The sequence below is a fragment of the Pelobates fuscus genome, chromosome 6 (assembly GCF_036172605.1).
Source record: "Pelobates fuscus isolate aPelFus1 chromosome 6, aPelFus1.pri, whole genome shotgun sequence".
NCBI lineage: Eukaryota > Metazoa > Chordata > Amphibia > Anura > Pelobatidae > Pelobates > Pelobates fuscus.
The window spans coordinates 263,411,681-263,555,859 of NC_086322.1; the positions used below are offsets into that span (position 1 = coordinate 263,411,681).

Consider the following 144,179-nt stretch of genomic DNA (forward strand, 5'->3'; position numbering starts at 1 on the left):
TCATATATAGCATTGCATGTCCCTGTTTCAAGGTGACCCTCTATGCTTAGACATAACAGAAACAGAAGCATGCACCTTTGTTCTGTAAACAAAACACTAATTGCTGATTGTCAGGACAGTACTGTATTTGCGCAGAGAAAACCCCTAATTGTAAATTAGGCAGTTATTTCTGGTTTTGTTTTACGTATTTGGGCTTATGAATGCTATTGAAATTGCTGCCATCAAACAGTAGTTTGAGTTTGAACGTAGGGCTGATTTCTGTGTATTGTTATTTAGTTACAGTGCAAACACCAAGGGCCAGATTAACATAGGGGCTAATGGAGCTGCAGCTCCAGAATCAAGCCCATGTAATAGGCCCATTGATCAAAATGAATTAAAATAAAAAATAAAAAAAAAAGAACATTAAATATATATAAAAAATAATAATAATATTAATATATATATAAATATTATTTTTACTATTATTCATTTATTTCACTTCTCATCACATGCTTTTGCTCTAAAATGTTGTGCAGATTAGTTGGAGAATGGGAAGTTTGGAGGGATACAGGAGAACAAACCTTTTGTGGACTGGCCAGCTAAAAAATAACTTAAAGTTGGCTTTGTGCATTCTATCTCTTACAGCCCATCATTGCCCTGTCATCACGTGGCATTGTGGCATGATTCCATTTTGCTGCATACCAGGAGCAAGATTCTGCTTGCTACCAAGAAGGAACGAAGAGGAGTGGACAAGTGAATCATGAGAAGAGAGTTTGTGATTAGTGACAGAGAGATGAGAGCTGTAGGGTTTACAACAGACCAGATAAACTGGATATAGAAATGGAAAAGAGAGATTAAAATCCATCAAGCAAGTGTCCTTCTAGCAGCACCTTCGTCAGGTAAAACACTTTGGAGGTATGGCTGTTTCATGGTTTCTGTCTAAAAATGTTCATCATAATAATCGGTACAAGGCCCATTAGCCTCTTCATCCAACACTGACACTTCCTATCTGGTGTACTTTATTAACGGTTAATATGTGAGTAGAAGTTAAACAAAATACCTCGTTCTGTATCATTACAGAGTTCGCCTTTTAGTTGAAAAGCAGCGAGGCGTATGATTGGTGTTGGACTCACCTAAGACGTTTGTCTTGATGTTAGTAAGTGAGATTACACTTCATTGACCATTGCAGTGGTACCAAAAACCCAAGCTGTTTAATTGTGCATAGGGATTGGGATAATACACTGATTATTTTTTTTTGTTTTGTTTTATGTATTTGGGTTGATGAATGCTATAGACACAGCAGCCGCCCGCGAGTAGTGGGAGTTTGAGCACAGGGCTTATTTCTGTGTGTATGAATAGGGATAGGTGACTTACTATTTGACTACGTAGGTAGTTGGATGGGTTGGACACTGATTAGTTGTGCCTACTAATGGCCATATCCATCAGAGAAAATGTGCTGTTCTGGAGCAAAGTGCTAATTAAAGAAGAAGGAGGATAGAAACGTATATGATGTCTCAATCAATTTGCACTCAATACTATTAGAAAAACTTTCAAAATGATTTATCTACAAAAATTCTCACAGACGTAAAATCTTCTAACAGTGTGGAATCATTTGAAGAACTTATGAAATAGAGGTCTATTTATGATACCGCCCTGAGAACTGGGAGGTTTTGTTTTTTTTAAATGCTACTTTGTGATCTCCTCATCTGTTTTTAAGATTTCTGAAGCAATGACAAACTAATCTCTGCTACTTCATTCCTCCCAAGTGGCCCTATTTAGGAGGGACAGTCCCTATTTTGGACCATAATTTCTCTGTCCCTCTTTTCTGTCCTTTTCTATGTCCCTCTCTTCTAGGAGTTCTGGATTGTTGGTGTGTGAGTGTATAATAGAGTTCCACAGCAATATGTCTTTAAACTACAATAACATAAATGTGTAAAAATGGTTCTTGTTCTAAATTGCATTTGTCATAAGCCATACTCCCAGTCCCACACTACAATTAAAGTGTCCCTATTTTTCCATTTGAAATTTTAAATGGTATGCCACCTGCCTCGACCACTGCTTCTTTTGCATGTAGATTGTCTCTCAAATTTTCAGTCTTGATTTCTGTGCAAGACTCCAAACATTTTACTGTCCATATGTGTCTTCTTGATCTTCTATGAAATGGAACACCACATCAACTGGAGTATTAGAGAATGACTATCCCTCAAAACTATGAAACATTCAATCCCTGAACAAGTTGTGCTTCTTTTATTCCGTGCAGTCAATTTAACAGGTTGGTCGGCAGTCAACCATTCAGGCCTGCAAATGCACTTCCTAACCTGGAAAATGTGATTCTATACCAATGCAGTGAATTACAAAATAAAATGCAAAGTTTACGCTTAAATGGCCAAAATGGCTGTAGTTGACAAACATTTAGAGGGTCAAGCATCCTGACTCCACTCAATACACTTTCTTTTCGCATGCCCATGGGACTTAGTCCTGCTTTGATTTGTTATTAGCCAAAGGCCACTTTATGCATATGGCAGAGTCTTCTGGAATTAATAACATAGCTGGTCAAGCCATGCCAACATCTAGGTGAGCATTTCCTGCCTCCACCCCATGGACATGGTGGCTTAACTCGGCCTTATTCTGGGATAAGCAGATTGTTGAGGAGTTGACCAAGTCATACAGCAGTACCTTGTAGATAACAGCAACCCTATAGCCTCTATAGCCACCATACGGGAGGCACATAAAGCAATTATACAGGGTCATCTAATCAAAGTGGTGCCCAATGGAAAATTAATCAACTAGCCTTAAGGTAAGTGGAACACAAACATAAATCAGACCCGGCCCCCTGCATGCTCCTACCCCTCCAAGCTATTTGTGAGGAGCTTAATGGCGTGGCTAAGCAGTTAACGTGGTCTAGGAAGATAAACTACCATAAAGCTAAGAAGATGGACTAACTCCTGGCTCACACTTTTAGTTGGTTTTATATGATGATGCTTTTTATATTTTATTATACTATCGAACCCCATGATGATCTCTATCACAGATTTGAGAAACATGTAGCAGTGCTAGCTATTGGTGAACTGTAACATCCTCGTATAGCCTTCAGGCAATAGGGTGAGAAACATTTTATTCTACAAAGTCAACAGTCAAAGAAATTTAATGAAACATCAGTGTTTTTATTTATTCACATAGAATTTCAAACAACGTAGATATGTACATTAAAACACTAAAATGCTGGTCTGAAGTTGCTGTTAACTTTTTGCTGTGATTCTAACGTTGCATGTTACCCTTGGTTATGCAAAGGACCGCAAAATGTCACTCACTTCGATTTGGTTACAAATAAATACGTGGCACAATGCGTAATCGAATTACATTGTCCTCTTTGACACTTACTTCGGGATAGGCGAGATCTAGCCTACAGCCACTGTAGATTGCAACTTGCTGTCGCAAGATGATGGGAGTTGTAATTCACTATAGATGAAAGGCTTTACCCAGCACCTACTATTCCCTTGAGTATGTCACGGTCGGAAAAGTTTGTGTATTAAAATTGCTCGCTTTGGCAATTTTTTATGTATTTGTGTATTAAGGAAAGCAGAATGTAATGTATCATTTTAATGGCATTTTAAGTCATAGCTATGCAAGCTTCCCACTGATTTCCCTGAAACGGTTTCCTGTAATGACTCCATATACGTAATGCAGAACATTTGCAATTTTAAACAATTAAGGCTATATTGTGTTCAATGTAAATTCACAGAATATTTTGTTTCAAAGCATCTTAGATTGAAGAGGAAGATAGGTTACATGATTAATAAAACCACGGCTTGTAGAACAAAATAGCTTTAAAATGCCTCCCATTCATTATTCACATATGTTAATCATGTGTCTTCCTCATTTACTAAATGTATCGGCCTCAAATATTTACTCACAGTTCATTAACACCCTCAATCATATTGTACAGTCCATACCTTTGACTACCCCTATTGTTTAATACAATTACACTGCAAAGCACCTTCTATTACCCTTTGTAATTTAGACCCTATTGCATCAACTCAAGTTGTTGCATGTATTTCTGCTCTGTTTTTTTTTTTTGTTTGTTTTTTACAGTGTAGCTCCATGATATAGCACCCCCTATTGGCAAAGCAATATAGCACTTTATAGCAACCCCTATTGTACTTTGCAATTCAATTCAATTTATAGCACGCCCTGCTGTACAAGCACTTAATAATCTTTAACATCACACACTGTATAAAATGTCATCCAGTAATTCTGATATATGCAATTTCACTGAAAATACGAGAAATGTAACCTTATAGCATACCTTATTTTATCATACAATCCCATTCTACAGCACCCAATATTGTACCATGCAATTCCATTCGAGGATCCCCCCTGGCTTCCAATTACATTAATGAGTAATACTAGCATCCCAGAGGTTTGTGAAACATATTCTCAGTCAAACCTAAGACACTAAGACTGAGCATCATTAGAAATATATAGCATCATGGTACATGTAGATCTCTAACAATTGAGATGCCAAGATTAGCCATCTTTGCCCTATTTTAGCATACAATACCTCTGTGCAACTTTGGTGGTACCATGCAATAATATTAGTTTGTAGCTACCAAGTTGCGACCCACTGTATTGTAGCACACAACACCATCGCTCTATAACGTCCTCTGTTCTACTGAATATCGCCTATTATCAAAAAGAAATGGACAGATTTTCTCACTCCATGCAAACTGACAACCACTTTCACTCAAAGCAAACAGAGCATTCAGTACACATCGACAGTAACGCCCAAATCCTGTCCTACTCAGCGCAAACAGACATTTTCACTCACCCAGTGCAAACCGACACTCACTCGTACTTATTGCAAATTGACACTCACCTACACTCAACGCAAGCTGATACACCCCATTACATTCTCTAAATCTGACTTACTAAAATGTACCATAGTGGGGGGTTTTTCCCCAGAAAGTTATCGCATTCCTACATGCCTTACATAAAATTAACTGTTAAATAAAAATTTTTTACAAAAAAAAAACCAAAAGTTTTTTCCACCCAACTTCCCCCCTTATCCCTCCAAGTGGTGTATTAACTCTTTCCTTTCCGTAGGTTCCTGTAACTCGTTGCTAGGGTACACTGCAAAGTGTTATAAGCCCCTTAGAAAGTGAAGAAGTTAAGTTTGCGGTGATGTCTTCTGAGGGGGTCATCAAACAAAGTTGGTCCCAAAAGTCTTTTGTGAGTTGGATCGCTGTATAAGTGTTTGGTGGAGGAGATTAATCAGGAACATCTTCTCCTGTGCGGTCCTTATTTTCAGACATTTTTAGAAGCCAGCTGACAATCTGGATCTTGAACTGGATCATAGGCCGTCTGTAGCTTGATACCTGTTTTCCAGTCCACGCACCAACATTTTCCGCGTTGCCCATCCAAAGCTGGGTGACACTGTGAGGACAAGGTGACAGGTAAAGTATTTCTAAGATAAAGCATCCATGTGTTTTTATACAACTAGAATTCCAGTCACTAAACTCTGACGTATAATCTAACAGACATCTTAACTTACTACTACACTACAACACGTGTATGTCCAATGACTATCAGAAATTTAATATACCACAATTCACATGGTGTATCCTCCCTTGTACACATTATCATATTGTAATATACAGAACCGCCAACTCATTATTATTATTATTTATAAAGCGCCAACAAGTTCCGTAGCGATGTACAATGGGTGGACTAACAGACAAGTATTTGTATCCAAATGACTTGGACACACAGGAACAGAGGGATTGAGGGCCCTGTTCAATGAGCTTACATTGTGACACAAAGGGTACGGGGAGGGTAGAAAAGTAGATTTATTGGATAGTGCACTATTATTTTAAAATATATAAAGTTTCCCCCATACACACTAGTGTACCATACTATCCACCATAATGATCCACCATCATTACACACTACTATATCATAATATATAACATTCCGCCCCATACACAATACTGAACCATAATATATTAAGCCCCCACTTCATACAAACCATCATATCACTTCATATGTACAAATATATGTTCATGCACACTGATATATTATAAACATTAAAATCTCCTCAGCATACTCACCACTATACTATAATATGTTAAGCCTGCTTATCATACGAGATAACATACAGTAAGTTGAACATCCTTCCCATCATACACTGCACTGTACTTCTTTAACTCATTACTATACTATAGCTTGTATAACTTCCCACTCAAACACAGCACTATACCGTACTATAAAACACAAAGCATATATTAGATAATGGGGATTGTATGTGGTTTGGTCATGCTCCACTTCAGACCCAATTAACATAGCGCCCATTGATAAAAAAATATATATATATATATATATTTCTTTTAACTTTTTTTTTTTTTTTTTTACACACTACTCTTCACATGCTCTTTCTTAAGTATGAAAACTAAAGAGTGATGTAGGGAAACAAATCTTGTGTGGACTGTCTGACAATGAAATTAGTTAAAGTAATGCTGACTTTGGTCTCTCTAACACTATGGCATGTCCCCTTTCTTCTACACTCACTACATCCACCTTTTCTCTGTCCCTCTGTCCCAGACTATATACCAGGAGCTTCTGCCTGTTAGTAAGAAGGTAAGGAGACAAGTGGACATGTGAGTGCTAGGGGACAGTCCTTAGAATGTGTGGAGTGAGCACATCATTAGACGCATTTATGCCAAGCTAAGGGTGCTGACTGGATAGTATGCCCCTAATTGGCCAGCCTGCATGATTGGCAGGTAGCCTGACATGCATACATTCATGCCAGGTAGGCCTTCCAATTCTTTGGGCAGACATGCCCCCTTTTTGGGCATGATCGCCCCTTTTTAGCAGTTCTTGTTACATGATTTGCGTCAGTGGCCCACCCTTTTACCCCACCCATTGATGTCCTGCTTCACTGGACACTGCTTTTAGGGGGCATGGATTACTTTAAAGATGAAAGCATAAATTAGAGAGAGATTAGAATGTACCTAGTCCATAGACTAGGTACACATGTGTGTTGCGGGGTTAATCAGGGGTCAGATTGTGGCGCGATTAGCCTTAAACACGAGGGCATTTAGCAACAGCTGTTGCAGTGCCCTCGTGCGCTTTTCAAACAGTTGTCCACGCGGACAGTGCTCTAATTGGACCACTTGTCCGCGAGGGTACTCTGGGGCGGGAAAATAGGGTATATAAGGCGCCCTGAGGTAAGTTTTTGGCGCCAAAAGAAAGAAGAAATACCTGAAGAAAGAAGTATTTACCCCTCTCTGGAGCTGTTTTCCCCGCCCTCCCTCCCTATTCATTGTCGTGGTCTTTTATTGGGGTTGAGGTCACCTGCCTAATTTAAAGGGGGGTGGACTAGCTGAGTTTATGATCATTTGGTTGAAGTTCTGGCTAATAGGGCGGAACTCTGGTGAGTTATGTTTTAATTCTCTGGGGGTTTAAAAACCGAAGATGGTTTGGTTATAAAGTTATTAAGTATTAGTTGTATTAATTTTCAAAACTAAATAAAAGACCACGGCCTTTTATGCAACAGTTTTGAGTCTGTGTTTTATTTATTATTATGTATCTATGTGATTGTAACGTTATTTACTATTATTGATGTCACTATGTATCAGTCTGATTTAACCCCTGATGAGCACAAGCATAGGGTATGTTTTTCCTCACAGCGTCATCCTATGAGTGTCCCTCCAGCACCGTCTCAGTCAGATTCATGACGCTTGGGAGGTATGACTGTTTTAGTGTTTTTGGTCGACAAGATTTTGTAATAAGGCCCATCATAAATGTCTGCACCAGGCCCACTGGGCTCTTAATCTGGCCCTGACTCCACTGATGGGCGGAGGGAGTAGTGGAAAAGATACTAAATAAAGCTTAAACTAGATCAGGATTCACCAGTCCTGTGTGAAAAAATAGCAAATGATAAAATCACTAAATATTAGTGGGATCTCCCGGAGCTAATATTTAGAGCTTGCGGTAAGATGTAATAAAACCTTAAAAGATAAACTAAAATGGTGGGTGCGAACCCTATAATGGGAAATTTAACAAAATACACAGACTAAGAACTGTTTATTATAACAAATAGGTAATAGAGAGAATATAAAATGTAAGTCTAGGTTCTTTCTTGTCAGTTTGTAAAACCACACAGTTCTTAATCTGTTTATTACGTGCGCTCTCCCATTATAGGGTTCACACCAGTGGCGGGTCCAGGGGGGGGGGGGGCAACGGGGCAATTGCCCACCCGAGAAAACCAAGGGTCTCCCTCTCCCCTGCCAGCACATGCAGGCGCCGGCCCTGCAATGTGCCTTCATGGACCGGAGGGAAGATCAGAGATCTCCCTCCCCGGGCTGCAGACACCGTGCGGGCAGCCGGCAGGGGAGGGAGAGAGGACCCGGGAGCTCAGCCTGCAGCTCCTCCGGGTCCTTCTCTCGCGAGCACAGAGCGTTGCCACGGTTACCATGGCAACGCTCCAGATCCCGCAAGAGTGAACTCTAGCCTTGGAGCTGTGGGCTAGAGTTCACTCTCACCGCTGGGACCACTAGGGACTCCCCACGGACCACCAGGGATTGAAAAATGTCCCCCCTCCTCCCAGTAAAGGTAAGAAGGGAGGGGGGCATAATGTATATTTATTTTTATTAAATTTAAAAAAAGCAACACATATAAGAAGGGTAGAAGGCCTTTTGTATAATATGTGTTGTTTTTTAAAATGTAATTAATATGTGTGTATGGAGGCAGTGTATGTGTGTGTGGGGGGGGGGCAATGTGTGTGTGTGTGTGTGATAAGAAGGGTAGGGGGGCTTTTTTATAATCACACACACACACATTGCCCCTCCCACACACACACATGCACTGCCCCCATACACACACTGCCCCCCATACAAACACACTGCCACACATACACTGTCCCCCATACACACACTGCCCCCATACACACATTGCCCCACACACACATACACTGTCCCCCATACACACACACACACATTGTCCCATACACACATTGCCCCACACACACATACACTGCCCCTATATACACATAGCCCTACACATACACATTGTCCCACACTCACACATACACTGCAATCCTCACACACACACACACACTGCAACTGTCACACACACATACTGACCCACAGATACACTGCCCCCCTAACACACTCACACACTGAAACCTGCACACACACACACACATACACACACTGCTCACACACTTTCTTCCTCACACACACACACACACAGACTGCACCCCTTACACATTGCACCACTCACACACCACTGCTCCTATGCCCTACTACAGCCCTATTTCCCAGCAGACCTCAGGTAAGTTTTCAAACTGTTTTTAAACGGTTTGACTACTTACTCTGGGAAGGGGTCCCGGCACTATTGACACCATAACCACTACACTGAGCTGTAGTGGTTATTGTATCTGGATTATTTCTTTAAATAATCTACAAGTGCCCCTCCTGAACTCAGGCTCTGGATCCGCCACTGGTTCACACCCACCATTTTATTTTATTCTATTTTATTTTGTCTTTTAATTTGTTATTACATCTTACTCCAAGTTCTAAATATTAGCCCCTGGATACCCCACTAATTTGTTGTTATCTTTTTATATACAATAACACATTAAAGCCATTACATACACACCACTATCCCATAACATACCACGTAGAGCCTCCTACTCATATACAATACTAACCCTCCATGGTAGGGTTTAGCTCATATGAGCTAACGGAAGCTCCATGCAAGAGCTTTTGAATATTATATATAGGAAGCAACCAGTGGCCAGCACTCTCCAGGTAAAAAATATTAAAGAAAATAGAGTTTGACAACCTACATTTGGAGTTGCTGGGACACTCCTGGTGCCATAACTACTACAACACGCTGCTGTGTTTATGGTACTTGTAGTATATTAATGCTAGTTCTGGACAGAAGGTACACCTGGCTCCTATTTTGGTTTTGGTAGCACAACCAAAACGACACTTTTTAAAAAGACTACAAGCTCCAGGGCCTGATTTTTACCTGCTTGGGGTTGAAGTTCCCACTACGTTCACAGTTTGGGATAGGGATGCTCAAGAAGTCCTCTTGTGTTTTGGTTTGATAAGATGACAGTCTTTCCAAGGCTCTATTTAACTCCTTATGGCAGGGACCCTGAAAGGGACAAAAAAAAAAAAAAACGTGTTTAATGAGTAACTCTCACAACAAGATATGTTAAAGGCATGGTTAATAAAAAAAAATCATCACTGGAACATGATATAATAGGCTGAAAGTAAATGAGTTATAAAAAAGAAAATCTCTATTGAATGAACCTGAAAGTCGAGTAAAATAGTTTAACAAAAGTGCCCGTTGGGGATTAAAGTGAGTTCCTTACCACGCGGATTTCTATGAAAGGTTGATTGCTGTTGGTGTTCTTCATAAACTTGGCATTATTAAACATCTGGTACTGAATACGTTTTGCCTGCTGTTTTTGAAGGCAGATTTTGTCTGTCATGCCACATGGGCTGAAATTATAATTCAGGCGTTCATCATCAGCTGTAAGAGAGAAATTCAATATTTATAGAGTTCTGCAGTTTGTGTTGGACCTACAAACCCTTTCTACAAACCCTTTCAATAATAATTGGAGTGTCTCAAACCCATCTTTTTGACTCTGTGGCATTGAATACTTAAAATCAACAGAGATTCCCTGTATTAACGTATTTACTTCTTCTCAAATATCGAAACAGGCTAAAACAGTCAATATGTTTACATATCAGTAAAATATTGGAAATTGAAAAATCTGCAGGTGAACTATAATGTTAACAGAGAGATAACACCTCCAACTGCAGATTTTCAGGACACTTGACGCTAACACAATTTGCTAAGATCAGACTCTGTGCTTTTAAGGAACCAAATTGGGGCTGCAACCCAGGTAAGCCCCTCACTAACGATTTTTTTCCAAACAAAGCATGTGAGCATGTTAGCATAAGTATGGAAGTAAATGTCCTTTATTAGCCACCAAACCCACCAAAAATGTATTAACCTGCTATGTACCAAAAAATAAACAAGTTCAAAACATTCTAAATAGTATTAGGTGTCTCAGTGAAAACAATTGTCTTTTTTCCATCTTGGTTTGGTAGTGACAGTGCTTGCTTTATTCATATTTATTTAGTTTTCTTATCTTGGTTCAGACTGTTAGATAAACATGCCACAGCTTCAAAGCCCTTCACTTTGGGTAAATATTCAAATTTGGGAATCACCTGACTAATGAGGGCTGCATGGGGAACACAAAAAGTCAACAAACATGGAAGTACAGATGATTAACGAATAAGATAAAATGTGCACCAAAGTGGAAAACCAGTTATAATTGGACCTCTAAATATACAAATTTAATATGAAGATCATATTGTTTTTTTTTTTTTAAGGTGGGGGCACGCAGAGGAACGCTGTCACAGGGGGCCCAGGAGGAGTGTCTGTGTGTCTGTCAGTGAGTAAGTGTGAGTGAGTGTCTATGTGTGTGTGTGTGTGTCTGTCAGTGAGTGTATGTTTGCCAGGGAGTATGTCTGTCAGTAAATATCTGTGTAAGTGAGTGTATGTCTGTCAGTGAGTTTGTGTGTGTGTGTATGTGTATGTGTGTCAGTGAGTGAGTGTGTGTCTGTCAGTAAGTGAGTGACATGAGGGGGCGGCAAAATGGATCTTTGCCTAGGGCGGCAGAAATCCTTGCACCCGCCCTGGAACTAGATGAAAGTTTACAGGATGATCTATTTTGAGGGTAGATAACAATAAGGTCAGTATAATGTAATATGCGCTGTGTAAAAGGAACACTATATTGTTATGAATACAAAGATGTATTTCTAACACTGTAGTGCCCCCACACCTTCCCGCCGCAGTGATAAAGGGGTTAAAAAATATATTTTTAATTTACCTTATTCCATCGCCAAAGTCATTTGGCGTTTTCTCCGTCTCTGACTCCTCCGATGTCATTGCGAGGGGGAACCTAACGCGCTTTTGGCCTTCCTCATAGGAAAGCATTGAACCAGTGCTTTCCTATGGGGGATTTTGAAGACACTGGATGTCCTTACGCACAGTGTGAGGACGTCCAGCGTTATTTCATAGAGTTAAACTCTGTGAAACAGCAGGATTCGCCTCTAGTTCTTGTCTGGAAGACCTAACACTGCAATGTAAACATTATGGTTTGTCTAAAACTGCAAAGTTTTACATTCTAAGGTTAAAGGGACAGAGACAGTTCACCCGGACCACTTCAATGAGGAAAAGTAGTCTTGGTCTACGCCTGACACCAGGTCACTGTTCCCTCACTAGAAATATTTCCTTACTGGACATCATGTCTGTTGCTTATGCAATCTAGTACACTGTATTAGACAATAATAAGTACGTGTTTACTAAAACATAACACGACACAGAATGTTCCAAACTCCTTCTTTCCCATGAAAAAGGCAAACAGGTGCAATTGTCATAAAAATGCAATAAACTTACAAAGAAAACCTGAATACAGTAATCTGATTCTCCACGGGTTTAAATCAGATTACTGTATATGAGTTTTTTTTACAGCCCTGTATGTTGCTCTGCAAGTGCTCAGATCAGATGCATTTTTATTTTAGTTATTTTTTTCGTAAAAATAGAGGGTAATGGTGTACTACTACTGGTGCTGTAGTAGCTTTTCAAAAAAAGTTACTGAGTACTTAAATAATGATTATAATTCCTTTGTTTTCAAAAGCATGTATGCAATCAGTATGGAAACCACTACATTATTATTATGTTATTATGTTATTATTCATATAGCGCCGACAAATTCCGCAGCGCTTTACAATGGGTGGACGACCAGACATGTAGTTGTAACCAGACAGGTTGGACACACAGAAACAGAGGGGTTGAGGGCCTTGTTCAATGAGCTTACATGCTAGAGGGAGTGGGGTAAAATGACACAAAAGGTAAGGATAGTATTAGACTAATGACAGTTGCAAGAGAGGAATCAGTCGGGAGCTATTAACAGTTTAATTGATACGCTTTTATGAAGAAGTGGGTTTTTAATGATTTTTTGAAGGAGTGGAGACTGGGTGAGCATCTAACGGAGGAGGGAAGCGAGTTCCACAGGAACGGTGCAGCCCTGGAGAAGTCTTGAAGGCGAGCGTCAGAGGTGGGAGTACGGACAGAAGATAGACGTAAGTCTTCAGCAGATCGTAAGGGCCTAGACGGGACATACTTGTGTATTAGTGAGGATAGATAGATGGGAGCATCATTATGTAGAGATTTGAAAGCGAGAACCAGAATTTTAAATTGAGCCATATATCTTACAGGAAGCCAATGTAGGGACTGAAAGAAAGGTGAGGCGTGGGAGGTGCGGGTGGACAGGAAGATGAGCCTCGCTGTAGCATTCATTATGGACTGTAATGGCGCAAGTTTCTGAACATCTAGAGTTTTGACACAGAATAGACCCTGTCCTGGCCGCACATTTTTTTCAGCCCTCATATACTGGTCAAAATTCTTTCCAAACTAGTGAATAAAGCTGCACTTATACTTTTTGACAGGGCTTTTGTCATTCCGACAGTAGTGTGGATGGTGCACGTATATATCTTACCTCCCAATGGTCCTTATTTAGGAGGGTCAATACTTACTTTGAGCCCAAATCCCTCTGTCTATCTTTCCTATCATAGTGTCCCTCTTTTCTAGGAGCTCCATATTGTTACTGTATCTGATTGTATAACAGAGCTCCACAGCAATAATAATGTTTATTTAAACTACAATAAATGTGTTTAGGAATCAGTATGTGCAAATAAGATACATTGTTCTTGGTCTGAATTACATTTTAGTTTCATAACTTGTTATTAATACATCACCTTAAATTTCTCAGAACAGCCCTGGCCTCACCCCCACTTACACCCCTACAAAATATATTTCTTTATCAATTGAAATGTTGGGGGGAGAGGGGGTATGATATCTAGTTGTTTGAAGCACATTGTCACAAATGTTCTGATGATTTTTTTAAACATTCTACCCCTTCCTTTCCTTTTCTCACTATCGCTGCTGTTCCTGAATATTATTGTAAATAATTTATCAGTGATATATGCATACCCTATGTTATGGCCATTGACTTATAACCCAAAACAGACTACATGACAACGCTGAAAAGCGGCAAAAACTCAATTAGTATTATCTTATCCTTTTCTCTTGGAAGAAGAAATTACAGGGTAAGAAGAAACCTTTAACTGTTCCAATGCGGTTTTAAAGATGAGTTTTCCTACAAGGTGGGTGCACAAGGGTGGTGAGTATCAGAGCTGAATTAACCATAACACAGCTCTAGGCAACTGCCAGGAACCCAGGGGTTAGACAGGAGACCTTGAAAACCATAAATTTGCTTGGCCCCATTAATCATTCCTATGTAACCTACGACCCCCTGAGATCTTAATTCTTCTAGTATATAAACCAGGGATAGGCAACGTTCGGCACTCCAGATGTTTTGGACTACATCCCCCATAATGCTCTTACACCCGTAATGCTGGGAAAGCATCATGGAAGGTGTAGTCCAACACATCTGGAGTGCCGAAGGTTGCCTATACCTGATTATAGACTGATAGAACATAAACATTCCACCTACACTTCCTTTATCTTTAGAAACCGTGTGTGAATTAGTTTTATATTGTTACAATGGTTACTTATTACATATTAAGTTCCTGCTTTTGCTGTATTTTCAGCTTTCACGTAGACTTCTGTCCAGACCGGGAAGTAACTCATCCAATCAAAAGGCCATCATTCTTTTCTGAGGAGACTTGATGTTTCCTATAAAGCCCAGCAAAGTTTTATGGCTTATTTAGATACAAACTTGGCAGCAACTCCATTCTTCACATGGGATAGGTGGATAAGACTCCTAAACTGATATCAGCTGTACAGTAGCTGCTATCAATTTACTGGCTGATTGTTTCACATTTTTTTTGCGAAAATGGAATTATAAGAATCTTGAATAAATCTTTTTAAACCAACCCAAATTGTTCTGCTGTGAAACCTTAAGTAATGGAAAACGGCACATTGAATGCATAACAGCAGATGAACAGCACCGGAGAAACTCACTAAGGGTATTTTAATGTTATGGTAGCATGCAATTTGAGGGCCCTGTAGCCAGATGCATTGTGGGAATGCTTCCCCTTGAGAAATACGTTGTCTGTTATATTATTAATAATCTTGCCTTGCGGCCAATATACATTGTCATAAGCGGGGATATAGTTACAATATACAGATGAACAACTCATGCTTTGCAGCGATTATACTCAAATATATGAAAGAATGTATATACTAAAGGGATTCTGCTCTAACTTGCTATGCGTCTTGTGTTTACACAGCTCTATTATATATCTCTTTATCCCTAGCCATCTCTATTCTCCCGTGGCCCCTTCTTCCATTGAAGTGGAATTTATAAAATCTGAGTCATCAAGCTACAGTCAGGCAACTGCTACATCAAAACAGAAATAAAAGCAGTATTTGTTCAATAGATCTACCATATACAAAGCACACATATCAAGCACTACATATCTATGTTTATGCATATGTCCGTGGGTGTCTTAATTCTAATACAGCCTTTATTTAGTCGACTTTTATAAACAATGTATAGTGTTAGAGTAGAGGTTGTAGGCGGTAGCAGTATTAGTCCAGTGATGCAGTTGTAAAATTACACATTCAATTTGTATCTTCTAATACTTTTTTTTTATTAGACTAACAGAATCTAACTTGTATTACAACATCCGAATTTCATTTTTTTTTTAATAAAAAATTACATATAGACCATGTTTCCAATATTTATTCGGGTTATAAGAATTATATGCAATTTATTTGAATGTTTCAACATGATTCCTTATTTTTTTCAATTATTTTTATGCATTTATTAAGAGGCAACAAATCAGTCAGCACTATATCATTTGAGATAATTTAGAAATACAGTAGATAAGTATATTTAGATATATCTTGGTTGAGATCCCTTGAGGTTGCCTTCCCACGCTTTTTTGTCGAACTGTTTTGGAACATTTTGACAATTATAGAGGCACTCATCAGCGCCCTTACTGCAAAATGCGTTGCTTTCAGCGAGGAATGACTATTCAACACCCCCTACTGATAACAAATAGAAGTGCATTGTACTTTTTATGTTGGTACTTCTTGGTTTCCTATGCCTACCCCCTACGAGCCAACCCCTCCCCTTGTATGCTTTCATTGTTAAAAATTGGAAGATGTAACTAAGCTCTCACGTTCTATCGTGATAAGTAATTTTGGATCTGACTGGTCTTGGCAGGGTTTGATTATGAACAGGTTAGCTGTGTTAGCTTAGTCTCCAGATGTTCCTTCAACTCCTCCATGTGTTCATCTAATGCCACAGCTAAATTATGCCAGGAAGCCAAAATTCTATTTACTAAAAGGGTTAGGATTTTCTACTTCACGAGTCTATTTAACGAGTCTACTTTACGGGTCCACTTGTGAAGAACGATTGCTGCAATCAGTATAACCCATCAAATAACTATCAAATAACTATAATAACTATAACTATCAAATAACTATAACTATCCTTACCTTTTTGTGTCATTTTACCCCACTCCCTCTAGCATGTACACTCATTGAGCAGGGTCCTCAAACCCTCTGTTCCTGTGTGTCCAACCTGTCTGGTTACAACTACATATCTGTTCGTCCACCCATTGTAAAGCGCTGCGGAATTTTACGGCGCTATATAAATATCATAATAATAATAATAATAATAAATGCTCCAAGGTCAGGCTATAAAAAAAATACTGAAATTGCTATCGTGGACTTCGCTTGAAATTTTGCTTGGTATATCTAGGAAGCATGTCAGCAAACTTAATCAAGCAACACATAATATGCAAGCTGTGACAGTTTGCGACTGCAGTCTGCGTGAATATTCTGACATCATGTAACCCCAGGCAGCTATAAATGAAATGCATGTGATTTGCAGCCCCCACACTGGCTTTTATAACAGCATCTGGACATATTTCGTTCATTTCCTAAATATATTTGTGTAATATGCACTTAATCCAGTACCAAAGTTAGGCTTCTTAGCAAGCAAATGTGAGATGACCTCTTCAAAGTCAATTAAAGTTCTAGCACACTATGGATCATACAAAAAAAATCCAGATGACCACCTGATTTATATGAGATTGCAAAACATCTGAGCTGTAAAGCTTGAGAAGCATATGGCATATAACAGTAAAAAAAATAAAAATAAAAAAATAAAAAAAACTATGGGACTTCAGCTCAACATAGACAGAACTTATGGAACATAGAATGTGTTTGTTCCATTCTACGACTCACATGTCTAGTCTATGGAGCATCCAAGTAGTCTATACACACTATACTAACACATAGTAGCCAAGCTATTGGACATATTATGTGTTTGGTGCAAACTACCATTTAACTAACTGATGTGTGGGACATCAAATGGATCTGTTCCACAGCAGAAAATGAAGATAGCTATGTTATATAGGACCCATGTGAACCGAGCTACTAGATGTGTAATTAGTTCTCACGTTTAGAGTGGAGGATGTTTAGGTCGGTCAGTAGAATTTGTGTGTTTGCCTGTGAACACAGACACAGTTTGTTTAAATAGAGTATATTTGCGTTTGTGAGTGTCAGTAGGTTTGTGTGTTTATAAGAGTGTCTCTGTGTACCAGAATGGCTTGTAAGTGTCTGTCTGTCTTGTGCATCACTAGGTTTGTGTATTTGGTCGTCAGCATTGATTGTGAATGCAATTACTGCGTTGCTTGTCAGAAAGCAACATAAAACAGAAAATGTACAATTTATACGTACATGTGAATATAGATTTTGATATATTTGTTACTGTTATTTTATTTTATGCATTTCAGCACAATGTTTGTGTCAGCAATCATGTGTATGTGCCACAGAGCTCCGTTTGCATCAGGAATGCGAGCGTTGCAGAGGCCAGTTCTGTAAGCAATGTGCGTGTGTTACGTCCCTGTGACAGAAACTGTCCTTTGTAGCAGCCTGGATGGATAATGAAGTGCTGTGTGAATGTCATTAGCGATGAATGGTTTTCTACTCAGTGCACGTGTGGGCCGGCATGTAGTTTTTTTGTATTATTTAGGCCTGTGTATAGTATTATGTCAATGGGGAGTCTGTGCCTGTTGTATGTATGTCTTGCAAGTTTGTTAACGAGGCCTGCATTTTTAGTCATTGAGCATAAAAAACGCCAGGTGAAATTAACTGGCGCCAAACACCAGCACTGGTAAAGACCTGACTAACCTGACTATTTACAAAGATACCAGAACATGCAAATCGGGTGTGGGAGAGCATTGCATAGGGGTGACTGGGTTAATAGATAGGTAGCCTGTCTGATAGGTACACCTGCCAGTCTCCTTACTAATACACAGAGTAAAAATATCTGGTTTACTTGTCCGCCATGGACAAATAGTCTCAGTATGCTCAGCCAAATGAAGTTTGCATTAAATCAACAGCCACCAGCCATACAGGGTTATTCACTAAGGTGAGAATTCAGAACGAATTTCAATTTTAAGGCCAAAATAGCCGAATTGGAAAACTTATTTTAGTCAGCCATGCTTCCAGTTCAGCTACTTTGGCCTAAAATTGGAAATTCACTTTAAATTCTCACTTGAGTGAATAACCCTGATATTGTGCTCTAGCCTAAAGTCATCAAAGTTAACGTGAGAGTGAACGAGCTATTCGGAAGGTAATATTTCTCAGTCAATGCGTTTATGATGATGTTTCTTTCTGGGAACATTTAATGTTTAGTCGTTTAGTCTAAGCACCACGGTCACTGCAGTGTTTTGAAGTGTTCATGGTGTAAAGAGATACTGCAGCTTGCTACTAAAGATGTAACTTCACCTTGCAGCTCGCATTAGCCAGCCTAAAAGTTCGGAGCTGGCTAATGTGAATTCTATGCATATTCTATGCACATGCGCTAATTCATTGCCTGAGATGCTCTTGACCTCTGCATTCTCTATTCATTGTAGATCTGTGCCCAGCGAGTCCTAGGTTAGTGGCAAACCGTTTGACCACTTAGCAGGGAAAGGTACCATGGTACCCATGGCATTATAACCATTACAGCGGGCTTCCCTTATGGATCATGACCTCGGTAAAATGGATCATCACCTCTGATGATGCTTGAACTCATAGCACCTTTGTAAATAATCATTTATGCCCACATCAATTTGACTGCATCGAATTTTAGATGAATGTTCTCAAACCTTCACTATGGCCAAATTGATGGAATACAGTTGTCATTCTGGTTTTTATGTCCTGGACCACAGTAAACTCAGTTTCCTTTTTGCAATTCTAGTAGTTTTAACATTTTTAGAATTTCTGGAACCCATACTTTATCTTTTATTATGCTCTGCCAATTCTTTACGCATACCCTCTTTAGGATCCTTAATATATCTCTCTCACCTAACATCCCAGCCCTTTCTATTCGGTTTAGGTTTAGGGTTTGGCACATAATTCCTTACAATCAGAGGGTGTACAGAAGCAAAGTTCAGTTGGTAGGCAAAATAGCTCCAATATAAAAAGTGAAAAACACCCACGATTGTTCCCCCCCTCCCCCTCCCAATAATGAATTTCTTTTAATTGTCAAATTTAAGACAGAATAAAAATATGACGTAAACAAGGTTTTCATTTCAAGATTTGGCGAAATCAAGAAGATAAACTCAAAATTACCTCTTCTCCTGACCATGACACTTTCATGTACTTCCAAGCTTAAGAGTCATAGTTGGCTCTTTACGTATATTTTTATGAACCTCTTGAACAAGATTCATACAAATAGCTGTGAGAGACAGATAAGAAGCCAAGGAGACAGAGTTGAGCTAGGTTACATACACTTAGTTCACTCCAGACCACAAAATATGTGAGTTTATTAAGTTGAGCAGGACTGCACACATCTAGCTGAAAAACCCAAAAAGCAGGGAAATTGAGTTGAGCTACAATACAAATCCTCAGGTGTTATCCTTAGGCGGTGAGAAACACCTTTTCAAGATTGAGATATTGCCATTATATACACCCAGATGCGAAACACACAGTGCCAGGCCATTTCCTGTGCTAAACTGGGCGTCCCTATATTGGCATCATGTTTTCAATGTTAAAGGATCTGGTAACAGTGCTCTCCTGCCAGAAAAGGGCTGGTAATGGGTGGGTAGGTGGGGTTAGAACAACTCCCCCACAAGCCACTAGCATACAGGACTTGTAGGATTCAGCCTCAGACAATTCTTATGTGGATAATAATAGCAGAAGGAATGAGTATTGGGAATAGTACTTCATATTCTCCAAGCCCACTACAATATTTCATGGTGGAACGAACCATACCACAATGTCCCTACAAGGTTTAAAAGTGACGTAAGTTCATATGCATTCGACATACATATAACATTCATAACACACACACCGGTTGTCATTGATAGGAATGACGTAAAAAACAGAGTTAGCACCTCACTGTACAGGTCATATCCATGAAGGATGCAGGGGTTTAAAATATCAAATGTAGCACCTCCAGCAGCCTCTATCTGCCAATCCCATATATATCAAGTCCTGTTTGAGAAGGAGCATACAAGGAGATCTGTACCTTTTTATACACAAAAAATTAATTCACTTGGACTTGCCACCTTGTCCAAAGTGTGCAAGTCCAAACCAGTCTACAGCCAATAGCTAGGCAGCTGCTTTGTTCAACCATCCTTAAAGGGACACTGTAACCACTCCATTTCATTGCTGTGGTTATAGTGTCTTGAGTTCCCCTTGCCGTCCTTCCAGTTTGCATGAAATGATTATGATCGTTTTAGTGCTAAGTGAGTCCTCAACATTCCATCCCCTCTGTGCTGCTTGTACTAATGTGGAATCATTAGCCTGAGCGGCAATTGTCAGCTGTGATTGGTTGAGAGTGTAATCTCTGCAGTGCTAAACTGCTAAAAAAAATGGGTTTACACTGAATTGAGCGACAGTGCCAGGGGATTCCAGGCACTATAGTCAATTTCAAATGGTTATAGTTCCTACAATGTTTCTATTTGGTTTATTTTGAGGTTTTTTTTTTGTGGGGGGGATGTTTTATGATCAGAAGAAATTTATTTGATATTTATATGGTATATTTTATAGTACGAGTACTCAGAAAATGAGCACAATGCTTCCAGGTGTGCATTATTACTTTTTAGAAATTCACATACATCATCCACATGCTCGTGTTCCTATGAGTAGATTTAGAGCATATAAATAGTTAAGAAGTTGAGTATGTGTTAAAAAATATGCAATTGCATGGAGAACCACCTTTCCTATGAAGAAGATATATGTTTGTTTTTGTAACCCTGTCTTAACAGCAAAAATAATGGTTTATTCACTTGAGATGGAACACTATTTCCCAGTGACGGGCACAGTAACAAATAGTGAAAGGAGATAAGGGATACAAACTCTGATATGTCTTTGTCAGCAAAACTGTTAACGTTGCAATAGGAGTTACAGCTTTTGGTGTAAATCCTCATAAAATTGCTCTAGAGCCAATGAGAAAACCCCAGCGCTGGTTCCAAGGTGTTAACGAGGTCACCTCTGGCCCCCGATGCCATCCCCCACCCGTCTCACTGCAACATAATTGTGATTTCTGCTGTTCTTTAGACCCAGCCTTTTTATGACCTCATGGAAAGTCTGACAGGTCCTCTAGAAGGTGCTGGCTGGTCCATGTATATTTTTTTTTTCTCTCGTGCTCTGCAGAGCTAGCGTGATTTCCATCCAAGATGGTAATCTCAGAAAGCACTGCTGGAGCTGAGCCAGATTGGCAAGTGATCTCCTTTCTTTATGGGCAACACAATGGATGTAAGGAATTTTAACCTCTTGGCTGTCGGAGTGTTCGTGTGTAAAGTATACACTGTGTCTAAGACATTGAGTTATCTGTTATAATGAGCGTAACAGCTTAAATATAGAATATTTTGTTGCTGACCTTGTGCCGTGTAATTCATTTCTACAGATGTCTCTGTTTTGTGTCACTGTGTCACGTTGTAGCATGAGGGACAATCTCCATATGACATCCCTGGTTGTTATCTGTCGTGTCTCAAATTTCCTTTAATGGAAGAGCGATGTGTATATAATGGTCTGTTTGCTATGTGTCATAAATAGAGTGACATGGGCAAACCACTTGAATGTGTTGAGGTTTTTCTGACATTCTAAAAGCACACATGTACTCGTTCTTTAGTCGCAGTAATTATCTATTTTCTATTCACTCCTCTCCGATATCTATCTACCTTGCTCTATTCAATGCTGGAGAATATTTCAGAGATAGCTTAATAAATAACATGATAAACCTCTCAGCTCAGATTGTTCCTTATGGTGTTAACTGGTTTACACCTTTATCTCTCCCCCATTTTCCCGCGTTTTTTCCCCCTGCCCCATCTGTCCTTCTGATGAATTATTTCATTCTTTTCTTTCCTGAAGTCTATTTCTCCTAATATTCTCACCGCACCTAGTAGGTTCACTCACTTTTACTGCCATCACTTATCAGTTAAATTAAATGTCTGTAGAGTATGGGGAAAAAGTGGTTATATTTAGGCTAGACCCCCTCTCACAAATTCTTGTTAATTTTGGGAAAGGAACACTTTGTCACATTCGCCGAAGGTACTCACCTTTCCCGTGGCACCTGCAACACCCTGCAGGTCAGTCCGAAGCCGTCATAGTGACAGTGGCTGCTGCACCCCATTTGGCATCCACTGAACATCGATTCAAGGCCAGGGAACTCGCAGTAATTGTTCCGGCATTCCAAGATGGCAGCGGCTGCATGAGGAGCGTGGTCTGCAGGTCAGAGGTTGGAGGAGGATTGGCTGTGGGGCGGAGTCAGGCAATGATGTATCCACGATGGTCCCACAGTCATCCATATTGACCTCAGGTAACCCCTCCCACAGGTGAGACCAGGTTATGTGATTGAGCTACTCCTTTATAAGCGGAGCACACCTTTCAGTCAGTGCTTGGTTGTTTTGTTGCCTGCCTCAGAACTCCTAGCGTTCGTTTCCCTATGTTTCCTGTCCTTGCTGGTTTCCTGACTTGCCTGTTCTCCACAATTTGGCTGATTGCCGCCTGCCCTGACCTTTGGACCATCTGCCTTGGATTTTCTGTTATTTTTATTAAAGCCCCCGTGCCATCACTGACCCCACAGAATCTTGTTCTCAATCTCAGGATCTCTGTAGATCGTGCTTGTAAGGGAGAGTTGGTACTGCACCTTAGTTCCAGTACTAAACACAACCCCAATGGGTTCTTACACACTTCAAGCTTCCTAACCACTAAAGTGAGCTGTATTATTATTATTATTATTGCCATTTATACAGCGCCAACAGATTCCGTTGCGCTTTACAATATTATGAGAGGGGATTTAACTATAAATAGGACAATTACAAATGAACTTACAGGAACAATAGGTTGAAGAGGACCCTGCTCAATCGAGCTTACATTCTATAGGAGGTGGGGTGTAAAACACATTAGGACAGGAATTTGCAATCAAATAAGGTGGGCTGCCCTTTAGGAGAGGGCAAGAGACAGGTATGTGAGGTAGTGGTTAGTCTTGGAGGCCATAAGCTTTCCTAAAGAGATGGGTTTTAAGGCACTTCTTAAAAAATGCAAGACTAGGGGCCATATTGTTAATTTCCCATTTTTCCCTTTTATTTCTATATCCAGTCCCTGATTTTTTTTCCTTCCTCAAACGTGCATCATTCCCGTCTCTACCCAGTAGTGTTTGTCCACATTGTTTTCGGAGAACAGTTAGATGGCCTCAATTTTACCGCTCAGCCTTTTGACATAAACGTGTGTGTCTTCCCATTGTGTCATAAGGCCATATTGTTAATTTCCCATTTTTCCCTTTTATTTCTTTATCCAGTCCCAATTTTTTTTTTCTTCCTCAAACGTGCATCATTCCCGTCTCTACCCATCACCCTCTTTTTTCCTCAATTCTCACTTTTTAATCGATCCCTCCCTCTATAATTCGTCGGCCAGCTCTCCACTCTCCTCTCATGCAGGTGATGTGTCACTGGCCTTCATGCCTTGCCTTCTGATATCCAGGAAATCCTTTTAGATTACTCCCTGACAAAGCTTTATTGCTTTAAACTCGAGGAATGTGTGGCCAGTCTCCAGCTCTCTCTGCTCTTCAATCTCCAGCTGCTGAAAGGGCCATAGACCATATCCTTCCTCCACCTCCTCCTTCTTCCATGTAACTGCCTGTTTCTGCTTTTAAAGCTGAATAGAGATGTCAGAAACATCTATAAAGAGCTTTTCGTAGTTCATGCTAAATGATTTGTAATATTTCTTATTGTAACCTCTAGCAATATTTCATCCTAAAGTTTCATGTAATCCCTTATAAAAATCCATACTATTGCTAAAGAAAACTGTATATAACACCTACTGATCCTGATATCTCTCCAAACAACTCCTTTTAATACTCTATATATGCTCATTGGATAACTCATCCTATTACTCCATATAACCTCTCCCTATAACTCCTCCTATTACTCCATATAACCTCTCCCTATAACCCCTCCTATTACTACATATAACCTCTCCCTATAACTCCTATTACTCCATATAACCTCTCTCTATAACTCCTCCTATTACTCCATATAACCTCTCCCTATAACTCCTCCTATTACTCCATATAACCTCTCCCTATAACCCCTCCTATTACTCCATATAACCTCTCTCTATAACTCCTATTACTCCATATAACCTCTCCCTATAACTCATCCTATTACTCCATATAACCTCTCCCTATAACTCCTCCTATTACTCCATATAACCTCTCCCTATAACCCCTCCTATTACTACATATAATCTCTCTCTATAACTCCTATTACTCCATATAACCTCTCTCTATAACTCCTCCTATTACTCCATATAACCTCTCCCTATAACTCCTCCTATTACTCCATATAACCTCTCCCTATAACCCCTCCTATTACTACATATAATCTCTCTCTATAACTCCTATTACTCCATATAACCTCTCTCTATAACTCCTCCTATTACTCCATATAACCTCTCCCTATAACTCCTCCTATTACTCTATATAACCTCTCCCTATAACTCCTCCTATTACTCCATATAACCTCTCCCTATAACTCCTCCTATTACTCATATAACCTCTCCCTATAACTCCTCCTATTACGCCATATAACCTCTCCCTATAACTCCTCCTATTACTCCATATAACCTCTCCCTATAACTCCTCCTATTACGCCATATAACCTCTCCTTATAACTCCTCATATTACTCCATATAACCTCTCTATAACGCCTCCTATTACTCCATATAACCTCTCCCTATAACTCCTCCTATTACTCTATATAACCTCTCCCTATAACTCCTCCTATTACTCCATATAACCTCTCTATAACTCCTCCTATTACTCCATGTAACCTCTCCCTATAACTCCTCCTATTACTCCATATAACCTCTCCCTATAACTCCTCCTATTACTCCATATAACCTCTCTCTATAACTCCTCCTATTACTCCATATAACCTCTCTATAACTCCTCCTATTACTCCATATAACCTCTCTCTATAACTCCTCCTACTTCTCAATATAACCTCTCCCTATAACTCCTCCTACTCCATGTAACCTCTCTCTATAACTCCTCCTATTACTCCATATAACCTCTCTCTATCAATCCTCCTACTACTCAATATAACCTCTCCCTATAACTCCTCCTACTCCATGTAACCTCTCTCTATAACTCCTCCTACTACTCAATATAACCTCTCCCTATAATACCTCCTATTACTCTATAGGAACTAGCCGTGGTTTTCATCACGCTGTGCAAATATAGAAGTATGTAAGTAGAAAGTGCCTCTAGTAGCTTTCTGTCTGGCAGTCACTAGACTAGAGGCATGTTTTTGCCAAATGTAAGCATTGACATTTCTCAGAAACAGCAATGTTTTATATTGTCTATAAAATGGGACATCATCTATACACCAACACCACTACATAAAGGTGTAGTGGTTTGGTGCCTATAATGTCTCTTTAAACTCACTGACAAACTAGGCTTGGGGGGTGATTTTGCACTGGGGTAATAAGCCTCAGAGAGCGACTGAATGAAGAGATGGGTGTAGGCAGGGCCGTGTCTGTGTATGTGATAGGTGTGATGACTGTGTGTAATATGTATGCTATGTGTTGGCTGTGTGTGATATTTGTAATGGGTGTATTAACAGTGTGTGATATGCGTGTATTGGTTGTATGTGATATTTATGCTGGGTTTATTGGCTGTGTGTGATGGTTATTTAGTTCAGATAAAAACATGCATTTAGGCCTGTGTATGAAGGCAGGTGTATATTTTTTCAGAGTTATATGCACACAGTCCCGTAGTCAGATGCACACAGTTATACATATACACTGTCAAATCCGCCAAAAGCACATAGTCGCAGGCAGATAGTCACTAACACAAGATCAGGCAGAAACACACAGGTACAGGCAGTAACACACATACACAGTTACAGGTAGATGAACACACCCACACACAATTACAGGCAGACAGCCACACACACACACACACACACAGCCACACATACAGTTTTACACACACACACACACACAAACAGCCACACATACAGTCTTACACACACATACTTACATGCAGACAGTCACACACACACAGGCAGACAGCCACACACAGGCAGACAGCTCCCCCCCCCCTCACACACACATACACAGCCACACAAACACACACAGGCAGACAGTCACACACAGGCAGACAGTCACGCACACACACACACACACGCACACACACAGGCAGACAGTCACACACACAAACACAGGTAGACAGTCACACACACACATACAGGCAGACCATCATACACACACACACACAGGCAGACAGTCATACACACAGGCAGACAGTCACACACACACAGGCAGACAGTCACACACACACAGGCAGACAGTCATACACACACAGACAGACACACAGGCAGACAGTCACACACACACACAGACACACACACAGGCAGACCGTCACACACACAGACACACACACAGAGGCAGACAGTCACACACACAGAGACAGTCACACTCACACTGACAATCACACATAGTTAACTCTGTTCATTGTGGAGACAGTGCAGCTCCTGGAGACTGTTTGTTGGGGAAGCAGGGACTCCTTCCTGCTTCCCCTGTAGCAGTTATCCGGCACTTTTAGCTCTGCCCCGGCTGCACGGGATGCTCCGCATCATAGATATACATTGAATCAGAGCATCTCTATGAGTTCAGTGAAAGTGAATGTTCAGTGTCTGGATGCAGAAGGTGGAGACACTGAATGTCAGTCACACTGTGCAGCACTGCACCAGGAAGCACCTCTAGTAGCCATCTGAGGAGTGGCCAGTGGAGTTATCCCTAGGCTGTAATGTAAACACTGCATTTTCTCTGAAAAGACAGTGCTTACAGCAAAAAGCCCGAAGGGAAGGATTCTACTCACCAGAACAAATACAATAAGCTGTAGTTGTTCTGGTGACTATAGTGTCCCTTTAAATTTCTAGATATGTTTATGTTTTCGGTGTATGCATGCGTTGGAGAGGTCATATAGATGAAGACAAAAAACAAAAGCTATAACTAGCAAAGCATCATGGAAGTTGTAGTTTGCCAAAAGCTGAGAATCACACGTAGACACCCTTGACACGTGCATTTTACAGGATGCAAATAACAAAGGCCATTTTACAAGCTACAGACATTTTGCTCTTTGTTTATCTTGAGCAACAAATATTTGCCAGTTTCAGCAAGACAAATATTTACCCAAATGTTCAGTACATCATATTTATCAGTATTTGGTCATAAGAAACATTTTTTTTTTGATGGTGTATAGGATTACATTCGGGTTCAATCATGACAAAGAAGGCTGAAGTGAATAAATGAGCGATAATCATTTACTAGATTTGATACTAAAAAGAAGATAACAGAAAGATGAATATTGTTCTCTTTTGGCATTTTTCTAATATCAGGCTATTAATAAATTGATACATTGGTCAAGGCTCTACAAAACAAGCACCCCTATCAAGACAAGCAATGGACTCTGTCCACACGAGTCCATCTATCCAGTGACATAGGGTCATCCACTCTCAAAACATATCAACACCGCAAGGTCACGCACAATTCTGCCAACTTGGCACAGATGTTCAATGACATATCATTTCTACGTGTCTTCCATTATTAAACACTATGTGGATAGGGAATATTATTTTATTCACTTTTAATACAAATTGACCTTGCACTATAGTATATATTAATATGTGAAGTTACAGTCCCCGTAATCAGAAAACAGCTCGATCGTTGCATTACCAATTGCCCCCAAAAATAGGTAGATGTTATTATAAGATGAAGACATTTGTAAATACTGTCATCGTTGGGAATTAAAAGTGTATATAAATGAAAAGCATCTGATAAGTGAGTGTGCTTTCATTTCAATATACTACCTTGTGTTGTTGTGTAATTACTACACTTAGATTATGTGTTATCTTTGTTTTTGTTTCTGAGATTCATCTATCAACAAGATACTGTTGTATCCCCAGATGTATATACTCATATCTGTTTGTAACCACAGGCGCGGAATATCTCTTTCCTTTCTGTTGTATTCTAACTTTCACGAGGTTGGGGAAATCTTGTGTGATTATCTGCTGCCTTTACCCATCTTTTGAGATATAGTGAACACTTATACTTCATATTTTATCATTTCCATATGAAGAGACTGAAAGTCTCTTCTGGGGAAAAGGGGGGAGAGGAGGCTTGCAAAGGCTGCAGTTTATTAGAGCTGCAGCTTTTGCAAGCAATTTCAAGTTATACCTCCAATTAAAACATAAATGAAAATGCATGTATATATTCATTGGAGATATACCCAGGGCCAGCGCAACTGCTAGGGGTGCCCACCGGGCTATTTCCTGGTGGGCTCCCCCTGTCTTGGGCCACAGCGCTGGTTGAGCGGCACTTGAGTCTTTGCAAGACAGGGGCTCTGGGCAATTGCTGCCTTTTGTGTTTAGCTCCACTAACCTAAGCAACCAGGAAGCAACAGAACCAGATGCATGAGTGACAGGCATAGAAGTGTAACAAGGCTCATTTATAAAAATGCAATTTTCTATTGAAATCTTTAAATTGCTTTTGGTGTTTGGAGTAAATATTCATGTTATTACATGTTCAATCCCGTTATAGAGCAAGTTATATATCTGTAATTAATATAAATGAAAATAAGTTATTTTCCATAGTTTATAACTACTGAAAACGGATTTCATATAATCTTTAAAACAATATAATGGTAATCAAATTAGATGGACCATCATTTTTGCATTTCACAAAAAAGAGGAACCTAGAAGTGTTTTTTTTCAGGTTCTTATTTGTATTGATTACATACATGCTCAATTAGCACTGTGTCAGGTTAGGCTTGGTCCTAGTTCAGTGAACTAATACAAAGCTGTGACATGACCAAATGAAAAAATAGAGGTGGAAACCTTATGAGGATCTAGGGAGAATGATTGGAGAATACGGTAGTTACATGATTAGGGTGTAGGTTACATGGAGGATATTCTGTAATACAATAGCTGTTGACTTGAGGTGAGGAGGTCCAGGGAAGAAAAACAGGTGAAGATGTTATTGGTTGTTAGAAATATGGCATGTGAAGACTGTACGGCATACTGGGGAAATGTGGAATTGTATACTGGGGAATTGTATTGAGAAAATGACAATTGGAAACGAAATTGAGACCTGTTAGTAAGAGAGATGGAATTTATAGAAGGGCCTGGAGAGAAAGACATATGGAGGCTGAAAGGGGTTAGTGATAAAACCAGATATAAGCTAGAGAGGGTGCTGGTTAGAATTTTTTGTGGAGACAGGAGAAGGTCAGAAGGTTACGGTGTACACTAGAAATGTGTCTTAGGAGAAAAACAGGTAAATACTCCCTGTGGCAAACCTAGCAACTTCAGACTATATTTCCCACTTAAGACTGTATTTAAGTTTGTGTGATACTGTGGCTTTAAGACTACCTGAACTGTCCATGTTCCCTATTCTATCTTTTATGTGAATGAGAACATTCGTATGCTGGTGGCACGAAAGCCACCAGCATTCATGCAGTAGTTTCACGAACAGTGAATTTTAACACTGTTTGTGAAACGAACAAACTACCGAATGGGGGACCACACACAGGAGGTCGTGTGGCTCCCATCAAGGATCGCAACAATATATCTTTCAGCAGTTAATAGGTGTTCAGGGTGGCCGCCATTCGGATACCGACCACGTGGTGGCGGCCATCTTGGATCCTTTGTTAGCCCAGCGGTATTTGGTCGTCGAGTGCCTGGAACTAAAATTGGCTACTCGACGGCACGAATACCGCTGGACTTCCAGGCCGTTCAGGAGCTCCGGTCTTTCGGTATTTTATCTCTGCATGTGTATTCGTGTCTTTGTGAAGAATGTGTGTTCAAGTGTATTTCGTGCGACGTTCGGTTAATTGTACTGGGATCTGAGCGGTACTTGCACAAAGTATACGCTCAGACCCCAGCTATCTGCCGAACGGTCATTCGGTATAATAGCACAAATAATGTTAAAGTTATAGATTTTTATGTAAAAAGCCAGTTCTGCTGCACGGAGGGATAACCCACTTAACTGGATATTCTAGTGGGAGTATCCCTCTCGTACAGCAGTGCATGGTGGGAGAAATGTTCTGGTTGTTAAGTTCCCCATGTAGTCCCCTACTGTACAACCCCTGTAAAGTCAGTAAGGAAACTCCTTGCATGGGGAACCACATAAATACTGTGACCTGTGATTAAAACCTCAGTTGACTCCCAGCCTATGTGTCGTCTAGTTCTTGGGAAGGAAGGATCTATATAACGCTACCGGGATTATTGTATGCTGTACTTGTTTTACCTGGATTATTGTATGCTGCTCCTGTCTACCAGCAGAGATACTGTGGATTATACTGCCTCTCCGCTACACTCCCTATGGGATGGGACATTGGGATATAACAGGTGGAAAAAGTAGATTTTCTGGGGAGAATAACGTGTAGACAGCACAGAAGCTTGGGAGAATATAATGTAGAGAGCAGACACTAGAGAGGGTGTTGGGGAATTTTCCAGTGATTTGGAGTATGAAAAATAATGTAAAATGATAAGCAAAGGGGGAATGAGACAGAGAGGAGACTATGCTAATTCAAGATAAATAAATAATTGACGGACATGAACTCATGCATGGAGCAAGACTGGGTAAAAAGGGAGAAAAGACAGATATGACATGGTTGTTCTCTAGATGAACAGTGTATTTCTTGGTATCTCTGGACACTGACACTGGTTACTGTTTGTGTGTCTAGTTAAAATTTAACTGCAAGAGCATAAGGACACATACAGGGTCACGTAAAGAAGAATTTATCACTGAGACCTTTTCAGTGCATATCAGTCTGGCCAATTTTTAGATACATTGCTGTAATGCATCACCAACATATATCAAGTTGGACTTTGAGAGTCCTCCTTGTACACAGAAACTCGAGAAGTCATGTTCCTACAACTATCCCATAGTTCCCAGTTTGATATGCAAATGAACACACACAGGCATTGTGCTTCAGATTTCTGCAGGTACCGTTAGTAATAGAAATTGCTTTAAACACAGCTTTTTAAACCATGGGCTATGAAGGACTTCTGAACGTCCAACTTGAGATATATAGATGATGCATAACAATGTTTATTTTTCTATTGGCACTGTGTTTGGCCTCACCACCATCTTTTTGGTAGCTATATATATGCATGTGTATATGTATGTTTATACCCTTATACATCCAATACATTTAAAGGGTTCTGTTCTATAACCCCATCTCCAACGTAATGTCTGAGAGTCAGATTCAAATTCTCTATTCAAAATATGCATGCTAAAGGAATTGTACTGATTAAAAACTGATTAACGCTGAAAAGATCTGAAGGGATTGGAACAAGAGTCCATTGAATGTATACATGAATTCAATTTGAAAATAAATAGCATTGATTATATTGTTACAATGGCACCTGTCAAGGGATGGAATAAATTAGGCAGTAAGTGAGCAGTCTTTTCTTGAATTTCATATGTTGGAAGCAGTTAAAATGGACAAGCAAAAATATAAGTGACTTTGACGAAGACCAAATAGTGATGGCTAGACGACTGGGTAGAAGTGGCAAGTCTTGTGGGGTGTTCCCAGTAAGCAGGGGTTAGTGCATACTAAAAGTGGTGCAAGGAACCACAAGTGGTGAACTGGCGTAAAAGTGCCCAAGCCTCATTGATGCATGTGTGCAAAGGGTAGCCTGTCTGGTCCCATCATGCAATAGAGCTAATGTAGCTCAAATCGCTTAAAAATGTAATGCTGGCCATAAAAGAAAGCTGTCAAAATACACAGCACATTGCAGTTTGCTGCGCACAGGGGTGCGTAGTCGCAGATTAGTCAGGGTGCCCATGATGACCCCTGTCCACCATGGAACGTACCCTCAATGGGGACATTAGAATCAGAACTGGACAATGAAGCAATGGAAGCAGGTTGCATGGTCTGATGAATCACACTCTCTTTTACATCAGGTGGATAGTCGAGTGTGTGTGTGTCATTTACCTGATTAAGAAATGGCAGGATGCACTATAGGAAGAGGGCAGGCAGGCGGACGCAGTGTTATACTCTGGGCAGTGGTCTTCTTAGACACCTTAGGTCTTGCCAAGCATGTGAATGTCACTTTAACATGTACCACCTATTTATTTATTTATTATTGCCATTTATATAGCGCCAACAGATTCCGTAGCGCTTACAATATTATAAGAGGGGAATTTCTCCAGATTGAGAACGCATGTGATTGAGGGACATTTTCGGCACAGACTTAACTTTGCATGTGTGTGTGTGTGTGTATGTGTGTATATATATATATATATATATATATATATATATATATATATATATATCCATATATATATATATATATATATATATATATATATATATATATATATATAGCCAAAGGAGAAAGGCACTATACAACCCTTTATGGTAATGGTGTTCCCTGATTGCAGTGGACCCCTTCAACAGGATAATACACCCTGATACTGCAAACATGGTTCAGGAATGGTCTGAGGAACGTGACATGGAGTTTAAGGTGATGCCTTGACCTCCAGATTCCACAGATCTTAATCCGATTGAGCATCTGTGGGATGTACTGGAACAACAAATCCGATCCATGGAGGCCCCACCTCACAACTTGCAGGACTTAAAGAATCTGATGCTAATGTCTTCAGCGATCTTGTGGAGTCCATTCCTCACCATATCAGAGCTGTTTTGGTAGCACAAGGGGGACCTACACAATATTAGACAGCTGGTTGGTTTTAATTTTGTGGCAGATCAGTGTAGGTTATTGGTTCACAGAAGGACTATGGCCAACTATGAAAACAGTTATATGTATTCCTATTTATTTACTGAACAGTACATATACTTGTTGTCACGATTCCCGGGAACCAAACACGCTAACACACACACAGAAAAGGTGCAGTACCGGACCTTAGAGTGGCCGGGCTAAGCACACAAAAAATAGTCAGGAGACAAGCCGAGTAAGGGGAACCAGAAGACAGAATAACGAGAAACAAGCCGAAGTCAAAGGGTAGGAGAAAGTCACAAAGTCAGATAAACAAGCCAGAGAGTACGTAACCAGAAACACAATTTCAGTAGCAATACTAGAAAGCAAAGACCACAACAGGGCAGAGAGGAACAGGAAAGGTGAGTATTTAAATCCATAGGTTAATTCTGATTGGATAATTTCCAATCAGAATTAACAATCACACGTGGGAGATATCTAGACCTCCCACTGTGATTGAGGCACTGTGCCTTTAACGCCAGGTCAGGTGGCTGACCCCGGCGTTTATTAAATTGGGCGGTCTCCCAGCCTGCAGCGTCATGCATGCTGCCGCTGGGGGACGTAGAATTAGACGCGGGCGGAATCCGTGGCTGGGAGGATGCCGCCTGCTGAGCGCACGCCAGGAAGGGGACCGCGGACGGCTGGAGGGTGAGTGCCGAGAGCGGACTGCAGCCTCCCCTCGCAGCCGCCCGCGGGATCCTGACACTTGTATACAGAGTCCTTTGCAAAATATAGTAAGAGCTACTAATGTACAAGCACCCATCTATTGTGAAGTCATGTCACAACTAATTCTCTGTTGCAGATGGGGATTGTTAGGGTAATGGAAACTTAAATTGAACCAAATTAAATCTTGAATGAAATTAGTAATATAATCAATTTACCAAAGTAAACTTTTAATTTATTATTTGTCAAAGTATTTATTTTTAAACATTGCCCCTGTTCTTATGTCATCTTTCTGCTGTCCTCATACCGTAGTGTTTATGATGTACCCATGCTGTACCTGGGCTGTACTGTGGTGTACTAGTTTTCCAAACTGTGCTTCTCTTCTCCTTATGCTGTATGCATGCTGTACCCAAGATGTATTGCACATTTAAAATGTTGTGCCCAAACTGTATTTTGCTTTTTGTGCCCACTTGTGCTCTGTATATCCCATGCTGTACTCTAGTGCAATTTTTCTCAACTTTTTACAGATAAGAAGCCCTGCAAGTCTAAAAAAATCCTATGTACCCGATCCTAGAGAAAGTAATTTCTGTTGATTTAAATGTCAAATTAAATGTGTAGACACTGATATTTAAGTTAATCCCATATCAGAGAACAAGCTTAATTAAAGGTAGTAAAGAATATGTTTTAAATAAATATGACACAATTTGAATAGGAGTGCATGGACTATTAATTTGAAGCATAAAAGTCACATAATTTAAATATAATACACACATAAAAGTTACACACAGAGGACACTGACACACACTTAGACATAGTGGACACTGACACACACATTTACAGACGACACTGGCACACACACAATTACACACAGAGGACACACTCACTGTCAGACACACTTTTACTGCTTTGACACACACTAACAGACTGTCAGGGTACCTGAGGCCTCTACCTCTAAGGGAGGTAGAGACTTGGTGGTGTATCCGTCCAGGCGAGCTGTTTCCTCCGTTCCTCGCGGTTCATCCAGTCACTTAAACACCGGCCGCGAGGAATCCACGTCCTTTTCTAGCAGGACGCTCAATACGTGACGTCATGACGCTAGCACGAGCAATCTGTCACTCAAGTGTCCGATATCCAATCGGTACTTGTCAGAGGCGTGATTTCCATCCAGAGCCAGGGTATTTAAGCTTACTCCTTACTTCAGCTCATTGCCCTGTCGTGGTTCTAGCTTGTCTAGTCACTCAGTGCTCTGGTATTCTAGTTTGCTCTATTGGTTTTGACTCGGCTCGTTGTACTACCCTGTTTCTCTGTTATCCCTTGACCCGGCTTGTCTCTCGCTTATCTGTCTTCTCGTTCCCTCGACCTCGGCTTGCCTCTGACTATTCTTTACTCTCGGTACGTTAGTCCGGCCATTCTAAGGCCCGGTATACGTACCTTTCCACTCTTTGTACTCTGCGTGTTGGATCCCTGTCCCGATCCTGACATTACGACAGGGCCAATGGATCCTGCAGGTACAAACAGTCAGCTTGGTTCTTCGGATCCCAGGTTTGACGCCATGGAACATAGGATGGATCAGATGGCTTTGGCACTACAGGCACTTTTGTCTCGTGCTAGTAATCCACCTGAGGAGACACGTACTCCTTCTATCTCTCCTGCAGTCTCAGGTCTAGAGGTAGCCACTGTAGGTGCTTCTTCCCGTATTACCCCACCAGTACGTTATGGCGGGTCACCGGAGAAGTGTCGTGGCTTTCTAAACCAGATTAGCATCCATTTCGAATTACAACCCCGCTCTTATCCTACAGATAGAGCAAAGGTTGGATTTATTATTACTCTGCTCATTGAAAAAGCTTTGAGATGGGCCAATCCTTTATGGGAGAATGATAATCCACTCGTCTATAATTATAATGCCTTTGTAGCTGCGTTTAGAAGAACTTTTGACCCTCCTGGCAGAAAGGTCAATGCAGCTAGATTAATGTTGCGCCTTAAACAGGACAATCGAACACTTGTGGATTATGCACTAGAGTTCAGATCCTTGGCGGCAGAAGTTAAGTGGAACGAACAGGCTTATATAGATGTGTTTCTGAATGGGTTATCAGATGTAATTCTTGACGAGGTCGCTACTAGAGAACTCCCTGAAAATTTGGAGGATTTAATTTCTTTTATATCTCGTATTGATGAACGCTTAAGAGAGAGGCAGAACACTCGAGATAGGACCCGTAGACCCTCCTTTAAACTAGCGCCTACCTTTCAAATCTCTGAGTTCGAAGACTTACGTATTCCTGAACCTATGCAGATAGGCAGTACTCATCTCACTGAAAGGGAGAGACAGTACAGGAGAAGGGAGGGTTTATGTATGTATTGTGGAGTCAGGGGTCATTTACGCCTAAATTGTCCTAATCGTTCGGGAAACGCTCGCACCTAAGTTCCTCTAGAGGACAGGCCTTGGGTGTTTCTACTTTGTCCTCTATTCACAACTACAAGGAGCTCAGGCTTGTGTTACCCGTTTCTTTAAAGTGGGAGAAGGGAGTAGTTAAGACTATGGCACTAATCGATTCTGGAGCTGCTGAGAGCTTTATAGATCAGGGTTTTGCTGCCAAGCATGCTATTCCTTCCCAGTTAAAAGAGACACCTCTGGCTGTTGAGGCCATCGATGGTAGACCGTTACTTGAGCCTGTTATTTTTCATGAAACCATACCGATTAACTTGACTGTTGGCATCCTGCATAAAGAGGATATATCCTTGATGCTCATTTCTTCTCCGTCTATTCCCATAGTTCTGGGGTACTCCTGGCTGAGGAGACACAACCCTATTATTAATTGGGAATCAGGGGAGATAGTTTCGTGGGGAGAGAATTGTCAAGAGAAATGCTTGCGGAAGGTCTTACCTCTTGGATTAACTAATACATCGAATACCTCTGACAAGCCTACAGAGACACAAATTCCGTCTCAGTATTTAGATTTAAAGGCAGTATTTGACAAAAAGAAAGCCGATACCTTACCCCCACACAGGTCCTTTGATTGCAAAATTAACCTACTTCCTGGTACCATGCCTCCCAGAGGTCATGTATACCCATTATCTATAAAGGAGAACTCAGTCCTAGAGGAATATATTCACGAAAATTTAGACAAGGGATTCATCAGGAGGTCCTCCTCTCCTGCCGGGGCTGGATTTTTTTTTGTTAAAAAGAAAGATGGTTCTTTGAGACCTTGTATTGATTATCGAGGCTTGAATAAGATAACCATTAAAAATGCCTACCCGATTCCCTTGATCACCGAACTCTTCGATCGTTTGAAGGGCTCTACAATTTTCACCAAGTTGGACCTCAGAGGGGCATATAACTTGGTGAGAATCCAGCAGGGACATGAGTGGATGACGGCATTCAATACTCGATATGGCCACTATGAATATACTGTCATGCCTTTTGGGTTATGCAATGCGCCAGCAGTATTCCAAGATCTGATTAATGAGGTTCTTAGGGAATTTCAGCAAGAGTGCGTCATTGTATACCTAGATGATATACTCATTCATTCTAGTGACATTGAGATTCATCACAAACAAGTCAGGAGGGTTTTGCACAAGCTTCTCCAGCATGGCTTGTACTGCAAGTTGGAGAAATGTAGCTTTGATCAAACCCAGGTAACCTTTCTCGGCTATGTGATCTCTGGGGAGGGATTTAAGATGGATCCGGATAAGCTCCAATCCATTCTAGAGTGGCCTTTACCCACAGGTCTTAAAGCCATACAGAGATTTATTGGTTTTTCCAATTATTATAGGCGCTTTATTAAGGGCTATTCTTCCATTATTGCACCCATCACTAACATGACCAAACAGGGGGCTGACACTAAGAATTGGACTACTGAAGCTCTCCTTGCGTTCAAGACTCTCAAGGAGCTTTTCGCTTCCGCTCCAATTTTAGTTCACCCTGATACTTCTCTGCCATTTTTGCTCGAGGTAGACGCATCAGAGACTGGTTTAGGTGCTGTCCTATCTCAAAGGTTGGGTGTTGATAAACCATTACATCCATGTGGATTTTTCTCTAAAAAATTGACCGGTACTGAAAGCAGGTATGACATTGGTGACAGAGAATTACTAGCGGTTATCAAGGCTTTGAAAGAATGGAGACATTTATTGGAAGGTACATTACATCCTGTTACCATCCTGACAGACCACAAAAACTTGTCCTATATCGGAGAGGCCAAGCGTCTGTCCTCCAGGCAGGCTCGTTGGTCGTTGTTTCTTACCCATTTCAATTACGTTCTGACTTACAGACCTGGGTCTAAGAATTCTAAAGCCGATGCGCTATCTCGCCAATATGAACCCTCTGCTTCAGTTGAACCACTTTTGTCTTCCATTGTACCCAAATGCAATATTATTGCTAATACCAGTCTCAAAATTCATTCCCCGCTACTTGACCAGATCTTGAAATCACAACATCTAGCTCCCGGAAACACTCCTGAGGGAAGAAACTTTGTTCCCCCTGAACTTCAACTGGAGCTCTTACAATGTTTTCATGAGAGTAAAATAGCTGGTCATCCTGGTATTCGCAAAACGTACTCTCTGATATCCAAGGATTTCTGGTGGCCTTCACTTCGTAAGGATATTGAGGAGTTCGTTGCAGCTTGTGAGACTTGTGCCAAGACTAAACTATCTCATGCATCCCCATGTGGCCTGTTACACCCCTTGGACATTCCTGAGAAACCTTGGTCCTGTTTGTCCATTGACTTTATCGTTGATTTGCCTGCTTCCAAAAGACAGACTGTTATCCTCACGGTGGTGGATAGATTTACCAAGATGGCCCATTTCGTGCCACTACCCAAACTTCCGACTTCTCCTGAATTGGCGGAGATTTTTGCGAGAGAAGTTTTTCGTCTACATGGGATTCCTTCAGAGATTGTTTCTGATAGAGGTTCTCAATTTGTCTCACGTTTCTGGAGATCCTTTTGTTCTCAAATGGGCATCAAATTGAACTTTTCCTCTGCCTATCACCCTCAGTCTAACGGAGCTGCTGAACGTACTAATCAAAAGATCGAACAGTATCTGCGTTGCTTTGTTTCCGAACACCAGGACGATTGGGTCGGTCTGATTCCTTGGGCGGAGTTCGCACACAATAACCTTGTTTGCGATTCAACTCGCTCTAGCCCTTTCTTCATGAACTATGGCTTTCATCCTTCGATTTTTCCTTCGGTTTCCTCTTCTCAGGGGATACCGTCGGTTGATGATCATGTCGCCAACCTGAAGAAATTATGGGACCAGACTCGACAAATTCTATTACATAGTTCCTCGCTGTTCAAGAAACACGCTGACAAACATAGAAGAGCGGCTCCTGTTTTTGTTCCTGGGGATAGGGTATGGTTGAGTACTAAGAATATTCGCCTAAAAGTTCCGTCCATGAAATTTGCTCCTCGTTACATAGGCCCTTACAGGGTTCTCACACGTATCAATCCGGTTGCGTATCGCCTTGCTCTGCCACCTGCCTTACGCATTCCTAACTCTTTTCATGTCTCCTTGTTGAAACCCCTCATTTGCAACAAATTCTCCTCTAAAGTCTCCTCGCCTCGTCCTGTTCAGGTGGAGGGTCGGGAGGAGTACGAGGTCAACTCCATCATTGACTCCAGAATTTCAAGGGGAAAGTTGCAATATCTGGTCAACTGGAAGGGTTATGGTCCTGAGGAGAGGAGTTGGGTACCTCAGGAGGACGTCCATGCTTCTCGCCTTCGCAGAGCATTTCACCTTCGCTTCCCATCTCGCCCCGGTTCATTCCGCCCGGTGGGCGTATCTGAGAGGGGGGGTACTGTCAGGGTACCTGAGGCCTCTACCTCTAAGGGAGGTAGAGACTTGGTGGTGTATCCGTCCAGGCGAGCTGTTTCCTCCGTTCCTCGCGGTTCATCCAGTCACTTAAACACCGGCCGCGAGGAATCCACGTCCTTTTCTAGCAGGACGCTCAATACGTGACGTCATGACGCTAGCACGAGCAATCTGTCACTCAAGTGTCCGATATCCAATCGGTACTTGTCAGAGGCGTGATTTCCATCCAGAGCCAGGGTATTTAAGCTTACTCCTTACTTCAGCTCATTGCCCTGTCGTGGTTCTAGCTTGTCTAGTCACTCAGTGCTCTGGTATTCTAGTTTGCTCTTTTGGTTTTGACTCGGCTCGTTGTACTACCCTGTTTCTCTGTTATCCCTTGACCCGGCTTGTCTCTCGCTTATCTGTCTTCTCGTTCCCTCGACCTCGGCTTGTCTCTGACTATTCTTTACTCTCGGTACGTTAGTCCGGCCATTCTAAGGCCCGGTATACGTACCTTTCCACTCTTTGTACTCTGCGTGTTGGATCCCTGTCCCGATCCTGACATTACGACAGGGCCAATGGATCCTGCAGGTACAAACAGTCAGCTTGGTTCTTCGGATCCCAGGTTTGACGCCATGGAACATAGGATGGATCAGATGGCTTTGGCACTACAGGCACTTTTGTCTCGTGCTAGTAATCCACCTGAGGAGACACGTACTCCTTCTATCTCTCCTGCAGTCTCAGGTCTAGAGGTAGCCACTGTAGGTGCTTCTTCCCGTATTACCCCACCAGTACGTTATGGCGGGTCACCGGAGAAGTGTCGTGGCTTTCTAAACCAGATTAGCATCCATTTCGAATTACAACCCCGCTCTTATCCTACAGATAGAGCAAAGGTTGGATTTATTATTACTCTGCTCATTGAAAAAGCTTTGAGATGGGCCAATCCTTTATGGGAGAATGATAACCCACTAGTCTATAATTATAATGCCTTTGTAGCTGCGTTTAGAAGAACTTTTGACCCTCCTGGCAGAAAGGTCAATGCAGCTAGATTAATGTTGCGCCTTAAACAGGACAATCGAACACTTGTGGATTATGCACTAGAGTTCAGATCCTTGGCGGCAGAAGTTAAGTGGAACGAACAGGCTTATATAGATGTGTTTTTGAATGGGTTATCAGATGTAATTCTTGACGAGGTCGCTACTAGAGAACTCCCTGAAAATTTGGAGGATTTAATTTCTTTTATATCTCGTATTGATGAACGCTTAAGAGAGAGGCAGAACACTCGAGATAGGACCCGTAGACCCTCCTTTAAACTAGCGCCTACCTTTCAAATCTCTGAGTTCGAAGACTTACGTATTCCTGAACCTATGCAGATAGGCAGTACTCATCTCACTGAAAGGGAGAGACAGTACAGGAGAAGGGAGGGTTTATGTATGTATTGTGGAGTCAGGGGTCATTTACGCCTAAATTGTCCCAATCGTTCGGGAAACGCTCGCACCTAAGTTCCTCTAGAGGACAGGCCTTGGGTGTTTCTACTTTGTCCTCTATTCACAACTACAAGGAGCTCAGGCTTGTGTTACCCGTTTCTTTAAAGTGGGAGAGGGGAGTAGTTAAGACTATGGCACTAATCGATTCTGGAGCTGCTGAGAGCTTTATAGATCAGGGTTTTGCTGCCAAGCATGCTATTCCATCCCAGTTAAAAGAGACACCTCTGGCTGTCGAAGCCATCGATGGTAGACCGTTACTTGAGCCTGTTATTTTCCATGAGACCATACCGATTAACTTGACTGTTGGCATCCTGCATAAAGAGGATATATCCTTAATGCTCATTTCTTCTCCGTCTATTCCCATAGTCCTGGGGTACTCCTGGCTGAGGAGACACAACCCTATTATTAATTGGGAATCAGGGGAGATAGTTTCGTGGGGAGAGAATTGTCAAGAAAAATGCTTGCGGAAGGTCTTACCTCTTGGATTAACTAATACATCGAATACCTCTGACAATCCTACAGAGACACAAATTCCGCCTCAGTATCTAGATTTAAAGGCAGTATTTGACAAAAAGAAAGCCGATACCTTACCCCCACACAGGTCCTTTGATTGCAAAATTAACCTACTCCCTGGTACCATGCCTCCCAGAGGTCATGTATACCCATTATCTATAAAGGAGAACTCAGTCCTAGAGGAATATATTCACGAGAACTTAGACAAGGGATTCATCAGGAGGTCCTCCTCCCCTGCCGGGGCTGGATTTTTTTTTGTTAAAAAGAAAGATGGTTCTTTGAGACCTTGTATTGATTATCGAGGCTTGAATAAGATAACCATTAAAAATGCCTACCCGATTCCCTTGATCACCGAACTCTTCGATCGTTTGAAGGGCTCTACAATTTTCACCAAGTTAGACCTCAGAGGGGCATATAACTTGGTGAGAATCCAGCAGGGACATGAGTGGATGACGGCATTCAATACTCGATATGGCCACTATGAATATACTGTCATGCCTTTTGGGTTATGCAATGCGCCAGCGGTATTCCAAGATCTGATTAATGAGGTTCTTAGGGAATTTCAGCAAGAGTGCGTCATTGTATACCTAGATGATATACTCATTCATTCTAGTGACATTGAGATTCATCACAAGCAAGTCAGGAGGGTTTTGCACAAGCTTCTCCAGCATGGCTTGTACTGCAAGTTGGAGAAATGTAGCTTTGATCAAACCCAGGTAACCTTTCTCGGCTATGTGATCTCTGGGGAGGGATTTAAGATGGATCCGGATAAGCTCCAATCCATTCTAGAGTGGCCTTTACCCACAGGTCTTAAAGCCATACAGAGATTTATTGGTTTTTCCAATTATTATAGGCGCTTTATTAAGGGCTATTCTTCCATTATTGCACCTATCACTAACATGACCAAACAGGGGGCTGACACTAAGAATTGGACTACTGAAGCTCTCCTTGCGTTCAAGACTCTCAAGGAGCTTTTCGCTTCCGCTCCAATTTTAGTTCACCCTGACACTTCTCTGCCTTTTTTGCTCGAGGTAGACGCATCAGAGACTGGTTTAGGTGCTGTTCTATCTCAAAGGTTGGGTGTTGATAAACCATTACATCCATGTGGATTTTTCTCTAAAAAATTGACCGGTACTGAAAGCAGGTATGACATTGGTGACAGAGAATTACTAGCGGTTATCAAGGCTTTGAAAGAATGGAGACATTTATTGGAAGGTACATTACATCCTGTTACCATCCTGACAGACCACAAGAACTTGTCCTATATCGGAGAGGCCAAGCGTCTGTCCTCCAGGCAGGCTCGTTGGTCGTTGTTTCTTACCCATTTCAATTACGTTCTGACTTACAGACCTGGGTCAAAGAATTCTAAAGCCGATGCTCTATCTCGCCAATATGAACCCTCTGCTTCAGTTGAACCACTTTTGTCTTCCATTGTACCCAAATGCAATATTATTGCTAATACCAGTCTCAAAATTCATTCTCCGCTACTTGACCAGATCTTGAAGTCACAACATCTAGCTCCCGGAAACACTCCTGAGGGAAGAAACTTTGTTCCTCCTGAACTTCAACTGGAGCTCTTACAATGTTTTCATGAAAGTAAAATAGCTGGTCATCCTGGTATTCGCAAGACATACTCTCTGATATCCAAGGATTTCTGGTGGCCTTCACTTCGAAAGGATATTGAGGAGTTCGTCGCAGCTTGTGAGACTTGTGCCAAGACTAAACTACCTCATGCATCCCCATGTGGCCTATTACACCCCTTGGACATTCCTGAGAAACCTTGGTCCTGTTTGTCCATAGACTTTATCGTTGATTTGCCTGCTTCTAAAAGACAGACTGTTATTCTCACGGTGGTGGATAGATTTACTAAGATGGCCCATTTCGTGCCATTACCTAAACTTCCGACTTCTCCTGAATTGGCGGAGATTTTTGCGAGAGAAGTTTTTCGCCTACATGGGATTCCTTCAGAGATTGTTTCTGATAGAGGTTCTCAATTTGTCTCACGTTTCTGGAGATCCTTTTGTTCTCAAATGGGCATCAAATTGAACTTTTCCTCTGCCTATCACCCTCAGTCTAACGGAGCTGCTGAACGTACTAATCAAAAGATCGAACAGTATCTGCGTTGCTTTGTTTCCGAACACCAGGACGATTGGGTCGGTCTGATTCCTTGGGCGGAGTTCGCACACAATAACCTTGTTTGCGATTCAACTCGCTCTAGCCCTTTCTTCATGAACTATGGCTTTCATCCTTCGATTTTTCCTTCGGTTTCCTCTTCTCAGGGGATACCGTCGGTTGATGATCATGTCGCCAACCTGAAGAAATTATGGGATCAGACTCGACAAATTCTATTACATAGTTCCTCGCTGTTCAAGAAACACGCTGACAAACATAGAAGAGCGGCTCCTGTTTTTGTTCCTGGGGATAGGGTATGGTTGAGTACTAAGAATATTCGCCTAAAAGTTCCGTCCATGAAATTTGCTCCTCGCTACATAGGCCCTTACAGGGTTCTCACTCGTATCAATCCGGTTGCGTATCGCCTTGCTCTGCCACCTGCCTTACGCATTCCTAACTCTTTTCATGTCTCCTTGTTGAAACCCCTCATTTGCAACAAATTCTCCTCTAAGGTCCCCTCGCCTCGTCCTGTTCAGGTGGAGGGTCGGGAGGAGTACGAGGTCAGCTCCATCATTGACTCCAGAATTTCAAGGGGAAAATTGCAATATCTGGTCAACTGGAGGGGATATGGTCCTGAGGAGAGGAGTTGGGTACCTCAGGAGGACGTCCATGCTTCTCGCCTTCGCAGAGCATTTCACCTCCGCTTCCCATCTCGCCCCGGTTCATTCCGCCCGGTGGGCGTATCTGAGAGGGGGGGTACTGTCAGGGTACCTGAGGCCTCTACCTCTAAGGGAGGTAGAGACTTGGTGGTGTATCCGTCCAGGCGAGCTGTTTCCTCCGTTCCTCGCGGTTCATCCAGTCACTTAAACACCGGCCGCGAGGAATCCACGTCCTTTTCTAGCAGGACGCTCAATACGTGACGTCATGACGCTAGCACGAGCAATCTGTCACTCAAGTGTCCGATATCCAATCGGTACTTGTCAGAGGCGTGATTTCCATCCAGAGCCAGGGTATTTAAGCTTACTCCTTACTTCAGCTCATTGCCCTGTCGTGGTTCTAGCTTGTCTAGTCACTCAGTGCTCTGGTATTCTAGTTTGCTCTTTTGGTTTTGACTCGGCTCGTTGTACTACCCTGTTTCTCTGTTATCCCTTGACCCGGCTTGTCTCTCGCTTATCTGTCTTCTCGTTCCCTCGACCTCGGCTTGTCTCTGACTATTCTTTACTCTCGGTACGTTAGTCCGGCCATTCTAAGGCCCGGTATACGTACCTTTCCACTCTTTGTACTCTGCGTGTTGGATCCCTGTCCCGATCCTGACAACGGGATACTGCTCTATCCTGGTGCTCCTCCTACCTCTCCCAGCGCTTTTTCAGTGTTTCTTTCTCTGGCTCTGCCTCTTCTCCCCAACCCTTCTCTGTTGGCGTTCTCCAAGGTTCTGTCATTGGTCCCCTACTGTTCTCTATCTATACTGCCTAGCTTGGTAAACTCATCAGCTTCTTTGGCTTCCATTATCATTTATATGCAGACGACACACAAATCTACCTGTCCTATCCTGATCTCTCTCCGCCCATCTTGACTCGTTTCTCTGACTGCCTCTCCGCATTTCCAACTGGATGGCTGCTCACTTCCTTAAACTCAACCTGTCCAAAACAGAACTTCTTGTATTTCCTCCCTTAAGTGTTGCTACTCCCGTGTCTGTCTCCCTCCATGTCAATGGTGCCACCATCACCTCTACCTCTCAGGCTCGCTGCCTAGGTGTTCGCCTTTACTCCTTCAACTCCTCTCCTTCACCCCTCATGTCCAGTCGATCGTCAAATCCTGTCGCTTCCATCTCAAAAACACAGCTCGCATCCGCCCTTATTTAAAACCAGACGGAGCTAAGGTGCTGGTCCATGCCGTTGTTCTTTCTCGCCTTGATTACCACAATTCCCTTCTCAGTGGTCTTACGTGTTCCCAGATAGCACCGTTGCAATCTATAATGAATGTGGCGGTGAGGCTCTTGTCCGCCCGCACCCCCCAATCCTCCTCCCTTCTTCAGTACCTGCATTGGCTTCCAGTTAGATATAGGGCTCAATTTAAGATGCTGGTGCTTGCTTACAAGTCCCTACATAATGCTGCTCCAACCTACCTATCCTCCCTAATACACAAATATGTCCTGTCGAGGCCCCTGCGCTCTGCTGAAGACCTACGCCTATCCTCTGTCCGTACTCCCACATCTGATGCTCGCCTCCAAGACTTCTCCAGGGCTGCACCTTTTCTGTGGAACTTCCTTCCCTTCTCCGTTAGACTTTCACCCAGTCTCCACTCCTTCAAACAATCTTTGAAAACACACTTCTCCAGGAGAGCATATCATTTAAACTGCTGGCGGGTTTTCATCCCACCCCCCCCCTCCCACCCACCCCCCCGCCCCCCCCACATGACTCCTCTCCTGTAACTTTCAAAAATAACCTACTAAGTTCTCAGTGATTAATATTTTAGCAACCTATTTCATTACCACTACTTATACCCTTTGTGTGACTATACCCCACTCCATCTAGCATGAAAGCAGGGCCCTCAACCCCTCTGTTTCTGTGCGTCCATATGTCTGGCTACAATTACGTGTCTGTTAGTCCACCCATTGTACAGCGTGAAGGAATTTGCTGGTGCTATATGAATAATAAAATAATAATAATTATTGACACACACGTATTTACACACAGAGAACACTGATACAAAAACACATTTACAAACAGAGGACACTAACACACACACTTTTGCGCACAGAGGAAACTGACACACACTCACTAACAGATACACTCTTACTGATTTGACACACAGTGACAGACACACTCACTGACATATACACTCACTGACACATACACTCACTGACAGACATTCGGATTTGACACACACTGACAGAAACGCTCACTGATCTGACACACACTAACTGACACTCATTGACACACTCTCACTGATTTGACACACACTGACAGACATACTGACTGACACACACACTTACTGACAGGCAATAACCGATTTTTATTTGAGTCCACCCGGCCTCCGTACTTTTGAGGGAGCGAGAGTGGATATTTTCCCTGGGGTCCAGTATGGATACGTTTCCCTGGGGGTCCAGTGTGAGGCTTGTGTAATCTTTGTGCGCTTTCAACCCTGCTCCCTTGCACATAGTTTAGTGATGCAAGGCCAGAGTGCTGTCATAACCCAGCTCCTGGCATTACCGCAGGACGTGCAGTGCAAAGTGCCTGAAGGGCACAAAGAGTACAACTCTCTCGCCACCTCAGCTTCCATTTTGCACCAGCTGGCAGCCTCCTGGGGTGCCCTCGGGTACCCACTCAGCCAGCAATTGGCGTACCTCCTGCCTGTGGTACATGTACCCCCTAGGTTACGCGTACCACAGGTTGAGTACCTAGGCCCTAGAGCACCCGCTCTGTACTCTTCTCTTATATCCTAATGCTGTACATCTGCAAAACATATATACCTATATATTTGCTAGCCATATGCTTAGCACAAAGCAGAGATGAAACCATATAACTTTCATTGTTCCACCATGTCCCTGTTGCTTAATCTAAATGAAAATCTGTTTCCAATGACCTTTTTCAAAGGAAATATAAAAAGTGGGCAAAATAACTGCCAGCAGAATAGCTGCTAGCTCTTTTAAAAAAAGGGGGGGGGGGATTGGAAACATTTGCGACTGTTGCACTTATATAGCCAATAAAGAGGTTTACTGATTTCAAACACTTGTTAAGTCTGCCACCATCTAATCCACAGAATTCTCGCTCTGTTGATTTTGGAAGGTTATAGAGGTTAATGGCAGCTGTGTCTGCTCTCTAGCAAATATTTCACAGCATCCTACATTCTCATCTCAGTTATCTAGATTTGGAAGTCTTTTATCTCATCACCATTTATGAGAAGGCATTTTTTGTAGACACCGACATTTTTTTTTGCTCTCCATAAATGTTACAGTTATTGTTAAAACACTTTTTTATATATATATATATATATATATTAAACCCTAACATTTCCTATAATTTTTAAGCTTTAACGGTCGTTTTGTAAAAGAATATCCAGTAGTCTGTAATCTACGAACCATTGTTTTAACACAGCGGCTAGAATTGTGGAGGTTACTTGCTCTTAATGATGGCAATATTTTCGAGAAAAATAAAAACATTTATTGCTCGTTAACAGAACTGAGAAAAGAGCAAAATAATGATCTAGCTTTAAGACGGGAGGAATAAGATTTCACGCAGATCAGCAGACTGGAATCCTTACAGAAAATTTAATAAAGAAATGGAATTATCTGGATACAGAGTTTGTGCTGTCAAACTTAATAGATCCAATTAAAAGGATTTTTTAGAAAACAATAAATGGAGCTATAAAGGTAAACAGACATACTAAACACATTATTACTACGAGTGTGCTATTTTAAAGAGTAATATGATTTTGATTTTAAAGTCTAGAAAGAATGATTCCCCATTTAAGGCAACGATTGGAAAATTGTTTCTATGTAATTCTGTTGCCTTCCGATGGATTAATACCAAGAAAATGACTGTGTGATTTCACATATTTAAGGAACCAGTACAGTAGAAAAGTTCACATTGAATAAATCATAACATAATTTCATACATATGGCGTGAGGGTACCATTGGGTCTGTTTATGAGATACGCCCTATAATACAAGGCTCCCTTAATTTCTTAATTAAGACACTCCACCCAAGCCTGTCTAGTAGGATATATTTGAGTTATGGAATGGTGCCAGCCTCACCTCAGTGGGACCTAACTACAAATCAGAGAGCACTGGGAGAAATAGAGTCACTGGAAGAATATTCCTCCTCGGGGTTGCTTATTTTGCTTATTACTTATTTTAAGAGTTGATTAGCAACGGCAAAACTATGACCAGATCTAACTATCTATTGTATCTATATATCATCTATCTATCTATCTATTATCTATCTATCTATCTATCTATCTATCATCTGTCTATCTATCTATCTATTATCTATCTATCTATCTATCTATCATCTGTCTATCTATCTATCTATTATCTATATATCTATCTATCTATCATCTGTCTATCTATCTATCTATTATCTATCTATCTATCTATCTATCTATCTATCTATCTATCTATCTATCATCTGTCTATCTATCTATCTACATATCTTTCTATCATCCCCTAGCCTAGATAGATATCTACATATCTATCTATCTATCTATCTATCTATCTATCTATCTATCTACATATCTATCTATCTATCTATCTATCTATCTATCTATCATCTATCTATCATCACCTACCTACCTATCTTTCTATCATCCAACTACATATCTACATATCTATCTATATTTCATCTATCTATCTATCTATCTATCATCTATCTATCATCCACCTACCTACCTATCTTTCTATCATCCACCCACCAATCTACATATATATCATCTATCTATCTATCTATCTATCTATTATCCACCTACCTACCTATCTTTCTATCATCCACCTATCTATCTACATATCCATCTACCGATCTATCGATCCATCTATTGCTGTCTGTTGTTCTATCTATCTATTTATCTCTATATGTGTATCTACGGATCTATCTACCCATCTATCTATGTATATGTGGATCTCTATATATCTATCTATCTATGTATATGTGGATCTATCTATCTAATCTATCTATCTATCTATCTATCTATCTATCTGCCTATCCAGCTATCTATATACAGGGAGTACAGAATTATTAGGCAAATTAGTATTTTGACCACATCATCCTCTTTATGCATGTTGTCTTACTCCAAGCTGTATAGGCTCAAAAGCCTACTACCAATTAAGCATATTAGGTGATGTGTATCTCTGTAATGAGAAGGGGTGTGGTCTAATGACATCAACACCCTATATCAGGTGTGCATAATTATTAGGCAACTTCCTTTCCTTTGGCAAAATGGGTCAAAAGAAGGACTTGACAGGCTCAGAAAAGTCAAAAATAGTGAGATATCTTGCAGAGGGATGCAGCACTCTTAAAATTGCAAAGCTTCTGAAGCGTGATCATCGAACAATCAAGCGTTTCATTCAAAATAGTCAACAGGGTCGCAAGAAGCGTGTGGAGAAACCAAGGCGCAAAATAACTGCCCATGAACTGAGAAAAGTCAAACGTGCAGCTGCCAAGATGCCACTTGCCACCAGTTTGGCCATATTTCAGAGCTGCAACATCACTGGAGTGCCCAAAAGCCCAAGGTGTGCAATACTCAGAGACATGGCCAAGGTAAGAAAGGCTGAAAGACGACCACCACTGAACAAGACACACAAGCTGAAACGTCAAGACTGGCCCAAGAAATATCTCAAGACTGATTTTTCTAAGGTTTTATGGACTGATGAAATGAGAGTGAGTCTTGATGGGCCAGATGGATGGATTGGTAAAGGGCAGAGAGCTCCAGTCCGACTCAGACGCCAGCAAGGTGGAGGTGGAGTACTGGTTTGGGCTGGTATCATCAAAGATGAGCTTGTGGGGCCTTTTCGGGTTGAGGATGGAGTCAAGCTCAACTCCCAGTCCTACTGCCAGTTTCGGGAAGACACCTTCTTCAAGCAGTGGTACAGGAAGAAGTCTGCATCCTTCAAGAAAAACATGATTTTCATGCAGGACAATGCTCCATCACACGCGTCCAAGTACTCCACAGCGTGGCTGGCAAGAAAGGGTATAAAATAAGAAAATCTAATGACATGGTCTCCTTGTTCACCTGATCTGAACCCCATTGAGAACCTGTGGTCCATCATCAAATGTGAGATTTACAAGGAGGGAAAACAGTACACCTCTCTGAACAGTGTCTGGGAGGCTGTGGTTGCTTCTGCACGCAATGTTGATGGTGAACAGATCAAAACACTGACAGAATCCATGGATGGCAGGCTTTTGAGTGTCCTTGCAAAGAAAGGTGGCTATATTGGTCACTGATTTGTTTTTGTTATGTTTTTGAATGTCAGAAATGTATATTTGTGAATGTTGAGATGTTATATTGGTTTCACTGGTAAAAATAAATAATTGAAATGGGTATATATTTGTTTTTTGTTAAGTTGCCTAATAATTATGCACAGTAATAGTAACCTGCACACAGAGATATCCCCCTAAAATAGCTATAACTAAAAACAAACTAAAAACTACTTCCAAAAATATTCAGCTTTGATATTAATTAGCTTTTTGGGTTCATCGAGAACATGGTTGTTGTTCAATAATAAAATTAATCCTCAAAAATACAACTTGCCTAATAATTCTGCACTCCCTGTATATATATATATATATATATCCATCCATCTATATATCTATATATCTATCTATCTATCTATTTTTTGTATGTATCCATTCATCCAGGCATCATTTGTAGTTTGCATAAACATACCAAGCCCCGCTCCTACTCACCTGGAAACTTTATGGAAAAACAACAACTAAGAAACACAGAACAGCAAGAGGGGTATAGAACGGACAATAAAAGGACTAAAATGAGTGCTGATGAGACAAGGTGCCACAACTCTCTCTTCATTCCCTTTCATGTTATGCGCTACACTACAATTTACAATGAGCAATCCAAGTCATGGCATAATGCCCACTGTCTTTAAAAGCACATGGCAAGAGAGAGCACATATGAGTGATGCAAGCTCAAATGTATCTTGCTCAATGTTAGACCACCTAGAAAAGAGATAATGGGTTGGGAAGTGGAGTGGGGCTGGGATGGGCGGGGAGGGGGGTGCAGAAAACCTTTAAAGAGCAAGGTATAGGCAAAATCTACATTTGGGTCGTAATTTCCCCTAGTATTTGATGTCAGGTAGTTAGCCCCTCTGGCTGTGTCCCTTTTAAAAATAGAGTTGGACCAGTTTGGTGTGCTGCACTACCTCATTACTGCCTACAGAGGTCACTCTCTTACATACTTGACTGAGCAGCTAAACTCTCATGATATATTAGACAGAATACGTATATTGGTTAATGGACTGACTTTAAAAAAAAAAAAAAAAATTCATATATTACAAATGGATTGCTAATAAATAAATTGAAAAAAAAAACATGTTCAACTTGTGTTTGATCATAAGTATTTAACACAATATAGATACATATATTTATGTATCATTAATGAAATGCTATTCCATCCAGCAGTTCACCTTTTTAAATGCCCTTCGGCACAGTGTTTGATCTGCCTGAGTTGCTATATGCTGTTGTCTCCCATTATAGGGACTGTGGAGATAGATAACGTATTCCTGTCTCCTCCAAAGCTCTCTCCCAGCATATAAATGGCAAAATAATGACGGAATTAACCCCTTAAGGACACAGTTTCAGAAATAAAATAGAATCATGACGGAATATGTCCGTCATGTCATGTGTCCTTAAGAAGTTAATGGTGGCTTCTGCAAATTGCTAAGGTTGCCTATGCCTGTTATTTTTATTTAATTACACATATGTCAGGAATGAAGGGGTGTAGAGGGCAATACAGTCACACTAAGTAAGTCAGTAAGTGGAGAGGGGCTGAATTAAGGACAGCAGCCAGAAATAGGTAAAAGGGACAGGGACACTGTGCCGATAGTGTTCCTTTAGCTCTAACCCTATTTTATTGGCTTATGTTATGAAAACTCCTCAGTGGCATTTATTTCCAATTATACATGCACCATTGCATGGATATGTATATATAGGGTTACCAGATCCACCATGTATACAGGGACACATGTAATAATTTTGTCATATTTAAGAAAACGCATAAAAGGGGTTGCCCTGCAGTATGTGTAATGCATATACTGGAGGATTCTTCGTTGCCTAATTACTTAATCTTATACACCTTCTTCTGAATTCTACATACTACAGGGCAACTCTTCTCATGTGCCCATCAGTGTGTATACGCGATAAGTGCCCCTGAACACATGGTGGATCTGGTAAAAAAAAAAAAAAAAAAACACACACACACTCTCTCTCTCTCTCTCTCTCTCTCTCTCTCTTTCTCTCTGATGATGGACAACCTGACAATCAGTCAGAAATCCATGTCATTGCTGAACAGCATTCTGAGAGCTGTCCATGAGTTGTGTGAATGTTCTAAAGCAGTGAATGGCCAAAAGGGTATTTTCCCAGATGTGGTAGAACTACAACTCCCAAGATTCTTTGCCTGCCTTTGCCATGCCTTCAGAATGGCAAAACGTCATGGAAGCTGTAGTTTTAAAACATCTGGGGATCTACCTTTTGGGCACCCCTGCTCTAAAGTACTTGTTACAATTCCACCTTCAATGACACGTTGCTTTTAGTAATAATGTGGAATATTACCCTTCTTACAAGGCCTATAGAAAGCTGTAACCGTATATCAAAACGTATTAAGGATATAACATATCGCAGTGCAGCATTTTAGACAAAAGTACCACTTTTCTTTAATAACAAACTTATTTGTACACAGGTGCCATTTAAATTAGTGTATATATATATATATATATATAATATGCTAATGATATGCATTTTTATTAGAGCTAAAAGGTAGGTCACTAGATATTGCAAAACTACACCTGCCACAATGCTTTGCCAGCCTTTAGATCTACCTTATCTGTCTATCCCTTGTCTGTGGCATGGCATGTCCCACTCTGTCTAGCAATAGTTTGACATTTTGAAGCCACTAAAAGCAAGCTCCACAAAGATAGGGATGGCTGCGAGTGCTGTCATTGGTACCTTAAAAATAAATTAAAACAAAAAATAGTTAAATCATTTAGAATCAAGATTTTCTGGGCAATTTGCATTCCATCCTCTTTATTGTAACTGAGTTCCCGCTTATTCTCTGCATGAAATATTTTGTGTTGTTTAGCTATAATTATGATATTCTAATTAACTGCATATTAAATTGCAGCGACACGTGATATTCAATTGAAAATGCAGAACAATGAAGTCAATTACTTTCACAGTCAACTAAAGATCGCAGTCAGTACCCAAGTATTACAGAACATAATTCGTGGGTTCTTTTTTGTTAGTTTCTTTTTTTAAATAGAAAGTTTTGTTCTATTCGTTATATCTGCAATAAAATAAAACATTTAGCTAAGCAAGCATTCGAATTATACAACAGTCAAACACTGTGGGGATTTATTCGCCCAACACCATATTATAGAGAAGTGAAATCTGATTTTATTTCAAAATTCAGGCAAATACAGCTGTGCTGTGACATACTATAGATGAGACGAAGGATTTTTTTTAAATTGATAGTTTTTGCCTACATTTTGCAATGTACATTTTTTTTATTTCACTGCAATTCAATGTTTAGTAAATGATCCCCAGATCCCCAGTATTAGCCTAATAAATTAAATTGAAAAAACACAAGAAAGAGGGTTAGGCATCTAATAAGAATGTTGCCTACTTAGTATTCCGAGTTTTTAAATAAGTCTGTCTAATTTAAGAATTTTTAGAATACGAGCATTAGCAATTGCACTGAAAGAAATTGAGTCCCCGGTTATGGTATAAAATTCGAACAGTAAAGAGTTAATACATTTTGGTGCAAACTTGAAATCTGCTCCTACCTTTGGCGTGAGACATAACGGCAAACATTACAAGAACGTTTTTATATAAATTTAAAGATTACTGGTCCAACTGGTGCATTTTTAATCTCACCTGTAGTCTGCAGACTATCCTGGATCACCGAAATCTCTGTACAGACTCCTTGTCCTTGCATGAGGGTTTGTAGTGGCTTTTCTGTGCCCCGGGATGGAAAACAGCGGAGACCTGAGCCACAGCGGGCAGTGTAGACCCCGCAGGGTGCACCTTTTGGGAGGGCACAGGTGGCACAACATCCGCACCCAGGTTCTTTTACCAGCTCCTGGCACCCAGTAGGGTCCAAGCAGCGAATAAGCTTCTCCTGTGAGCAAGGAGGGCACTGGATGGCATCTTCCGCCAATCCGTGGGATACCAAGATGAGCAAAATTAGGGCAGGATTGCAGCTCCCGCACATCATGTGTAGTTAGTCTGTATGGCTATAGTGGAATGAATGGGCACAGAGGTAGGCAGAACTTGCAGGTTGGTAAGCAATTAGCACAAAGGGATACGTGCTGAGTGAGATAGTGCAGTTTCTGCTCTGCTGCTCTCCATAGCAAGAATCAGGGGGATTGAGAATTTACCGTACTGGGCAGAAAGATGTGGACTTTATACTGGCTCTAAGCCACTCCTATCTTTAGTCCTACTGCCAGGAGACAGGGGGAGAAGGGAGAGGGGGAATGAGAGAGAGGGAGAGCAAAGGACTGGGATAGATGTAGAAGAAAAGAGAAAGGGAGGGAGAAATAAGCAGTGGAACAATGGCTGAAGGTATAGAAGAAAAAAAAAAACTAAACTAAAAGGGATGCAAAAAAAAAATGTTACTGTGTTACTATTTCTTGTTTTAAATTATAAACTATTGTTCTATAGAGGTCTCACATTTTCCCAAACATGATTCACATAAAAATATTATTCTACCCCATCCATTTCTTCACATAAACGTTTCCTTTAACAATTCTGACTGTTTTATAAAACCTTATCCTATAACTCGTCCTATTACTCCATATAACCTCTGTCTATAACTCCTCCTATTACTCCATATAACCTCTCCCTATAACTCCTCCTATTACTCCATATAACCTCTCCCTATAACTCCTCCTATTACTCCATATAACCTCTCTCTATAACTCCTCCAATTACTCCATATAACCTCTCCCTCTAACTCCTCCTATTACTCCATATAACCTCTCCCTATAACTCCTCTTATTACTCCATATAACCTCTCCTTATAACTCCTCCTATTACTCCATATAACCTCTCCCTCTAACTCCTCCAATTACTCCATATAACCTCTCCCTATAACTCCTCTTATTACTCCATATAACCTCTCCTTATAACTCCTCCTATTACTCCATATAACCTCTCCCTATAACTCCTCTTATTACTCCATATAACCTCTCCCTATAACTCCTCTTATTACTCCATATAACATCTCCCTATAACTCCTCCTATTACTCCATATAACATCTCCCTATAACTCCTCCTATTACTCCAAATAACCGCTCTCGATAACTCCTCCTATTTCTCCATATAACCTCTCCCTATAACTCCTCCTATTACTCCATATAACCTCTCTCTATAACTCCTCCTATTACTCCATATAACCTTTCCCTATAACTCCTCCTATTACTCCATATAACCTTTCCCTATAACTCCTCTTATTACTCCATATAACCTCTCCTTATAACTCCTCCTATTACTCCATATAACCTCTCATTATAACTCCTCTTATTACTCCATATAACCTCTCTCTATAATTCCTTCTATTACTCCATATAACCTTTCCCTATAACTCCTCTTATTACTCCATATAACCTCTCCTTATAACTCCTCTTATTACTCCATATAACCTCTCATTATAACTCCTCTTATTACTCCATATAACCTCTCTCTATAATTCCTTCTATTACTCCATGTAACCTCTCCCTATAACTCCTCCTATTACTTCATATAAACTCTCCCTATAACTCCTCCTATTACTCCATATAACATCTCCCTATAACTCCTCCTATTACTCCATATAACCTCTCCCTATAACTCCTCCTATTACTCCATATAACCTCTCCCTATAACTCCTCCTATTACTCCATATAACCTCTCCCTATAACTCCTCCTATTACGCCAAACCCTACCTAATAATAATTAGCCATTATACCCCCATCCTGCCTGCCCTATACCCCCCACACTTCCTGCCATATATCCCCAATCCCCACCTAATCATAATTAGTCATTATAACCCCACCCTCCCTGCCCTATACCTCCACACTTCCTGACATATATCCCTAATCCCCACCTTAACATAATACCCTCTCTTCCATATAACACCCAATCCAATTGACCCCACCCCTGACATATAACACCCACCTCTGCCATATAAGGCCATATACTTACCACCTCACCTGCAGTCACCTTCTTCGATCCACTGTGTGCAATGGCACACGCTGTCATAGTATCCACCACACTGTCCCACTCTGCCATATACCCTTCTCCTGCTAGTAATACTCACTCACATACATATACCTCCAAGTCGTCGCATTACCCCATGCAATATTACACACTAAGTTCCAGACCCCAATCTCCTCTGACCCACCCAGGCACATGCAACTGTCCCCCCACTGTCATTTTTCCACAAGAAACAGGGGCAGATATTTACTGGGAGGCAGTGAGAATAAACTTTTTTTATTGACTACATAACCATTATATATAACCACACCACTGCAACTCGCCAACACTACACACAAATGCATGCCTGCATTGAAACGCCAACACTACATACAAACACACCCCTACATTCATTCACACATTTTCCGTACAAAAACATGCTTACATTCAAACGCACAAACACTGCTCAGTGCCACATACATTAAAAAGAATTGCGGGTGTTTTAAAGAAAGTGGTGGGGGGGAGGTTCCATAAAGAGGACCCTCCCCGGTGCCAAATGCTCCAGGTACGTCCCTGGGGGGGCAGCAATGGGCTACAGATTAGAATTTAAAAATAGTGGTAACGTTTTAAACTTAATGAATTATGGATTTCTTTTACATTAATGCAATTATTCTTCTGTATCCCACAGCACTGTATGTTGTTTGAAGTGGGAAGGAGGAAGGAACCAGGACCAGCTGTTATAAAGCAAAACAATGTTTGTTTAATTTGTTTGTTGAATTGTTTGGTTTTTAATTCATTGCTTAACACAGGAAAATCCTAAATCTGTGTCCAGATGGACACACGCAGGGGTAAATTGGATGCAACTTTGTGTATGAAAGTCTGAATTCTGACATTATTAATATTATCATTATTATTGATATTTAGAAATCGCCACCATATTCAGCCGCAAAGTTGGACAAACAAGTACTTGCAACAAGATAAGCTGTTCATACAATAATAAAAGGTAGTAAGGGTGAGGGTCCTGCTGCAACAACATCATAGTCTATAAGCAGTAGTGGCATAATTATTACCCAGAGGGTAAAGGTGTATTTGATGCACTGATCAGCCACAACATTAAAACCCCTGAGAGGCGAAGTGGATAACATTGATTATATTGTTACAATGTGTTACGGTTGCCTCCAGGCTGGCTGGAAGTTGGACCGTAGAAAGGATGCTCCTAGCGCTCACCAAAGGACCATCAGCACCGAAGACACTATAAGCACTGCAGACTCCACGAACCGCCACTGCTGGGCTAGGATCTCACCGTCTGCTATCCACCCTGGACCTACGACCAGGCTCCAGGTTCCAGTAGGTGAACCTCTTCCTTCTGTAGAGCGAAGCAGGATCAGGAGCAAGAGCTCTTACAAGAGCTCAGTGGCTAAGGGAGTATGAAGAGCATAGCAATCCCTGTAGTGATTATAGATGTCCCCTGCAAACATGAGTCAAGGCTGCAAGTTAGAGGGTCAAGTAATTCTGTTTTATTGGCATCAAAAGGACCTTCTTTTATGCAGGTTTCCCTTAGATAGGACCACCCACAGGGTTTTACAGAACAACCTATAACACACGTACATTACAGAAAACACTCCCAGCAATTACACCAAAATCCTCTCCCTTTGCCTGTGATATAATTATGGTACACAATGCTTAACATAATTATCCCAGGCAGGAAAAATACAGTTTTTATACATACATTGTAACTTTAAAAATATACGTCCAATCTTCATACAAATTACACATTCAGAATCAGCACACTTTAAATATAAACATAACCAAAAATCATAAATCATAAATCAAAAAGTTATACCGACCGCAAGCACATTTTCCTGCCCAAAAGTGTTCCACAGATTTGGGCTGTGCGGCCGGTCTATTTTATGCAGAAAAATGTCTAAGTCCCATTCGAACGTGTGTTCGAATTGCCGAACGGGTCTCTGCAGCTGAAAGTTCAGTGTAGGAGAAGGTAAGGGTCAGCAGTGTTCGGTGAAATGTGTAGCCGATTTCAGTTCCATGAATTTGGCTACACACACCGTTGACCTCGTTCGAATGCAGTGGCGTACTAAGGGGGGGCAGGGGGGGTGGCCCGCCCTGGGTGCCACTGACTTAGGGGGTGCCATGACTTCCAGTGTCATGTGTCACCCCCCATCATTACGCTGCGCACAGCCGCAGCATCTGTGGCCAGCCCGGCGGGACTTCCTTCTTCTATGAGGAGGAGGGGGAGGAGCGTTGCGGGCCACGGCGTCGCGCAACGTGATGACGACGTGCACAGCACCGTCAGACCGCCTTCACGGATCTTCAGCTGAAGGATCCATGTCCGGGCAGTGAGGCACCCAGTGGTCGGACTCGGAGGCAAGGAAGGCATCATCAAAATGTAAGTAGTTATTTTATGTCTGGGGCTGAATTAATTAAAGGGGGGGGGTGGATTAATTCAAGAATTAAAGGGGGGTGGAAGTTTAATTAAAGAGGGGGGGTGGATAATTTAAAGAGGGGGTGGATTACTTAAAGGGGGTGGATTAATTAAAGAGGGGGTGAATTAATTAAAGGGGGTGGATTAATTAGAGGGGGTGGATTAATTAAAGAGGGGGTGGATTAATTAAAGAGGGGGTGGATTAATTAAAGAGGGGGTGGATTAATTAGAGGGGGTGGATTAATTAGAGGGGGTGGATTCATTAAAGAGGGGGGTGGATTAATTAAAGGGAGGTGGATTAATTAAAGAGAGGGTGGATTCATTAAAAAGATGGGGTGGATTCATTAAAGAGGGGGGTGGATTCATTATAGGGGTGGATTAATTAGAGGGGGTGGATTAATTAAAGGGGGGTGGATTAATTAAAGGGGGTGGATTAGTTAAAGAGGGGGTAAATTAATTAATGGGGATGTGGATTAATTAAGGGGGGTGGATTAATTAAAGGGGTGTGTGGATTAATTAAAGGGGGGTGCAACGCTAGGAGGTTTATTTAGGGGGGTAGGTTTCATTAAAGGGGGGTGCAGGGTTTTTTTGAATTAAGGGGGTTGCAGTATTTTCTTTATTAAGGGAGGATGTGCACTGCAGATTTTTTTTTTTTTATTAAGGGGGTGTGCCGGGTTTGTATTAAGAGGGTGTGCAGGATTTTTTTTAATTAAGGTGGGTTGTGCAAGTTTTTGTTTTTTAATTTAGGGGGTGTGCAGGGTTTTTATTAAAGGGGTGTGCAGGATTTTTTTTTAATTAAGGGGGGTTGTGCAGGTTTTTGTTTTTTATTAAGGGGGTGTGCAGCTTTTATTTTTTATTAAGGGGGGTGTGCGCAGGGTTTTTATGTGTAGGAAGTGTATGAAATTTATCTGCTCGGGGTGCAGGGTTTTTATTAAGTGGGGTGTGCAGGGTTTTTTGTTATTAAGGGGGGTTGTGCAAGTTTTTGTTTTTTATTAAGGGGAGTGCAGTTTTTTTCTATTAAGGGGGTTGTGCATGTTTTTTTTTATTAAAGGGGGTTGTGCAGTGTATGAAATGTATGTGATCGGGGTGCAGGGTTTTTATGTGCAGGGAGTGTATGAAATTTATGTGATCAGTGTGCAGGGTTTTTATATGAAGGGCGAAGGGCAGGGGTTTTCTAGAAACGGCGATATCAGGGGCTTTGTAGAAAGGGGCAGGGGAGGAGGTTTCAAAAGTTTCTCACCAGCCCCTTTCTACAAAAGCACTGGTCTTCCCCCTTCTACAAAACTGGCGCATTTATCCAAAACCCCTGCCCTGGCCCCCTTCTACAAAACCTCTGCCCTAGCCGCTACATCTTTTGAACCTAAATCCCTTTCCTATGCTATTTCTAAGGATCAGCTCAATGAAGTGGTCTGGGTGCCAGGTCCCTCTAGTTTTAACCCTGAAGCTGAAAACATATGTTTCACTGAGGGTTAATCCAGCCTCTAGTAGCTGTCTCACTGACAGCCGCTAGAGGCGCTTCCGCAATTCTCACTGTAAAACTCACCATGAGAAGACGCTGGACGTCCGTAGGAAAGCATTGAGTAATGCTTTCCTATGGGCAGTTTGAATGCGCACGCCGCTCTTGCCGCGCATGCGCATTCGGATCTGACGTTGGCAGGAGAGGAGAGGTCACCAGCGCCGAGGGAGCCCGACGCTGAAGAAAGGTAAGTGGCTGAATGGGTTTTAAGGGGTTAAAACCCCTTCAGCCACTTACCTTAATCCAGCGCCGGGCTCCCTCGGCGCTGGTGACCTCTCCTCCCCCGCCGACGTCAGCTCCCAAGTGGAGCCGAATGCAAATGCGCGGCAAGAGCTGCGCGCACCTTCAAACAGTCCATAGGAAAGCAAAAATTTTGGGGTGTTTTCTTAAATTTTTATTATGGGGGGGCGGGGGGTGCCACACTCAGGGGCCACCCCGGGTGCCAAATGCTCTAGGTACCCCCCTGTTCAAATGAACAAAGATGGCCACCGCCAAGTGTTGGTTTGCACGAACAGCGGCCACCCAGTGATCAGCAATTTACCTACAGCAGACTCCCAGCCTGGGAGGTAAATTGCCTGCACACTTCCAGTTCTGGGTGGTCCACCTGTGTGGTACTTGGTTCAGTAAGCCCCATTTACTGAACCAAGTGGGAGAAAGTGAGGAACAAGTTATTTTACAGGTCTGGGGACATAGTCTTAAAGGGGCATTGTTCACCAAAGTCACAATATGTCCCCAGACGGTTCTTAAAGGGCCATACACACCCAATAAAATTCCATAAGTTTTCAGGGGCACAATCTCCCAGGGGCCATAGTCATGAGGAAGGAGGCTGGCAAATAGGCTGCTCCACAACCCAGGGAAGCAGGGCAATTTTTCATTTAAAGGGACAGTTACAAATGGCAGTTTGTAACACAATGTTGGGATATATTGGGCATATGGTGGGATATATTGGGCAGAAAGTAAACAGCCAGCTCTTGAATTTCATATGTTGGAAGCTGGAACAATAGTCAAGCGAAAAGATCTGTATGACTTTGAGAAAAGCCAAATAGTAATGACTAGATGTCTCATCAGAGCATCTCCGAAACTGCAAATCTTGTGGGGTGTTCCAGATATGCAGTGGTTGGTACCTACCTAAAGTGGTACAAGGAAGGACAAACAGTGAACCAGTGTCAGTGTCATGATCACCCAAGGCTCATTGATGTACATGAAGAGCAATGACTAGCCAGTCTGGTCTGATCACACAGAAGGGCTACTGTAGCTCAAATTGCTAAAAAAAAAAAAAAAGCAATAGCTATTTATTGGGCAGACTAGATGGGCCGAATGGTTCTTATCTGCCGTCACATTCTATGTTTCTATGGCTAGCAATGATAGAAAGGTGTCAGAATCCACAGTTTGCTGGGTATGGGCCTACGTAGCCACAAAAGGTCAGACTGCTCATGATGACCCCCTACCCACTGTCAAAAGCACCTTCACTGGGGACATGAGCATGAGAACTGGACCATGGAGCAATGGAAGACGGTTGCCTTGTCTTATTAATTACATTTTCATTTAGATCAGGTTAATGGCCAGGTGAATGTGCGTCACTTACCTTGGCAAGAGATGGTAGCAGGATGCATTATGGAAAGAAGGCAGGCCGGCAAAGGCAGAGTTATGCTCTGGGCAATGTTCTGCTGGGAAAGCTTGTGTCCTGGCATTCATGATGGCAGTAGTCTCTTTTAGCAGGATAATGCACCATGCCACACTGCAAAAATTGCTCAGGAATGGTTTTAGAAACATTACAAAGAGTTCAAGGTGTTGCCTTGGCCTCTAAATTTCTTGGATCTCAATCCGATTGATTTGTGGGATGTTCTGGAAAAACAAATGAGACCCATGGATCCCCTACCAAACAACTTGCTGGATTAAATACTAATATCTTAATGGCAGACAACAGGACACGTTCAGAGGTCTTGTGGAAGCTATATGTTAAATTTAGCAAAAAGTTAGGGAAGATGAGAGGACAGGAAGGCTAATGCTGTGACAACATATCAGGGTCCTGTCGGTTACTGGTCACCTCCTCCTTGACAGAATTTCTCTGTTCTGAGCTAGCCTGGAAATGCAGGGTTTACGGAGTCCCAAAGTAGGAAGTTAGCAAGCGGCTTGCTTACTTAGATTGGTGGAGGCACAAAGGCATTACTAGCACCATAACAACAACAATATTATGTAGTGGTTATGGTACTTCAAGGTGAGTGTTGAAAGTGTGAGTATGAACATATCTCTTTTGCAAGTCTTTTGCGGAAGAGAGCAAAAATATATCACACCTTCATATATATACAAATATCTTCCAAATGTTCCAGATTTGGGGATCCTGTCCTGCCGGGGCATAACTAGGAATCACAGAGCCCCCTGTACAAGAATAATAAAAGTAGCCCCCCTTAAACTCTGACTGATATAAATACACTGACATACACTCACTGACACACACACTTACTGACAGACATGCAGCTATTGGCACACTGTGGCGAAACCAGCTTCGCCACTGTGAACTGGAGAGGCCTGGCTGCTAGCCTCCTGCCCGCTGACTATGGCCCCTGGACATATTGCACTTTAAAGACTATATTTGGGCAGGTAATAATTTGTATTGCTGCTGCTGGCCCTTTAAAAGCAGCGATGGACATATTGGAACTTTTGGGACTACTGTACCTTTAAGACTGTGGAACGTAGTACAGTAATCCTGCCTTTAATACTTTAAATGTCATGTATGTATTGTTGTATGCAGTTAACCTGGGTTATATATATATATGCAGCCTTCATCTGATTGTTCGGTAGAATCACTCCATTCATTGTATTGAGGAAACTACCGAACAACCAGACCACCCAGGATTAAGTGTGCCTCCAATTACCGTTTGCAACAATGTTGCAAACGGGTAATTGGCAATCATGTAATGTGTTCTGTGTCCTCTGGGTGGCCGCCATTCAGGAAACCAACACGTGGCGGCGGCCATCTTTAACTACCGAACAGCGGTGTTTTGCCGTCGAGTGTCTGGAACTGAAATCGGACACTTGACTAGGCAAACACCGCTGAGACCTCCATACTTCCAGAAGTTCGTATGGAAACTACCGAATGACCCCCCGTTCGGTAGAAAGAACCCCACAAACAAGGGAATTCATTCAAACCCTCTCCAGGCTCTATAACACAGGCAATTCGTCTGTTTTCATTCCCTTGTTTGTGACCGACCGCAGGGCCAAAATGCATGGAACTGTTTTCGGATACTTTACCCATGCGGTCGGTCAATACTTTAAAGTTCCATAACTCCTGAACCATTTATCCGAATGGGCTGATTCTTGCATATGTTGTCCCCCTGAATAAGGGCTATCAGGGGATACCTCTTTTGGAGGTGTAGCATATGTATTTGGGGTACATCCAGGAATTGGGGGAAAAGGTGTACAGTATAATTGTGTTAAGTGTTAATCTAAGGGGAGGAAATGTGTGGGAGGTACATCCATGTGATTGGGTAATTTCATCCTCCCCCTGGGAGTGTCCTGTATGTACTTGTTGGTAATAAAAGCCAGACTGGGTGTCCCAGTCTAGAGTTCTTGCTTAACCCTCAAAGCGATGTGTCGTCTCGGTCTTTGGGGGAATGGGATTGTATGCTGACTGCCAAGAGTGTAAGCCGATGTCTGCTTTTCTTGTTCAGCGGTTCTCGTGTTCGTGTGGTTCCAGTCGGGAGAATGGTGTTTGCAGTAGCTGCCTGTGCATCTGGAAAGGGGATTATCGCCTAAACGCATTTTTCCCCTTTTATGCTGAAACGGTCCGTTACAATTGGTGGCAGCGGTGGGATCGTTCCTACAACCAGAGGGACAGCTACAGACAACACCATTTCTGGATTACAAATTGAGGGCAACGTTAGTATCCGTACAGCGACCCTATCTACAAAGGAACTCAGAAAATGGAGGAGAAGTTGCAGGATAGATTGTACAGTTACGTATGCCTGGGGTCTGGAGTAGTCCCAGAGGAGCACATGTTGATGTACAGAGAGTCTGCCAGAGCCGAATTGTGGGACGAAGCCCTAGAGGAAGTACAGTATTCACGAGGGGATCAGCGCCGCAGCAGAAGGCAGCGAATTCTGGCTAGAATGGCAGAGCGGATGCCCCTCCTGAGAAAACAGACCACAGAAAAGTGGGTGACTAGACTCGAGATTCTAGTATACGCAGAACTGGTGCTCGACGACGCATACCAGGCGCTACAGTGGTACGCGGCTCAGTGTGTCCCCAGGATGGCAGAGTATGAGTTCCCAGAAGGCGGAGATTACACTGGCCCCGGTCTATTTTGGGATAATAGTGGTGACGAGGACTTTGGGGAAGATACCGACTATCGTTTTTGGGACCTGTACGGCATCCGAGAGAACATGCTGGGTCTCTTTGGCGCTATTGACCTCGAGGCAGACCTACGATATTTGGTTAACCAGGAATGGAACCTGGAGGGGGATTACCTGCGACTCATCAATGAGGCCTGGGAAGAGACAACCGGTCCTCCCGCCCAACAGCAACCAGCAGTACCCGAGGTAGCAGAGAGCCTAGACTGGTCCTGTGAGCAACCCCAGGGAGATGAAGGTGTCGTCCTTCCTCCCCAGCGGCAGGCTGAGTTACAGGGGGCAGAGGTTGTTGTTCCTGCCCCCCAGCAGCAAAGTGATATGCCAAGAAGGCAGTGTGAAGGGAAGGGAGAGGAGCCTGCTAACCCCCCTCCCCAGCGGCAGTTTACCGTCCAGAGAGAGGAACTTGTTACACCCTCTCTCCAGCGGCAGCCTAACTCACCAAGGGGAGATGTTAAGCCCCACAACTGTGCAGATGGGACCGTAGTCTCTGCACTTACAGCACAAGGGATAGGGACGGTCGGTCCTGTTCCCCAGCCTCAGTGTGATGGATCCAAAGGGGAGACAGTCGGTCTCCCCCTCCGGCAGTCGAGCTGCGCACCTAAAGGGGAGACAGCCAGTCTCCAGCAACCAGACGCCCACCAGACTACTCCCGTGGTAGTGCTGGCAACAGGACAGAGTACCGCTGGTCTCTGCCCCCTCAGCAACCCACCAAGGCAGCCTACCCGTCTCCCACCCAGCAGTGGTGAAACACCAGAACTTGGACAAAATCCTTCCTCACCCAGATGTAGTAACCGGTTAGTGTGGGTGGGCTGCTCGGTTATTTCTGTTTTGTGGGTGGGTTGCTGGACTAACCAGGGCACTGACCGGCAGAAAGTCAGGTACCCTGTTAGTCTAATTGGCCAAGGGGAGAAATGTGGCGAAACCAGCTTCGCCACTGTGAACTGGAGAGGCCTGGCTGCTAGCCTCCTGCCCGCTGACTATGGCCCCTGGACATATTGCACTTTAAAGACTATATTTGGGCAGGTAATAATTTGTATTGCTGCTGCTGGCCCTTTAAAAGCAGCGATGGACATATTGGAACTTTTGGGACTACTGTACCTTTAAGACTGTGGAACGTAGTACAGTAATCCTGCCTTTAATACTTTAAATGTCATGTATGTATTGTTGTATGCAGTTAACCTGGGTTATATATATATATGCAGCCTTCATCTGATTGTTCGGTAGAATCACTCCATTCATTGTATTGAGGAAACTACCGAACAACCAGACCACCCAGGATTAAGTGTGCCTCCAATTACCGTTTGCAACAATGTTGCAAACGGGTAATTGGCAATCATGTAATGTGTTCTGTGTCCTCTGGGTGGCCGCCATTCAGGAAACCAACACGTGGCGGCGGCCATCTTTAACTACCGAACAGCGGTGTTTTGCCGTCGAGTGTCTGGAACTGAAATCGGACACTTGACTAGGCAAACACCGCTGAGACCTCCATACTTCCAGAAGTTCGTATGGAAACTACCGAATGACCCCCCGTTCGGTAGAAAGAACCCCACAAACAAGGGAATTCATTCAAACCCTCTCCAGGCTCTATAACACAGGCAATTCGTCTGTTTTCATTCCCTTGTTTGTGACCGACCGCAGGGCCAAAATGCATGGAACTGTTTTCGGATACTTTACCCATGCGGTCGGTCAATACTTTAAAGTTCCATAACTCCTGAACCATTTATCCGAATGGGCTGATTCTTGCATATGTTGTCCCCCTGAATAAGGGCTATCAGGGGATACCTGTTGGAGGTGTAGCATATGTATTTGGGGTACATCCAGGAATTGGGGAAAAAGGTGTACAGTATAATTGTGTTAAGTGTTAATCTAAGGGGAGGAAATGTGTGGGAGGTACATCCATGTGATTGGGTAATTTCATCCTCCCCCTGGGAGTGTCCTGTATGTACTTGTTGGTAATAAAAGCCAGACTGGGTGTCCCAGTCTAGAGTTCTTGCTTAACCCTCAAAGCGATGTGTCGTCTCGGTCTTTGGGGGAATGGGATTGTATGCTGACTGCCAAGAGTGTAAGCCGATGTCTGCTTTTCTTGTTCAGCGGTTCCCGTGTTCGTGTGGTTCCAGTCGGGAGAATGGTGTTTGCAGTAGCTGCCTGTGCATCTGGAAAGGGGATTATCACCTAAACGCATTTTTCCCCTTTTATGCTGAAACGGTCCGTTACACACACACATGCACTATTTAACCAACACGTCCTTTCAATTACAGACACACACTCTCATTGATTCACATTAACTGTCAGTAAGTGTGTATGTCAGTGAGTGTATGTCAGACCAAAGTCATTGGTACAAACACTGTTTAACCAACACACACTTTCACTGACAGAAGCACATAGTCCCACTGACAGACACACTCTAATATGCACTCACTGACACACACAATCACTTACAGACCCAAACTCACTGACATACACTTTCAGATACACATACATTGGCATGCACACACGGACAGACACACACTCTCACTGATTTGAAACTCACCGACAGACACACACTCTCGGTGATTTGGCACACACTGACACACACACACTCAATAACAGACATACACTCTCACTTATTTAACACACACTGTCACTGATTTGAGACACACTGACAGACACACACTCTAATTGATTTTACACACACTGACAGATAAACATGCTCACTGACACACATACTCACAGATTTGATACACAGACATTCACTTACATTCCCTCCATAGGCCAGTTCTTGATTTCAAACCTTCCATTTGTGGGAGGTATAGAACAGGTATGGGACACTACTGATCCAGTGGAGTGTGAGCTGGATCCCTTATGGGCCAGTGGAGGAAATCCATCCTCTGTACCAATATCAGGAACAGACCACTTTCAGGACACCAGCTGTGGTGTTCTGAGTATTTGAGAAGTGCAGGGGGACAATGAGGGTACTCTTAAAGGGGTCCTTTCATCGATCTTGGTACACCGCAATGCTCCCTCAATAAGTCAGAAGTGCAGGACCATGCAAGATCCCTGCAAGATCAATGAGCCGTTTTGGCTGCCTAATAGGGTAAGTACTAAGATTTTAAATTGGATCCTGGGTAACTTTTGGGGCATGCAGGGGTTATGAAGATGAGCCTGGCTTTGGCAGTCATTGCAGATTAAAGGGGGCATTCCGGGCATGATTAAGACCACTAAAATAAATTCTTCAGTCTGATCAAAGGATATGTACAAAATAAGGTCCGAGAATAATAGCACTCTGGCTCAAGCTCAACAATGGGAATTTGGCAGCTTTAAAAATAAATACTATACATGCATACGTGAATTGACAAGTAATTAACCCCTTAATGACAAGGGTTTGTCAAATCCTACTTAACACATTACACATGGGGTGTCATTTGTCATTAAGGGGATTCATGAACATGCCAGATAAACATGACCGGTGTATAGTCGCCATATGGGCTGGCGGAACCTTGGACAAAAACCCCCCCACATACCTAACCCAATAACACACTGACACCTGGTATATGGGAAAATTTGTCCACAGCTTTATTAAATAATTTATATAATATATAATGATAATATTGCTTTAAATAAATTAACATATAAACATGGGTCATTGCCCCCACCTTCCGCCCCTCTCATCCGTATCCTTCTTTTTAATAGAGGGCAATGACCCCCAACATAACAAATACAAATATATAACGACATTTTCCAACCTCGCCAACTTGAACCGAACAAGTGCCAACCATAAGTAACCATGGCAGGGGTATACCCGGATACCCCTGCCCCACCAGGTTCTGAGCCACCTCCAGGACTCGAAACCACCATTGACCATAATTCCAATTTTTCCATGTTCCTCACGTTCCTCATAGGGAGCCTATGTCCTCTCTCTCAGCTCCCTATCCCGCCGCTGTGAAAAAACGGGATAACTCCTATCTAAACATAAATATACAGGGAGGGTGGGCGGGACAAACTAAACCGGGTAGGAAATTAGAAGTGAACCTCACAAAATGGCTCCTCCCTTAAATAGCCAAACCCACATATCCCATAACCCACCTGTCCTGTCTGTTCCTCCTGGGCCCGCCTCCTAACCCCTGTCAAGGCCCTGTTCCGCTTAAGCTGTGCTTTTGGCTACATGGGGCTACATGACCGGTGTATAGTCGCCATATGGGCTGGCGGAACCTTGGACAAAAACCCCCCCACATACCTAACCCAATAACACACTGACACCTGGTATATGGGAAAATTTGTCCACAGCTTTATTAAATAATTTATATAATATATAACGATAATATTGCTTTAAATAAATTAACATATAAACATGGGTCATTGCCCCCACCTTCCGCCCCTCTCATCCGTATCCTTCTTTTTAATAGAGGGCAATGTCAAGAAAGTCCTCCAAGGGAAGAAGAGAGAAGATCTCGCAAAATTCCCCCTTCCAGATTTTATCTTTCACCTCCTGCTTGAGGTGCACCCCCAGTGGGCCCGCGAAGGACACATATGCATGCTGCCTCGCCGCTTCCGTCACCCCACCCGTCAACTCCGCCCGTTCGCTTCCCACCTCACCCGCGCTGGAAGCCGACACAGCTTCGCCGCCCGCAACTGCCGCCGGGGTCCCTAGGCCGGACCCCGCCTCACCTCCCCCTTGCGTCCACACCTGCCCTACGCTACCCTGTGTGCCACCCCCCGCTCCCAGTGAGTGGAGTAGTGACTGCAGTGTTTGTACTAGTGCACTGGACTGTAGCGATTCAGTAGACTCACCGGCCAAGCCCCTGGAGCCGAGGATACCCGGGGCTGCGCAGTCCGTCACTGCCCGTCCAGGATGAACGCCATCCGCCGATGTCCCGCCAACCAGGGAGCCCACCCGGTGCCTGGAAAACTCCGATGAGGAGCGACTCCGGGACCTGGAAAGAGGAGAAGAAGTCCTGGGCAAGGCGTACTGTTCCCCCACTACCTTCCCGTCCCGAACCGAGGAGCGCCTGCCAACCGCCAAAGCCTCCCGCCAGGTATCCTCCCGCCGTTGCGCCCCAAAGGCCCTGAGAGCCCTGCCACGTGGACTACGACTCCTACCGTCACCTTTGGAAGCCAACCCCCGCCGGGGCCTCCGTCTGCGCGTCCTGGGGGCCCTAACCGGCGAGGGGCTAGCACTACCAGACTCCGAACTAGACCCGCCCCCCCCGCTTCCTGCCCCGCGCCCCAACCCCGCTGCAGCCCGACCTACCCCTGCTCCTACAGAACCCAGACCAGGAACACCTCCCCCGGGGCCCTCTACGGACGCGGACGGTGACACCCCGCTCCCCGAGACAGCTATCCCCGACCGACCGGACCTCGGCGCCTTTCCTTTCCCCTTACCCTCTACCGCCCTCCTAACCTCCACCGGACCCGCAGGCTCTACCCTCCGCCCCGCAAGCGAACTACCGAGGGACCCCCCACCCTCCCCCACTGAAGCCTGCCCAGTCTGCACTCCGCGAGACCCCTTCGCAGCATCCCGCACCCCCCCCAGGGGCCCACCGCCCGACCCCTGCTCCCCTTGGGCCACTCGCCTACCCGCCCCCCCGTCCGCCCCGGAATCGGGCCTCACTCCCCGCCTGCCCACCACACCAAGGGGACCCCCGGAAGGGGCACCTGCACTTGCCTGCTGTACGTTGGGCCCGTCGCGGACCGTCCCAGTCCGCGTGCTGCTGTCCACTGCCAAGACCGATGGGGGTGCCCTCCTGGGCCGAGACCCCGCCCCGCCAGGCCCCGCACCAGGCCGTCCGGCCGCCATTTTGGATCCTGCTCCGCGCATGGCCCCATCCGTGTTAGGGGTTGGTGCAGCGATGTCCAGGGCAGCCGCCCGTCTAGACTCACCACGCCGAAGCCCCGGCCGCACACTGGGAGGCAGAGCCTCGACCAGGCAGCTCCTGGGCCTGCTGCGACTTCCACTGGCTGTCTCCTGCACTCCCGTGCCACCGACCTCCGGTTCTCCTCCCGGGCTCAAACGCCTCGGGGGCCTCCTGGCCCGCGCCGGGCGCGAGTCTCCGGCCACATGTCCTGCCGCCGCAGCAAGGACCGGGCCCAGCTGGGCCTGCACCCATTCCGCTCCTTGTTGCCGCGCCGCTGTCCTGATCCCCTCCAGAAGCTTCTCCACGACATCCATGGCCCTGCAGAGGAGACAAAGAGAGAAACCCTACCCAGCAAGTTTAGAGAGCACCGGGATGCACACAAACTAAACCGGGTAGGAAATTAGAAGTGAACCTCACAAAATGGCTCCTCCCTTAAATAGCCAAACCCACATATCCCATAACCCACCTGTCCTGTCTGTTCCTCCTGGGCCCACCTCCTAACCCCTGTCAAGGCCCTGTTCCGCTTAAGCTGTGCTTTTGGCTACATGGGGCTACAATATATATTTTTATTTGGTACACAAGCAGTGAGAAGGAAAATCACTGGGGAAGAAAAAAGAATAGAGAGTTACACAAAACTGAATGGTAAAGAAAGGAAAATTGATGACCATGCAAATATGGGTGCACTAGAGAAGAGAAACAGGATAGGATTACAGAGAGGACAATATTCACCAAAGAAAGGGGTAAGAACAACTGGGGAATGATGGAAAAGGGACTGTGAGTGTAGTCATCATCACCAGGAGCTTAAGATGGACAATTCAATTAGATCTCTGGATGTCTTTCTGTGCCTATTGTGGGTGTAGGGTGTGTATAATGTGATTGTTTGGGGTTAAATGTTTGTGTGCTCTCCTGTCCTGCTGATGCTTGCAATCAACTAAGTGGTTTAGGTTGTGGAGCCTGTACCGCACCACCTGTTGGTTGAAAGGATCTTCAAAACAGCTACAAGCACTACCTGAATAGCAAGGCTTGTTAATTTGCATATTCAGGTAGATCTGTATATTGTGAATTCTGCAGGCAGGAGAAATATTTTGTGTCAATTATTGTCTCACACATCCCTATAAATTTGTCATTATGTTATTATAGTTACATAGCTTAAAAGAGACTTGTATCCATCAAGTTCAGCCTTCCTCACATTTATTTTTTGCGGTTGATCCAAAAGAAGGCAAAAAAAACCCAGTTTGAAGCACTTCCAATATTGCAACAAACTAGGGAAAAATCCTTCTTGACCCCAGAATGGCAGTCAGATTTATCCTTGGATCAAGAAGCTATTACCCTACATTGTTTGAACATCTGTATGGACTCTTCTTCAGGCAGAGAATTCCACATCCTTATTGTTCTTACAGTAAAAAAAAACCTTTTCTTTGCCTTAGACAAAATCTTCTTTCTTCCAGTCTAAACGCATGACCTCGTGTCCTATGTAAAGTCTGGTTTTTGAATAGATTTCCACACAATGGTTTGTATTGGCCCCAAATATATTTGTATAATGTTATCATATCCCCTCTGAGGCAACGTTTTTGTAAACTAAAGAGGTTTAAATTTGTTAACCTTTCTTCATAGCTGATATGTTCCATCAACAGAAGCTAAGCTGATATGTTCCAGCCAAAGAAGCTAAGCTCACAGGTCTATAATTTCCAGGCAAGGATTTTGAACCCTTTTAGAATATAGGAACCACATCTGCCTTCCTCCAATCCTCCGGAACACTTCCTAAAAGAAAAGAATCTTGAAAGATTAAAAACAGAGGTTTACTTATTTCTACACTTAGTTCCTTAAATACTCGTGGATGAATACCGTCAGGTCCTGGAGCTCTGTTTATATTAACTTTCTTTAGTTGCTGCAGCACTATGTCTTGAGTTAACCAATTACAATTTTTCTGCAAGTTTTTAGCAGCAATCATTTGCACAACTATTGCCATGGGTTCTTCCTTAATATATACGGAGGAGAAATAGTTATTTAAAATGTCTGCCTTTTCCTGGTCTCCATTAACTAACACCCCCATTCCAGTTCTTAGTGTACCTACACTTTAATTTTTAGTTTTTTTTAGAATTGATGTACTTAAAGAATGCGTTGGGGTTGGTTTTGCTCTCTTTGGCTATCATTTTTTCATTTTGAAGTTTAGCGAATTTAATCGTCTTTTTGCACGCATTATTAGCTTCCTTATATCTTTTATAGGATGCATCTGATTTGTCCGATTTAAATGCTCTTTTCTTTTTTTTAATCTCTTGTTTTACATATCTACTAAGCCACATTGGTTTCAATTTGTTTCTTTTATATTTATTATATTTATATTTGTTTGAAGATGTTCCATTTATCCCCAGTGTTCTTTTCACTAAAGAGTTTATGCCAGTCAATATATTGTAAAGCTGCCCTTAACTTATAGAAATTGGCCTTTTTAAAATTATGTTTTAGTATACCCTACGTGCTTTTGTTTTTTTGAGTTTATTTCAAAGGACACTATATTGTGATCACTATTTCCCAAGTGCTCACCTACTTGAATGTTGGTGAAAAGATCAATGTTGTTTGTTAGGACGAGGTCCAGACAAGCGTCCTTTCTAGTTGGTGCTTGTACAAGTTGTGACATGAAGTTGTCATTTAACAAGTTCAAAAACCTAATTCCCTTTGCTGAACTACTAGTCCCTCTGTCCCAATTTATATCTGGGTAATTAAAATCTCCAATAATTAAAGTGTTACCCAGATTTGCAGCTCTCTCAATTTGCTCAAACAGCTGTTGTTCCTCGTCAATATAAACATTAGGTGGTTTATAACATATCCCAACCAATAGTTGATTTCCCTTCTTTTGCCCCAAACAGATATTTACCCATAAAGCTTCCACATGTTCCTCATCACATTCCACTTGCTTAAGATTTGGCTTTAACTCATGGTTGACATACAAACATACCCCACCACCTTTCCTGTTTTTTCTGTCCTTCCTAAATAGTGTGTACCCATTTAAGTTAACTGCCCAGTCATGTGTCTCATCCCACCATGTTTCAGTTATGCCTATTATGTCATATTGTTTAGTGTATGCTACTGCCTCTAATTCCCCCATTTTGTTATGTTATCTCCTTGCATTAGTAAGCAGTACATTTAATATCATGAGTCACTTGTACTTTATGTGAATTATCAACATTACATACCTTCTCTGTTCTGAGCTTGCCCTCCCCCCCATCTCCACGCCCTTTATACTGAGCTAAATCCCATCTCCTTTCTATCCTATCATCATTTTGTAGATTGCTATGACCCTCCCCCTCTACTACTAATTTAAAATCTCCTCCAACCTTCTAGCCATCCTATCCCCCAGCACTGCAGACCATCTCCCGTTTAGGTGCAACCCATCGCTGCTATAAAGGTTGTACCCAAGCGCAAAGTCGACCCAGTGCTCTAAAAACCCCAAACCCTCCTTCCTGCACCAAGACTTCAGCCACGCATTGAACTCTATAATCTCCCGCTGCCTTTCCACTTTAGCGAGTGGCACAGGTAATATCTCAGAGAATACCACCTTGGAGGTCCTAGGTTATTATAAGCCCCTGTATGTTGATATGATTTGATTATTTGTATTTTAGTAGTTGTCACAGTAATTTTAATGTAATGAGCATATGGGCTAGTACCGAGTAAAAATAAAGCTGTGTATGTTAGTTCTGTGGAACTTTATTTCTTGTGTGGATTTGTTCAAGGGTTCCAATGACAGAGTCGTGATCCCTGTAGCTAGCCCACAACAAGTGCAAATGAGCTATACCTGAGATCCACAATTGACTTTATAAATGCAGTAGCTAAAGCAGCTAGAATAAGCAGAGGTGTTGATACCTGCCTGGGAGAGGAACTGAAGAGGCAGGAGGACATTACCTGCCTGGAAGAAGGGAGCTGCTGCCTGATTGGGTGGAAGCGCTCCAGAGAGACCCCAGTCAAGCTTCGACGACTGCGGCTGAAACGTTCCAGGATCCCCTGTGACAGCGAAGAAGCAAACCTGGCAGAGGTACTCGGTCAGAGTACATGAGCTCCGTCACATGGACTGAGCAGAAAAGAGAGAGATTTGAAAGAAGACAGGAGCTGGGGAGTGAAGGACACAGGTGAAGGACACTATAGAGAGAAAGAACAGGGGGGCAAGGAAAGGAAAGAAAAGAGTTGAGGGAAAAATTTAAAAAAGGATACAGACTGTGGGTGGTATGGGCTTGGGAGAAGCTGGTACGAGAGAGTTTTACAATGTTTTATGATATAATGAAGAACAAATGCCTGAGATATTTGGTTTCCAGAAGAAAATGGAATACTCCACCATAACCAACTTACCTGGGTTTTCGAAGTTCTGGTCACTAACCCAACTAAGAGCAGGAAGCCACTGCTGTGAAGGCCAGCTCATGCTCTAAGTCCTGCTCTGCCATTAGCAAACTGTGTGACTACTTACATGGGGGTAGAGATGCCACAGCTCGCCTGGAACCATAAACAATACAACTACACATGTAGAAGTGGTTTGATACTTGGAGTATTCTTTAAAAATATGATATTTCTAAGTATCTTAACTTGAACCCCATTCAAATGCAGAGGGTGTTTAAAATTACGTGTCAAGTTTTCCAAAGAATCCCTTAGTAAACAGTGGGAAGAGGGGATTGATGAAGGTAATGGAATTTTACATTTTAGAAAAAAATATCACTATGGATTGAAGATGAGGATCAAAGTAAAAAAATATATTTTATAAGGTTTTTGTTTGTTTGCTTGTTTGTTTGTTTGTTTTATTCATGTTGCAGTGCATTACTGGTATAATCAGTAAAATAGACAGTTACTGTGACGGTAGTCACCATCACTGATGGCTGAAGGTGGACACTTTATGTAGGCCCCCAGATTGCTCTTATGTTTTAGTCACCTGTGCCCATTATAAGTAAAGGGTGTGTGTGAAGAAAATCATTGCACTATCCCAAAAGAGGCTCTCAGACAAGGGCTATCCGGGGTTACCACATTTGTGGGGTTGCTATATAGTATTATATATGTATTTAGGGGTGTTCTTGTATTATAGGAGATAATGTTGTTAGCTTGACTGTGTGTATATGAAAGGTAAACAGAAGGGAAGTTAAGATTATTATATAATGCAATCAAATGGTGTCAGGCAGGTAATTCAATTATGGAATATTAACCTAATATTATCCTAGACACCAAGAAGCCAGTGAGTGAATTGTATTGTTTTATTTGATGACCCCCTGTTGTGATTACTCCTATATATACCTGTGTTGGGTTCAATAAAGTCAGCTCTACTTCACCCTTTGCTAAGTCTTGGCTAGTGTTTGGGTAAGACTGCTATACAGCTTTACCACTGTACCTGATTCAGAGTGGAACAGCTCCAGAAAGACTCCAGTCAAGCTGCGGCGATTGGGGGCAGAAGTGTTCTAGGGTTTCCCCTGTGGCTGCTAGAAAGCCAGCTTGGTGAGGTACCCAGCCAGGGTTCAAGGAGCTCCATCACAGTTATGCTTGATTTCAAAACCAGGTATAATGAAAAACAGGTGTTTGGCAGAAGGAAACCAATAAGGGTTCAAACTTACATGAGAAAGGAGACCAGTCAGTAGCAAACTGGAGTAAATGTGGCTATAAAGTAATGGAAAACAGAAATTCCACAAATAACCACATGCAGATTCAACGAGTCTAGTGGCTTTCTGAGATTAAGAGATGTGTCTCCCTATTATAATAACCAATGGAGAGCCTTTGCATGGCTCTGTTTAGATAAGAGCATAATAGACATGTGCAATTTGTTTCGTTCCGGATGTAAATTCGGCCGAATTTCGGGAAATTCGGACATTCGGATACTTCTGAATGTCCAAAAAGCTGAATTGCCGAAGTCCCGAAATTGCCTAATTTCTGAAGTGTCGAAGTGCCGAAGCACAGTATTGCCGAAGTACTAATATACCTACCCAGTGGAAGAATGAAGAATGTTACACTGTATACAAGTTTAAATAAAAAGTATACAAACATAGCCAGGATTCAGCTGTAAGCATTTGCAACACTTACAACAATCAAGTAACATACATTCATATAAAATGTAAGTTACTTAGCCTGTCAATGGATGGACAGGAATGAATAAGTAGATAACTCCCTAATTCCCAACCTGCTCACTGTAAAAAAACAGGGGTTATTTGAACAGTCAAACTGCTACAAAACTGCCCCAAACTGGGATATAGGCCCGTCAAATCCATCTATGAAAATTCTAGCTATAGAAACTGAAATAGCCTTGTCTCTTATATGGCATTGTAGCTTCACAGAATAGTGCCAAAGGCATACAATGGGGGTATCGTTATACTCAGCAGATGTAGCTGAACACAATATGGGGTTCTGTGCAGAATAGCACACACCAGCTTTACGAAATACACATTACAAAAACCTTGTTATATGTGTACATGCCAAAATAGAGAAAAAATAAACATTTTCCTCCAATGTTTAGCAGAGATTGGCGATGAAATTGCGATGTTAAAAGTGTCAAAATAAACTTAGGTAAATAGCCTGTGATATCTACTTGGTATAAATATATACTTTTGTGTGGCAATTTTGTTTTCTGTGGTGGCTACCAAACCTACAAGACAAACATACCAAATTCTAAAATTGTTTCACATTAAAATTTTATTTTAGTCCTTGTATTTTGTGTCCTGTTATTTTCAAAATAAGATGAAATCCTACACATATTATGTAGTCTATAACTCAAGATACATAAATGAATATTATTTTGAATTACTTTACGTAAGCTGGACATATTATGCACACGCTATTACTGTCAAAACTCTGCTTAAAAATTTTTTTGTTAGTTTTTTTATTTTTTTGGCTTTTTTTATAATGAATGAGAATTCATCTATGTATATGTGACATCAAATTAAAGCCCTTTTTGTCTTCTAAAAAATTATATACAATATGTGTTGGTGCAATAAATGACAGAGATGCAAATTGCACTTGAACACAAACAGCAAAAAAATGCAAAAATGGCTTGTGTCCTTAAGGGTAAAACATGCTTTTGAAGCTGTGTCCTTAAGGGGTTAATTATACTTCTCAGTGTGATTGGTTACTGGTTCACTGTACAACCAAGGTTTTTTTAAAAGCCCTGTGTGAGTCTCGATGAAGTTGTACAGTACTGTTCCACACTTTGTCAAGCTGCTTGTGATTTGTATGCTTTGCATATGTTTTTATTGTGGCTACTACCATATTGGTGTAGCTTAATATACCAGGAGATCCCTGAGTCCATATACGACGAAACGCGTAGGACCTGGTATTATTTTAATATTATTTACTTATAAAATATTTTACCAGGAAAGATCCATTGAGATTTCTCTCGTTTTCAAGTATGTCCTGGGTTCCTGTCCTGTTCTTTTAATAAAGCAATATATTTTTCCACCTATCCTCAGTCCGGCACCAGTACTATTGACAGTACGGAAGTGGATTTAGCCCCCCCCCCCCACAGATCGGGGGAGGCACCTCTGAGCGAGTTACTCTCATCTATCTTGTGAGTTATACCTATTTTGCGCATTTTATATTTGATTTTTATATTGTAGATCCACAGCTGTATCCTTCATATTGTTTGTACCTACACTTTATCAAGTGTCTGGTTGATAATTGTGGAGAAATTGTAGGAACGTCTGCTGAAGCTCGATCTCTCTCTTCGTGGAGAATAAAGAAACAGATATAATATATATTAAAAGCAAGTTGTGAATTTCGACTTGCAGAATCCCTTTAAGGAAGATACACGTTCAAACTTCTTGCACAATGAGTAAGAGTGTTTCAGGCCTTATCTTGATGAGAAATTAATGATTGTGTAACTGGCCACAAAACTTCTGAACTATGCTATGATGGACATGCTTGTGGTGCTTTCATTAGACTTGGTAAAGATTAAAAGCTCTTTCAGTAACAAAGCACCCCAAGTCCATGCTATTTCTAAGCCAAGAAGATGTACTTAACCTTCTGACTTGGACTAAATATATAAGCTGTCACTCACTATGTGCACATTGCTTAGTACTCCTTAAACTAATCTTTTAAATGGTGCAGTAGAAAACCATTGCAGCTGTCTGTTAAAACATTGAAACAAATAAACATGAATTATATAAAAACAAACAAACGAAAAAAATGTTTGGTGTTGGCACATGACCCCCATATTGGTAACATGTTCTCCTCTTTGGTCTTCTTCTTTTTTCTTATTTAATATGCTCAGTGGGCTCAATAACAGTTTTATTCTAGTATGAAACGGAACACTTACATATGAGGATATCAACATTCTCTAGAGATTTTTGTTCAATATTCAATCTGCTTTGCCCAATATAACATTGGTAAGGCCTAAAGCTGACTTTAAAACTGCTAATGTTTCCATAAATTATTGGACCTCCTGCCCACTTCTGCACTTACATGTAGCATCAATGAATCACATGCAAATAAAAACAAAATATCAGTCAACAGAAAAATAAATCAATAAAAAAATAAATCAGACCGGTATCATCGGTAACCAACATTATTTTATGTCATGTGCTCTATGATTTACCTCTTTGCGTTAAAAGCAATAGTTTAATTTCATATTACAATCAGGAGTTTAAACCAGGGATTTAACTTCACAACCTAAACAAGCACATAGAATGCTCTCCATTTTTTCCCAGCCAGGCACGAAACTACGTGGATAGAAAAACACAAGTGCTGAGGGCAATCGAGAAGACAGAATGTAAAAGCACTGTTGGAACCAAGATCAAAATGTTTGTAAATGTTACAACAATGAGGGAGGGTATTGCTACAAAAGAGAACATTGCTTCAGTTGTTTTCGGTGTTCGATAATGACACAGAGATCCGAAAGGAAGATATGTTGGCCGTTATATCTTTTTGGATTCCACTTTTATATTTTGATTTATTGGCTGTTTTAAATTCCCTTGATCTTATCAGTTTGATGTTATTTTATGAATGTCTTAGTGGATAGGACTTTTTTTTTTCTTGGAGATATTCAACTGAATAAAAAAATATTTGGAAAATAAAAAGCTGGGTCACCCGCCAACAAAAAGAGACTTTTATTCTTAGGCTTGTGACCTTGGCAGATACTGCATTGGAGATTAGCAGACAGGACCATCACTGACTACAACTATTATTGTATTAATAAAATTGGGCCAAGGACATTATCATGTTCCGAATCCTTAGCTATTGTCAGGCAAAACAATCATTGAGTTTTCTTCTTGTCTAAAGCTGTGGCTTTGGCAGGTAGCATGCTGTGGATTTGTAGACATTTTCAGGCAAACCTGACTGTGACATTTCATTGTGAAATCCAGGCTTTGGCAGACAACACACTGAGTATTAGCAGACGTTGTCAGCCATCTATCACTTACTATGAGCTCCATGATAAACGAATGCAGGGCTATTTGAGGTCACAACAGGATATTTTTGCCAGTTATAACTGGTGTGAACTCATGAAGACATGTCCTAGGATCCTTTCCAACTCAATTTAGTAGATTTTTACTAACATTAAAATGGCTTAATGATCCACGAAAAATGGTTGGCTACACAACCAATATATTGTCACAAATTTATGTACTACTACTGTTGATGTAATACATCTATCACCATGGTCTGTTGTTGTCCTTTGGCGTACATTTAGTGCAGGGGTTAATTAATCTTTTGGACCTTGTGGTTTAATGACAGATCACCGTTCCTTATTCAATTTTTTTTTTTTTTCTTTGGTACATTGTCCGCTGTTAACCTGAAAATTAAACACGCTTTACTATGTTGGCTGTCTTTTCAGGATCCATGCAATCTAAATAAGAGCAAACCATATTGCACATTGTCTATATGCATGTTGGGGAATTTAGTGTGACCTCGTAAAACCATTGTTTGTCAATTCATTAAAAGAAGTATGGAGTGTAATGGTGGCATGGGGCCAGTTCTTACATTCCATGTGCAATGAGCTTGGAAGGTAATAGATTAATTCAGTAGGCTAATTTCCTAAGCCCCCTTTCACATATATTAAAGTGAGCCTGGTATGGCAGTTCTACTACATGGATAGCAACTAAAGATAAAGGAGCTCTTATGGGCTTACTTACTGCCACTCCAGCATGCCTGCACCATTATGATTAGAGGTCCACAGGTGCTACTATGTATAATACCCACCTTCTAGTCCCACTTCAATCCTATTCTTTTCTAAAGAATTTGGCCCTCCTTTGAAACACCAACTCAAGCTGGGCAATCGTCCTCCATGACACAAACTACTGGCTTCATTGCTAGCACATTATTGTTGGAACAAAATGGCATGGGCCACTCACTTTATTTTCCATCAACAAACTCTAAAATGTGCTTTCCAGAGGAACATATGTGACAGAGAGTAGAAGAATCCCCATTTAGAAGGGTTCTCCCATGTCACTCGTCTCTTGCATAAACCTCCATTCTATCTGCTTAGATGTCTATGCTAAAAATTGACTGATAGTTGGTGGAGGGACCAAAGTTTTAATCAGTTTCTATTTAAAATCTATTCATATGCAAGCATTTCTATATTCTGCAAAGGTGAATGCTATTTAATGTAATTCTAATGTGTACATATCATTAGTAACGTTAGTTACTAACGACCTAATTGCAGCTAAATCCAAAGGCCACTACTTCATACTTATTCTTCTTGAACTCTCTGCTGCCTTTGACATCGTTGATCATGCTCTCCTTCTTCAAACTCTTCCATAACTCAGTCTCTGTGACTCTGTCCTCTCGTGGTTTTCCTCTTATCTCTCACAATGCTTATTCAGTGTCTCCTTTTCTAATGATACCTCCTCCCCTCGTCCTGTCTCGGTTGGATTCCCCAAGGCTCTGTCCTTGGTCCCCTTCTATTTTCTCTTTATACTTCCTCTCTTGGCAAACTTATTACCTCATTTAGATTCCACTACCACCTGTATGGTGATGACACCCAGATATATATCTCCTCCCTCTCCTCCAGCTCTGCTTCTCTCTCACCTTATTTGATTGCTATTTCCTGTCCTAATGTGTGGTGTTTTTTTTTTTAAAGATTCTTTGTTTGTGGATTTTCAATAAGTCTGCAAATTCCTTGCCATCTAACTCCTTATGCAATTTCCTTAAGCTGACATGATGATAAAATAGTTCTAACAATTCTTGTTATATAAAAGCAAATTATACCCTTTGTGAAATGCACTGACCAATCTAATCTATGCAGTACTTAAGATGACAGCTGCAAACATTTGTGAGAATTAGTGGACTAGTGTGCATTATATAGTGTGCAACCCATATTTAAATCCCAACTTGACCATATACTGCACGTGATCAGTGGTGGGGTGTACAGAAAATCCTGCAACAATCATTCAGTGTGATGTAATCTGAACAAGAAATATAATTATATTCTGGAATTGTGTTACAACATAATTCAATAGCTGGCAAGTAGATCTATGTTCTAGAGTTGTAAGAATGGTTTAGGATCAGAGGAAATTTGTGGTTAGGGGATACCTGATGATGTTCACTGTAATTGTCAAGATTTTATACATATTAAATGTGTGACCGGCTAAAATGATATAAGATTCAATAAGACTCAGATCCAATATTTCGGATCTGAAGGAAAAGGACTATTCACTTATTTTGTTACTGTGTTGAGGAGATGTAGCCACCAAGCACAATTTCATGAGTGGGGTGTGTAGTTCTATACTTATATAATATCAATAAATCAATCCGTAGTATACTATGGACAGAATATGTCTATACGTTGCATACAAAAGCTTACTGTGACGGAACTCCTGTACTCCGACCGAGTACCTCCACCAAGTCTGCTTCCTTACTGCCACAGGGGACTCTGGAACACTTCAGACCCAGTCAGTGAAGCTTTACTGGGGTCTCTCCAAAGCTCTTCCACCTGACCAGGCTGCAGAGCTCTCCTTCCGGCCAGGTATCGCCCCCTCTGCCTATTCCTCTGCAGCTCTCCTTCCAGGCAGGTATCCACCTCTACATTTAATATGACTAGCTCCTGCATTTAGAAAGGCACTTGTGGCTGTCAGGCCTAGCTCTTTTGACTTTGACCCAAGATTTGGGGATCATGCAGCCAGCCAACAGGTCCGAAGACTCTATTACTAAGATTCCTGAACATTCCTGAAACATTTAAAATTGAAATATACAGAACATTGGAGAATGAAAAATTATAATTAATATCTCAACTATTTAGTGCAAGTAACATTTTCAAACATATTAAAAAAGCAACAATATATACATTTAGCTACTTATTTGATTTCCCTAATTTGCATAAATGGATTATGTAAATGTACAAAGTTCTCTTCAGTCAGCAAAGGGCGCTGCTAAATTATCAACTAACAATGCATGGTTTGTATTATAGTCTATTAATTGCTATGGTTCCAAGCCAGTTTTATGGTGTATATTTACACTGAGTATTTTCGTATGTAGCATATTGAAGGCTGAATATTTTTACACAAAAATGTATCTGTATTGTAGGAGTGAAGGCCAGAAGGAGGGTAAATTTCTAACCTGTGTAGAGACCTGTGGGATCTTAATCTTTCTCTGCCACACAGTGTGCAGGGCCGGACTGGCCCACCGGGATACCGGGAAATTTCCCGGTGGGCCGTGGCACCTGGGGCTAACAGCCCTATTCATCAGTGGTCAGGCTCCTGTAATCCTGGCCGGCCATGTGCGAGCTGGGAGCAAGGGGTGCAAGGCGGCCGACACAGCTCGCACATGGCCGGCCAGGATCATAAAATAAAAACAAAAGAAAAGAAAAAAATTGTGCGGTGGGGCGGAGCTTAGCGTGCGGCGGGGCGGGGCTTAGTGTGTGGCGTGGCGAAGCTTAGTGGGCGACGAGGGCCCTGGTAACTGCAGCATGGGAAGCAGGAAGGAGTCAGGTCCATGCCACTAATCTATCTCGCCTTGATTACTGCAGTCTGCTTCTCTGAGGTTTTATGGGTTCCCAGCTTCCCCCGTTAAGTCTATAATGAATTTGGAGGTAAGGCCAGTCTGCCCGCACCTCCCACATCTCCCTCCTCTATCAGTCCTTACACTGGCTTCCCTTAAGATTTTGGGCTCAATTTAAAATTCTGGTGTTTGCTTACAAATGATCATAAAAAACTGCTCCTACCTACCTACCCTCACTGATACACAAGTGCACTGCCGAAGACCTGCATCTATCTTCTGTTCATACTCGCACTTCTGACGCCCACCTTCAAGACTGATCTAGGGCTGCCCCTTTCCTATGGAACTCCCTTTCCTGTTCCATTAGACTCTCACCCAGTCTCCATTCCTTCAAAAAATCATTGAAAACTCACTTCTTTAGAAAAGCAAATCAATTAAACTGTTAATAGCTTTCACCTTGGTAACCCATTCCCTCTCCTGCAAAGGTATCATCCCAAATGCTAACAATTCATTGTAAACTATTCTAGCCGTCGACTTTTTCCTATATATGAAATACACCCTACCCTTACCTCTTGTGTCACTTTATCAAACTTCCTATAGAATGTAAGTTAGTTTGAGAGCCCTCTGTTTCTGTGCATCCAATTCATCTTGTTTCAAATACTTTTCTGTTAGTCTGCATATTGTTCAGCACTGGGGAATTTGTTGGTGCTTAATAAATAAATAATAATAATACCGGTAATAAGATATACATAAATTGAAACAACTAAGCAGCTACATTAGACAGAGCACATTATTGTTTCTTTTTTTTCTTTTTCATTTATACCTAATTACTGAGTCTTACTAAGACTCAGTATTTTTAATTTAAAGCGCCACTGTCATGCCGAACTTACCTTTCCTCAATCTCTTCCTCTTCTCCCCCTCTCTCAGGATCTGTTCTCTGTTTCTTCCTGTCTTCTTTAGTTTTCTTTAAAATCATAAGACAAAGAACAGTATGTTCGTTTCTTTTAGAACGCAACGCAAAAAAACCCTAATAAACCTACGGTCCTCCCCTCCTGGCCCCCACCCCTTAGCGGTGGGTAGGGGCCCTAAATAAAGATAGGGGGGGACCTACTGTCCTCCCCCCGGCCCCCACCCCTGAGCGGTGGGTGGGGCCCCTAAAAAAACAATAAGGGGGGGACCTACTGTCCTCTCCCCCCGGCCCCCACCCCTGAGCAGTGGGTGGGGGCTCTAAATAAAGATAGAGGGGGGGACCTACTGTCCTCCCCCCCGTCCCCCACCCCTGAGCGGTGGGTGGGGGCCCTAGATAAGAATGGTGGGGGGGGACCTACCCTCCTCCCCCCGGCCCCCACCCCTGAGCGGTGGGTGGGGGCCCTAAAAAAACAATAAGGGGGGACCTACTGTCCTCCCCCACTGGCCTCCACCCCTGAGCGGTGGGTGGGGGCCCTAAATAAAGAGAGGGGGGACCTACTGTCCTCACCCCGGCCCCCACCCCTGAGCAGTGGGTGGGGGCCCTAGATAGGAATGGTGGGGGGGACCTACCGTCCTCCCCCCCCCCCGGCCCCCACCCCTGAGCGGTGGGTGGGGGCCCTAAATGAAAATCCCTCCCCACCCATCAAGGTGAGTAGGGGTCCCAAGCCCCTAGTCACCCCCCCCACCCAAATCAAACTATCCCCTACCTACCCCCCCTCACCCTTAAAATAGTGAGGGGGGAATAAAATAACTAACCTGTAAAGAAAAATTAAACTTACCATTTGACGTCTTCTTTTTTTCTAAAATCTTCATTTTTCAGCCCCACAAAGGCCAAATAAAAAGCCATCATACCCGTCGAACTTAACATAAAATAAAAAACCTGAGCGCAAAAAAAAAACCTGACGAAAAAGAAAAAACCAGAGCGCAAAAAAATAATCCATCTTCACCCATGGAGGGCTCCGCGCAGACTGAGCTACGCAGGGCGGGGGAAGGCTTATGAAGCCTTGCCCTGCCCTGCAATTAGGCTAAAAACACTCTGATTGGTGGGTTTAAGCCAATCAGAGTGCTCTTTGTCATTTTACACAGCGTGGGAAAGTTCTTTAGAATTTTCACACGCTGTGTAAAATGACACAGAGCAATGTGATTGGATGGCTTGAAAACCATCCAATCACAGTGCTCTGTGTCATTTTACACAGCGTGGGAAAGTTCTTTGGAATTTTCCCACGCTGTGTAAAATGACACAGAGCACTGTGATTGGATGGCTTGAAATCCATCCAATCACAGTGCTCTGTGTCATTTTACACAGCATGGGAAAGTTCTTTGGAATTTCTCCACGCTGTGTAAAATGACACAGAGCACTGTGATTGGATGGATTTCAAGCCATCCAATCACAGTGCTCTGTGTCATTTTACACAGCGTGGGAAAGTTCTTTGGAATTTTCCCACGCTGTGTAAAATGACACAGAGCACTGTAATTGGATGGATTTCAAGCCATCCAATCACAGTGCTCTGTGTCATTTTACACAGTGTGGGAATGTTCTTTGGAATTTTCCCACGCTTTGTAAAATGACACAGAGCACTGTGATTGGATGGCTTGAAAACCATCCAATCACAGTGCTCTGTGTCATTTTACACAGTGTAGGAAAGTTCTTTGGAATTTTCCCACGCTGTGTAAAATGACACAGAGCACTGTGATTGGATGGCTTGAAATCCATCCAATCACAGTGCTCTGTGTCATTTTAAACAGCGTGGGAAAGTTCTTTGGAATTTTCCCACGCTGTGTAAAATGACACAGAGCACTGTGATTGATTGGCTTGAAATCCATCCAATCACAGTGCTCTGTGTCATTTTACACAGCGTGGGAAAGTTCTTTGGAATTTTCCCACGCTGTGTAAAATGACACAGAGCACTGTGATTGGATGGATTTAAAGCCATCCAATCACAGTGTTCTGTGTCATTTTACACAGCGTGGGAAAGTTCTTTGGAATTTTCCTACGCTGTGTAAAATGACACAGAGCACTGTGATTAGATGGCTTGAAATCCATCCAATCACAGTGCTCAGTAGGTCCCACCCCCTTTTTGGTTTTTTAGGGCCCCCACCCACCACTCAGGGGTGGGGGCTGGGGGGAGGAGGGTAGGTTCCCCCCCCACCATTCTTATCAAGGGCCCCCACCCACCGCTCAGGGTTGGGGGCAGGGGGGAGGACAGTAGGCCCCCCTATATTTATTTAGGGCCCCCACCCACCGCTCAGGGGTGGGGGCCAGGGGGGGAGGACAGTAGGTCCCCCCCCTCATTATCATTATGGCCCCCACCCACCGCTCAGGGGTGGGGGCCGGAGGGGAGGATGGTAGGTCCCCCCTCACCATTATTATCTAGGGCCCCCACCCACCGCTCAGGGGTGGGGGCCAGGGGGAGGACAGTAGGTGTCCCCCCCATATCTTTATTTAGGGCCCCACCCACCGCTCAGGGGTGGGGGCCAGGGGGGAGGACAGTAGGTCCCCCCCTCATTATCATTATGGCCCCCACCTGCCGCACAGGGGTGGGGGCCGGGGGGAGGACAGTAGGTGTCCCCCCCTCATTATCTTCATGGCCCCCACCCGCCGCTCAGGGGTGGGGGCCTGGGGGTAGGACAGTAGGTAACCCCCCCCTCATTATCTTTATGGCCCCCACCCGCCGCTCAGGGTGGGGGACGGGGAAGGACAATAGGTCCGCCCCCCCCCTTATTGTAATTTATGTAATTTTTTTCTACAGTGAGCAGCCACAGGCGAGTATAGCGAGTAGGGGCATTCGGGAGATTTGAATCTCCCTTGTGCTATTATGGGGTCATATTGACCCCCATAGAGTGAGAGGGGGACCTGGGGGGCTTAGGAAGTGGCGGGGAGCACTGCTCCCTGACGCTTCTATTTTTACATATTACAAGGAGGGAGCTGCACGCCAGTAGCTCCCTCCTTGTAATAAATCGAATGAACAAACGAACACTGATACTCAGTGTTAGTTTGTTCGGCTGATTTTTCTATTCATTCATTCGTCTGTCTGATGAATGAATAGATGGAATTCCCGTTCGCATGTGCGGGAATCTCACAGTCTATCTAGTGTGGGCAAATGACGTGTCCCACAGGGACTTCACCTACCCACACAAAGATGGCGGCGCCCTGAATAAAGATCGGGGCAGAAAATAAAGAATAAAAAAGAGGTAATATGGGGGGCTTAGGGGCTTAGGGGAATTTGGGGGTGACTAGGCGTTCAATTGGATGTAGTGGAGGCGGGAGGGGGGTTAAAAAAAAACCAGGATTCGGCATGACAGTGCCGCTTTAAGTATACTTTTTTATTCTATGACACATAAGTCTGGCTCATAAGGTACCAATGAATGGCACTGTCATATGAACTAAGCAGTTTAACTTGAGAATTGTGAGAATCGTGAGAATTATCTTCAAACAGATGCTAATTTGGGAGAGAATTAAGGAGACGTTCCCAAAAGTTGATCTCTACAGTTAAGTCTCCATGGGTCGAGTATCCCAAAAAGTCATGCTTCCCCAACTCAAGCAATTTAAGGTATGGTTAAAACAGTTGATTTAGCTATTTCTGTTGCCTTCTGATGATAATTAAGAGTTGTCTTATTCACCGAGTGCCAAATTGGCATAGTTAATTTAGCAAACTGAGTGTGCTTTAATAATACTGGACTCTCCTTGAACATTTTTACCTAACTAGAGTTATAAAAGTCAGAATTTGGAAAATTATCTAGAATTATCTAAATAAAATTGCTTATTAATTCAATACTGCTGATAATCATCTGTGTATAGGCTAGTAGGAAGGAATTATGGGATGCTTGATATTTGAATTAGATGCCAGGCTGTGCCACAACATTACATTTGATTCAGCCCATAAATTACCTAAAATTCTAAAAATGATGTTACATCAAAAAAAATAAGCAATCTAGCTAATAGCCAAGTTTTAGTTAGCAAGTAGGATTTAGCTTTACCTCTGAAGTGACTTTTTCTTTTTAATATGTTAAATACTACATTAAAATTTTATATGATATGAGTTCCTTGCCCAGAAGCTTACTATCTAGAAAAAGAAATATCGGTAACATTGCTGAGATCTGCATGGTGGCAGAGAAACTCCATTTAGAGATACATTGACAATAGCTTGGAAAATCAAACTCTGCTACAGTATGTTCTGAGCCTGACTACAAGAATTCAAAGGTCGTGAACATAGAATTGCATGAACACCAGCACGAAACAGGACTATAAACAGATGTTTAAATGTAAATATGTTTACATAGAGAATAGGCAATGGAATCCTACAATCACATGGCTGTACACAGAACAAATGTAGTTTAGTCCATATATTATTCCTCCTTTAACTTCTCATATCACCATATAAACTCTCCCTATACTACTATATTACTCCAGCATAAATATATCACTAGTCCATATATTTATGCTGCTTCAAAGAAGGGCAGTGTCACTCTATATTTGACACTACATCTGCATACTTGGAGACCAGTTATAGGCTCCTGACAAGGTGAGAAGCTAATTGTTATTCATACCTTACAACCTATTATACCAAGGATTTCTGCACCATGGTCAGCACTGCTTCCCTGTTTTCTCTATTTTTTGTCTCCATCTTGAGGTTTTCACCTATCATGGATGTTTAAGGACTTCTCCATCATTTACCTATATCTCCTGAAAATTCCAGAAGTAAGTGTTTATTTTATTGTTAAAGAGCTTCACATTTTGCACTATTTGGCATGTATTTGCACAATGGCATTTTTTTGTACATATTACTCCATATAACCTCTCCCTATAACTCCTCCTATTACTCCATATAACCTCTCTCTATAACTCCTCCTATTACTCCATATAACCTCTCCCTATAACTCCTCCTATTACTCTATATAACCTCTCTCTATAACTCCTCCTATTACTCCATATAACCTCTCCCTATAACTCCTCCTATTACTCTATATAACCTCTCCCTATAACTCCTCCTATTACTCCATATAACCTCTCCCTATAACTCCTCCTATTACTCCATATAAACTCTCCCTATAACTCCTCCTATTACTCCATATAACCTCTCTCTATAACTCCTCCTATTACTCCATATAACCTCTCTCTATAACTCCTCCTATTACTCCATATAACCTCTCTCTATAACTCCTCCTATTACTCCATATAACCTCTCCCTATAACTCCTCCTATTACTCTATATAACCTCTCCCTATAACTCCTCCTATTACTCCATATAACCTCTCCCTATAACTCCTCCTATTACTCCATATAAACTCTCCCTATAACTCCTCCTATTACTCCATATAACCTCTCTCTATAACTCCTCCTATTACTCCATATAACCTCTCTCTATAACTCCTCCTATTACTCCATATAACCTCTCTCTATAACTCCTCCTATTACTCCATATAACCTCTCTCTATAACTCCTCCTATTACTCCATATAACCTCTCTCTATAACTCCTCCTATTACTCCATCTAACCTCTCCCTATAACTCCTCCTATTACTCCATATAAACTCTCCCTATAACTCCTCCTATTACGCCATGTAACCTCTCCCTATAACTCCTCATATTACTCAATATATCCTCTCCCTATAACTCCTCCTATTACTCCATGTAGCCTCTCCCTGTAACTCCTCCTATTACTCCATATAACCTCTCCCTATAACTCCTCCTATTACTCCATATAACCTCTCCCTATAACTCCTCCTATTACTCCATATAACCTCTCACTATGACCCCTCCTATTACTCCATATATCCTCTCCCTATAACTCCTCCTATTACTCCATGTAGCCTCTCCCTGTAACTCCTCCTATTACTCCATATAACCTCTCCCTATAACACCTCCTATTACTCCATATAACATCTCCCTATAACTCCTCCTATTACTCCATATAACCTCTCACTATGACCCCTCCTATTACTCCATATATCCTCTCTCTATAACTCCTCCTATTACGCTATATAACCTCTCCCTATAACTCCTCCTATTACTCCATATAACCTCTCCCAATAACTCCTCCTTTTACTCCATGTAACCTCTCCCTATAACTCCTCCTATTATTCCATATAACCTCTCTATAACTCCTCCTATTATTCCATATAACCTCTCTCTATAACGCCTCCTATTACTCCATATAAACTTTCCCTATAACTCCTCCTATTACTCCATATAACCTCTCCCTATAACTCCTCCTATTACTCCATATAACCTCTCTCTATAACTCCTCCTATTACTCCATATAACCTCTCTCTATAACTCCTCCTATTACTCAATATAAACTCTCCCTAAAACTCCTCCTATTACTCCATATAACCTCTCCCTATAACTCCTCCTATTACTCAATATATCCTCTCCCTATAACTCCTCCTATTACTCCATATAACCTCTCCCTATAACTCCTCCTATTACTCAATATATCCTCTCCCTATAACTCCTCCTATTACTCCATGTAGCCTCTCCATATTACTCAGTTACGCCATAAACTTACAGACTTCAACTGTTTGTATGTATAACTCATATGTTTTTAAATAGTCTTTTTCTTACACAAGCTCTCATACTGCTAAATGTAATTCTTCTCTATATTTAGCATTTTCATGTAGGCTTTGAATGCTAATGTAATTAATTAGAAAAGTTCCTAAACCTGGCTGGGCTGAGATATTTTCTTGTTCACCACGTTCTACATTTTGTCATCAGGACACATTGCTTGGAGTCTGCTGCCCCCTTCTGGTTACTGTCTGAGCATGTGTTTTTTCACTAAAACTCAAATAAACTGTATTTAAGATACATCAAAAGATCTTCATACTTTATATGTTTACTGTGCTCTTAACCAGAGTACCTTCTGTAGATTTGTATCCATATAGTCTTAAATAAACACATTAAACTATGGAATTGGGACAAGATTAACACTGATAAAGGGAAGACAGACAGGTCTAGATCATGGAAATAAGTGATTTAGTGTGTGCTAGAACGAACCATTTTTCGTAATTTTTTTTTTTTTTTGCAGTGCATATAAACATAACAAACGCATGTGAGGTACCCCAATGGCAATCCTCAAGCTTTTTTAATCAATATAAAAAGTAACGTTTTATTATAGAAATAAAAGAAAATAATAAAAACAATGCTAGACTTTTCAAAAGCATATAAACAAAATGAGAAAAAGTCCAAGTGTAAAAGTCCAAAATCCAGCTAAACGCGTTTCACTCTTGTATGAGCTTCCTCAGTAGCTGTAAAGTAGCCTCAGGAATCGTCTGCTTCATAAGTGTTCAAAAGTTCATATGGATCCTCCCTTTGGGGTCACTAGATGTGTAATTATCCAATCATAAGATCAGAATTTTTTATTATGGTTCATATGTTCTAATCACCTGTGGTGAAAAAGCTCACATTGGCTGAGTTGCCTGTCAATCAAATGAAGAGCTTGATTAGAGAGAATTTCATTGGTGGTTGGATGGGGCTGTCATAAAAGGCACCCAATCAGGGCAGTGGTTGGCGGAAGTGACGTTTTAGAAAGAAACATATGCCACTTCCGCCCTCCATCGCCGCCCAGAACAACCCAATTGATTAAAATAAGTGATATGGGAAATCACTATTTGAGGGGAAATACCATGGGCTTCGACTAAGCTTAGTGGGACAACTTCTTAGCGTTGCTCCAGTGACGTCATAGGCGGGACGTCGTGCGCCACCAAGGAGGTCCCAATAAACAAGCCGTCTCAAACGGAACCTTAGTTCAGAGAAGATGTAGACGGGGGAGAGATATTGCAGATACCCCCATCAAAGTACTTGAACATCCGGTCGGAGATTGGCGGAAATTACGTAACGGATGGATCTGTTCGCCAGGTCCGCCCCCCGCCGTCGGAGTAATATTAATCTAAATGATCAGAATTGCATGGATAGAATAAAGAGGTGTTACAAAAAAAGGGGATCAATAAAAAAACTTACTGTATAAGGAAATACAATCAAAACGAGCTCATCCCAGTAAAATTCAAAACTCCATTTTGGAAATGGGCATAAAAATAAGTGACATAAAATATTACAGATGGTACATATATATAATATAATATTGATAAAATTGAAATTCCAAGACATTTTCAGAAAATAGATGTTAAAAACAATCCAAATAAAATGGCAGAACTCGAAATCCACACCTAAACCCCTGGGCTGCAGAGTCCCAAAGCCAAAAATCCACCCCACTTCATCCCAAGCCAAAACTCCACTAAAATCACCACCTCTACAACCTCCCAAAATTCCGTGCACGCCCACAAACGTGAGTCTCAAGCTTATTTTAATCACTTGTAACAATGAGGTATTCGAGAATATGTGCACAATTTTGTATTTAAGAAGATGTTAAGCAAGGTTAGACATAAAGATAAAACAATTTGGTAGTGCATGGCAATAACTTATCAGATCCTACAATGCCCTAACAGTACATTCGGGTTCAAGATTAGATAAAGCATTTAGAAACATAACTGTTGAGCAGCCTTTTGATGAGACTGCACATTTTAAGGGTGGATATAAATAAAGCTAGGTACGCTTAACAATAAGGCTGTATATGTTTCAGGGACGCTAGTTAGGCCTGTAGGATGAACTAGACACATAGTTATGGAGATGCAATGAAACATGCTTTTAAAGTAAAATAAAATTAATGTATGTTGCTTGTTAACCATTATGCTTATTGTAGGCAACGAAAATTACCACAGTGACTTCACTCATAAATATCGTGGCTCTCTAAACAGTACATGGGAAACGGAGTGGAATAGCATAAACATAATAAAATAATACAATACATTGTCATATAAGGTGAAGAGAGTCCCACAACGGTGAGTTAGCATCTGCAGAAGTTAACATAGTTCCCGGTGTCCAGTTTGGAGCAGCGGAACTTTGCTTGTCAGCCAATTCCCACTCTCAGGCTCTACACGTGTCTTGCTGGGCTGTCGGTGGGGGTATCAGATTGGTGGGAGCATGGGAGGACATCCCTCCAGCCCCAGGCCCCTGCTGAAGCCTGCCTCTTCTTGCCAAGCTAACCAGTTTTTAATCTGAGATTAAATTCACTTGTTTTTAACTCATTCGTGATGGACGAGAAGAAGAAAAACTACCACAACAAGAGCACAGTCTTAAATTAGAGGGGCAAAGGTTTAAAAATAATATCAGGAAGCATTACTTTACTGAGAGGGTAGTGGATGCATGGAATAGCCTTCCAGCTGAAGTGGTAGAGGCTAATACAGTGAAGGAGTTTAAGCAAGTGTGGGATAGACATAAGGCTATCCTTGATATAAGAGACTAATGAAAGTATTTTAGAAAATTGGGCAGACTAGATGGGCCGAATGGTTCTTATTTGCCGTCCCATTCTATGTTTCTATGACAAAATGCTGTCCACCCAGGCATCATTATGATACCATGTCACAGAAATTAGATGTCAACTATCATTAAAATATGGATGGTACTGGAATCTGCAGGAATGTGTCAGTACTGTGGCAGGTTGTTCAAGATGTCTCAAGCATGAGGCATCCAACAATTATCAAAGGTGGTGCCGTGGTGGAGGGGAAGGTGGCGGGGATACTGATGGCAGCCGCTGCATGGCTGCGCTAGGAGGTCATCATGCATAAAGGCCACACTGCACATTTGTGCTGCAACAGTCCGGAGAGCTGGCATATCTTCCTTCCCATCCCCGAATTTCCAATCAGGATTAGACCCCAAAGCTTTTACTAATCTTGTGTTGGACCCAATGCCCCCGGTTTCGAACATGTGTGCCCAAACGTGGATGAAACCAATGGCCTCCCTGGATGAGGGAAAAAGCATTTCCTTTATGCAAACTTTCTGCTACCAACAAATTCAAAAATATGTGAGTAAAATAATGCAGAAACCAGCTATATTCCAGGTACTGACACCGTTTGAAAGTACATGCATTGCAGAAGGCAGATTTGTACATGGAGTATTGTGCTTGTACTCTTTGCTCCAATCACAGCCCCGATCAATGTCCCTGAGATTCATGGGACAATGGGAGACGTACATGGGGGAGAACTATTTGGAAACCCAGTGGCAAAAAATGTGTGAGCTAACACACTATTGCTCAATTACCAGTAAGGTCAGGAGACCTCTTATAAGCTGCTGTCATGCTGGTATCGCACTCCTTACAAAAAAAAATTACACATTGGTCAATGCTGGCGGTGTTTGCAAGCACCAGGAACTCTGATACACTTATTCTGGGAATGCACAATGATTCAACTTTTCTGGAAGGGAATATACTGTCACTATCCCTGCAATAATATATGTTACAAAAAAATTCAGATTCTTCCCCTCCCTACAAATTGGCACCAATGCTCATGGATCACACTAAAAAGTCCATTATGATTAGACTTCTGAACATAGCCGGTCACAGGGGTCCGCAGGGCGGCCGGGCCCCCTGGAGTGACGGGCCTGGTCACAGCTGCGTTACTGGTAGCAGTGCGTTACTGGTCGCAGTACGTTACTCGTCGCAGTACGTTACTGGGACTCTTGACTGGCTGTTTAGCCAGTTGCCGGTAGCTTGTCTCTCTAACTCTCGCAAGCTCCCTGCCCTTAGAGTATTGCCGTGGGTTACCATGGCCCAGCTCCATGCAGCATATATGGCGGGCTATGGGAGTTGGAGAGAGGAGCTGCCAGAAGCTGAGGATGGCATTGGTTGGGCCTCCTCTTCACTATACAGTACCTGGAAGCTTGTGCAATGCCACCGGACCACCAGAGAGTGTAATCTACCCACTCTCTGGCCACAGGTAAGAGGCATGGGGGGAATAAAATAGCATTTATGAAAATAGACCGGGTAATTAAAATATCCCATTTTCCCCTATTTGTTCTAATAGCTGTATGAACATTAGGCAGTCTGTAACATATTCCAACCAATAATTGATTTTCATTTGTATGCCCCACACAGATATCTATCCATAAGACTTCCACATTTGACCATTTTCTTACATACCACTAGCTTACTATTTGGCTTTAACTCATGGTTCAAACATACCAACCACCTTTACTATGTTACTATCCTTCCTAAATAATGTGTAATCATTTAAGTTAACTGCCCAGTCATGTGTCTCATCCCAACAAGGTTGCATTAAGCATATTGCTTAGTGTATGTTATTGCCTCTTGTTTTCCCATTTTGTTAGTTAGTATTGCATTTGTAAGCATACTTGTACACTGGTACTGTAATAAAGATGTACTATATGTACATCTTTATTACGATTACATACCTCCTCTGTACTGATCTTGCTCCTCCTCCACATCTCCAGACCTTTTGTGCTGAGCAAAATCCCATCTCCTTTCTGTCCTATTTCCAGGGCCGGACTGGGAAAAAAATTAGGCCTGGGCATTTTTCAATCAGAGCAGCCCCCTAAGAAGGGGGCGGGGCCAGAGAGGGTGTGTTTTGTCATCACTAATTACAAGCACGCCCCCTCTCACAGTGAGCATGTTAGTTCAATGCGCAGAGCCCCGCTGAAGAGCTCTGGCATTAGAAAAAGGCCCTGAATTTGTTCTGCGCAGCGCAAGCAAATTTAATAACATGCTTGCGCTGTGTTTGCTTTTAAATTGTCTCTGGTGTCTCCACAAGTGGGATACCAGAGGACAAAAGGGCCAGGAAAGTGTATGGGGCCTGTGTTTGGAGCCTGCTTGAGGGATTGCGTGTGTGTAGAGTGTGGTGTGATATTGTATAAATAGGTCAATTTAATTTGTGTTTGTGGTGTAATAGGTGTGGCTAGGGGCTGTAGAGAGTGTGTGTATAGAGGGCATAGTGTTATAGGGGATGTAGTGAGTGTGTGTATACGGGCTGTAGTGTGTGTGTGTAGGTGACGTAGTGTGTGTAGGGGTTGTAGAGAGGGTGTGTTTAAAGAATGTTGTATGTGTTTGCTGACAAGGAATGCAGTGTGTGTGTGTGTTTGTGTGTGTAGGAGTTCTAGTGTATAGAGGATTAAGAGTGCATATAGGGAAGGGATCTAGCGTTTATCTGGAGCGTAATGTGTGTAGTGGTGCAGTGTGAGGGGTGCTGTAGTGTGTGTATATATATATATATATATATATATATATATATATATTTGGACGTATTGTATATGTGAGGGGCGCAGTGTGTGTGTATGTAAGAGGGGTGGGGGTGCTGTGTGTGAGGGTGTTTTTATCTGCCGTCACATTCTAGGATTCAAATTTTCTTTGTTAACTCACTGAGGGTTATTTTATATATATATATATATATATATATATGTATATATATATATATGTGTGTGGGAGTGTGCTGTGTGTGTGAGCGAGGGTGCTGTGTGTGTCTGGGTGCGCTGTGTGTGTCTGAGGGTGCTGTGTGTGTCTGGGTGCGCTGTGTGTGTCTGGGTGCTGTGTGTGTCTGGGGGTGCTGTGTGCGTCTGGGTGCTGTGTGTGTGTCTGGGTGCTGTGTGTGTCTGGGTGCTGTGTGCGTCTGATGCTGCTGTGTGTGTCTGGGTGCTGTGTGTGTCTAGGGGTTGTGTGTGTGTCTGGGTGCTGTGTGTGTCTGGGGGTTGTGTGTTTCTGGGGGTTGTGTGTGTGTCTGGGTGCTGTGTGTGTCTGGGTGCACTGTGCGTGTCTGAGGGTGCTGTGTGCGTCTGGGTGCTGTGTGTGTCTGGGTGCTGTGTGAGTCTAAATGCTATGTGCGTCTGGGTGCTGTGTGCGTCTGGGGGTGCTGTGTGTCTGGGGGTGCTGTGTATGTGTGTGGGTGTTGTGTGTGTCTGGGTGCTGTGTGTGTCTGGGTGTGCTGTGCGTGTCTGGGTGCTGTGTGTGTCTGGGTGTGCTGGGTGTGTCTGGGGGTGCTGTGTGTGTCATAGGGTCTGTGTGTGTCAGAGGGTGCTAGGTGCGTCTGGGTGCTGGGTGCTGTGTGTGTGTCTGGGTGCTGTGTGTGTCTGGGGGTTGTGTGTGTGTCTGGGTGCTGTGTGTGTCTGGGTGTGTTGTGTGTGTTTGGGTGCTTTGTGTGTTTGGGTGCTGTGTGTGTCTGGGGGTGCTGTGTGTGTCTGAGGGTGCTGTGTGTGTCTGAGGGTGCTGTGTGTGTCTGGGTGTGCTGTATGTGTTTGGGTGCTGTGTGTGTCTGAGGGTGCTGTGTGTGTCTGGGTGTGCTGTGTGTGTTTGGGTGCTGTGTGTGTCCGGGGGAGCTGTGTGTATGAATGTATTTTTTATTTAAATTAAAATATATATTTTTTTATTTATAATTAAAAAAAAAGAAAGTTATATCCCCCCTCCCTTCTTACCTTTAGCCTGGGAGGGAGTGGGGGAGCCGTTCTGCCATGATGGGAGCCGTTCTGCCTGGGAGGGAGAGCCATGCTGCCTGATCCCTGGTTGTCCAGTGGTGAGAGTGAACTCTAGCCTGCAGGCTAGAGTTCACTCTCGCGAGATCTGAGCGTTGCTGTGGTAACCGGGGCAACGCTCAGACCTCGCGAGAGGACCCGGCGGAGCTGCTGGCTAGACCTCTGCCGGTCCTCTCTCCTGCCTCCCTCCCTCACACCTCAGCCGGCGGCCGCATGTCAGTGCCTGTGGGCCGGTGAGGGAGATCATTGATCTCCCCACCGGCCCATGGAGGCACACAGCAGGGCCGGCTCTCGGGTAGCGCTGGCCCTGCTGGGGCTGGCAGGGGAGATCCTGTGATCTCCCCTGCCGGCCTCGGCCCCATGGCCATCGCGGCCCACCGGGCATTTGCCCGGGCGTGCCTATTTCCATTTTGTAGATTTCTATGTCCCCCCCTTCTTCCCTTCCACACCAGTAAACTAAAGAAAAGGACCTCCAATGGGAATTTTCAGATATTAAGCGCTACAGTAGAAAGCATGCTGAAATGCTTTATGTGTGACGCGTGTCTTTTTTCATTTTGCCAAAAGTGCAGATTTAAAAAGAAATTAAAACATTCAAATTTATGAATTTGCCTGGTTACTGTTCTGTTATTTCTTGGTTTCGTTAGCTCAGTGGAGCTAAATTCAGGAGGCAGCAATTGCCCAGAGCATCTGCCTTGCAAAGACTTCTCATTGAGCTGCATTGGGAAATATGTTATTTGACAGCCACAGAAAGGCTGGGTGGGGTTAGAAGGAGAGGGGTTGCAAAGGCTGCAGACGATAATACAAGTTTTGAGCTATAACCTAGCTATAAATATGATAAGATGTACAATTAAATGCATGTAAGTTTTCATTTGGGTGTATTTCTATTAAAGAGTGAATTTTATTTTGCATTTGGCCAGTAGAGTGTCCCGTTTATACAAGGTAAAAATAACAGACACATTGAATATTTGAAGCACATTATTTTGGACAGGCAGAAGGTGTTCAGGAACCTGAGCTAGCATTTTGAAATGATTCAGAGTCAAAGGCGTAGATTGGGTCAAACTCAAACTATTAGTGACTTCACTCTACTACACATGCACCATCAAACAATAATACCACAGAATTTTTTTGTATCAATGTACTTAAAAGTGTATTTTCAAAGCAGACATGTTATCTATAGTTTACCATTAGTTTCGTGAAAATGTACAAAGTCATTAGATTAGGAGAGGTTTCCCTGCAATGCAGAATCGGCACAGAAATAACTACACTTGTTTCCAATCTTTGACCATGGATGAAAGTTTCTCAAAAGCTTCTAGTAGACCATTCCCATCTGTACCACAGCACCCACATATCTCCCACCTTCTATGCTTTATTTTCTCAAGCTCCAGATAACGAGCAATGTCTGCTGGGCTATGTGCCCCCTCTAAATCTTGCTTATTAACGAGGACAATTAGAGGTAGATTGTCCGTGTCTTCAAAAACCAACCAAAACAGATTTTCTTTGACTTCACCAAATCTTTCAGAATCTGTACTGTCCACTACAAACACTAAGCCATGACTGTCTGGTAGATAATGTCGTATCAATGGCCATCCCTTAGCCCCCGCGCTAACATCCCACAAAGTGAATGACACCGACGAAATTGGGTCCAAAGTCTCTACGCGAGACCCAATACTTGGTATAGTGGACATGGTCTTGTTGAGTTTCATCTGGTAGAGAATTGTTGTCTTGCCAACTCCATCCAATCCAACCATCACAATTCTAGCTTTCATGGGGTCCATCCTCCCACAGAATCCCTGTATTCGGGTTACCATGCTTCCCATGCTGAAGGTTTACTTTTAAGTTCTGTTAAATACAAAAAAAAAGTATAACACATGAGTGAGCACATTTACCAGAATTTAGCGTTTAAAAAAAAAAATCTGCATTCAGGTATATTTATCAAATTATTCGAATGGCAAAAAAAAAAAAGTTTATTTCTCCAGCATAACTTAGGACTGTGATTTCTAAGTACTCAGTAAGGAAAAATAACAGTTACCTATGACTGTATGGAAAAAGAAAACATGTTCGTGAGTGCATGTAAATCTTGGATTTCAAAGAGGCCTCAGCTCTCATTATCCCTATTCCTTTTCCTGACATTCTGTTCGTATTCAAGTACGGTAAATTTCTCAGTTTATCACAACCAAGCTCTTCACATCAAGCCCCTCCCCTTTGTCTCTCTCCTTCCTGTATTTTTTTCCCATGTGCTGTGTGTAAAGTTCCACACTGGCTCTGTAATTGATACAGTCCCTCGGATACATTGCAATATTTATCGTGCTGGGTAGTAAAGAAATGCATGCAAATGAAGCCTTAATAAGAAACTCTGTGGACTGTATTCATTCAAGTTACATTTTTTACTTTTATTAATTTTATAAATTAAATGGTGATTTGTTATATAAAGCTATTGTGGAGTGACACTCTTATCGGGTTCAGCCAATCACTGAATGAGATTGATTGGAGTTTATTTGTTTAGTTTTTTTCATTATCAGAGAGTAGAATTGCTGAATTCGGGGCAGCCAGTAGCTTTGACCAGCGGTGTACGTATTGGATTTAACGGGTTAACATTGGAGTCTATTGTCTAAACAATGAATTAGAAAGGAAATAAAAAATTTTTTTTAGCAAAATTGCTAAGGCAGAAATAAATCTCTCTCTGTTGCAATAAGTTGGTTGTGAATTCACTGTTTAGTGAATAGACCAATAACTATGTTGCAGTACTGTAGATGGCCAGAGAGGGCACATCACACAAAACAAGTGATTGTAAGAAATGTTATTTTCCTCTCCAACTTTTTAAGAGTCTGATCCACAACTGCTTGCATGTATGCACAGCTCTCAAGTGTCCATTTTTAGGGCACAAATCCCTCAATCCAAATGTCACTCTTTTTCTAGGAGTCAGACACACCATATTGCTGGTGTGTCTGACTGTATAATGAATATCCACAGCAATATAGATAAATGTGTCATTAGACTACAATAAATGTGTTTAGAAATCAGTCTGTGTAAATAAGATACACTGTTCTCAGTCTAAATTATTAATTCCATCAAGTGTTATTAATAAATCCTTTAAAATGACTCAAAACGACATCCCTACAATAAGAGTGCCTTACCTGATTATTGGAGCTGCTAAGGAGGGCTGAAATACATAAAGCCCATCTAGACACATTCACACAATCTCACAGACAGGTTTCAGATACAATAAAATACACAGTGTCAGACTGTCAGTGCCATCTTAACAGCATTATGGGCCCCAGGGCAAAGCAGTGCACTGGGGCCCTGCCTACACAGCAACTCTCAGGAATACAAATGTAAATTACACAGGAATACAAAATGTAAATTATCAATAAAATTAAGCTTATTTATTGGTACCTCCAACAAATGCAATACATACATAAATACAGACTGCTGATTACGCGCACACTGACTGCTGAATACACGCACACAGACTGCTGAGTACACACAGACAAACTGCTAAATACATACACAGTCCGCTGAATACACACACAGAGACTGCTGAACACACACACAGACTGCTGAATATACACGGAATACTGAATACACACAGACTACTGCATACACACAGGCTGCTGAATACACACAGACTGCTGAATACACACACACTGCTGAATACACACAGACTGCAGTGAGGTGCTTGTGTGTAGGGGTGATGTGTGTTTGTTGGGTGCAGTGTGTGTGTATGATGTGTACGAGGGCTGCTGTGTGTGTGTGTGTGAGGGGTGCTGTGTGTATGACAGGGGGTGCTGTGTGTGATGTGTACGAGGGCTGCTGTGTGTGTGTGTGTGTGTGTGTGTGTGAGAGGGGTGCTGTGTGTATGACAGGGGGTGCTGTGTGTGAGAGGCGCTGTGTGTGAGGAGTGCTGTGTGTGTGTGAGGGGTGCTGTGTGTGTGTTGGATATGCTTTGTGTGAAGTGTGCTGTGTGTGTGTGTGTGTGAGGGGTCCTGTGTGTGTAAGAGGTGCTGTGTGTGAGAGGCGCTGTCTGCGAGATGTGCTGAGTGTGTGAGGTGCTGTGTGTGTAAGAGGTGCTGTATGTGAGAGGCGCTGTATGCGAGATGTGCTGAGTGTGTGAGGTTCTGTTTGTGAGGAATGCTGTGTGTGTAAGAGGTGCTGTGTGAGAGAGGTGCTGTGTGTGAGAGAGGTGCTGTGCGTGAGAGAGGTGTATGTGTGTGTGAGGGGTGCAGTGTGTGTGTGAGGGGTGCAGTGTGTGTGTGAGGGGTGCAGTGTGTGTGTGTGACGGGTGCTGTGTGTGTGAGGGGGTAGTGTGTGAGGGTAGCAGTGTGTGTGAGGGGTGTACGGTTATGCCTTTCGGGTTATGTAATGCCCCGGCTGTCTTCCAAGACGTTCAATAATGACGTATTACGTGACTTCCAGCAAGAGTGTGTGATAGTGTATCTTGACGATATCCTAATATATCCTCGAAGGATAAAGAAACACAGCACAAACAGGTTAAAAAAGTATTGTCTCACCTTTTACAACATAATCTATTTTGTAAGTTAGAGAAATGTCTTTTTGACCACTGAAATTAGTTTTCGGGGTTATGTAATCTCTGAGACAGGATTCGGTATGAATCCCAGTAAGTTGGACTCCATACCAGGGGCATCCGCAGGAATTTTTCCAGGTAGGGGGGCATAATGGTAATGACATCCATGCTTGGTCCCTTTTTGACAGTGTCATGAAAGGGAAGGAGCATAGTCATTATCACATAAAGCCAGGGTGAATAGCGTTTTCACAACTATGGTGACAGGAATATATGTTTGTATCAAATTAAAGGAACATTCTGGTCACCATAACAACTTTATCTAAATGAAAATGCTATGATGCAAGGAGGCCCCTGGGCGCTCTCTTTCCTTTAAGGGGTGAAAACGCTCTCAAATGGTTTACCCCCAAAGGCTTCCTCCAGCTCTAGATCTCCAAGTCGCTCATAGGTATTCGGCTTCTGAAACAGTGTGTCAGGAAGTGCAGATTGACGTCAGGCATGGGTGCCGCTGATTGGCTAGAGTGGTTAGCTGACGCCGTTTTACGTTTTTATGAATGGGGAGCTACTGATTGGCTTAGAGTGCCAGCTGACCCTCTAGCCAATCAGCGGCACCCCTACCCAGCGGCCCTCTGTGTTTCCTGTGAACACATTAACACTGATATTTTTTTTACCTGGGGAGATGAGAAGGTGCAAAGTTTCACTGCCAGGCCCAGGTACCAACGCCTTATGATGTGGTGTCCAGAATAAGGTGCTCCAATCTCATTTTCTTCTCCTTCATTTGACACATTCTTCTTTTTCTTCTGAGGCTCCTTCACCTTTCTGCTACTTCCTGCTTATTTTACGCCCTTCTGCTCCTTTCTCTTTTTGATCCCTTTCTGCTCCTTGCAGACCCTTCCTTCTCCTTGCTGCCACCTTCCAACTCCTTGCAGACCCTTCCTGCTTCTTGCTGCCTCTTCCTACTCCTTGCTGACCCCTCTTGCTCCTTGCAGACCCTTCCTAATCCTTGGTGACCTCTCCTGCTCCTTGCAGACCATCCCTACCCCTTCCTGCTGCTCCTTCCTACTCCTTGCTGACCCCTCCTGCCCCTTGCAAACCCTTTCTACTCCTTACTGACCCCTCCTGCTTCTTGCTGACCCACCTCCTCAGTCCCTGCCCCCTTCCTCGGTCCCTGCCCCCCTCCTCAAGCCCTGTCCCCTTACTCAGTCCCTGCCCCCCTCCTCAGTCCCTGCCCCCCTCCTCAAGCCCTGTCTCCCTCCTCAAGCCCTGACTCCCTCCTCAGTCCCAAGCCCTGTCCCCCTCCTCAAGCCCTGTCCCCTTACTCAGTACCTGTCTCCCTCCTCAGTCCCTGTCTCCCTCCTCAGTCCCTGTCTCCCTCCTCAGTCCCTGTCTCCCTCCTCAGTCCCTGTCTCCCTCCTCAGTCCCTGTCTCCCTCCTCAGTCCCTGTCTCCCTCCTCAGTCCCTGTCTCCCTCCTCAGTCCCTGTCTCCCTCCTCAGCCCCTGCTCCCCTCCTCAGCCCCTGCTCCCCTCCTCAGCCCCTGCTCCCCTCCTCAGCCCCTGCTCCCCTCCTCAGCCCCTGCTCCCCTCCTCAGCCCTGCCACCTTACTCAGCCCATGGCCCCTTCCTCAGCCCATGGCCCCTTCCTCAACCCATGTCCCCCCCCTCCTCCTAAGCTCCTGTCCCTTTTCCACAGCACTGTCCCCCTCCTTAGCCCCTGTCCCCCTCCTTAGCCCCTGCCCCCCTTACTCAGCCCCTGTCCCCCTTACTCAGCCCCTGTCCACCTTACTCAGCCCCTGTCCACCTTACTCAGCCCCTGTCCACCTTACTCAGCCCCTGTCCACCTTACTCAGCCCCCGTCCACCTTACTCAGCCCCTGTCCACCTTACTCAGACCCTGTCCACCTTATTCAGCCCAGTGCTCTTACTCAGCCCCTGCATACGAGCATCAGCCCCTGTCCCACTCCTCAGCCCCTGTCCCACTCCTCAGCCCCTGTCCCACTCCTCAGCCCCTGTCCCACTCCTCAGCCCCTGCCCCCCTTCCTCAGCCCCTGCCCCCCTTCCTCAGCCCCTGCCCCCCTTCCTCAGCCCCTGCCCCCCTTCCTCAGCCCCTGTCCCCCTCCTCAGCCCCTCAGTTCCTGTCCCTTTCCTCAGTCCCTGTCCCTTTCCTCAGTCCCTGTCCCTTTCCTCAGTCCCTGTCCCTTTCCTCAGTCCCTGTCCCTTTCCTCAGTCCCTGTCCCTTTCCTCAGTCCCTGTCCCTTACCTCAGTCCCTGTCCCTTACCTCAGCCCATGTCCCCTTCCCCAGCCCATGCCCCCCCCCCAATCTCCTGTCCCTCTTCCTCAGCTCCTGTCCCCCTCCTCAGCCCCGTGCCCTTACTCAGCCCCTGCATACAAGCGTGTCTTTTTTTGGGGTGAGGGGGTGAGGGGGGGAGGGAGCGGGGAGTGGATCTTGGGTGAGTTCCTGCACTTTTTGACCCAGGACTTGACCCCTGGCAGAGTTGGATGCATACATGCACAAGATGGTGGATCTGGGGCACAAATACGGTGGTACCGCCTTTTACGATTACCACCGTTCCTTCTCTGCAAAGGTGGCTGCAGCTCTGGCTCAGTTAAATTTGAGCATAAATTGGAATAAATTGGACACGAAGCTATTCTGCAGGCACTTTGCAGGCCTCAGACCCCCAACTTGTGCAGTGTGCGCATCAGCAACACATAGCACCGATTTCTGCCCGAATTCGGCTGAAATTGAACAAAACCAACCGGCTTCTAACCTCCAAAGACCTACTAGAGGTTTAACAGACAAACTGGGCAGGGATATTGTCTTTTTAGGCAAATCCCAAGTTTGCAATAATTTTAACGCAGGCAATTGTGGTTTTAGCTCTTGCAGGTTGATGCATGTATGTTCACACTGTTTCAGGGCCAATTCCAAGACAATGTGCCCAAATAAAGCATTCCCTAAACCATATCTCACGTGCGTGAACCTCAGCTTATTCACCACTTTTCTACAACTACACCCGTCACGACATTTCAGTGACTCTTATAACAGGACTGACTGAGCGATTTCACACCGGGTTGATACATTTACCTACAGGCACACTGGAATGTGACAACCTACTATCCACATTAGATGACCCATAGTTGGTACACAAACTCATCATGACCGAGGTGAACCAAGGGTTCTTGCTGGGCCCATTTCTTTCACCACCTTTCACATCTTGGAGAACCAATCCCATTGGGATTGTCACGGGGAAAAACTGATCATTGATTTATCTGCACCACATTCCTCCACGGTCCCTAGCCTAAATTCACTCATACCTTCTGAAGAATTTTCACTACATTACGCCACTATCGACCATGCCATAGGTGCTATCATTAAAGCAGGTACAGGGGCATGGTTAAGTAAAACGGATGTAGTAAATGCCTTCAAGTTACTTCCCATGCACCCTTCACTTTAGCACCTTCACGGCATTAAATGGCAAGGGTTATATTATTTCTTCACTCGTCTCACTTTTGGCTCCAAAAGCAGCCCACGTATTTTTGACACATTTGCAGAGGCTTTGAGTTGGTTATTACTTAATGTATGTAAATGTCCTTCGGTTATTCACTATCTAGATGATTTCCTCACGATTGAGAACAACACACTCCCCCCAAGTAGTTTGAAACACATGTTGGCTTTGTTTGAATCCCTCACTATCCCAGTCTCCCAACACAAGACATTGGTGCCCGACACCAACATGCAATTTTTGGGGATACAACTAGACACTGTACACATGCAGGCTAGCCTCCCTCAGGACAAAATTGAGCGTACCCTGGCAAGCATCGAACACTACCTATGGCAAGTGTGTTGCACCATAGCCAGTAACCTGTGTTTATTATACATTATCCCCCCACAACCAGTAAACTGTGTTTACTATACAGTATAATAAACACAGGTTACTGGTTGTGGGGGGATAATGTATAATAAACACAGGTTACTGGCTATGGGAGGATAATGTATAATAAACACAGGTTACTGGCTATGGGGGGATAATGAATAATAAACACAGGTTACTGGCTATGGGGGGATAATGTATAAAAAACACAGGTTACTGGCTATGGGGGATAATGTATAATAAACACAGGTTACTGGCTATGGGGGGATAATGTATAATAAACACAGGTTACTGGCTATGGGGGGATAATGTATAATAAACACAGGTTACTGGCTATGGGGGATAATGTATAATAAACACAGGTTACTGGCTATGTGGGGGATAATGTATAATAAACACAGGTTACTGGCTATGGGGGGATAATGTATAAAAAAACACAGGTTACTGGCTATGGGGGATAATGTATAATAAACACAGGTTACTGGTTGTGGGGGATAATGTATAATAAACACAGGTTACTGGCTATGGGAGGATAATGTATAATAAACACAGGTTACTGGCTATGGGGGGGATAATGAATAATAAACACAGGTTACTGGCTATGGGGGGATAATGTATAAAAGAACACAGGTTACTGGCTATGGGGATAATGTATAATAAACACAGGTTACTGGCTATGGGGGGATAATGCATAATAAACACAGGTTACTGGCTATGGGGGGATAATGTATAATAAACACAGGTTACTGGCTATGGGGGGATAATGTATAAAAAAAACACAGGTTACTGGCTATGGGGGATAATGTATAATAAACACAGGTTACTGGCTATGGGGGGATAATGTATAATAAACACAGGTTACTGGCTATGGGGGGGATAATGTATAATAAACACAGGTTACTGGCTATGGAGGATAATGTATAATAAACACAGGTTACTGGCTATGGGGGGATAATGTATAAAAGAACACAGGTTACTGGCTATGGGGATAATGTATAATAAACACAGGTTACTGGCTATGGGGGGATAATGAATAATAAACACAGGTTACTGGCTATGGGGGGATAATGTATAAAAAAACACAGGTTACTGGCTATGGGGGATAATGTATAATAAACACAGGTTACTGGCTATGGGGGGATAATGTATAATAAACACAGGTTACTGGCTATGGGGGGATAATGTATAATAAACACAGGTTACTGGCTATGGGGGATAATGTATAATAAACACAGGTTACTGGCTATGGGGGGGATAATGTATAATAAACACAGGTTACTGGCTATGGGGGGATAATGTATAAAAAAACACAGGTTACTGGCTATGGGGGATAATGTATAATAAACACAGGTTACTGGTTGTGGGGGGATAATGTATAATAAGCACAGGTTACTAGCTATGGGGGGGATAATGTATAATAAATACAGGTTACTGGCTATGGGAGGATAATGTATAATAAACACAGGTTACTGGCTTTGGTCGGTAATGTATAATAAACACAGGTTACTGGCTATGGAGGATAATGTATAATAAACACAAACACAAAAAAAAAATAATAATACAATTTTTTTTTTTAAAGAATGCAGCTTCAGAATTAATCTAAATTGTATGCTGTCTAGGAGGTGAGAGGGTCTGGGAGGGAGGGTCTGCTGCTGATTGGCTGGAATGTGTCTGCTGACTGTGAGGTACAGGGTCAAAGTTTACTCAATGATGACGAATAGGGGGCGGACCGAACATCGCATATGTTCGCCAGGAACCATTCGCCAGTGAACCGTTCGGGACATCACTAATCTGACCCAACAAATTCACGACTAAGACCATTACAACCCCCGACTACCTAAGAACTATGGACTTGCAAAAACATAACGACCACTACCTATTAAATTTAAAACAATCAAAAACCAGCTCCATAGGTCATACAATTAAAATCCCCTTGTATCCTACTCATAATAAATGGTGCCCTGTACAAGTTTTTGACGCTTATCTTCTTTCACTCCACAAACAACCTTTACAACCTTTGCTCGAACTGCACGGTAACATTCTGACTACAACAAAGTTATGCTTTATGTACGTCTACTATTGACTAGGCTCGGCCTAAACCCCAAATCATTTCTCAGGTCATTCTTTCCAAATCGGGGCAGCATCTACGGCATCTGCTAATCAAATACCCACGCACAGTTGATTCATGTATTACGTCTTATGGTATTTTATTTTTGCCCACTTTTATTACAGGCCTACTGCTTTGTCAGTTCCGGCACACCACAACCGACTGGTTCCAACTCATTGATGTTATGGTTATTATATGCTAGATTTCTGTATACGGCTATATTGCCCCGACTACAAATTTGAAGGCTTGGCCTGTAGTTGTGGGAGGGGCTTGAATTCCCTTTAAAAGGGCTGCCAATCCACTCCCACCTTACCGTTGCTGGTCTGGCGAGTCACCCCACCCACCACTCCCTCTAAGGTAGGCCCACTTTTATTACAGGCCTACTGCTTTGTCGGTTCCGGCACACCACAACCGACTGGTTCCAACTCATTGATGTTATGGTTATTATATGCTAGATTTCTGAATATGGCTATATTGCCCCGACTACGGGCCCCCGGCTCTCTGTATTTGCAGGGGGGCCCATCGGACTGCAGCTGTATGTTACAGCTCTTCTCTTCTTCTCTCTAACTCCCGCGAGACGTGGTGTGCGCGCCGCGCGGAGCGTTGCCATGGTAACCTGTGGCAACACTCTAACGGCATGTCTCGCGGGTGTTAGAGACAGGGAAGAGCTGTAAAGTGCTCCTGCAGTCCGATGGGCCCCCCTGCAAATACAGAGAGCCGGGGGCCCGTGGCTGCACCTGCACTGCACATATATATAGCGATCATCGCTATATATATGTGCAGAGAGTAATTGTGGGGCCCTGGACTGTCAAAGCCGTTATGGTTGTCACCCCCTGATGGCGGCCCTGTCCTCATGCAGAGCTTGAAAGTCACCTAGCAAGCAGGAAGTACTGCTAGTGGCTGTCAGATTGAGTCAGTCTTAGTCCTGCAAAGTATTTGCTGCAAGTTCTTAAAAACTGCAATGATTTAAATTGCAGGACTAAGGCGGACAGGAACATTGCACCCAGACCACTTCAATAAGCTGAAGTGGCCTGGGTGCCTATAGTATCCCTTTAATGTTGTGGCTGATCAGTATTAACCCTAATCCATACTGTATGAACCCATTACATTAAAATACAGCACCAATAGCAATACCCACTGTATAATAAAACGAACTGCAGAAAAAAAAAGTATATCCTTCCCCCCCTTAACAGTAAACCTAGTGTCACTAAATGCTTTTTCCCGAAATAGTGTAAAAATGAGCTTTAGAAGTACATGTTTTAATCTTTACTTTGATCAAATTGTCTGCCCCTCTGATGTCATGTCATTGCATTACTGGGGGAGGGGAGAGGAGCATAGTAGCAGTGTATATGTAGTGCAGTCTGTGCTGTGAGCATTCCTTACACTGGATAAGACATGCCTCTATTTTCATTAGCTGCAAGAGGTCCGTTTCTTTCAGAGACTGGGAATCAGGAACATGTTGAAATGTGAGAGAGGGGTAGTGGCTAAAGAGGCTGGGTTACACTGCTGAAAACAGCAAAACATTTTACAGCACTCCAGGAAAACTACACAGAATTGAAAGATATGTATTTTCAACTTATTAGCTTTAATTTTAGCTTAACTTGTTTGGCTGCCTGGAGTGTCCCTTTAACTCTAAATACAGTAGTACAGTGAAAGGTGATGGAAAGGGAACTGGAACTCTTTAATGCATGTCGGCAGAACCTTTTGTCAGAGGTTTAGGAGAATGAAGCATTGATACCGGAGAAACTGACGGAAGCCAAGCACAGAGAGATGGACACAGGTTTCTTCAGGAAGGAAGAGATTCTTTATTGGATCACCGATCGGGACTCAGAGGGACTAACGTCACCAAAATACAGCAAGTTCTGAGCCCCGGACAATAGTGCAGGCTCCTTATATAGGCACATAACTCCTCCCATATTAAGCTCCACCCGCACATTCTCTTAACCAATCAACACAAATAAGAATTAACTTCCTGTTTGACCGCATGGCTTGTCCAGCACAATGGAGGAGGGGGAATACTATATCCTGTATTCTTGCACATGCTCCGTACACTACTGATCGTATCTTGCCTCGTGCAACCAACTGATCGATACGTCAGCATATGCACGTACACATGCCACGTGGTAATCTCGGCCTACTAAATTTATTTTTACCGAGATTCCACCACATTCCCCCCTTTGATGCCTCTTGATATTTTACAATTACTTGAGGCATCACTTAACCTTGGTTTGCTTACACCGCAAGTTACCTTGAACCAGACCAGACTTATCTTATGATGTGAATCTTTTAACACTCATCTTCCTGCATTGGTTCTCCCTGATCTAAAGCCTTATACTTATAAATCGCCATTATCTGTGCAGCAGCCTTCCTCTCTGCTATATTTTCTATTAGGCTTTGCACAGACCTAACTACTAGGGGTATAAGACACGGCAGGAGTAGACACAACATTAAGATCAGTAGGACTCCACCTACCACTGCCTTAAGCCCTCCAAACCACTCATACCAGCTACCAAACCAACTACTTGGATTATACCCTTTCCATACCTGAGTAGGCACATGCGCTAGTTTAACCATATGGCTAGTAAGCTCAGCTATTGCTTGCCCTTCGTCATCTATTTGAAGACAGCAATTGCTCAGGTTAAACTTCCCACATACACCTCCCTCTACTGCCAAAAGGTAATCCAAGGCTAATCTATTTTGGTAGACTGCTGTCCTCATCCTGGTGTTATGCTTCGCTAGAAGATTGAGCGCTTGTGATGTTTCATTAGTGATAATCTCAACCACTGCCTGTAATCTTATAATACGGTTGAGCATATAAATAGGGGTTCTGTAACCAAAGGTACCATCCTCAGCCCACGTGGCTGGCCCATAATAATCTATGATACGCTGGGGAGGCCATTCATTATCTTCCCAGGTGCCTATCTCTATGGGTCCCCTTTTCTTCCTATGATTCACATCATACACTTTAACACCTAAAGTCTCACCTGTTTCAATCGGTAACAAGAAGAAGGATGGTTTGAGCATACCCAACACACATGCCCCTTCCCAGTCCTGTGGCAACTCCGAATAGGCTTTCTTACCACAGATCCAGTACAAATTTGCTGGGGCTCTCCAGGTAGATGTGATGGATAAATCAAACCACACATCCTTTAAATTGGCGTATCTAGCAAACGGGTTAGATGGTTCTGAGACATTTGAAGCCGACCACCAAGTTGTATTCTTTGTATCATCATCATAAGCTTTTTGCCCTAGACAAGTTAATTCTCCTACAGAAGTGTTATACATTATTCCTTTCCTTGCTATGCAAACATAACCTATGATGGAGGTCTTTAATCTCCACTCAGATTTACCTCTAACACTCATATGATAATCGGCTTGTGTAGATATTAGTTGGTCAACTGCCTCAGAACCGGACATTACCTCCTTTGCTTCCCAAGGCCATTGGTCTCCCATGTTAGTACCTCCACACACATAGCAGTTGGTAACATTAAGACTACCGGCAATACTTTCAGCTAAATCGATGAACAGGTTTTTAGCATTATGGGGGATCTTATTATCTATACTCATCTCTTCATAAAAGGAATGGTATACTTGATGAGTTTGGGAGGATACCGTATCAGTCTCTATCCCTATAAACAATAATGTCCCAGGATCTAAACCCGTCCCGTATATCTGAAACCCAAATAAATTGCCATATTTGTCTAAGAACTTATCGGGGTTATTTATAAGTATATGGATGGGATTACATTCCATAGACTTACAATATGGGCTAGTCGGCAACTTAGTCACTATCATGTCTTTATCTACTGTCTGTCCCCAAGTCGCCCACCCCACACAAGACCAATATGGGCAAAAGTTATAGTCTTTATTTGGGCATCTAGGACTCACATATTTATTTTTACTACTGGGACAAATATATTTATCATTAGACCCATACGTCCTCTCCCATCTAAGATCCCCACATACATTCCACGGCTTTCTACCACTCGATATCGCTTTACACGCATCAAATAGCAGAACACCCGAAGAATGTACGGATTCTAACACCGTCTTATTAATTAGGGTCCCCTGAGGATCTCCATTCCTGAGAGTCAACCAAATTGTACGAGGTTGATACTCCGGACTGAAGCACTTAGGTTCTCCTACTCCTAAATGGCACACACTATAGTCTATATTTAAGTATCTACATCTCGATACATCTCCTTTACACTCGTATTGTGAATGCCAAATTAGGGTTTGGGAAATATGGTTACCTGTTCTCGTAGTCTTAATGCATACCTCACAGCTAGGAGTGTCGGTACCTCTACCTTCCTGAATATAAAAACACATATAAATAAACACTATCAAAAGCACATCTTTCGCCGTCATCCTCAGTCTTCGTCCGTGCGATGGCGCCTCAGCTTCCAGGATGTGAGGGCTGCAGGGAATGGAGTTCTGCTCGTCTTCACAGGTGTCCCTTCGAGACTTTCCTGGCTTATATACTATGTGTTGGTAAGCGGACAGGCTTTATTATGGCCTTCTCACTCACGCACCAAATCCCAAAAATAATAAAATTTGTAATCCACAATAGTTCCTCGTTACTCCGACTGAGTAGTGCGTTTTAACCGGATCTTGCAGGGATTCTCTGGATCTGCTGTAACTTGCCAAGAATCGACTGCTGCTGGCTTAACCCTGGAGTGATGTATCCACGGAGTCACTTCGGCTACTTTTATCGCTGTAGGGGTAGACAAAAGAACAACATAAGGACCTCTCCACTTGGGCCCTAACGGTACATTATTCCACTCTTTAATCCACACTTGATCTCCTGGATGATAACTATGAACAGGGGGATAAATATTCACAGGTAATCTATCTTGTACCCATTTCTGTACCTCCTCCATAGTCTTACCCAACTCTACAACCTGCTGCCGGGTAATTCCTTCTCCCAACTGACTCAAATCCCCCCTTAAGTTACCAAGTACGGGAGGTGGTCGCCCATACATAATTTCAAAAGGAGAGAGGCCCATCCTTCTGGTAGGGGTACTGCGGATTCGCAATAGAGCTATGGGTAAGAGAACGTTCCACTTAAGTTGGGTTTCCTGACACATTTTAGCCAACTGGTTCTTTATAGTTCTATTCATTCTCTCTACCTTACCAGAACTCTGGGGTCTATATGCAGTATGAAGCCTCCACTTTATACCAAGCATATGAGTCAGTTGTTGTAGGCACTGATGAACAAAAGCTGGACCATTGTCCGATCCTATAGAACAGGGTAGTCCATATCGGGGTATTATTTCTCGTAGCAGGAATCTTACAACTTCTCCTGCTTTCTCTGTACGAGTAGGACATGCTTCTACCCAGCCTGAATAGGTGCACACAATTACCAACAGGTAACGATGTCCACCCGATTTAGGCATCACTGTAAAGTCTATTTGTAGATCGGACATGGGGAGTCCCCCCATAAACTGGACTCCTGGTGGCTTTACTGGTCCTTGTCTTGCATTATTTTTAGCACACGTTACACATCTTCGTACAATGGCCTGAGTCAAGTTGGACAATCTTGGTATGTAGAAATGTTTTCTGAGAGATTCTTCAGTACTGTCTCTCCCAGAATGTGTCCCGTTGTGATAATTTTGGACAATTTCTACCGCTAGTGATGCTGGTATGACTATTCTTCCATCTTCTAGCTGATACCACTTGTTCTCCAAATACTTTCCTGGTTCAGTCTTTAACCACTCCTCTTCTTGAGCTGTATAAACTGGAGTCCATTGGGACAGTGGAGTTGGTATAAGAGCAGCTATATGCCCCACATACTCCTGTCTTCCTGATTCAGCAGCACGCTTGGCTGTACTATCTGCCATCCGATTTCCCTTGGTTACATCACCATCTCCTCTCAGATGCGCTCGACAATGTATGATACCGACTTCTTTCGGCTCCCACACTGCTTCCAATAGTTGTAGGATTTCAGCTGCGTACTTGATTTCTTTTCCTTCTGAATTCAGTAGTCCTCTTTCTTTATACAAAGCTCCGTGGGCATGAGTGGTTAAAAACGCATACTTAGAGTCCGTATAGATATTCACTCTTAAACCTTCAGCCAATTGTAACGCTCGTGTTAGTGCTATTAATTCTGCCTTTTGTGCTGATGTTCCTTTCGCCAGTGGCCGAGCTTCTATCACCTTGTCTATTGTTGTTACTGCATATCCTGCATAGCGGATCCCTTCTTTCACATAACTACTGCCGTCGGTATAATATTGAACATCGGGGTTCTGGATGGGAAAATCACGAAGATCTGGTCTACTTGAGAATACTTCATCCATTACTTCCAAACAATCATGTTGACTTTCAGTAGGTTGTGGCAAAAGGGTAGCTGGATTTAAGGTGTTTACAGTCTCTAAATGCACTCTTGGGTTTTCACACAACATTGCTTGATACTTGGTCATACGGCTGTTACTAAACCAATGATTTCCTTTGTAATCCAACAACGTCTGTACTGCATGTGGGACTCGTACATAAAGTTCTTGACCCAGAGCGAGTTTATCGGCTTCAGCTACTAGCAGGGCGGCTGCAGCTACGGCTCTTAGACAAGGTGGAAGTCCGCTGGCCACTGCATCCAATTGCTTAGACATGTAGGCAACAGGTCTTTGCCATGATCCCAAGTACTGTGTCAATACTCCCACAGCCATTCTTCTTTGCTCGTGTACATATAAGTAGAATGGTCGTGTGTGATCAGGTAGACCTAATGCTGGGGCACTCATCAAAGCCTTCTTCACATCTTCAAATGCCGTTTGCTGTTCTTGAGTCCATAAGAAGGGGTCGTGCTCTGTACCTTTGATAGCTGCGTACAGAGGTTTTGCCAGTATCGCATAGCTGGGAATCCATATCCTACAGAAGCCTGCTGCCCCCAAGAATTCTCGCACTTGTCTTCTATTCTTGGGTATTGGTATTTGGCAGACAGCTTCTTTTCTCTCTGGCCCCATAATTCTTTGACCTTCAGAGATATGGAATCCCAGATACTTGACAGTTGGCAAACACAACTGAGCCTTCCTTCTAGACACCTTGTATCCTGCCTTCCAGAGAATGTGCAGTAGATCGTGCGTTGCTTGCTGACAGATTTCTTTTGTAACTGCTGCTATCAACAAGTCATCTACATATTGTAACAAGACACACTCTCCTGGGATGGACTCGAAATCCAGTAGATCTTGACTTAGGGCTGAACCAAATAGGGTAGGTGAATTTTTAAACCCTTGGGGCAGTCTTGTCCAAGTCATTTGGCGTTTTGAGCCCGTTACAGCGTTCTCCCATTGGAAAGCGAAAATACATTGACTTTCTGCGGCAATTCGGAGGCAAAAGAAGGCATCTTTGAGATCTAAGACTGTGAAGTAAGTAGCCCCGCCCGGAATTAAAGCAAGCAGGTTATATGGATTGGGTACAACTGGATGTATACTAACAACCGCATCATTGACTGCTCTCAAGTCCTGCACAGGTCGATACTCATCTGTACCGGGCTTTTGAACAGGCAGCAATGGGGTGTTCCAGGGGGAAGTACAGAATTTTAGGATACCATACCGTATGAACTTATCCAGATAGGATTGAATGTTCTTCTTAGCCTTCTGCGGGATGTGGTATTGTCTTAGGCTCACTGGATAAACCCCAAGTTTCAGTTCAATTTTTATAGGTGGAATATTGCGGGCCAGTCCTGGTGGGTTGTTCTCTGCCCAAACTCCTGGTATGTTAAATAATGTCTCATCACTCCTAGGGTTTTGGCTAGTCAACGCTGTATAAAGTCGCCACTCTTCTTCCTTTGGTACAGATAATGTCATGATACCTGAAGGTCCATTAAACTTTAAAGATGTTGTTCCATTTGGTAGGAACGTAATCTGCGCTTGTAATTTTGATAGCATATCACGTCCCAGCAATTGGATTGGACATTCAGGCATATAAAGGAATTGATGTTTTATTACGTGGCCTCCCAATGTACAGAGTCGACTTTTAAGAACCGGTTTTTCAGCACTCCTTCCAGTTGCTCCTATCACAGTAATAGTCCTTCCAGATGGAGGAGCAACTAGATTAGTCACCACTGAATGTTCAGCACCAGTGTCGATCATGAACGCACTCCTTTTCCCCCCTATTGATACATCGACCATAGGCTCCGCTCGACATAGGGGGATGGAGCCCGTTCGGTATCAATAGTCCTCCATGACCGTGTCAGCCAATCCTACGAAGTCCCTACCTTCTCTATCGCGGGACCTTTGCGCTGCTGGAATATACCTGTCTTCCCTAACACTTCCTCTGTTCCCATTACTCCCTCTATAACCATTACTCCCTCCGGGGCCTCCTCTACCTCTCGCTCTGCCTCTAAAGTTTACATAACCTGTCCTAGGTCTGTCTCTCTCAGACTGCTCTCTTCGAGGACACTCATTTCTCCAATGCCCTTCTTCCCTACAGTATGCGCACTGATTTCTACTTAGAGGTTCCTCATTCCATCTACTATCGCCTCTATCTGGGCCCCGTCTATCTACGCCTGCGATCGCTACCGCTAGCATATCAGCCTTTCTACGCATCTTGCGCTCTTCCTCTTTCTTGCTTTCTGTTTCCCTATTCATATAAACCTTGTTCGCTACCTCCATTAGTTGGGTGATTGACATACCTGCAAACCCTTCTATCTTTTGTAGCTTGCGCTTAATATCTCCGTAAGCTTGGCTGACAAAGGCGGAGTTCACCATTCGGGAATTGTCTGCGTCTTCCGGATTAAAGGGGGTATACAAGCGGTATGCCTCCAATAATCGGTCATAAAAGACACTGGGCGCTTCATCGCTTTTCTGAATCACCTCAACTGTCTTCGACATGTTAATAGCTTTCTTTCCTCCGGCTTTCATGCCAGCAATTATAGCGTCTCTATAGGCTCTGAGTTGAACCATATCAGCACCATTTACGTTCCAATCGGGATCGGTGTTGGGATAATGTGTTGCGGCCCATGCTGATGGATTGGCTTGGTTTAAAGTACGGGCTTTATCCTCTAGTGCTTTAATGGCTGCTTGATTTATTCTTGTCCTTTCCTCATTGTTAAATAAAGTCATTAATAACTGCTGGCAATCAGCCCATGTCGGGTTATGTGTCTGTACTATTGAGGTGAACAGATCAGTCATAGCTTGTGGTTTCTCAGTATACGAGGAATTGTGGGTCTTCCAGTTTAAAAGATCGGTTGTCGTGAATGGAACATATACAAAGACTGGGTCAGCGTGTGCCATTTGGCCTGCGGCATCGATATAGGCTGGCCCAGGATTCAGACGAAGAGGCATCTGATAGTGTCTTAATTGTTGGGCACCGGTCAACTGTCTGGTCTGTATGGGGCTACGTGGAGGGGCGTCAGTCATAGGTTCCAGTCGGGGAGAAATAGGGTATGGGGATGTGGGAGCTTGGTTTTGGGAAAAGGTTGTAAATAGAACGCTTCGAGTCGAGCTAGATGAAGCTTGACCGGAAGTCTGAAGTGGCGCCAAATCAGGATATTCGTTTTTAATGGGGGTTGGTTCTGATTCCGGAAGGGGAGATTTAGTACGAGGGGGGGTGGATCCTGTACTGGAGGAGGAAGCGGAAGTGGATGGGGGTAATGAGGGGAGGGCTGCAGGGCTTCCTGCGTTTGCGTCACTTCCTCTTAACGGAAAGTAAGGGGGCGGCAAAGGGATCTCGGACTCAGGGGGCGTGTCCAAAATGGGCCTAACACCAGTCCTAGTGGACGAACAAGTCCTAGCTACCATGAGGCGACATTGCTCCTCGTGGCATGTCCGGAGCCATTTTGGCGAGTCATTTACGGCCTGTCTCCAACAATCAATATAAGGAAACTGGCCGTAAATTTCAGGCCTACCTGATACAGCCACGTGTAAGCGCTGTACCAGAGTTGGATCCAAACTGCCACGTGGCGGCCATGCCGCAACCAAAGTAGGCCACTCCCTAGTACACAAAGTGACCAAACGTACAGGAGACATTTTAACCCCAAAATCACAAGTTTTGAATCCCTTTTTAAAATTCTTCACCATACAACCTAAGGGATCCGGGATCGTTGACTGCGACGCACCCATACTTAACAATGGAACGTCGTCGACAACGAATACTATACACGCGTACTATTCAACAGTCACACCCGTTTCCTCTGGCAACAGCACCACGTGGTACGGTTACCAAGTGAAACGTACACAATAACAATAAACACTCAGGGAATTCCCGTACACACACAGCTGTTACACCAGTCACTAGATAATCAATATTATGCCCTTTGGCGTAACTATACAGTCACCCACGCTATAATTCTCTATATACGAATTACCCGTCTATAACACACCCCAGTAACATCGTCTTTTACAAATAGCGGTTACAGTACGGTTAGCATAGGTCAAAGCACAAGTTAAGGTCACAATACAATTATTAGTGGTTATGGTGTTAAACATGCAATGGACGACAATGATTAGTACTTATATACAGTGTCAGTAAATATACAGGGTTATGGTACCGTGCACTATAATACAGCAACACACTATGAACACTCTCGCTAGACGGCTGAGCTCGCGCTATCTAACAAGATATACACTTTACTAAACAATCGTTAACACATTTACAATTCCCAACTAAACTATTGGCCAGTACCTTGAATGGACTACCTAAAAACAATCTACATACGTTTTGGTTAGCCACACTGCCCAATCACCACATATATAGCGAGCTAGAGGACCGAATTTACACAGACGCCTCTTAGTCGCACTATCAAAAGTCTAGTGGGTTCCAAATTTACACGCCTTCCCACTTAGCCCAGATAGGATGAGAACTAGCGAACCGAATTTACACAGACGCCGCTTAGTCTCCCGGTCCCTCCGACCTAGCGAACAAAATATACACCCTAGAACGCTAGTCTAGACAAGACACCGGTGTCCGGCTAGGGCTATTTACACCAGAGCCCCGCCTGACTAACAGAATCAAACGGTCTGACTAAAGAGCGTTCGATCGAGCGGTGCGCCTTCGCTCCTTCCCTCCGACAGAGGGGGCAGATACACAGATTCAAAACCCCTTTGGGCCTACCGCACAATCGGTATACCCCTAGTGGGTCCTGCCGTCTAAAACAGCAGTTGTCTTACCTCCTCGTTCCTGAACCTGAGTTCACACTCATCGACGGGGACACCCCAGCACTTCTCACGTAGAGGCCGATGATCTCCTGGACAACAGACCAGTGGCGCCGAGACGAAGGGAGGTCCACGCAGAAGTTCAGGGGTGCAGCCGTAGAGAACGTGGGCAAAGATAGACCGTCTCACGCCTCTGCCTCTCAGCTACCGTTGAACGATGAGATTCCCGGCCAATGCACCAAATGATACCGGAGAAACTGACGGAAGCCAAGCACAGAGAGATGGACACAGGTTTCTTCAGGAAGGAAGAGATTCTTTATTGGATCACCGATCGGGACTCAGAGGGACTAACGTCACCAAAATACAGCAAGTTCTGAGCCCCGGACAATAGTGCAGGCTCCTTATATAGGCACATAACTCCTCCCATATTAAGCTCCACCCGCACATTCTCTTAACCAATCAACACAAATAAGAATTAACTTCCTGTTTGACCGCATGGCTTGTCCAGCACAATGGAGGAGGGGGAATACTATATCCTGTATTCTTGCACATGCTCCGTACACTACTGATCGTATCTTGCCTCGTGCAACCAACTGATCGATACGTCAGCATATGCACGTACACATGCCACGTGGTAATCTCGGCCTACTAAATTTATTTTTACCGAGATTCCACCACAGCATAAATTGAATGATTGTATAGAATGTGCAGAGCAATGTTATACTGTGTGCCATATTCTTCATATAATGTTGCATTTAATTTTATTAATTTTACAAATGTTTATTTTTCCACAAAAAAACTGTTTTTATTTTGTTATAATACACTTTATTATGTACTTTATCTATAAACTAACTTCAATGACTAAACAGTTTGTAAATGATGTTCCATGGGAAAAGGTGTAGATTTCTATTACAATATAAAACGTTGCATTTCTTTAACCCCTTAACCCCTTAAGGACCAAACTTCTGGAATAAAAGGGAATCATGACGTGTCACACAAGCTGAACTGCCTGCAGGGGAAATGCCTGGGTTGTCAAGCAGATTCTCAAGCTGAAAAAGTAAAATAAAATTATTATAAAAAAAAAAAAACATCATATATAAGCTTAGATCATATATAAACTCTTTGTACATGTGTAATATTTGAAGGTATGTGTATGGCTCGCAACTCAAAGAAAAAACACTGGGTATATGGGACTGTCAAAGGCTCACAGAATCTGTGCTATGACTGCTCTGTGCTTACTTGGCCACTTATCTTATCTGATGATTGGAACTGCTGAAGAAGACTGAAATATCTAACCCATTCCAGACATATTCAGACAGACGCTTTTCAGATACAGTAAAATACAGTGTCAGACACACACTATTATTTAAATAAACACTGATTGAGTCCCATCACATTTGCTTACCCCTGCAGTGGTGCCAGAGAACCGATCACTTTCTGACTCACATCTTTGTCTCTTCCTTTGCAGTATGTGAGGGTTCTTTAAGATAGAGGAGGCTGACATATGATATCACAGATCCAAGCACCCTCCATCCTAATGCTCTGGGCACAGAGGAGCAGAGACTCTGAGAACCGAGCTGGAAAGCACTCAATGCTCAGGCGCAGACTAGATCACCTGATCTCCGCAGCAGCTTTGAGCATTAAGTCACTGCCAGGCACTGGAGCACTTATCTTAGTAGCTGTGTGCCCCTGGTTTGGCAGAACTGACCCATGCTGCCACACTTACAGAGTTAGTCACTAAAGTGAGAAAAGTGTCTTGAACTCAAAATTAATTTAAAATTTATGGCCAAAATAGATTAAAAAAAAATATCTCTATTTGGGCTGTTTTGGTCTAAAATTTGAAACTCGCTTTGAATTTCTAACAATTCTTATTTCAGTAAATAACCCTGTAACAAATTAAAGGGACACTATAGTCACCAGAACAACTTCAGCTTAATGTAGTTGTTCTGGTATGTATAGCATGTCCCTGCAGGCTTTTCAATGTAAACGCTGCCTTTACAGAGAAAAGGCAGTATTTACATTGCTGCCTAGTAACACCTCTAGAGGCAGTCACTCCACTAGAGGTGCTTCCTAGTCCAGTGCTGCACAGTGTGATTCAAAGGATCTCTATGAGGAGATGCTGATTGGTGCAGCCGCACATACATAATAGCCTCCCAATGCTTTCCTATGGGAAAGCATTAGATTGGCTTAGATAATCAAGATTGATGATCTCAGCCATGGAGACTGAGCAAGCCGCGGTGAGACCGGCGATGCAAGGGATATCGAGGACCTAAATAGTTATAATATATAATGTTTGTATTCCTGACACTATAGTGTTCCTTTTAAGCTGGATATCATGCATATCATCACAATGGCACATATGATCTAGCAGGGAAATCTCTTGACACCCTGTAAAATAGCTCAGGTTGCTCGACACTAAGGCCAGCTCTGCAATCTAGTACTTTATTGCCCTGTCATATCCCCATGTCTATGTGCCCACAATGTGCAGCACTGACGCTCTGCATGGAGGCACTAAATGTTCCTCATAAAGATGCACTGATTCCGCCTCAACCGCACCTGCGTGGTCTACAGAAGTAAGTAAAGTAGCAAGGGGGACTGGGGACCAGGAGACTAAATTATATTTTAACCTATAGTGTCGGGAAAACACATTTTTATTCCTCATACTGTAGTGTTCCTTTAATGAACTGTCATAAATAACTGGTTATATGATTGTTCCTATTTTACAAAAATATTAATACAATTTAACTTAATTATATCATATATATTAACATACTGCCCATGTGTCCCTATTTAGGAGGGACAGTCCCTATTTTTGGCCTAAATGTCTCTGTTCCTCTTTTTCTATCCTAAGTTCCCTCTTGTCTAGGAGCTCCATATTGTTGGTGTGTCTGAGTGTATACCAGAGCTCCACAGCAATAATACTCCCAGTAATGCTAAAGCTAGGGCTTTAAACTACAATACATGTGTTTAGAAATCAGTTTGAAATGTTGAGGTATGTTTTAAGATGATAGCAGTGGAGTCCATGATTTTGTATGAATTGTTTTCTACCAATAAAGTTTTGTGCATTCCTGAGGTTATTGTCATTTGTTACTGTCACTTCCTGTGCTGCCTTCAGAATTGGTTGTTGCTGAATTTTCCAGCAGAGCAGAAAGTGACAGAAACAAGGAAATGCATTTCAGTCTCACCTTTCTAGGTCACAGATAATCAGTGTTCAACTAAAAAAATATTGTTTCGCAGACTGGCAAGGGGGGCAGTTTCCCCCCAGCCACTAGCATGCAGGATTTATAGGCTGCAGCCTCATACCATTCTTCTACAGAAATCAATCTTTGTAAATAAGATACATTGTTCTTGTTCTGTATTGAATTTTAGTTGCACAAATTGTTATTAGTCAGACACCTAACTTTCCTGGAGCCGCTGCTTGCAAAGGAGTCCTAGAATCAAGTCACTGGATTCATAGAACTAATATAAAAAACAAACGTGATTGCATGTAACTTTGTAAACTTTGTGTCAGTGCAATAAAGTTATTGTATTCTGGGCCCGGCGTCACCCTCTCTCTGCTGAGGTGACTTCCTGTGCTGCTGTCAGCAGTGTCGATGTCAAAACACTTCATCGAGGAATCCTCCAACAGTGCACAGAGTGACAGAGCAATGAGGAAATTCCATTCTGATAGTGTTCACTGGTTGCCAGGTAACCATAAGGTGCAGCCAAGAGAGATGAGCCTGTACAGTCCCTGCTCCTGTATATATAGCAGGGCAGCATGCACAACACAAACAAAGCTACAGACAAACACTACAAGCAGATCTGCAGAGACAGAATCCAGAGAGAACATCCACTGCAGCAATGGGTATCCTCCTGAGCAGTCTCCATCAAGCTCTTATGAACCTCAGTGGAACCAAGGCTCGTATCATCATGTTGGGTCTCGATGCAGCTGGAAAGACCACAGTTCTTTACAAGCTGAAGTTCAATGAAACTGTCTCCACTATCCCCACCATTGGATTCAATGTGGAAACGGTTGAACCCATTCGCAATGTGTCCTTCACTGTCTGGGATGTTGGTGGCCAAGAAAAGATCAGAGCCCTGTGGAAGCATTACTTTCAGAACACAGATGGACTGGTCTTTGTGGTAGACAGTGCTGACTGGGAGAGGTTTGATGAGGCAAAGAGTGAGCTTGAAGCCATTCTTGAACATGATGAAATGAGAGGGGTCCCATTTTTAGTGATGGCCAATAAGCAGGACCTTCCAGGTGCCAGGAGACCATCGGATGTAGCCGAAGCGCTGGGACTGATGAAAATACAAGGTCACAAGTGGCATGTCCAGGGATGCTGTGCAGCAACAGGGGATGGTTTGGTGGAGGGTCTGGAGATCCTGACCAACATGGTGAAACAATTCCAGAAGAATAAGCCATACTGAGCTGGTGGAAGAGCAGCTAAAGAGCATCTTATCTCACTTGAGTACATGCTTGTTGCAAAACTCAGCTCTGCATCTTGGCAAACAGCACAAGATGTGAGTAAATGCACATAATTGACATGTTGGGTTTAGTGGCAATCAAATAAGTGCAAAAACATAAAGACTGACTTTTCAGCTCGCACTGACTTTTCTAACTGCTGAAGAACTACAGCGAAAGGTGATGGAAGGGGAACTGGAACTCTCCAATTTATGGTCCACCTGTGGACAAACTTTCAAACAGATTGTTGGCAGAACCTTTTGCCAAAGGCTTAGGAGAATGAAGCATAAACTGAATGATTCTCTAGAATGTGCATAGCCATGTTATACTGTCTGATTTATTTTTCAAATAATGTTGCATTCAATTGTATTGTTAATTTTACAAATAAAATCTGTTTATTTTTCCACACAAAAAAGGTTTTTTTTTAAATTTTGTTACAATCTATATAACTAAGATGTAAGTAAATACCTGTCTGTAAATGAAAAATACTTGGTAATATCTATTCACTAAACAGTTGGTAAATGTTGTTCCATGGAAAAAAGATGTGGGGGAAAAAAGGTGTAGATTCTTATTAAATTATAATGAGTTGCATAAACTGCATTTTTCCTAACATTTTTTTATACCTATATTATTCATGTCTATAAATGTTTACCATAGGAGTTTATTATCTAAACAATTAGTTAAAAACCAAACTGAAAAATTCAGAGCAAAATTGCTTAAGTAGAAAGAAATAGTTATCACTGTTGTTGTTGGTTGTGAATTTATTATTATTATCATCATTATTATTATTATTATTTTATTATTTATATAGCGCCAACAAATTCCGTAGCGCTTTACAATGGGTGCACTAACAGACACATAATTGAGATCAGACCACTGGACGTACAGGAACAGAGGGGGTTGAGGGCCCTGCTCGATGAGCTTACATGCTAGAGGGAGTGGGGTATAGTCACACAAAGGGTTAAAGTTAGGGAATTAAATAGTTTGTTAGAGAAGGGTTTTATTGAGTGCTTGGTAGGTTATTTTTGACAGTTGCAGGAAAGGAGTCATGGGGTGGGGGATGAGAAACCTGCTGACAGTTTAATTGATACGCTTTAATAAAGAAGTGAGTTTTCAAAGATTTTATTTTTTACTGAATAGAATAGAAAGTGAATTTAGTTAATAGAACCTTATCTCATTTGTAGTACTGCAGATGGCCAGAGAGGGAACCTTACACAAAAAAGTGATGGTAGAAAGTGTGATTTTCCTCTTAACCTTTAAGAGTCTGATCCACATGCTTTCATGCATACACAGCTCTCAAGTGTCCCTATTTAAGAAGTACAGTCCCCATATTGTGCACGAATCCCTAAAGTCCCTCTTTTCTAGGAGCTCCATATTGCTGGTGTGTCTGAGTGTATCACAGAGCTCCACAGCAATGATACTCCCAGTAATGCATCTTTAAACTACAATAAAAGTGTTTAGAAATTAGTCTGTGTAAATAATTGCTCTTATTCAAAATTACACTTTAATTCCATAAATTATAAGTAGGTCACTTAAAAATATTCAGAACAGCCCCGCCCCTGGCCTCACACCCCACTGACACCACTAATAAGGACCGCCACCAGAAACCCCTAATTCAGCTCAGGTTGTGGGCCCTCCACAGGGACCGCCTCCAAATCCCGCCCACAGGAACACACACAGACACAAACACACACACTGATACAAAAGGACACAGATACACACACTGAAACAGACATACACGCATATAGGCATTCATACTGACATACACATACTGAGACATACACACATATACAGACAGACACATACTAACATACAGACACCGACATACACACACACATACATACATACATAATGACATACAGACAGACATACATACATACACTGACATCCATACATACATTGATACTGGTATACATACATATATACAGACAGACATACATTCATACATACACTGACATCCATACTGGCATAAATACTGACAGACATATATGCATACAGACATACACACACAGAGCTCATTATTCAGCCACCCTCCTGTTTCTTACCTTTTCTTTGCAGGAGGGTGGCTGGAGCTGATGGGAGTCAGCGCGGCTCTCCCTCTTTACTGGCTCTCCTCCCGCGCGGAGTGAGCTGGGAAGAAGTAACATCTTCCTCCCAGCAGCACTTGCATTGCGGCTGCATTTTTTTTTTTTTAAGCGGGCCCGGTTGCGCTATTACATTAGTACATCTGGATATACCTTGCCTAACTCTCACCTGCAGTACCAGAGAAAAGGGGGACTTGTCATAGATACAGGTAAATAAAGGGTTAAAATGCCTTTGCCTTAGTTAAGTCTTTCCACGTCTGCAGGGATTAAAAGCAAGAATTTTTGTAAATTTCCTCCACCTTGATGACCCAGTGCTGGAAGGAGCCGACTGTTTCCACTGCAGTGGAATCGGGGACTTTGCGGCATTCAGTAGGTATTTGGTGAGGTTTTTTTTTAACGTAGCTATGGGGGAGTTTATATATGTGTATATATATATACAGTTGCAAGAAAAAGTATGTGAACCCTTTGGAATGATATGGATTTCTGCACAAATTGGTCATAAAATGTGATCTGATCATCATCTAAGTCACAACAATAGACAATCACAGTCTGCTTAAACTAATAACACACAAAGATTGAAATGTTGCCATGTTTTTATTGAACACACCATGTAAACATTCACAGTGCAGGTGGAAAAAGTATGTGAACCCCTACACTAATGACATCTCCAAAAGCTAATTGGAGTGAGATGTCAGCCAACTGGAGTCCAATCAATGAGATGAGATTGGAGGTGTTGGTTACAGCTGCCCTGCCCCATAAAAAACACACACCAGTTCTGGGTTTGCTTTTCACAAGAAGCATTGCCTGATGTGAGTGATGCCTCGCACAAATGAGCTCTCAGAAGACCTACGATTAAGAATTGTTGACTTGCATAAAGTTGGAAAGGGTTATAAAAGTATCTCCAAAAGCCTTGCTGTTCATCAGTCCACGGTAAGACAAATTGTCTATAAACGGAGAAAGTTCAGCACTGCTGCTACTCCCCCTAGGAGTGGCCATCCTGTAAAGATGACTGCAAGAGCACAGCCCAGACTGCTCAATGAGGTGAAGAAGAATACTAGAGTGTCAACTAAAGACTTACAAAAGTCACTGGCAAATGCTAACATCCCTGTTAGTGAATATACAATACGTAAAACACTAAACAAGAATGGATTTCATGGGAGGATACCACAGAGGAAGCCACTGCTGTCCAAACAAAACATTGCTGCACATTTAAAGTTTGCACAAGAGCACCTGGATGTTCCGCAGCAGTACTGGCAAAATATTCTGTGGACAGATGAAACCAAAGTTGAGTTGTTTGGAAGAACCACACAACACTATGTTTGGTGAAAAAGAGGCACAGCACACCAACATCAAAACCTCATCCCAACTGTGAAGTATGGTGGTGGGGGCATCATGGTTTGGGGCTGCTTTGCTGCGTCAGGGCTTGGACGGATTGCTATCATCGAAGGAAAAATGAATTCCCAAGTTTATCAAGACATTTTGCAGGAGAACTTAAGGCCATTATCTGTTTACCAGCTGAAGCTCAACAGAAGATTGGTGTTGCAACAGGACAATGACCCAAAGCATAGAAGTAAATCAACAACAGAATGGCTTAAACAGAAGAAAATACGCCTTCTGAAGTGGTCCAGTCAGAGTCCTGACCTCAACCCGATTGAGATGCTGTGGCATGACCTCAAGAAAGCGATTCACACCAGACATCCCAAGAATATTTGGAACACGAAAAATAATAGGCGCTCACTATAGTGATCAGGCAGCAGTATACAGAACAAGGATTCCCCAACCTTGTGAGTGAATAACAAAGAAAGAAAGAGGGTGTATACCGCGGTATACGCCCTCTTTCTTTCTTTGTTATCCCAAGAATATTGCTGAACTGAAACAGTTCTGTAAAGAGGAATGGTCAAGAATTACTCCTGACCGTTGTGCACGTCTGATCTGCAACTACAGGAAACGTTTGGTTAAAGTTATTGCTGCCAAAGGAGGTTCAACAAGTTATTAAATCCAAGGGTTCACATACTTTTTCCACCTGCACTTTGAATGTTTACATGGTGTGTTCAATAAAAACATGGCAACATTTCATTCTTTGTGTGTTATTAGTTTAGGCAGACTGTGATTGTCTATTGTTTATTTTTTTTTTTTTTTTTTTTTTTTTTTTAATTCTTTATTTTTGTAGTGCTTTGCATTAACTTACAGGTTTACATAGACATTGCAATTGGCAGCATTGAAGATTATCCAGCAGCATATATTACATGTCAGATGAACAGCACTTTTTGTTTTTATAAAGGGTATAGTTTAACATTAGAATAACATCAGATTGATCATGCTGGTATGGCATATGGTCTTGTTAGGTAAGATTAGTCAAGGATCGACAAAATGGTGAAACAAGGCAGATAGTAACCTTATGTGAACAAAGCTGTTTAGGTAAGTACACGGCAACCTGTTTAGCAATGTGGTGAGACGTGCGTCTAGTCTGCCTAGGCATAGTATACGTGTAGCTAAATCTATATGGTTAGTAGCTGGGAGGCAAAGGTAATAATTCCAACAGAAACCAACACAGTGTAAATTGCAGGCTGGACAAGCTTGAAAAGATATGTTGGTATATAGGACTAGTAGGCTTAATGTATAGATATGTTGGTATATAGGACTAGTAAGCTTAATGTATAGATATGTTGGTTCTGAATATTGAGCTACATGTAGGCAGAAAATCACGCTTACTATGAATTCTTACTAAACATGAAAAACATCCTATTGTAAGATGTGGTCAGCAGAGTAGCAGGCTATGGTTCAGTGGTAGTGTGTGAAAAGCATATGAGCAGGCTACTTTATGAGTAAGAGTCCCCGCCAGGTGCATGCTGTCAAGGGGCAAGCCAATGGGTATGTGGACACATATATATATCGGGCATAGAGTAGAAGTATATGCAATTAGCTAATACATTAGAATCATACGTATACCCAGTCCCCTTCAGCGCCCTGTATGGCATGGAATCTGGGGGGACCAGATGAACAGAACTCCAAAAGAAAGTAGGTGAAAATATATAAATGTGCTAGCTTGACTATTTGGTTTTAAAAATAAAAGGGAAAATCAATAAGCATAACATTGCTATCATTTGCCAGTGTTAGAACAGGCTAAGATTTCTATGTCTGATAGCTGATAAGGAGAGAAATATATCACGATAACAAAAACATGTCTGGCTATTATTGCAGTCGTACACATTTAAGCATATTGCATAAAAGCACGGTCAGGCTTGTTACTAAACAAGCTAGGTAATGGGGAGGCTGTTTATCGATTGTAAAGTAAAAAGTGAAATGTCAGTCTAGTATCGTCCCTTAAGATGGGGGCTGGCAGGAGAGACCGGTGGTTGTTGACTGTCCCCATTGTGGCGTGCTCGCTCAGGGGGCATCGAGGTAGTCCCTTTAGCCTATGCCCATTGCCGTGATTTGTATCTTGCCTGCGGTGTGCGTCTCAGGGGCACCTCTGGACCGGGGATGAGCACTCTCTGTATTCAGTGGAGTGTGCAGCTTTGCGGCTTCTTGCTTTGCAGCTGTGGTGTGAAGTGGAGGATATGAGCTGTGCCGTGCACCGGCTCCCGGATCAGGTGAGTGGCTTGTGTGGGGGCCAGGTTTCGCGGTTTCGCTCACCTGTGTGTGTGTGCCCGTGTGTTTGTTCAAGTAGCCAGGCATCCTGTCCCGCCCTTGGGGTCGCTGGCCTTTACGTGTCATGGCGGCCTTTCTGGGTGCTTGCGGGGGTGCCTGTAGTGGAGGCGACGGGTCTTAGGCCGGATCCATGTGGCCACTAGCTTGACTGCCAGTTTGCGAGCCATCCCACAGTCCCACAGCATTGCCCAGAGGCTCGCGCAGAGCCGATCGAGCTCCAGTAGAGGGTTCGCGGCATGTTGGGCGTGTGTGCTCCGTTTCTTGGGCTTACGATGGGCGGCCATTTTAGCTTCGTCTCTGCGGTCTGGTGCCTCTCGGCGGGCTTTTCTCGCTTGTGCGGGTGCCGTGATGTCCCTCAACGGCAGGGGGGGAAACGGGGGTCTCTCTCACCTTTATGTACCACAGCAGTGTAGGCAGCCGGAGGACCGGCCGTATCCTCTCGGCTGCGCTCACAAGTAGGCCCAAAGAGGCTTCAGGGTGCGACCTCCGGTAATTCAGTGGGATGCCTTAAAAAGCTGTCTCCCGTGCTTGTAGAGGTGCTCCAACAGAGTTTTTTCTTGATCTCTCGTGTGGATATTCGTTAATTTTGAGGTTTTAAGAAATTTCTCCAGGAGCTCTCACTATGTGCGACTTGTCTGCATGGCGGTCAGGCCCCGCCCCCTGATTGTCTATTGTTGTGACTTAGATGATGATCAGATCACATTTTATGACCAATTTGTGCAGAAATCCATATCATTCCAAAGGGTTCACATACTTTTTCTTGCAACTGTATATAGGAAAGCACTGCGTGTATAGGAGCTGTAGTGTATATGGGTGTAGTGTATGTGTAAATGGCATGGGAAAATCAGGCTCACTCAAACTGACCACAGCCATCTCAGATTGGCATTGCCACTTTTTTGCACCGGACAGACAGCCTTAAATATCAGTTTAATACCAATACTGTCAAATATGAGCCAGGTTGCAACGAAAGCATTGTTACATTGCAGACCCCAGATAGTCAAACTATTATAAAATGGTATGAATATTTACAAAGGGGTGATGCAGGGCACACCTTATGGTTATGGTGTCTATAATTTATTTGTATGGTCTTGCCAGAAATAACTGTTTACATTATGCTAAATATTTGTTAGTTGCTATTTAACAAAAAATATTATTAATATTTTAACATAATTATATAATATATATTAACATACTGCCCAAGTGCCCCTATTTAGGAGGGACAGTCCCTATTTTGGGTCCAAATCCTTCTGTCCCTCTTTTCTATCCTAATATCCCACTTTTCTAGGAGCTCCATATTGTTGGTGTATAACAGAGTGTATAACCAAAATAATACTCTCAGTAATGTGGTTTTAACCCCTTAAAACCAGAGGGCGTACTATTACGCCCTATTCTAAGCGTCTCTAAACGCCGCAAGGCGTAATAGTACGCCCTCTGGTTTTTCTTACTTACCCGGTCGCCAGCGATCCCACGCCGGCGATCGCGGTTGGGAGACTCACCTGGGATTCCAGGGAGTCCCGCGCGGCGGATCCTGCCTCCTCCGGCCCCCCACAAATAATCAAATTACACGTAGACTGCTACTGATTAAATATATATAATTATTGTTATATATATATATTTATATATAATATAAAAAATAAATATGTAAATACGTTAAAAAATAAAATAAAAAAATAATTAAAAATAAATAATTAAAAAATATATAGATGTGTGTTATTTCGTTCTAACTGTATTGTGATATTAATATATATATATTTATATCAAAATACACGTAGAACAAAATAATATATACATCTATATACATAAATATATATACATCACTACATATATACCTATATATAAATAAAAATATTTTTTTAAACATTATATATATATATATATATATATATGTATATATATACAAAAAGAGATGGCTGCACTCACGGATTTTCCTTAAAACTTAGCTTTTATTCGGTTCCATAAAATAGATCAACGTTTCAGTCCAACATGAGGACTTTCATCAGGATCATATGAACATTGACAAACTTATCGCTTATATATGAATGTAATAATTGAAAAAAGTGGTTAACTCACCCCAGGTGCTGTGTGTGAGGAGGCCGGCGTCCTTCCCGGCAAAGTGCGCATGTGCCGTTATTTTCCCCGCCCACTGGCGTGACGTTGTCACGTTCGTTAATGTGATAGCCATGGAAACGCAGTTATACAAAGAACGCTACCATGGCGTTGTGGGACACCCCCAGGTGCTATGGGTGAAGAGACCGGCGTCCTTCCCGGCAAAAGTGCGCATGTGCCATTATTTCCCCGCCCACTAGCGTGACGTAGTCACGCACGTTAACGTAATCTCCATGGTAACCCGATTATACAAAAAACGTTGCCATGGCATTGTGGGACACACCACGATCACCCTGTGTAAACGGTGATTGATAGATACTCAAAAATGGTCGATATCATCATGCATTGAAAGTGCTGAATTAGTGCAGAGTGAATTATAAAGATGAAGTAGATACCAATAGTGTATAGTCTATACAAAGTCCGTGCTATAAATATCATCCATAGATGTTATATAGTGAATCAAACTTAAGGCAATCATTACCAGATGCTATTAAAGTGCCTAATAAAGGGGGGGCGTGGCCTGACGCCGGAGCTGAGCAGCCGCATGTTAGAGTAGCTCCCGGCGGTGAAACCGAAAACGAGCAGAAAATAAGCGGTACACAGAGCAAAACCAACCTAAACAGCTAGGACTGTGTAATTGATGGGCTATTTTGGGTATCTGCTAGTATACCTATAAAGAAGGACAAAACATAGTGCAAATATTGCTACAAAACTAATTTAAAACTTTCGGTGATTAATATGCACTCACATATTCCAGGCAAATTAAGCGTGTTATGGGTGCCTCCCCTTGGTGGAAATGGTTTTTTTTTTTTATTTTCCCTCCTCCAGTGATAGCCAATATGAGATCCAGGTCAGCCAAAGATTCCAAAGAAACAGCAACCAAAACGGGATACTCCAAAGGCAATTTATTCACTTACAAGGATTTTAAGAGGGTGTACAAAAATGAAATAAAATAGTAAAAACAAATATAGATAAAAGGTATTGGTCCTACGCGTTTCGTCCTTATACAAAACAGGACTTCCTCAGGGACCTCTTTCAACAGTTATCCAGTAATAGGTACATCAAATAAAAACAGCACCCTAACAAGCTAACACATAAAACATCTTATATAGGGCTAATCCCTTAAAGTCATTGGTGGAATAGTGGGTGTCTTCTTATCTTCCAGCTCTGATTCGTCCACTTTTTTTTCCCTTCAGCTGTGTCCACTTCGCCGAGAATGGAAAAAAGCCGGGTCCGTTAAGGTGCTTTGTTACTTCCGCGTACGTCATACGTTGCGCGTGTGTCACGTGATGAAAAACCTCGTCATGTGATGACTATGCGTTCCACACTCGGGAAAAAACATGGCCGTGCGTTCCACCATGTTAAAACGGACTGGGATGTCAATTGAAGCCTGACAGTTAAAAACAAATGGCTGGAAGGAGAAAACTATTAGAAAAAATGCATCACGTGACACACGCACAACGTATGACGTACGCGGAAGTAACAAAGCACCTTAACGGACCCGGCTTTTTTCCATTCTCGGCGAAGTGGACACAGCTGAAGGGAAAAAAAAGTGGACGAATCAGAGCTGGAAGATAAGAAGACACCCACTATTCCACCAATGACTTTAAGGGATTAGCCCTATATAAGATGTTTTATGTGTTAGCTTGTTAGGGTGCTGTTTTTATTTGATGTACCTATTACTGGATAACTGTTGAAAGAGGTCCCTGAGGAAGTCCTGTTTTGTATAAGGACGAAACGCGTAGGACCAATACCTTTTATCTATATTTGTTTTTACTATTTTATTTCATTTTTGTACACCCTCTTAAAATCCTTGTAAGTGAATAAATTGCCTTTGGAGTATCCCGTTTTGGTTGCTGTTTCTTTGGAATCTTTGGCTGACCTGGATCTCATATTGGCTATCACTGGAGGAGGGAAAATAAAAAAAAAACCCCATTTCCACCAAGGGGAGGCACCCATAACACGCTTAATTTGCCTGGAATATGTGAGTGCATATTAATCACCGAAAGTTTTAAATTAGTTTTGTAGCAATATTTGCACTATGTTTTGTCCTTCTTTATAGGTATACTAGCAGATACCCAAAATAGCCCATCAATTACACAGTTCTGTTATACGGTTATCAGCTGGGAGATAACCCTGGGAAGCAGTGTACCTATCAGCTAAGTTTTTTCATTATATATTTTTCTTCACGGGTGTCCGTGTGTTTGTTATCTAAACAGCTAGGAGACAGATCCCACAATGTCCCAGCGCCAAAAAACCAAGTCAGGGAAGACAGAACGTGCCTCATTTTTCCGGGCAAAGAATGCGGCCTCCAAGCTCAGAGAAGAACTGGAGCCTGCGCAAGATGGCGGCGGACACAGCAAGCGGGAACACTCCCTCTCACCACAAGCGTCCCCAACTCGGGAGCCAGAGGAACAACTTATCACGATGGAGGGAATTCGTGCACTCATGGCAGAATTCTCAGAATCCTTACAACATAACATACAAAAGCAGATTCAGTCCCTGGCAACTGAACTCCGCAAAGATATACAAGAAATTGGTAACCGCACATCTCAAATTGAAACCAAGATGGACGAATACGCTGGAGCACACAACAGCCTAGCAGACAAACTCCAAGAAATGGAGGAAACTCTGGAAACGCAGAGACTGAAAATAGCAGATATGGAGGACAGATCTAGGAGGAACAACCTTAGGTTCCGGGGAATCCCGGAGACAGTACAAAACGCTAACCTGAACGATTACCTCCTAGACATGTTCCACGAACTCACGCCCGAAATTCACCCAGACCAACTCATCATTGACAGGGCCCACAGACTACGCAGGCCGAAACACCTTCCACCGACAGCGGCGAGAGATGTGATTGCGAGGATTCACTTTTTCCATGCAAAAGAGAGGATTATAAAGGCCAGCAGAAATGCAGACTTACCGGGAAAATATGGGACCATTAAAATCTTCGCGGACCTATCGGCGGACACCCTGCACTTCAGAAAATCTATGTCGGGTATAACCTCTATCTTGAGAGAACAAAGCATACTCTACCGCTGGGGATACCCGGCCAAACTGCTGATCTCCTATCAAGATGGAATACACGCCATTAACAACGCTACGCAAGGACTCCAGAGATTGAAGGATTGGGGTCTCCCAATCCCGGCAACGGCCCCAACCCATGCGACTACTGTTTCGCGGATGTCACCGGAATGGGCGACTCGCTAAGTTCATCGTTCCTGCTCATCGACACGTAACTATGAACCACACACTACACATGTTAGACTAATGACTGTTCCAGTTAGTTCTCTACGGGCTGCCACGTTCGCCCAGTTCCAGGGACAATGAGAACCCACCAGAGACATTCTTATGGACACTACTAACTTTATTGAAGGCAGCGACTTCGCTGGCTAGACTCCGGCACTGCCCAATTAGCATTAATACATACCTACGAAAATAAGCACTGCAAATTAATGTTTCAAGTTTTAATAGTAGTACAGTTGTGAACCATGACATGTTTATTGGTTGTACCATAGTTGAGATGCAAATGCTCGAGGTTTTACGGTGATTGACACTACACAATAGTCAGTGTTACCACCACCCCCCCCTACACCTCGCGCCTGCCCACCAGGCGACGAGTTACGGCACCTCTCCTGGGAGCCGATTTGGGTACGAGACCCACAGGTTAACCCCTACTTTCCCTGTCCCCCCCCCAAAACCCACAAACCTTCCAAAAACTCAAATACCTTTCTCATGTACCGAGATAAGATTTTATCTGCATGTGCCGAAGCTCCAAGATGTTAAACAATTACACCCACCAAGTGACTTACAGGGACTAAACTCAGCGTCCACCACCCCATTATCAACCTAGTATGAAAGTGTTCACATACAATGTTAAGGGGCTTAATTCCCCGGGCAAACGTAGATTATTGTTACAAGAACTGAAAGACCAGTCGATAGATATTGCCTGTATACAGGAGACGCATTTTAAAAAACAAAAAACCCCTGAAATCTTCACTAAGCTATTCCCGAACCAATATCACGCCCTTTCAGAAAACAAATCGAAAGGTACCTCCATACTAATACACAAAGATGTGGCATTCCAAGAACAAACTTGCTCCATTGATCCCCAGGGTAGATACATTATACTAGTAGGCCTTTTCAACAACGTACAATATACCCTTGTGTCCGTTTACTTCCCTAACACAGGGGCGGAACGCTACCTTAAACAGCTCCTTATAGAAATAGACAAACACAAACAGGGAGGTCTGGTATTGAGTGGGGACTTTAATTTTTTTACATCTCCTGAATTAGACACTTCGGCCCTCCCCAAGGAGGTGAGAAAAAAAACCATGCTGGCCGCAGGTAAAACTTTAGGAAAACTATTGGCGAGGCATAACCTGTATGATAGCTGGAGAGTACTACACCCAAACGAGAGAGACTACTCTTTCCACTCGACGGTGCATAACACGTATACCCGTATAGACACCTTCTATGTTGATCAACCCACCCTAGCACAGGTCTCTGCCTGTACCATTGGAGACATAACTTGGTCCGATCACAGCCCAATCTATTTGAAATTGCACGATTCCTTCCAATTTAAGGGTAGGGGTCAGTGGAGACTGAATGAATCTTTGTTGCATGACCAACCATTCGTAGACCAGATGAGGGCAGACCTCACTGAATTTTTCCGCACCAATGCGACCGATGATGTTTTAGATACGACGGTGTGGTCGGCACACAAGGCAGTAGTACGGGGCTTATTTATTAGACGTGCATCTTACCTTAAGAAACACAGGCAAAAGACACTAATAGATTGTCAGAAACAATTGGCAATCCTCAACTCACTAAACAAACAATCCCCCTACCCAACCCTGGCGACCAAAATCCAAACCTTGTCCGACCAACTTATGGACCTACAAGCAGAAAAGACAGCATATTTCCTCCACAAAATGAAGGCAACCTCCTACCACCACAGCGGAAAGGCCACCAAATATTTAGCTAACAGACTAAGAGACAGAATAACGGCCTCTAAGATAGCACACCTCCTAGGCCCAAATAATAAAAAAAATTTGAACCCACCGGATATCACCCAAGAATTCGCAAATTATTATGCGGGGCTTTACAACCTGAAAGACCAACCGGGAATCATTGCCCGGGATGTAAAGACCATTAACGAATACCTGACCCATCTCCCCCTCCCCACTATTACACAACACCAACTTGACGCCCTTGTTAAACCTATCACCCTAGATGAAGTGCTGCGCACCATAAACCAACTCCCAACAGGGAAATCCCCGGGGGCAGATGGTCTCTCTAATGCGTACTATAAAAAATTTGCAGGGATATTAGGTCCGTGGCTAGTAAAGATATTCCAGACCACGACAAATACTGGCGAGCTCCCCCCGGAAATGCTACTAGCAACAATCGTTACCCTACCCAAACCAGGTAAAACCCCAGATCAATGCAAAAATTTTAGACCCATCTCACTCCTAAACACGGATGCCAAAATTTACGCAAAGATACTGGCCTCCAGACTAGGACCAATCTTACCATCACTCATACATGACGACCAGACTGGGTTTGTGCTGGGTAGACAAGGACTGGACAACACCCGAAAATTATCCCTCACTCTAGAGAGAATGAGGAGGTCAGGCCCAGGCGGCCTGCTATTAGCGTTAGACGCAGAAAAGGCATTCGACCGTCTGAGGTGGCCATTTCTCCGACAGGTATTAGAGAGATACGGTCTCCCACCCCAATTCATCAAACAAATATTCGCACTCTACTCCCACCCCGCGGCCCAAGTACTCCAAGCGGGATTTATGTCGCAACCATTCCAAATTACAAACGGCACACGTCAGGGATGCCCGTTGTCCCCCTTACTCTATGTACTGGCCTTAGAACCCCTGCTTACAGCAATTAGAACCCATCCGGAGATCACAGGTGTTGATTGGCATGATCGCCAAATACGTATAGGGGCATTCGCGGACGACATTCTGCTATACGTCTCCAGACCAGAAAGCTCCCTACCACATATCATGAAAATCATTAAGGACTATGGAGAGCTGTCCTATTACTCCCTTAATACCACCAAGACACAGGCGATGGGTCTCCGCCTAGACACACAAACGATCTCCAATCTACGCAAACAATACCAATTTGAATGGAGAAAGAACAACATAAAATACCTAGGCCTTACATTTACTAAAAACACAGCAGATATGTTCCCCTCTAATTATAACAGGGTGTGGAGGGAATGCACAGAAGTGCTCAGGGGCTGGGACAGACTCTTTCTGACATGGTCGGACCGCATAACAGCGATAAAAATGACTATCCTACCCAAACTGCAATATGTCTTTAGGAACCTCCCCATGCGAGCGCCACAAGTATATTTCAAGGACATACAAGCTAAACTGACGCAATTCATTTGGGGAAAAGGCCGAGCTAGAATCTCCCAAAAGGTATTGATGGCCCCGATTAAACAGGGTGGGATGGCATTCCCCCATGTTAAATCATACCACCAAGCAGCAGTACTCACCTCCCTGCTGACCCACATTAATAAGGAGACTCAACCTCAATGGGTGCAAATGGAATCAGACTCAATAGAACCCTTTCAAATCTCCAACTTACTTTGGCTGAACAAAAAATCTAGACCTAAAACACCAGACATACCTACACAACTGGCCCTTGCCCTCCACACTTGGGATTTGCACAGAACAAAACTCGACACTGGGCAACCCATCTCCTTGGCAACTTCCCTAGAAGCCATAACATACTGCATACCGACATTTCACGCCAAACCATGGATTGCTAAAGGGGTCACCCACCTATCGCAGATATGTAAATTGATTGATTTCACTAAACTAAGCTCAGATTATAATATCCCGAACACATCACATTACTCTTATGTACAACTTCAATCTTTCCTCAACAAGCAACCCAAAGGAAAACCCCAAATAAGTCGCACACAAGGACCAAATATCCTCTCCATATGGGAAAAAATTGGTATTGCAGGAAAACTCCCAACTAAGTTTAAACCACTTTCAGAATGTTACAAACTCCTACAACAATATCAACCCTTCCATAGTTCGACCCAAGCTAAACAATGGGAATCGGACCTAAATCTAAACATCCCTGATAGCAGATGGCGTCACATCACCTCGTCGGTGAGGAAATTGATTAAATCCGCCCCACTATTAGAACAGCACCAGAAAACATTATACAGGTGGTACATGGTTCCGACACGATTACATAAAATATACCCGAACACAACCCAATCATGTTGGCGATGTGACCGAGAACAGGGCACGGTCTTGCACATCTGGTGGAGATGCCCACGGTTAGCTAGGTTCTGGAAAGAAGTTCATAAACTTACAGCAGAGGTCACGACCGTAGTCATCGACTTTGAACCCGCAACCTGCTTGTTACTAGATTTCCCCGAAACTATACCCCCCACAACAAAGAAGCTGATATACCACATACTACTGACTGCACAAAAACTAATAGCTAGATCATGGAAATCTACCACAGCCCCTTTGATTCCACACCTCGTCCAAGAACTGGACAAACAGATGTCCTACGAAACACAGTTTGGTAAACTTTCTCCCCAATCACGTCATGTACAAGGGACATGGGAAAAATGGCGCAAATGGAGAGGGGTTAGCTCATCCAAACAGGGGAGTACTACGTTAGACGTAGTCTAAGACGAGACACAAGACACCTAAACGCAGAAGCACTGAACCAGTGCGCTGCACTCACCAAAACAAACAAATAGGCGAACTTTTTGTAGGGAGAGTGGAGTACTTCCCAAGAGAATAGAAGTGAGACAAAGAAAGGCAGGGGGATACCAGCAGGTTGCGATGAATGGGTAGACAGGCTCCTGCGGGTAGAATGTGTAGAATGTGTACAATGTAGCACCGAAGTTCTCAACTCCTCAGTATGTACGAACTATGTATATGTTATGATAAAGGTATAAACCATTGTATTGAGTTGTATCATCCCCCTCCCCCCCTCTTCCCTTCTGTACCCTCCCCCATCCCATTTGGTTGGAAAAAACAATAAAATACAAATTTAAAAAAAAAAAAGTGCCTAATAAAGTGACAAGTGCTAATATATAGATACTTACATATCGTGAGATGCCATAGCAAACAACAATTTAAATTACAATATAAAGTGGCATATGTGCAAAACATTCCAACATTCTCTATATATGCATGCTAGTTGCTCAGTATTAAAAATAAATATAAATATAAATATAAATATAAATGTACATGTACCATGTGGCTGGCTTTAGAACTTACAAATTATTATATCTCTATTATTACACGTTTCCCACTACTTCCAAGTATGGTATAGGGTATGTACTATTATATCCACTATTATGGATATTTGTGAGGGTATATCATGACCTAATCTTAACCAATTAGATTCCATCTTAATTGATGTTTAGTACAAGCCTGCAACTCAATGGTAATGACTTACTCTATAAAATCTATACACTAAAACAATTGGAAATTATATCAAATCTCATGAAAATTATAATATATACTATATGGTGTATTATATACTATAATGTCCGCAGGGGTCACACTTTCACAAAAACGAATGTAAAGATAAAGATTCGTTGAGGCCTTTTGGGGAGACCGTATTTAATTCGTGTATCCAAAATGCTTCCTTATTAAGAAGCATTCTCCCCCGGTCACCTCCTCTTCTGGACAGCGGAATATGGTCTATCGCTACGAATTTTAGCGTAGCCAAAGTGTGTTTCAGTTCTAAAAAGTGATGAGCTACTGGTTTATCCGAGAAGCCGTCCCTGTAAGCCAACCGGATACTGGACCTGTGCCCTCTGATGCGCTCACATATAGCCGTTTCAGTTTTCCCTATATAACAGAGACCACATGGACAACTCAGTTTATATATCACATGTGTGGTCTTGCACGTTATGGTGAACTTGATAGGGTAGATTCTGTTGTTGTGCGGGTTATTAAATGTTTTCGCCGGAATCATGTGGCTACATGTGACGCATCCCAGGCATCTAACTGATCCCCTGATCTGTGTTTTGATGGTCTTTTGATAGCTGGCTATAGGGTCCGTCCGGACTAAGAGGTCCTTTAAATTAGTATTCCTCTTATAGCAAACTACTGGTGTTGTGCTAAATATTTTCGGTAGAGTTTCGTCACTTGTTAGAATCTTCCAGTTCTTTTTCACTGAAGCTGCAACTTGAGGTGATGCTGGTTGGTACAACATAGGAAATACCAGTTTCGGAGACTGTTTCTTGCCTTCGTGAGCGCGTGCACTGCGTGCTTCTTGAAGCGCTTTCTCGAGGTTACGGCTATCATAGCCTCTTTGTAAGAATCTCGTCTTCATTTCAATGATCTGGTTTTCCATAACGCCAACATCTGAATTGTTTCTAATAACCCTCAAAAATTGTGCCTTCGGTAGCGAGTCTTTGAGTGACTTGGGGTGTGCACTTTGGTAGTGAAGCATAGTGTTTCTGTCTGTCGGTTTGGTATATTATGAGTATTGGAGACTGGTTGAGCCTACTTCTATCTGAAGGTCTAGGTAATGGACTTGGTCCGCACTGATGTCCGCCGTAAACCTAACTGGTAGTGGTATTAGATTAAGTTGTTGCACCATCTCCTGTGCTTGCCCCTCCGATCCATTCCATACGATGAGCACGTCATCGATGAATCTGTAGTATGATCCAATATGGTCCAAGATGCCTGGGATGCGTCACATGTAGCCACATGATTCCGGTGAAAACATTTAATAACCCGCACAACAACAGAATCTACCCTATCAAGTTCACCATAACGTGCAAGACCACACATGTGATATATAAACTGAGTTGTCCATGTGGTCTCTGTTATATAGGGAAAACTGAAACGGCTATATGTGAGCGCATCAGAGGGCACAGGTCCAGTATCCGGTTGGCTTACAGGGACGGCTTCTCGGATAAACCAGTAGCTCATCACTTTTTAGAACTGAAACACACTTTGGCTACGCTAAAATTCGTAGCGATAGACCATATTCCGCTGTCCAGAAGAGGAGGTGACCGGGGGAGAATGCTTCTTAATATGGAAGCATTTTGGATACACGAATTAAATACGGTCTCCCCAAAAGGCCTCAACGAATCTTTATCTTTACATTCGTTTTTGTGAAAGTGTGACCCCTGCGGACATTATAGTATATAATACACCATATAGTATATATTATAATTTTCATGAGATTTGATATAATTTCCAATTGTTTTAGTGTATAGATTTTATAGAGTAAGTCATTACCATTGAGTTGCAGGCTTGTACTAAACATCAATTAAGATGGAATCTAATTGGTTAAGATTAGGTCATGATATACCCTCACAAATATCCATAATAGTGGATATAATAGTACATACCCTACACCATACTTGGAAGTAGTGGGAAACGTGTAATAATAGAGATATAATAATTTGTAAGTTCTAAAGCCAGCCACATGGTACATGTACATTTATATTTATATTTATATTTATTTTTAATACTGAGCAACTAGCATGCATATATAGAGAATGTTGGAATGTTTTGCACATATGCCACTTTATATTGTAATTTAAATTGTTGTTTCCTATGGCACCTCACGATATGTAAATATCTATATATTAGCACTTGTCACTTTATTAGGCACTTTAATAGCATCTGGTAATGATTGCCTTAAGTTTGATTCACTATATAACATCTATGGATGATATTTATAGCATGGACTTTGTATAGACTATACACTATTGGTATCTACTTCATCTTTATAATTCACTCTGCACTAATTCAGCACTTTCAATGCATGATGATATCGACCATTTTTGAGTATCTATCAATCACCGTTTACACAGGGTGATCGTGGTGTGTCCCACAATGCCATGGCAACGTTTTTTGTATAATCGGGTTACCATGGAGATTACGTTAACGTGCGTGACTATGTCACGCTAGTGGGCGGGGAAATAATGGCACATGCGCACTTTTGCCGGGAAGGACGCCGGTCTCTTCACCCATAGCACCTGGGGGTGTCCCACAACGCCATGGTAGCGTTCTTTGTATAACTGCGTTTCCATGGCTATCACATTAACGAACGTGACGACGTCACGCCAGTGGGCGGGGAAAATAACGGCACATGCGCACTTTGCCGGGAAGGACGCCGGCCTCCTCACACACAGCACCTGGGGTGAGTTAACCACTTTTTTCAATTATTACATTCATATATAAGCGATAAGTTTGTCAATGTTCATATGATCCTGATGAAAGTCCTCATGTTGGACTGAAACGTTGATCTATTTTATGGAACCGAATAAAAGCTAAGTTTTAAGGAAAATCCGTGAGTGCAGCCATCTCTTTTTGTATGTATGGATTACAGCCCAGGCATTGCACCCGGTATATGGACACTACAGCAGCCTGAGTGCAAGGTATTGTACATTTTTTATATGTATATATATATATATATATACATATATTAATTCTACATATATATTTATGTAATATTTTTACATAATCAGGTATTTTAATTAATTACAATTAGCGGGACCTGCCTGACAACCCATGCCGAAAGTATAGGGAATTTAATTTGCTAGCACTATATTTAACCATATAACTTTCCAAGACACCATAAAACCTGTACATGGGGGGTACTGTTTTACTCGGGAGACTTCGCTGAACACAAATATTAGTGTTTCAAAACAGTAAAATGTATTACAACGATGATATCGCCAGTAAAAGTGAAGTTTTTTGCATTTTTCACACACAAACAGCACTTACACGGACAATATTATTGCTGTGATACTTTTTACTGTTTTGAAACACAAATATTTGTGTTCAGCAAAGTCTCCCGAGTACAACAGTACCCCTCATGTACAGGTTTTATGGTGTTTTCAAAAGTTACAGCATCAAATATAAGGCTTGTGTTTCATTTTATTCACATTAAAATTCGCCAGATTGTTTACGTTGCCTTTGAGACCCTATGGTAGCCCAAGAATGAAAATTACCCCTATGATGGCATACCATTTGCAATAGTAGACAACCCAAGGTATTTCAAATGGGGTATGTCCAGTCTTTTTTAGTAGCCACTTAGTCACAAACACTGGCCAAAATTGGCGTTTTTTGCATTTTTCACACACAAACAAATATTAACGCTAACTTTGGTCAGTGTTTGTGACCAAATGGCTACTAAAAAAGACTGGACATACCCCATTTGCAATACCTTGGGTTGTCTACTATTGCAAATGGTATGCCATTATGGGT

General features: G+C 42.7%; 3 protein-coding genes across 3 annotated transcripts; 1 reads left to right on the forward strand and 2 right to left on the reverse strand.

The window, feature by feature from the left end:
* Positions 1-3,122: 3,122 nt before the first annotated feature.
* Positions 3,123-54,988, reverse strand: IGFBP4 (insulin like growth factor binding protein 4). The gene is made up of 4 exons (XM_063459069.1): positions 54,481-54,988; positions 10,361-10,521; positions 10,012-10,140; positions 3,123-5,412 (listed from the first exon to the last, which is right to left on the reverse strand). Exons 1-4 carry the CDS (start codon positions 54,818-54,820, stop codon positions 5,284-5,286), a joined length of 759 nt encoding a protein of 252 aa, XP_063315139.1. The 5' UTR covers positions 54,821-54,988; the 3' UTR covers positions 3,123-5,283.
* A 44,236-nt stretch (positions 54,989-99,224) lies between these two features.
* LOC134565785 (ADP-ribosylation factor 1-like) lies at positions 99,225-100,148 on the reverse strand. Its single transcript, XM_063425436.1, has 2 exons — positions 100,097-100,148; positions 99,225-99,906 (listed from the first exon to the last, which is right to left on the reverse strand). Exon 2 carries the CDS (start codon positions 99,882-99,884, stop codon positions 99,327-99,329), a length of 558 nt encoding a protein of 185 aa, XP_063281506.1. The 5' UTR covers positions 99,885-99,906; positions 100,097-100,148; the 3' UTR covers positions 99,225-99,326.
* A 22,828-nt stretch (positions 100,149-122,976) lies between these two features.
* On the forward strand, positions 122,977-124,499 carry LOC134565787 (uncharacterized). The gene has a single exon (XM_063425437.1). The coding sequence runs from the start codon at positions 123,487-123,489 to the stop codon at positions 124,054-124,056; it is 570 nt and encodes a 189-aa protein (XP_063281507.1). The 5' UTR covers positions 122,977-123,486; the 3' UTR covers positions 124,057-124,499.
* The last annotated feature ends 19,680 nt before the right edge of the window (positions 124,500-144,179 follow it).

Excerpts from the sequence above, each read along its gene's own strand:
- LOC134565787 (XM_063425437.1), top strand. The coding sequence starts at position 123,487 with ATGGGTATCCTCCTGAGCAGTCTCCATCAAGCTCTTATGAACCTCAGT.
- IGFBP4 (XM_063459069.1), bottom strand. The coding sequence starts at position 54,820 with ATGATGTGCGGGAGCTGCAATCCTGCCCTAATTTTGCTCATCTTGGTA. Across the intron at positions 10,141-10,360 it reads CTTTCATAGAAATCCGCGTG|GGTCCCTGCCATAAGGAGTT; the intron begins GTAAGGAACTCA and ends TGTCCCTTTCAG. Across the intron at positions 5,413-10,011 it reads GGAACTTCAACCCCAAGCAG|TGTCACCCAGCTTTGGATGG; the intron begins GTAAAAATCAGG and ends TTGTCCTCACAG.
- LOC134565785 (XM_063425436.1), bottom strand. The coding sequence starts at position 99,884 with ATGGGAAGCATGGTAACCCGAATACAGGGATTCTGTGGGAGGATGGAC.